Source organism: Periplaneta americana, chromosome 5, assembly GCF_040183065.1.
Source record: "Periplaneta americana isolate PAMFEO1 chromosome 5, P.americana_PAMFEO1_priV1, whole genome shotgun sequence".
Classification (NCBI taxonomy): Eukaryota; Metazoa; Arthropoda; class Insecta; order Blattodea; family Blattidae; genus Periplaneta; species Periplaneta americana.
This window is the reverse complement of record NC_091121.1, coordinates 56,994,675-57,120,224: the sequence shown is the minus strand read 5'-3', so window position 1 is coordinate 57,120,224 and position 125,550 is coordinate 56,994,675. Positions and strand designations below refer to the sequence as shown.

The window sequence follows — 125,550 nt, the reverse complement described above, 5'->3', positions numbered from 1 at the left end:
ACTTTAATAGTTTTGCAGACACCCAGTATGCACATTGAAATAGGCACGTACTGTACCCCGTACACCAATAATCCGACAGGTTTACTTTTTACAACTGCATGTTTCGTCTGTAAGTGCCGTTTCAGTTTTGCGGGTTTCATATACTCGTTTAAAGCACTTCGTAACAAACAACGCACGGAGGTTTTGGTTTACTCTCATTGCCACACCAAGTAAATCCAAGTTCCAAATAACTCTTGTCATATTTACGAAAGTATTTTTTCTTTGAATAGCCACCACTAGCATTAGATATTTCTTTAATGGCACTATAATTAATATATTTCTTCACACACAGCTTCTGAACTATTAGCACTGCCTACATGAAGCGTATCTTCATGTTCCTTTCTTTTCAAAGATCCGGATCGAAGCCAGTTTTCCATTATTTATAATGGGCACTATTTAACAGAGACATGGACAACTATTAGCGTAACAAGGATTTCAAACAACTAACTGTTAACGGGCAAGCGATGAATCAACAATGCACAGAATTTGTTATGAGTTACTTGTGATTGGCTACAAAAATAAATATGACTACAAAAGTATTACAATTAATTAATTCTATTTTAAAATATAAGTATACTAGTATTAAAATATGCTACAAAAATGATAAATTTGCTTTAGAAAGCACAACAGTAAGGTGGTCCGCGGAACTGTTCTGATTTTAAAAAGTGGTCCACACTTCAAAGAAGTTTGAGAAACGCTGCCCTATGTGAATAAACTTTCAAGTGAATATAACCATTTAAATTTTTTGCCGTTTTTTTAACCCACTGTTATCTATAAAATTGAATGTGGGTATATATGTATGTTCTCTATACAAATACACGCTTTGACTGATATTTGCCAAAGTTTGCACATTTAACCTTCGCAGGAAGGCAAATGGACGTTACATTACTTAAATAAATTATAAATTTAAATTAATAGGATCAAAAATGCATGAACAATATTAAAATAGCCTCCTCTACTGTCATTTGTTGTTTATTGCTGTTATATCGAAACTCGACTCATGGGACCGTGGAAAAATAATACAGACTTAACTTTATCAACATTGTTGATACATTATAAAAGGCAAAGTGTTGCCATAATTTTTGTACGCGTTCGTAACCCTCTGCCCTTAAGAGTTAAATAATACGTAGTTTATTTTACCCTAGTGACATGGTGTAGGCCTACTGTTTATTAAACTGTCAGAAATATCTCATTTGTTCACATGTGAATTAATGGTATTTTAGATAGAGTTATCTCACAGTGTGAAATAATTTGTCAATTAGCAACAAACATTTCATTTATATCTGACCGGAAACTTAGCAACTAAGGAATTTTTACATCACGCTAGGGCAGGCTGCTTGACGTTCTCGAAGCAGTCAACGACGCACAGTGGTTCCAAATACAAATCTAGCAGGACAAAATTAATAACTCTCCTCGTTTCTAACAGATTTTCATAAAATTTTGTCTACAGGTTACAAATGACATTTTGCATTTGCGTGTAAACTCTAATTACGATTGGATAAAATAAACCACCTTTTCACAAGGGTTGAATTTTAAAGAATTATAATAATTTTATAAAACTGATTTTCGCAGCGATTGGAACGAAATCATAAATACATAATATACTTTCTATTTAATTTTAATGTGTGAAAGATGCTAAAAATACACAACAGTCGTACTTATTGAGTCAAATATCATTCAATTTTTTAAAATAAAATAGCCTTCATATTAATACAATTTTAACAAAACCTCTAACTTTGATTAAATAAACCTACATTTGAAAGATATCAGGCCAGAGGAAATTCCATCAAGTCCATCGTCGTATCGGCTCTATAAAATTTGCGCGCGTGATAAGCTTATTCCCTGAAATTCTTGTAATTTTTATATCGGACTTCTTGGGGTTCCTCGACATCATCCCAACAGAAGTACGGCTTCCTTTATCAACTGCGCACCATGGATAAGCATTTTTTGCACACTTTGCGGCATATAATACCACTTATATTTCTGGATGTATAATTCTACAGTGCCCAAATAGTATTTTTTCAAACTCTCCAATATTAATGCTGTACCCACTGGCGATTGTTTTAAGCATTAGTCGGCAAAGATTACGTCATATAAAATTCAGCCCGCAATACACAGCAAAGGGGAATGTAGGAGAGGAGGATATCCAGATTGCTTAACGTTGAATGAACAAGTGTTGGCTAAGGGGAGGTAAATCATGCATTACCCCTCCGCCCTGCTTGTATATTAAGGGGTTGATTCGCGAGTTACGAAATGACGACCACTGGTTTTAAAGATGGTTCCAAATCTCCGAATTAAGCCTTCATCTACGCCAGTAGTTTCTGATGCCAAACCTGGTCTTTAAAGAACCTCCGCGCGCTAATTCCGACATTAGTCGTACCAAATTCTGGTTTGGGAATGTCGACAAGAAGTCCTATATCTTTACGTAAGCGAGCTTGTTTTCTTTTCTTTCATTCATTTTCGTGGCCCTTTCTGAGTGAAAACTTAACACTTGCTTTACCATTTCTGCTGCATCAGGCCTATATGTTGATCTCAAATCCATTTCTGCAACAAGAGCAATCTCATCAACCAAGTATGTTTCCACCAAAGGCTTCAGCTTCTTCTGACTTTTCTCAGCACATTCATGAAACGGATTTTGTGGACGATCTTTGTTTTTTCGTTGCTAGACACAGTCTATTTTTTAAAAAAGTCATTTTAACACTTAACCAATCCTAGTATTTCCTTAAGAAAAATTTTTAATACATAGAGGCAATTAGTCCATTGTTCTTTAAGTTTCATTCAGAATTCAGCACTTTTTCCTGCACTAATTTACGATCATGTACCTCAGAATCTCCTAAACCAATTTAATTAATGTATACTCAAACACACGGGCTAATCTTCTTAAAATATTATTTTCTTTTCACGAAATGTCAACTAGTTCTCTTCTTAGAATTCCGTCCACCATCATTAAAATATAAATAAAAGGAGAAGATGGTTGAAGTTGGTTATAAAACCTTTATAATTAAATACCTAAATGACTAATGTAAATGCTGAACCTGCTTTGACAGTGGCCTTTTGTGGCCTTTCCTTTTGCGGGCCGGCTACAGCAAAGAAAATTTTAAAAATTTTCATGGAACACTTCTCTGTGTATTAATGAGTATTATAACTAAATAACATAATGTTAAAGTTCGAAAATGCACTAAAAATGCAGGGAAATAGCTGTAGTTTCATTCTTCGAAACTCGAAGGGGATTGGCAATATATTATATCTTCAGACATCGATGTTCCGAAGGTAACTTGCCGGGCGATGCTAACGAGAATAGAATGTCTGTGCTGAACACTTGACTTCTACCTGCTCCTGCGCAGACCACAATAATTTTTATGGAAAACTGAATACGAATCGTAGATACGCGACTATTTAGGATTACAGAACTGCAGTATTTATATTGTTTTGAAGCTCAAACATTTATACCTTTTGTCCAGTCAGATTTGAGTTTGGAACCACTGTGCGACGTAGAGAATACTGTCGTGCGGGTTTACGGCTTTGTGGGCGCTGTTACTCTTGCTTTCTCGATCGTTATTCAACTCTAGCATTCAGATAAGTTTCTGACAAGTCTTTGCGTGTGTGGGATCCTTATGATGGGATGTGATTATAAGTATTCCGACATGTCTTGTTACAAAAGTGAATAGTGACTAACCAGGTTCATTTTTCAGTTCATAATTACCTTCTAATGCGTAGAATTTACTCACGTTGTACTTTCTAATTATTGGTAGGCTATTTAATTAGTACATTCATGTAATTTCTCTGATTAAAAACAAGCACTTCTTATGCCAAAAGCCTCTTGACGTCAAAACATGAAAATTAAATGTTATTTTATAATGTATCATAGTTCAAAGGAGACTTCAGAACTGAACTGTTTGTATTTTAGAGCTTTCACTCGTCAAGATGTAGGCTATGTAGACTATTTCTCTTCGGAAAATTTAACTATTCAGTGTAGTACTCCTGAAACTCGCCGTCAGCACCACCCAAAACTTTGAAAAAAAAAAGAATGTTATGTTTTATTTAACGACGCTCGCAACTACAGAGGTTATATTAGCGTCGCCGGATGTGCCGGAATTTTGTCCCGCAGGAGTTCTTTTACATGCCAGTAAATCTACTGACATGAGCCTGTCGCATTTAACCACACTTAAATGCCATCGACCTGGCCCGGGATCGAACCCGCAACCTTGGGCATAGAAGGCCAGCGCTATACCAACTCGCCAACCAGGTCGACCCCAAAACTTTGATGTTCTACACGAGATCCGAACCCAGACAGGTGGTTTGCTCGTTTTACTTCACTATTTCAAGAAGTTGAAGGGATGTGAGGCGAAGACATGCTAGTTCAAGTTGCACGCTAGTTTGGCAAAATGCCTTTTTTAACTTGAACTATTTTATTACCGGTACTGGGAAATACAACATTAAAGAACAAGAATTGGCAAATGACTATATTTATATAATTTGTACATACATCAGAAAATATTTGGAACAAGTTTAGTTTCAACTGCTTGTGTAGCTCTCCAGAAAGGCGTCTTTGTAAGGGACGAGCGCGAAGATGTTGCTGATGATCCTGAGAAAAATGTGACTGATAGCCTCCTTCAGCGCTGGGCCGAACTCCCGGCGCAGTTCCTTCCAGTTCTCGTTCAGAAACGCGTTCATCGCTTCCCCTGAACACAAACTTGAATTAATAATTGAATAGAATTGCAGAAGATTACAAAACCAACATTTCTATCGACAAATAAAAATCTTTGACGCTTGAATACAAATAAGAAACAAATTCATGCCTATAATAACGTCTGCAAAACATTAAGAGTGTTCAGGTTGCAATAAAATTAGAATTTAAAAACAACAAAATGTTCAGTAGTAAGGTTTTAACTCAGTTTTGGAAGTCATTTCTAGCAAACAATATGTATTATTAATCTATTATAGTCTACTAGCCCTACATAGGATTTTAATACATGAATCGGACTCATGGATTTTGAAGGATAATTATAAAATATTAGGAAATGGAGACACTTATGGAACGTGCTCAACAATTTAAGGTAAAATCATTTTATATAAATAAATAAAATAGAAATAAATAAATAGATAAATGAACACACAAACAAAGAAACAAACAAGTAAATAAATAAATAGAAAGGTAGACAAACAAAAAAATAAATGTATATACAATGTGTCCCTAATTGATTAATTATCGGAGTTTCAGAGTTGTATAATTTCTCTTATTTGCGATGTAAAAAACAAACCTTACTTGAGATTAAAGAGAAACTCTCCGAGTTTTCATACAGTACTTTATAAGTGTTCAATTTGAGCACCATTCGTGACACGGCACACATCTAGCCGATAGTCGATAAATAAAACACAAATTATACTGAAACAAAACCAGTGTACCATGATAACCTTCTGTGGGGTTATTGCGACATATTTAAGAGGGAATCAGCTATTATTATCTTCCCGTTACAATATTTGAAATTTATTTTGGAAACATTCTGCCCAAGAACGTTAGTCTTTATATTATGTAGCCTACTTAAACGTCCCAAGGTTTAGTACATAAGTCCCCCTACCCGTTAAGTAACCAAAAATGCTGCGCTCAGAATATAAAATATTCACAGTTCTTCTTTCATTACGCGAAAGAAACACGCATTCACTTTCATTAGCAAAGCTGTGCCAACCATCTAAAGCTCCGATAATCATTTAGGGACACGGGGGGAGGGTGATGTGTGTTTGTGTGTGTATGTGTGTGTGTGTGTGTTTTTTTCCGGACTGGTGTTACTAACTTTCAGGGATGGTGGGGAATTGTACATGTATCAATTTGAGACAAGCAAAAAATAGTTGTGTGGAAATGAAATTGTAATTTGGCACCACGTGCCCTCCTTCCCTTAACCTTTGGAACAGTCGTGGAAAGATGGTATGGGCCGGATGTCTCCTATGTGGGTAGGGTACTTGGCCGATACAATCTGTGAGCTTGTCTACTATTCCCATTGGTTCATCCGTATTCGAAAATCATGTCAGCATATTCCGCTCTCGTGTACTCCTCCATTTCACTAGGACTGATCGACTGGACACTGCAACTTGTACACATACACTGCTGTCTACAGACGTGCATATCAGGACCGACCAAGTCCGTTACACATTACGCTATCTGCATTGCTTTAGTGTAGGTTCCTGTCCTTATCCCTCAGACAGCGCACTGAACGGAATACTGTAGGTAGACAACATAAACAACGTCAGATGAATACAGTTTGCATAAGATGTACAGATAAATACACATACAGTGGAACTCCACAAATAGACACTCCACAGATAGACGCTCACTCTCGTATACTTCACGATAGAAGGTAAGTCAACGCATCCTGTCCCGTGCTGCACAGGGCTAACCAGTTGAACCAGTGCAGTAGTGTGCAGATACTCGTACACGTTGGCAGCAAGGCAGGGAACAAAAAATGTGTACTTATGTTGAAGCAGAAGTTACAAATATTGGAACGGTTTAAAAAAGGTGAATCAATCAGAGCCATCGCTCAAGAATTTGGCATTTCGATCAGAACAGTTCATGGGATAAAACAAAATTCATCTAATTACGAGGCATTCTGTAGTGATTATGAGAAGCTTTGTTATTATCAGTTGATTGTAGGATGAAAACACGGATTATTTTGTGTAATTCCTAAATTTAATCAATAGGGATGATTTATGTTCTCTCTTGAAGGGTATACTCCATTTTAAAATAATTTAATACACAAACACAACCATTACAAGAAATGCTGAATAAGTTTTTGTAGCTTTATTCTCTTCGGCTCTAATCAACAATAACAAAAATGCAGGTTGCCAGGCGACGATAGAAAAGAAAAGATGCGAAAACAAATGAATGTGGTGTATAAACAACTGAATGCTCTTTCATATTCAAGTATAAAAATATAGGGGTGCCATTTGAAATTTCAAAGTGGGAGTGGCTGGATGTGGGAGGTGAAATCTAAAATGCAATTAAGCCTTGTTTAAGACTTCCCCCTTGATATCTAAATTTATGTATTTTTTTTTTAGTTTAAATTGAATTCAATTTAATTAACTAGTTATTTAGAGTGGTAAGTTTTGAAATGAAAGCCCCGTATGTAGATATATTTAGAGAGTTTTTCCTCCAGAAGTTTGTTTATGTTTCAGATGTATCACGTAGCCTATATATTATACTTAATCACGGATTTGTTTTGTTACATATTTTGCATATACTACAATATATTATTTTAAATTATATACGTTAATTATTTATGTTTCGGTCCGCACGCCATAAAAAATCATTGTACAGCCCTTATGTTTACCAATGTCCGCAGTACTCCGTAGAAAGACAGCGTTCGTACCTCGTCTCGCACGCGGACCATTGCTGTGTCGATTTGTAGAGTTCCACTGTAAATAAGGTGTACAGAGGAATAAAATTATTTAATTTCCACACAACTATTTTTGCTTATAACTTTCGACTCACCGTCAGTCATTTCCGGACCAGGGTTCCTGATCTCAAATTGATACATGTGCCCTTCCCCATCATCCCTGAAAGTTTGTAACACCAGCCCGGAAACATCCTGTATGTATGTATGTATGTATGTATGTATGTATGTATGTATGTATGTATGTATGTATGTATGTATGTATGTATGTATGTATGTGCGGAGACAAAGTGGAAGGCAGACTATATAAAGACTAACTTTCTTGGGCAGAGTGTTTCCAAGATCAACTTCAAATATTGTAAGGGAGATAATTGTTTTAAATACCAAACTTTGCCAATACAAATGGTAATGTACAAAGAACAGTTTCCAAAAATTGCATAAAATCCGCTTCTGTATACACACTGATGTAATTAAATTGTGACCTGTAAGTTACCAAACTATCTTTACTCTAGCACACGCCCTCGGTGGTCTAAAGGTTATCGAGTTAGCTGTTGGATCCGAGGTTCTCGGACTCAAACCAGATATACCGGAAAACTAGCTGACCGACTGGCAGACCTACAGACTTTACTGACCTACCGGTTGATTTATTGATGTACCGGCAGATTTACTGACTTATTGACGAACTGATTGAGTTATTGATCGGCCGGCAGACTTACCGTACTGACTTACCTACCGGTTGAGTTACCGACCGATCTGTTGACTTATTGATCGGCCGGCAGACTTACCGTACTGACTTACCTACCGGTTGAGTTACCGACCGATCTGTTGACTTATTGATCGGCCGGCAGACTTACCGTACTGACTTACCTACCGGTTGAGTTACCGACCGATCTGTTGACTTAATGATCGGCCGGCAGACTTACCGTACTGACTTACCTACCGGTTGAGTTACCGACGATCTGTTGACTTATTGATCGGCCGGCAGACTTACCGTACTGACTTACCTACCGGTTGAGTTACCGACCGATCGGTTGACTTATTAATCGGCCGGCAGACTTACCGTACTGACTTACCTACCGGTTGAGTTACCGACCGATCGGTTGACTTATTAATCGGCCGGCAGACTTACCGTACTGACTTACCTACCGGTTGAGTTACCGACCGATCGGTTGAATTATTGATCGGCCGGCAGACTTACCGTACTGACTTACCTACCGGTTGAGTTACCGACCGATCGGTTGACTTATTGATCTGCCGGCAGACTTACCTTACTGACTTATCTACCGGTTGAGTTACCGACCGATCGGTTGGCTTATTGATCGGCCGGCAGACTTACTAACTTACCGACCGATCGATTGACTTGCTAAGCGGCTGAAAGACTTATTTATTTACCTACCCGTTGACTCACTGATCGATCGGCAGACCTACTGACTTGTTGCTCCTCCATGAGTCTTGATGATGTGTAGAGGGGATAGGCCTACCTCAACCTTTACATTGCATAGTATCAGTTCATCCTCTCAGAATACAGGTCTACTTACAAGTGAAAATCCGGATGGCGTTACTACTAATTCAATGCCAAGATCTGATGCTTCTGATTCGATTCATGTTCGAGAACACTGAGATAGTTGAAGGTCATTTGCATTCTACTACTTTGATTTTGCCCATAAGTATTGATATGTGATGTACTGAACTCACCCAGAAATTTATCTCCATTGAAAAGATTTTCTAGGTGAACAAAGATTCTGCCAGCATCGAATTTGAATACAGGATGCTGTGGGATGGCATGGTCCAGGCCAGTTGTGTTGTCCCACACAAGCTTGAAGTCGAAATCCACTCCTGTCGTGACGTTCTCTGGAAGCAAAAATTTAACATAATCTCTGTAAGAGACAAAACCTCTTCTGTTGGCACCCTGCGCTCCAGTCCCTTCTTTGCTTCTCAATTCTCCCAGTTTTAATTCTATGCCTGAACTCTTTGAAGGGAGACCTCTTACGAGTGGAGCTGTGAAACAAAATTCTATGAAGGACGTATTGGAACGTGTTGCTACGGGATTGTGTACAAAAATGAAGTTGTTGATTTTTGTGGTTTTCCAGCAATTTAGACAATTTAATGCATTAATTAGTGAGAGCGGATCTGCTGCTGGCCATTGTACCTTGTCTGCAGTGTTATGATGTTATTTATCGAAACCAGTGAGTGAAATTATATTGTTGGGAAGTATTTTGCTAGAAAATATGCCGACATAAGAAGCTGAACGAACGAGAGCTTGGTCTGAAATGAAATTTGCAAATGAGTCATACTGTACTGCTTGTCACTCACTCAGAAACATATTGTCGGTTCCGCAGCTCGTATTAGACACAGTGAGTATTTTGTCAGTCACACTGTACTACTTCCCACTCACTCAAAGGTAAATTTCCAGGTACACTGCCCATAATGGACAGGATGAGTATTTTGCCAGTCACACTATACTATTTACCACTCACTCAAAGGCAAATTACCAAGTACACTGCCCATAATGGACAGGATGAGTATTTTGCCAGTCACACTATACTATTTACCACTCAAAGGCAAATTTCCAAGTACACTGACGGCCTTATCTCTACCAGGTTAAATAAATAAATACTAAATACTAATACTAAATACTAATACTAAATAATGGACAGGATGAGTATTTTGCCAGTCACACTATACTATTTACCACTCACTCAAAGGCAAATTTCCAAGTACACTGCCAGTAATGGACAGGATGAGTATTTTGCCAGTCACACTATACTATTTACCACTCACTCAAAGGCAAATTTCCAAGTACACTGCACATAATGGACAGGATGAGTATTTTGCCAGTCACACTGTACTACTTGCCACTGACTTAAAGGTAAATTTCCAAGTACACTGCACATAATGGACAGGATGAGTATTTTGCCAGTCACACTGTACTACTTGCCAATCACTCAAAGGTAAATTTCCAAGTGCATTGCCCATAATGGACAGGATGGGTATTTTGCCAGTCACACTGTACTACTTGCCAATCACTCAAAGGTAAATTTCCAAGTACACTGCACATAATGGACAGGATGAGTATTTTGCCAGTCACACTGTACTACTTGCCAATCACTCAAAGGTAAATTTCCAAGTACACTGCACATAATGGACAGGATGAGCATTTTTCTAGTCACACTGTACTACTTGACAATCACTCAAAGGTAAATTTCCAAGTACACTGCACATAATGGACAGGATGAGTATTTTGCCAGTCACACTGTACTACTTGCCAATCACTCAAAGGTAAATTTCCAAGTGCATTGCCCATAATGGACAGGATGGGTATTTTGCCAGTCACACTGTACTACTTGCCAATCACTCAAAGGTAAATTTCCAAGTACACTGCACATAATAGATAGGATGAGTATTTTGCCAGTCACACTGTACTACTTGCCAATCACTCAAAGATAAATTTCCAAGTACACTGCACATAATGGACAGGATGAGTATTTTTCTAGTCACACTGTACTACTTGACAGTCACTCAAAGGTAAATTTCCAAGTGCATTGCCCATAATGGAGAGGATGGGTATTTTGCTAGTCACAATGTACTACTTACCACTCACTCAAACGTAAATTTCCAAGTACACTGCCCATAATGGACAGAATGAGTATTTTGCCAGTCACACTATACTATTTACCACTCAAAGGCAAATTTCCAAGTACACTGCCCATAATGGACAGGATGAGTATTTTGCCAGTCACACTGTACTACTTGCCACTCACTCAAAGGGGTAAATTTCCAAGTGCATTGCCCATAATGGACAGGATGGGTATTTGGCTAGTCACACTGTACTACTTACCACTCACTCAAAGGTAAATTTCCAAGTACACTGCCCATAATGGACAGGATGAGTATTCTGCCAGTCACACTGTACTACTTGGCACTCACTCGAAGGTAAATTTCCAAATACACTGCCCATAATGGACAGGATAGTTATTTTGCCAGTCACACTGTACTACTTGGCACTCACTCAAAGGTGAATTTCCAAGTACACTGGCCATAATGGACAGGATGGGTATTTTGCCAGTCACACTGTACTACTTGCCACACACTCAAAGGGGTAAATATCCAAGTACACTGCCCAAAATGGACAGTCACACTGTACTACTTACCACTCACTCGAAGGTAAATTTCCAAGTACACTGCCCATAATGGACAGCATGAGTATTTTGACAGTCACACTATACTATTTACCACTCAAAGGCAAATTTCCAAGTACACTGACGGCCTTATCTCTACCAGGTTAAATAAATAAATACTAAATACTAATACTAAATACTAATACTAAATAATGGACAGGATGAGTATTTTGCCAGTCACACTATACTATTTACCACTCACTCAAAGGCAAATTTCCAAGTACACTGCCAGTAATGGACAGGATGAGTATTTTGCCAGTCACACTATACTATTTACCACTCACTCAAAGGCAAATTTCCAAGTACACTGCACATAATGGACAGGATGAGTATTTTGCCAGTCACACTGTACTACTTGCCACTGACTTAAAGGTAAATTTCCAAGTACACTGCACATAATGGACAGGATGAGTATTTTGCCAGTCACACTGTACTACTTGCCAATCACTCAAAGGTAAATTTCCAAGTGCATTGCCCATAATGGACAGGATGGGTATTTTGCCAGTCACACTGTACTACTTGCCAATCACTCAAAGGTAAATTTCCAAGTACACTGCACATAATGGACAGGATGAGTATTTTGCCAGTCACACTGTACTACTTGCCAATCACTCAAAGGTAAATTTCCAAGTACACTGCACATAATGGACAGGATGAGCATTTTTCTAGTCACACTGTACTACTTGACAATCACTCAAAGGTAAATTTCCAAGTACACTGCACATAATGGACAGGATGAGTATTTTGCCAGTCACACTGTACTACTTGCCAATCACTCAAAGGTAAATTTCCAAGTGCATTGCCCATAATGGACAGGATGGGTATTTTGCCAGTCACACTGTACTACTTGCCAATCACTCAAAGGTAAATTTCCAAGTACACTGCACATAATAGATAGGATGAGTATTTTGCCAGTCACACTGTACTACTTGCCAATCACTCAAAGATAAATTTCCAAGTACACTGCACATAATGGACAGGATGAGTATTTTTCTAGTCACACTGTACTACTTGACAGTCACTCAAAGGTAAATTTCCAAGTGCATTGCCCATAATGGAGAGGATGGGTATTTTGCTAGTCACAATGTACTACTTACCACTCACTCAAACGTAAATTTCCAAGTACACTGCCCATAATGGACAGAATGAGTATTTTGCCAGTCACACTATACTATTTACCACTCAAAGGCAAATTTCCAAGTACACTGCCCATAATGGACAGGATGAGTATTTTGCCAGTCACACTGTACTACTTGCCACTCACTCAAAGGGGTAAATTTCCAAGTGCATTGCCCATAATGGACAGGATGGGTATTTGGCTAGTCACACTGTACTACTTACCACTCACTCAAAGGTAAATTTCCAAGTACACTGCCCATAATGGACAGGATGAGTATTCTGCCAGTCACACTGTACTACTTGGCACTCACTCGAAGGTAAATTTCCAAATACACTGCCCATAATGGACAGGATAGGTATTTTGCCAGTCACACTGTACTACTTGGCACTCACTCAAAGGTGAATTTCCAAGTACACTGGCCATAATGGACAGGATGGGTATTTTGCCAGTCACACTGTACTACTTGCCACACACTCAAAGGGGTAAATATCCAAGTACACTGCCCAAAATGGACAGTCACACTGTACTACTTACCACTCACTCGAAGGTAAATTTCCAAGTACACTGCCCATAATGGACAGCATGAGTATTTTGACAGTCACACTCTACTACTTGCCACTCACTCGAAGGTAAATTGCCAAGTACACTGGCCATTATGGACAGGATGAGTATTTTTCTAGTCACACTGTACTACTTAACACTCACTCAAAGGAAAATTTTCAAGTACACTGCCAGTAATGGACAGTATGAGTTTTGCCAGTCACACTGTATTACTTACTCTCACTCAAAGGGGTAAATTTCCAAGTGCATTGCCCATAATGGACAGGATGGGTACTTTGCCAGTCACACTATACTACTTACCACTCACTCAAAGGTAAATTTTCAAGTACACTGCCCATAACGGACAGGATGAGTATTTTGCCAATCACACTGTACTACTTGCCAATCACTCGAAGGTAAATTTCCAAGTACACTGGCCATAATTAACAGGATGAGTATATTTCTAGTCACACTGTACTACTTAACACTCACTCAAAGGCAAATTTTCAAGTACACTGTCAGTAATGGACAGGATTAGTTTTGCCAGTCACACTGTACTACTTACCACTAACTCAAAGGAGTAAATTTCCAAGTGCATTGCCCATAATGGACAGGATGGATATTTTGCCAGTCACACTGTACTACTTACCACTGACTCAAAGGTAAATTTTTCAAGTACACTGCCAGTAATGGACAGGATGAGTGGTTTGCCAGTCACACTGTACTACTTACCACTGACTCGAAGGTAAATTTTCAAGTACACTGCCAGTAATGGACGGGATGAGTTTTGCCAGTCACACTGTACTACTTACCACGCACTCAAAGGGGTAAATTTCCAAGTGCATTGCCCATAATGAACAGGATGGATATTTTGCCAGTCACACTGTGCTACGTACCACTGACTCAAAGGCAAATTTTCAAGTACACTGCCAGTAATGGACAGGATGAGTGTTTTGCCAGTTACATGATACTACTTGCCACTCACTCAAAGGAAAATTTCCAACTATTCAGCCCATAATGGACAGGATGAATACCTGGCCACTCAAGCTGTACTAGGCCTACTTGTCACTCACTCAAAGGCAATATTCCAAGTACACTGCCCGTAATGGACAGGATGAATATTTTGCCAGCCACACTGTTCTACTTTTCACTCGCTCAAAGCAAATTTCCTAATACATAGCCCGTGATGGACAGGATGAGTATTTTTGCCAGTGACACTGTACCACTTGCCATTCACTCAAAGGCAAATTTTTAAGTACATTGCCCGTAATGGACAGGATGAATATTTTGCCAGTGACACTGTTCTACTTGCCATTCACTCAAAGGCAAATTTCCAAGTACATTGCCAGTAATGGACAGGATGAGTGTTTTGCCAGTCACACTGTTCTACTTGCCACTCACTCGAAGATAAATTTCCAAGTACACTGGCCATAATGGGCAGGATGAGTATTTTTTTAGTCACACTGTACTACTTAACACTCACTCAAAGGCAAATTTTCAAGTACACTGCCAGTAATGGACAGGATGAGTTTTGCCAGTCACACTGTACTACTTACCACTCACTCAAAGGAGTAAATTTCCAAGTGCATTGCCCATAATGGACAGGATGGATATTTTGCCAGTCACACTGTACTTCTTACCACTGACTCAAAGGTAAATTTTCAAGTACACTGCCAGTAATGGACAGGATGAGTGGTTTGCCAGTCACACTGTACTACTTACCACTGACTCGAAGGTAAATTTTCAAGTACCCTGCCAGTAGTGGACAGGATGAGTTTTGCCAGTCACACTGTACTACTTACCACGCACTCAAAGGGGTAAATTTCCAAGTGCATTGCCCATAATGGACAGGATGGAAATTTTGCCAGTCACACTGTGCTACTTACCACTGACTCAAAGGCAAATTTTCAAGTACACTGCCAGTAATGGACAGGATGAGTGTTTTGCCAGTTACATGATACTACTTGCCACTCACTCAAAGGCAAATTTCCAACTATTCAGCCCATAATGGACAGGATGAATATCTTGCCAGTCAAGCTGTACTAGGCCTACTTGTCATTCACTCAAAGGTAATATCCAAGTACACTGCCCGTAATGGACAGGATGAATGTTTTGCCAGCCACACTGTTCTACTTTTCACTCGCTCAAAGCAAATTTCCTAATACATAGCCCGTGATGGACAGGATGAGTATTTTTGCCAGTGACACTGTACCACTTGCCATTCACTCAAAGGCAAATTTTTAAGTACATTGCCCGTAATGGACAGGATGAGTATTTTGCCAGTGACACTGTTCTACTTGCCATTCACTCAAAGGCAAATTTCCAAGTACATTGCCAGTAATGGACAGGATGAGTGTTTTGCCAGTCACACTGTTCTACTTGCCACTCACTCGAAGGTAAATTTCCAAGTACACTGGCCATAATGGGCAGGATGAGTATTTTTCTAGTCACACTGTACTACTTAACACTCACTCAAAGGCAAATTTTCAAGTACACTGCCAGTAATGGACAAGATGAGTTTTGCCAGTCACACTGTACTACTTACCACTCACTCAAAGGGGTAAATTTCCAAGTGCATTGCCCATAATGGACAGTATGGATATTTTGCCAGTCACACTGTACTACTTACCACTGACTCAAAGGTAAATTTTTCAAGTACACTGCCAGTAATGGACAGGATGAGTGTTTTGCCAGTCACACTGTACTACTTACCACTGGCTCAAAGGTAAATTTTCAAGTACATTGCCAGCAATGGAAAAGATGAGTTTTTTCAGTCACACTGTACTACTTACCACTCACTCAAAGGGGTAAATTTCCAAGTGCATTGCCCATAATGGACAGGATGGATATTTTGCCAGTTACACTGTACTACTTACCACTGACTCAAAGGCAAATTTTCAATTTCACTGCAAGTAATGGACAGGATGAGTGTTTTGCCAGTTACATGATACTACTTGCCACTCACTCAAAGGCAAATTTCCAACTATTGAGCCCATAATGGACAGGATGAATATCTTGCCAGTCAAACTGTACTAGGCCTACTTGTCACTCACTCAAAGGCAATATCCTAGTACACTGCCCGTAATGGACATGATGAATGTTTTGCCAGCCACACTGTTCTACTTTTCACTCGCTCAAAGCAAATTTCCTAATACGTAGCCCGTGATGGACAGGATGAGTATTTTTGCCAGTGACACTGTACCACTTGTCATTCACTCAAAGGCAAATTTTTAAGTACATTGCCCGTAATGGACAGGATGAGTATTTTGCCAGTGACACTGTACCACTTGCTATTGACTCAAAGGCAAATTTTTAAGTACATTGCCCATAATGGACAGGATGAGTATTTTTTCCAGTGACACTGTACCACTTGCCATTCACTCAAAGGCAAATTTTTAAGTACATTGCCCGTAATGGACAGGATGAGTATTTTGCCAGTCACACTGTTCTACTTGCCACTCACTCAAAGGCAAATTTCCAAGTACATTGCCCGTAATGGACAGGATGATTGTTTTGCCAGTCACACTGTACTACTTACCACTCACTCAAAGGCAAATTTCCAAGTACATTGCCCGTAATGGACAGGATGAGTGTTTTGCCAGTCACACTGTACTACTTGCCATTCACTCAAAGGCAAATTTCCAAGTACATTGCCCGTAATGGACAGAATGAGTGTTTTGCCAGTCACACTGTACTACTTACCACTCACTCAAAGGCAAATTTCCAAGTACATTGCCCGTAATGGACAGGATGAGTGTTTTGCCAGTTACACTGTTCTACTTGCCATTCACTCAAAGGCTAGTTTCCAAGTACACTGCCCGTAATGGACAGGATTAGTGTTTTGCCAGTCACACTGTACTACTTACCACTCACTCAAAGGCAAATTTCCAAGTACATTGCCCGTAATGGACAGGATGAGTGTTTTGCCAGTCACACTGTACTACTTGCCACTCACTCAAAGGCAAATTTCCAAGTACACTGCCCGTAATGGACAGGATGAATACTTTTCCAGTCACACTGTACTACTTGCCACTGACAAACTCACTCAAAGACATGTTGCCGGGTCCGCTGCCCGTAATGGGCAGGATGAGTGCTTTGCCTTCAATGTTATACTTCATATCGATTTCAATGGACGGGAAGAACAAATCTATCTCTATGTGTCGTTTCGACAGGTCGATTCTGCAACAAAGTGAAACATGTTTTTTTAATCTCATTATAATTACGATGCTGTGGTATAAGCAGATAGCGCTCAAATATCTATAATTGCACGGAATCATAAGGATAGCCTTGCTGTAAGTTAAAATGCTAAAGACTTTTCTCTTCTTGAATTTGTACAGTAATTTAACCTGCTCTATGCATATTCAGTATTTGGAATAAAAAATCTACGGGTAAAATTTTAAATATATAATTTCATTACATTAGATATTTTGGAGAACTTAAAATGTGTTAGTCAGATACTAGATAGCTTGGATGTAGTTAATTCTTCATTCACCTGATGTCCTCCAGTTGGACATTCTCAATGCCGGAAATCACTGCATCCGTAACAACGAGAGACGAGAGTCCCAGGTTCGATTTCTCATGTGTCACAGAAAGTTTGTCTACTCGCAAGGGCAGCAGTGACGGTACTTTGTATTTGGGATCCCCTGAAAAATACAACAAACATTTATATTCCATGGCGGCACGTATTGTTATTATTATTTCTTGAAACAGAAAGGCATTTGCAGTTTTTACTATATTATAAACATCGCTGGTATCGGTTCCTGGATTATGTGCATAGAAAATATGACTCGAAAAGTTGAAAATGTATTGTCGAGAATATTGTTTCTTATTCAACTGTGTGAGAAATGGTAAAACCGTGGTTGGAACTTAGTTTGAAACTACCAGGTTGAATTGTTAATTCAAAGGGAGGGGGAGAACAGAAAAATTTAGCACTGAAGAAGAACAACAAGAGTGTCCAGTACCTCAGAAATACGCCCTGCAAAGAAGAAGCGAATAACTTAGTCCTATTGCTGGAGAAAAGCATTTTGTAAAGAACATATCACTTTAATGTGTCTTAACTGCAAGAAGGGCAAAAGGTGACTTAATATTGGTAGAATACTCATGTAGCATTAAATTTAGTATAAAATGAATGTTCACTGAACAGAAAATCCTAGTTATTTTTAAGATGTGAAAACGTGTAGTAAAAATTACCTATTGTGTACAAGAGCGTGTATGCGTGTATAAGTAATACAGTACGTACATGTGACACCGATGCAAATTTTCCAGACAACTATTACAGTAGAAGTGATAGGAAGTACACTAGAAAGGGGCAGGAATACTGAAGGCCGGCTTAGCGAGAGTGTAGTTTATCAATAAAAAATGATCGTTTTCCCGGAGTTAACTCACTTTCGCATTTTTATGTATTTAGGCTCTTTCTTTTTGGGACAGTTCATTTTAATTTTTTAATTTTATGAATAATAGTTTTGTGTGCAAGCAGAAAACGCAGTTAATCTATTTTATTTGGATATATACTACTTGGTTTCATTTGAGTATGCATTTTGATTATTGACTGAAATGAAATAAAGGCAGGAATAACATTAGCATATGATTAGAATTGAATGTTACGAAAAACGTGAAACGTGTATTGAAATGTGATAATATTATAAGGAAACTTACCATTAAGAAAATGAGGGATTGCTTCTATCCCATGCTTCTTTGCGCAAGCGTTGATATTGGGGTCGTGCTGCGAACATGCTTTGATGTAGGAAGCTGTGACAAGTAAACAAATTTATTCGGACGATTGCGGAAACAGATTATGATTTGCAGATAAAATCATATTTAATGATTGTTATGAAGAGTATAATTTGAAATTCCCATGTAACAAAACTAAGTATTTTTACAGTAAGCCGAAAATTTACCCTAATGAATTTTTACAAAAATATAACAAAACATACATCTTCGGATCATTTCTAACATAATTCTAACAAACCCTTTTCTTTTTCTATAATCTATCATCCAACAAAGAAATAATTATTGTAAAATAAGGGACCGAAGATGCGTGAAATGAAAAAAAAAAATGTTATGAATATTTATAAACAAAGCGATTCCTTCTGCAGGTTACTGTTGAAACGATAAGCTGATCAATTTTCTTTAGACAGTTATCAAATAAGTTTAAACAAACAGTACCTAGTACATAACTTTTCTTATAAATATATATAAAAAAAAACATTTACTTGAATAATTTATCACATAACGAAAGACCTTAACCCAACTTGATGAAGGAAGGATAGAACTGAGAAAAATCCTCTCCGGCACAGGGACTCGAACTCGTGCTGACGCTTCATCCACTAAGCCACACCGGATTCCAGTTCCGATGCCGGATCGAATCCCCTCAGTTTTAAGTTCTACTTGTCAGTTTTCTCTTTGGTGGCCCACTCTCATGTACTGTCACAGAATTTGTGACAGTGGCACAATGTCCAACGCACTATGTACAGAGATGCACTCATTACGAGTGACTAAATGGCCGGGATCCGACGGAATGAGCGCCATCTTGAATCACTAAATTATTACTTACGCATATCATATTATTATGATGTACCGAAGTACATATGACATTTCCGTGCAGGAAATCTGCGTTATTTCATACATTCGTCCTTAAATTCGAATTTACGTATTAGAGGAATATTTTGTGATTTGACTAAAGCATTTAAATTTAATTTATATATCATAAGCAAAATAAATTTTATGTTATTCAATATGAGACCTTCAAAGAGAAAAAAGTAGAAACAAATATATCAAATTGTCACGAAGTCATTCACTCAGAAATTATTTATTTATTTATTTACTTATTTATTTATTTATTTACTTATTTACTTATTTATTTATTTGTTTATTTATTTATTTATTTATTTATTTGTTTGTCTGTTTGTTTGTTTATTTGTTTATTTCTTTCTTTATTTGTTTATTTGTTTGTTTATTTATTTATTTGTTTATTTGTTTATTTCTTTGTTTATTTATTTATTTATTTATTTATTTATTGATTCGTTCGTTTGTTCGTTTATTTGTTTATTTATTTACTTATTTATTTATTTATTTATTTATTTATTTATTTTTTATTTATTTATTTATTTATTTATTTATTTATTTAGTTATTTATTTATTTATTTATTTATTTATTTATTTATTTATTTATTTATTTATTTATTTATTTATTTATTTATTTATTTATTTCTTTCTTTCTTTCTTTCTTTCTTTCTTTCTTTCTTTCTTTCTTTCTTTCTTTCTTTCTTTCTTTCTTTCTTTCTTTCTTTCTTTCTTTCTTTCTTTCTTTCTTTCTTTCTTTCTTTCTTTATTGTACGTACATAGCTTACGTAGAACTGGGAAGTATTTGAAATATTGTACTGTATGTTCTTAAAATATTAGATTTGTATTTTCTAATTTGAATTTGTGACAGTAGCACAATGTCCAACGCACTATGTACAGAGATGCACTCATTACGAGTGACCAAATGGCCGGGATCCGACGGAATGAGCGCTATCTTGAATCACTAAATTATTACTTACGCATATCATATTATTATGATGTACCGAAGTTCATATGACATTTCCGTGCAGGAAATCTGCGTTATTTCAAACATTCGTCCTTAAATTCGAACTTACGTATTGGAGGAATATTTTGTGATTTGACTAAAGCATTTAAATTTAATTTATATATCATAAGCAAAATAAATTTTGTGTTATTCAATATGAGACCTTCAAAGACAAAAAAATTAGAAACAAATGTATCAAATTGTCACGAAGCCATTCACTCAGAAATTATTTATTTATTTATTTATTTATTTATTTATTTATTTATTTATTTATTTATTTATTTATTTATTTATTTATTTATTTATTTATTTATTTATTTATTTATTTATTTATTTATTTATTTATTTATTTATTTACGTATTTATTTATTTTATATTGTATGTATGTATGTACGTAAGTATGTACGTACGTTCGGACGTACGTACATAGCTTACGTAGAACTGGGAAGAATTTGAAATATTGTACTGTATGTTCTTAAAATATTAGATTTGTATTTTCTAATTTGAATTGATTTCTCAATAGTATTTTGAATTTGGTATTTAAATAGATAAAATTGATATATTTTGCACATTTTGCATGTAAAATACTCAATATATATTTTTTTCAGCTTTAGACTCTTCGAGAATGAAAGTTTCTCACTGTGACTACAAAAGGAGTATTTCTCTCAAAAATAGATTAATATTGGATTATTTAGAAATACACGTTATCTTTTCCAAGTCACTCCATTGTAGTAAGTTCACTGTGATAGAAATTTAAAGCAATGTTTTATTTGGCATCAAATGAATCTATTTTGGCAGATAGTTGTAAAATTTCTGATACGAGCAGAAATATATTTTATGAATTGTGACTATGATGATAAGTAGTTGAATCCTATGTTAATAACTCATAAATAATCGAAATATTTAAGCTCTGAAAATAAATGTTTATATTTCTTGAAATATTTTCGAGTATTTAAAATAGGAATGTCTCAAATACAAATGTATTTTGGTGAATTTTTTAAAACTATTTTTTGTATTTAAAATATTACTCTTCGAAGTATTTGGTATTTAAAAAGCTGTTGTATTAGTATTTTGCCCTATGTCGCTTTTGTTGCACGATTAAATGTTTCAGATTTGAAACGTGTCGTCTCTAAACAAGCTGGCGTCCTTGAACTGACCCGTACAGAAAGTGAAACTTACGTAACTGCATAGCGATTATTAGATAGTCATTTTAAGGACCACCAAATAACGCCAAAGAGCTTGGAGCGAAGGCCCCACCCGTTGCGTTCAAGCTATCATTTGCTATGTTGCTCTACCTTCTTTTGCTACAATTTTTGTTTGTTTGTTTGTTTGTTTTTTTGTACCGAAAATAAAATGAATCGCTGTCATGAAGTTCTCATTGCACGCTTTACAAATCATTCAACAAAGCAGTTTCCTTTTCATGTTGTCAATGAAAATTCCGTTTGTAGGCTTAAAAGACTCGAATAAATAAAATAAGTTACTGTTGACTCTAAAAAGAAGATAAGCCACCGGCGTAGCTCAGACGGTATTCGCGTTTGTCTGCTGATGCGGACTTGCGGTCGAGTCTTCTTCTTCTTCTTCTTCTTCTTCTTCTTCTTCTTCTTCTTCTTCTTCTTCTTCTTCTTCTTCATCTTCTTAAATTCGGATTCAATCCTGTTATGTTTCAATCGGTGCTATTGTGTTCGGAGGCAGGTGACCAGCTATCCTGCCAACGTTTCAAAGGTCGTCCCTGAAGTCTAGGTGTGTCTGGTTTTGCTGTCATTAGGAGTTTTGGTAAACGATCGTCCGGCATCCTCAATACGTGGTCTCTCCATCCGGTCGAGTGTGGGTTCCATTCCCGTTTGGGCTGATTACCTGTCTGGATTTTTCCAAGGCGTTTCTCAACTGTAAGGTCAATGCCACGTAACCACACGGCGAATCCTCAGTCTCGTCTCGCCAAATAATATCTCGCTATCATCAGTTTCATCGATGTTAAATCAAGTTAATATAGCGTTGTTAAATAACGGGATAAAAAGTAAGGTTTGAAATTTTGAAATTTAAGCTTATTTAAAATAATTAAACGTTTTCGACATGGTATGTTTAATGTCTCCCTAGAAAGCAGATGTTAATCTTGACATTGTGAATTTTGACACACTTATTAATCTCTTCAGGAACGTTGCTTTAATTTTCAAACATATTTCCTGCTCATTAGCTAAACATTCTCTTTCACTTACTGTTTAAATTTCTCCGTTGATTCACTCGTGACATCAAAAGATAGGGGAGTTGGTGAATAGTAAATAAAATAAATATGAAATCGCTGTACATATTGGGAGGAGGTTTCAGAATTATTGTTCTACCGCCGAATTCAGCCTAATATTTTTAATGGCTACTTCTGAAAAAATCCGTTACTTTCTCGCAGAGTATGTGAGTTGTGTATTTTATTCTCGAATTCATCCCTCAAAGTTACTGTTGAGTTCATAAATAACTAAAGAATATTAAAACCGTTGCAAAAGAGCGGGTAAATTCGTGAAATGTTGAAAACCACATAGGCGATTGAAGTTAATCAAATTTTAAAAAATGGATGTCGGAGAGAATCTGGCTGTAACATGTTTTGTATATGAGTGAAAAGAGACTTCAGAAAGCACATGATTCAGGATGTTAACGATGTGACATACCTATGACAAAACATAGTCGACTGAACACAGGTAAACTACGAACATCTTTCCATATTACGTTCTACAAGGTAATGTTTACAAAACATCATATACTTGTATCTGTAGCGTCTGATTAGATAACTGATTCCATTCTAGACCTTATTTTTGGGCATCGGATATAGGCGTAGTAGCTTGCAGGAAGCTGATGTTACAGAATTACCACAGTCTAAGTATAGGCTTATACAGTCACGAAGCTTGAGTTGTGAGGGTGCTAGGAACAATAGACTGTGCAGGTACTATTTCGCATTGTTTGTAATGAGGCGATAGTAGCGATCCTAGTGGTTAGCAATTATCTATGGATGCATATTTACTACATATTGAGCTTCGTGACTGTATATACTTGGCTGTGAAATTACTCTACGTTTTTGATTAAGTAACAGTTCTGCCTTCTCGACACATCTTGTCTCTCATGTGAATGAAATATCATAAAATTAATTCACGAACGGGAAATCCACATACCTTCGTCCATATCTGCCACCTAATTATAAGTGAGTTCAAGTGACAATCTTGCACATTGATATCAGTTCTTAATTTTGCGACACGTATTACCTATGGATTCATTCTTACCTTCCTGTCCATTTTTTTTCGAATGATCATTTTACTGGATCCATTTTTCGGAAGCCAGTTTTCCGAAATATAATAATTTCAAATTCCACTTTTAGAAATGAACATTTCCGAGAATAGTAGTAGGCCTAATAATAATTATTACATATTCTGCGTATAATAAGGATCTGAATACTGAAACGTGCCGCCACGGTGGTCTAGTGGCTACAGCTCTTGACTTATAAGCGTGTGAACCCGGGTTCGATCTCCGGCGTACCCATATTTATAACGTGTTGGGCAAGCCATGTAACAGAGGGGTTTCTCCGGGAGCTCCGGTTCGTCTGTTGCTTCCTAAATAATCTCCATTATCATCTCGTCGCGGATGTAGCGTAGAGCAGCCTCCTATGTCGCATCCTAGGCAACGAATCTGTCGGTAAATTGATCTACACACCTGGATCCATATGAGTGAATGACAAAAAGTCAAGTACTTGCCATTATTAAAAAATACTGAAACGTTTCTATACTACCAAATATCACCAAAATTGAGCGGGAATCTTAGATAACGAAATCCGTACGGGATGGTCTGAAATTATTGTTTAACGGCCAAAGGTCTTTTTTTTTTTTTTCAGAGATGAATTAAAATTGGAGAGGGAACCTCAGATAATACAATCCGCACTGGGTGGGGTGAAATTGTTTTTATTGTTATGCAGAGTACGGGATATAAATAGAAGACAAAAGACGGATACTATACTTGCAGACTATTGGTCACAATCATTTTATAGGCCTACGGCCATCCTTTTTCTGAGGAAACTGCAAACAGATTTGTAAGATTCCAATAAAAGGTCTATTGTAAACAAATTTTCGACAAAGTGTCAACAAAAATGTCTAATGTAAAATATTATGAAAGATTTGCAATAAAATGACAGTGAAAGTCGGATACTGCGTTCCTCTGGAAAACATGAAAAACAATTAGGAAAATGGTTCCGGAAAACACTGCATTCGGGTAAATTAGCATGCAGAAAATGTGGCTTTCGAATTACATCCGTTCAGAATTTCCGAAGTGAAAATTTCGATTTCGGAGTAATGTCGTTCGGAAAATTGTCCATTGGAAAACACGCATTCAAAAGAATGACCGGGAGTCCTCTGCTTATGTGGGTTTCTATACCCTGCACTGTTATGCACTTTCACTACTGTTTGTTTCTGATGCCTAGTTATAATTTAAAAAAATATTAAGATTTTGCATATTTCTGGAGAAACACGGATGGAGACGAAATACAATATTGCATATCGAAATGTGTATATAAACACCAAGTTATCTGTCGTCGCGTCTTGTATATTTATGTTCGAACTATAACCTAAACACTCGATCTCAGATTCACCGGCATATGAGTATACCTCATCGTAAAACTTGCCGATATTCTTCATCATTCACTATTTCAATTGGAACTCCCTACCTCATATCTTAAGGGACTACTTTCTAAAGCTGGTTGTCAGAGTGACTACTTAGACTGTGATCTTTCTTAAATATATTTTTCTAATATATGATTTTTATTTTTAATATCTATATTTTCTCTATTATTTTAATAACTCCTTCGATTCACATTGTTGTAATTGTTTGACTCTAAAATTACATATAACTAAACTTACCTTCATTTTGTTGTTATTATTATTATTATTATTATTATTATTATTATTATTTGTTTATTTTTTCTGTAATGCTGTTATTTTTATATTTGCTATGTGTTCTTATCCTGGTTGAGTGGAAGAGAAGATCTTATGGTCTTAACTCTACTAACATAAATAAATAAATAAATAAATAAATAAATAAATAAATAAATAAATAAATACATAAATAAATAAATAAATGTACTACGTAGGTATAAATTTATGAATAATTGTTATTATTATTATTATTATTATTATTATTATTATTATTATTTGCATATTGTTCCTGTAATGCTGTTATTTTTATATTTGCTATGTGTTCTAATCCTGGTTGAGTGGAAGAGAAGACCTTATGGTCTTAACTCTACTAATAGAAATAAATAAATAAATGTACTACATAGGTATGAATTTATGAATTTATGAATTATTATTATTATTATTATTATTATTATTATTATTATTGCTACTACTAGATAGTATTATTTCTTAAAATATTTTGCTTAAGAATCTTGTGCTGGCGGAAGGACCTCTGTAATAAGGAATATTCTCATTTAAAAAAATTTAGGCTGTAGTCATCACGAAGTAAAAATAGTATAATATTAAAGTAGATAATGACAATTGACTCTCGGTTTCGATATACTTACGTAGTTTGAGGCCCTGTGAAAGACCCGGCAGTAGCAGCAGCAGTAACAACAGCATACGAGTCATCGTGCCGACAGACTGATACGCCGTGCCGACCTGTACAAGAAGTAACCGGCCTTGTCCTGCCCCAGCGTCGAAGCTGTTGGGAAATACAATGGAAACGGAACAGTAATCTGAAATACATTGACATCTTATGAACTGGGTCAACATTAGGCAAGGGGACTCTTGGACAAGTTGTCAGCACAGCGCTAAAGATGAGCACCTAGTTCATGCGAGAGGGAAGTTCTCATCGCCCTACAAACAATCGAATCAACGCCCGCTGATTAAGTCTGTCTTTTATGTCTTACGAATTCTCTAAGAAGTCTTGGATTTTCTGATTTTGGTGAAAAATATAGGCTACAGATATTTTGTTGGCTTTATTTGTTTATTCATTTATTTATTTATTTATTTATTTATTTACTTAAGTTACTCACTCACTTTATTTATTTACTTATTTACGTAATTATTTACTTATTTCTTCCTTTTTTATTTATTTGTTTGTTTGTTTGTTTGTTTGTTTGTTTCTTTCTTTCTTTCTTTCTTTCTTTCTTTCTTTCTTTCTTTTTTTCTTTCTTTCTTTCTTTCTTTCTTTCTTTCTTTCTTTCTTTCTTTCTTTCTTTCTTTCTTTCTTTCTTTCTTTCTTTCTTTCTTTCTTTCAAATAACAACATGTTACTGACGTTCTTCAAAATACTGTATTATTAGTAGTTCACTTCAATTTGAAGCGGTGGAAAAATTAAAATATCTTGGAGCAACAATGGTACTAATAATAAATCTGTAGCTGAAATTTTTTCTGGTAATTTTCGATTTTCCAAAAATAACTGGTCCTAACATATATAATTAACCACCCTGAAACCGAAAATCGCTTTTTTTTAATTTTTGTTTGTATGTCTGTCTGTCTGTCTGGATGTTTGTTACCTTTTCACGCGATAATGGCTGAACGGATTTCTATGAAAATTGAAACATAAATTAAGTTCGTTGTAACGTAGATTTTAGGCTATATGGCATTCAAAATTCTTTATTTAAAAGGGGGGTTATAAGGGGGCCTGAATTAAATAAACCGAAATATCTCGCTTATTATTGATTTTTTGTGAAAAATGTTACATAACAAAAGTTTTTTTTTAAATGATTTCCGATAAGTTTTATCGCAGGCAAAATCTTGATAGGACTGATATTTAAGTCTGTCTGTCTGTCTGGATGTTTGTTACCTTTTCACGCGATAATGGCTGAACGGATTTCGATGAAAATTGGAATATAAATTAAGTTCGTTGTAACTTAGATTTTAGGCTATATGGCATTCAAAATACTTTATTTGAAAAGGGGGGGGTTATAAGGGAGCCTGAATTAAATAAATCGAAATATCTCGCTTATTATTGATTTTTGTGATAAATGTTACATAACAAAAGTTTCTTTAAACATTATTTCCGATAAGTTTTACCCTGGGAAAAATTTTGATAGGACTGATATTTAAAGATATACAAGAGTTTTAAAATAACAATACAATACATTTTCAACGCCGCCTCAGATTATAGCGTCGTTGTACCGTAATTCCTATCTGCAAAATATAAAAGTTTTCAGTAGGAAGGAGAAACAGATTTATTCATTCTATGGAAGTGGTACATAGGAGATCGTGAATTCTTACATTTTCGAAAGAAAGAAATATAATTACATATAGGAGATTGTATTATTTGCTGTATAACTATTTAAGTTATTTAATAGAGCGAAAATCTGAAAATCGATATGTCACAAAGGAGTTATTGCAGGAACGACATCGATGGCTATAATGAAATTAAAACAAATGACTCCGTCTATTTAAGGCGGCCTTGACGTTTATCAATATTAATATACAGAGAATATTAAATTTGTCTGTTTGTATGAAGTAATCTCAGAAGCTAATTTGGATAATTCCTTTACTATTTGAAATATGTAGTTTCTCTAGATGGATGTAATACTACATATAAGGAATGAGATAAGATGAAAATAGATCTTTACGCACAGAAAAATTATCTTCGTACACAATCCACTCTATTAATTTGGAGTGATTTATTAAAGATGCATTCAAGACTAATTTAGAAAAATGTTAAACGGATTATCGTTGCATCAAAAACGAATGTTCTCTGAACCAAATGACCATATTTTAATTATTTGCATGTAATAACAAATAAGAAATATGTTAAAGGAATTATCATTGCACCAAATGAGTGGTCTCTGGACCAAAATGATCGAATTTTAATTACTTAAATACAATTTAAATTAAGTAACGTATTAAACTATTTATTCTTCTATCAAACACGAATGTTCCCTGGATCAAACGTCCTATTTTAATTATGTAATTACTTTATATTTATTTCTAACAAGTGCAGCAGAGCGCACGGGTACGGCTAGTATCAAATATAAATGACACTCGGGAGGAAATTAAACGGAGAATAAATGAATCAGGGACTGCAGAAACAGCACATGTCACTATTTTTGGCGAAATGAGTTTATTCGAGTTTCATGGACTGTTGATATAGGGTTATCATTCCATGCAGAAACCACATATGTCAGTATAGCCGTCTCACATTTGGAGACCTGTGAAATCCTGGAAGCGCGCAGAAACAACACATGTCAAAGATGTGTGCCGACACATTGGTTCCGATTCCAAACGACAGACATCTACAACACAAGGATACAAAAATTGATCCCACTGAATGACAAATGTCTCAATTCTGGTGGTGAATACGTTGAAAAATAACTCAACAATTGCTACATTTGTTCCAATAAAACTTTCCATGAAATTTTGTTCTCTTTCTGTCAACGGCCCTAGGGAAACTTATTTTTTACGGCCTTTGTAACTGCGCTCGAGTGGCCAAAATTTGTGTAAACACTTCTTTTGACATTATTAAAATGATGTAAGAGAAAAGATTAATTTTTTTTATCTGCCTCCATGAGAATGTTTCTTGTAAGTACAAAGAAGAATAGCATCTTCATTGGAATATCCAGACAAAATCTTGCCAATTCAAAGAGAGAAGATTGACGATATACGCAAACTAAATGCGTTACATACCACATGAATATCAAGAATTTTACAATAATATTCTTCAGTGGCCTATTGTGGAAAAGTAAGTTCATTTATGTAATGAACTTATGTATTAAGTACACAGTAAGCCTATGCATAGGCTATATTATATCTCTAATTTTACAAATAAACTTTAGTTGGACTGAAATTATTATACTACAGTTTTGATTCCTTGCAGAAATAGTACTTGTCAAGCATATATATGTTGATTTATTTCATAATTCATTAAATTCCAATAAATTTGGTATAAAACGACACATCTATTAGGCTTCTGTCTGATGAAGCCAGTACTATAACCAATGATGTGTCTAGTGAAAAATTTAGTTTTCATGACATGTGCTGTTTCTGCAATCCCCGATTCAAATATGGAAAATGCCTTTTGTTATTCAGTTGAGGAGTTTTGTCATCCAGTCTACTCTCAAAAAAGTTACAATTTATAAACCAGTTATATTTCCGGTTGTTCTGTATGGTTGTGAAACTTGTACTGTCACTTTGAGAGAGGAACAGAGGTTAAGGATGTTTGAGAATAAGGTGCTTAGGAAAATATTTGGGGCTAAGAAGTATGAAGTTAGAGGAGAATGGAGGAAGTTGCACAACGCAGAACGGCGCGCATTGTATTCTTCACCGTTCTTCGCATTGTTCGTTTTTCAAACTTTTTCTGGATTTTGTAAAAAAAGCAATTCCCAAGCTTGTATCGTAATATACTATTTAAATGATCATGCAAAGAGAGGCGATAAATTACGGTTACTTTTAACCGTTTATTCCAAAAAGTTCTTTCACTGATTAAAATTTTAAAACCTGTATTTGTGTACTAACTTTGTATCCTAAGAAACCAATACCTAAATCTTTGTTTTCTCTCCTTATAAGTAATAACGGTACTTTGACTTGGCTTTTCGAGGGATGCACCCGATGATTACCCGAGTTCGACAGGTAGTCCGGATGGCACTCGTGAATCTGACGCCGACAGGCGGGCCATCCTTCCTCAGTCCTTGATAAAGCCAGGTCCCATCCGCAGACGAGTAACTTGATAAATGCCAGGGCCTCAGAGTTCCAAGTTCTTCCTCTATCAGCATCGGAAACCCGTACTAACCGCAAGACTTCGTCATAGCCTGTTTTTATTATTGTAGATTATAGATGAAATGAGGAGTCGGTGGAGAGTGTTGGTGGAATTACAATCCTATACAGAAACGGGTGAACCCGGAGAAATATGTTCTGTGATTTGTACACCACAAATTCCATTACGACCTAGCCGGTGATCGAATCGGGATGAGCTGCAATATTGAGTTACATTAGAAAAACAAATTTAATTTTATAGATTTTGCAGCATGTTTGAGGTACTTACAAAAACAGTAATAGACCAGAATGATAAGGTCTCCTGCATTGGAGAAACCCTAATCGCACAAATGATGAACAATTGCCTATCTGTCAGGCGTTACAACATCAAAGAATTTAGATCCCTCGAGAAGTAACTAAGCGCTTTTGACTCTTACTTTTTTTTTATCTGAAGTTGTTTATTTCTGTCTGCTGTATCATTCCTCAAAGTTTGTAAAATTAGCTTTTACTCACCCGGTACATAGAATGTCTCCTTAACAAGCTGGTAGGCATATATTAATCTTGACGGCGTGAATTGTTGTAACACATAGCCTATAGCAATTTCTTAAGTAAAGTTGCTTTAAGGGCAGAGGGTTACAGATTTGATCAAATTTATGTGTGGCTATCATAAATATTGTGATAGATATTGTCAGAAGTGTCAGTGTATGTTTTTTTTTTATAATTTTTATATGCGTTCATAGCCCGCTGCCCTTAATTATTTTCGATAACCTTGAGATTGCTTTAATAAGATGCGTCCATATAATTTCCATTCAGTTTATTCAAGATTGCATCAAGAAACTACAAGACTGTATTTATAGATAGTCCATGCAGGAATAGTTTAGATGTAACAATATAGATAAAGAGTCACTTTCTTTGACAATACCCAATAATAATCATGAGCCATGCAAATTATTGAGTCTCAATAGAAAGCAAATTCCTTTCCCATTGCCGAAACCGTTTTAGTCACTGCTTGCTGAAAGTTGCGCTGCTGACTCACTCGTGACATCACAAGACAGAAGAGCTTATGAGCTGCTAATGAAAGAAATGTAGTTTCGATATATATATTGGGAAGAAATTTCGAAATTGTCGTTCTACCGCCGGAATTCATGTTGCTAACAACTACATGTTCCCTTCTCGAAGAATATCTGAATGGCGGTGTTTTATTCTCGAATTCTTGCCTCAAAAGTTACTGTCAAGTTGCTGTAGAACATTGCAAAGCCAGCTAGATACATATTTATATTTTTTACGCAAATATGTCTATATGGAAAGGTGATTATTTATTTATTTATTTATTTATTTATTTATTTATTTATTTATTTATTTTAATTATTTGTTTATTTGTTTGTTTGTATATTATGTTATTTGTTTATTTATTTATTAACTTATTTACTTATTTATTTATTTTAATTATTCATTTATTTGTTTGTTTATTTATTTACTTATATATATTTATTTATTTTAATTATTTGTTTATTTATTTGTTTATTTAGTTATTTATTTTAATTATTTATTTATTTGTTTGCCTATTTATTTATTTATGTATTTATTTATTTATTTATTTATTTATTTATTTATTTATTTATTTATTTATTTATTTATTTATTTATTTATTTATTTATTCATTCATTTATTCATTCTTGTCTGGACATACCGGATTTGATGCATTTAAGTTCAAATCCGTCATTCCCATATCAAATATAATTAGTATAACATATAGTTTCCTAGTTCAATGAACAACTTCTTAATTTAACAACTCTGCTAATAACACTTTAGTACTATTTAGTACTGTATATCTATTATACTGTACTATACTATTATATTATTATTATTATTATTATTATTATTATTATTATTATTATTATTATTATTATTATTATTATTATTATTATTTATTATACTATTAATGTTGTATTACATTTCTATACTAATAATAATTACAATAATAATATCATAATAACTCACTATTCACTATATTTACTATTTCTAAATGTTTTACTATTATTCTAATTCATCGTTTCACTTGTTTACTTAACTATTTACCAGATTACTAATTTGGTTACTCCTTAACTAGTATCTCCTGTAGAGTGAAGGGTTCTCTCACATATAATCTGTCTTCAAATTGTTCCTTTATCTTCTTTTCCCATCTAATTTTGACTCTGAACAGAAATTTCCTAAATTATTAAGCTTGTTAATGTTTAACGGCCCATTTAGCTTTATGAAGGCTATCTTCTCATTTGTCTTCAAAAATTTATTTTCTATTCCGCTAATTCTAGGTCCTTAGTCGCTGTACATTTTAAAAGTAGTCTCTATGGACTGCGTCTTCAAAACACCCGCATAGGAGACAAATAGCCTTACCCATATTACTTCTTTATTTTTGAGTCTCCAAATACCTCATCTCCACCAGGCTAATTCTACTCTCACTTCTCTTGTGTTTAATCTGACATACTCTTCCTGTTCCCAGAGTTTTTTTATTTCTCTATAATACCTTAATGAATCCCAATTCGCTATATTACTAAGAAAAACCTCGTCTTGAGATTTTCTATTCTCTATCTTTTATAGTTTTACCAATAATCTTGGCATTTAGAGTTCCTATTTCTTTCCATAATCAATATAGACCTAATATGTTTACTTCTGACTGTAATTCTTTTAACCAGTTCGATTTTACAGTAGATCAGTGTTATCTATAAATACAATATATCTTTTTTTTTAATTTACGTATTACCTCTCAATATAATGTTACATAAATATAAAGGACTTTAAGATCGTGTACTATAATTATTTACATATAAATTATTTTAACAATTATTGGCATTGTTTTCCACTCAATGCAGCAAAAATGTATACAGCATGCCGGAGTCTAGTTAACAGCGTATATAGACCTAAGCCATTCAATATCTCGTGAAACCTACTTGCTCGTAAGAGGAAGAAGAAAGTGGAATGACAAGCTTCCCTCCCTCGCTCTGCTTCTACTTGAGCCTAGCTAGCTCATTTACTCCCACCTTAAGGTTCTTACTCTGAGCTATGGCGTACGTATCCAGTTGGTTTCACGAGATAACGAATGACCTATAGCTCCTATAATATATGCGACAGACCATGCTTTATGTAAAATATGTAAGAAAAAGTTCACGCTTTCTAATTATGTTTTCAGATTTTAAGTAGGACCAGTAATTTAGAAATTATTAGGTTGGTGCATAATTCCCTAGCAGTTTTTCATAAGTTTATTAAACACATCAGATACACGTAAGACAGAAATTAATCATCAACATTATTCTCCTTCACTATTTACAACAGTCTGCCAGACCTGGAGTGGTTTTTTTTATTTAGAAATCGCGGAGTTTTGAGTTAAAGAAGTCGTCAAGTCATGTTGGGAACGCATTTTCATCCGGAAAGGAAGTTCCTTGCAGATTGTTCGATAGAGAGTTGAAAATCTGAGGGCGCAAGAGCAGGTGAATAAGATGGATGCGGAATGACTTCCCAACCCAACTCCTGAATAGTGTTTTGTGTCAGGTTAGAAGAGTGCGGACGGGCGTTATCGTGTAGTAGCATCACTTCACGCAGTCTTCGTATTACAATCATTCACAAACATCAGGCCGTAAAATACATTACAGATTTATATACATACATATATACATACAAATGGCTTTAAAGGAACCCGAAGGTTCATTGCCGCCCTCACATAAGCCCGCCATCGGTCCCTATCCTGTGCAAGATTAATTCAGTCCCTATCATCGTTTCCCACCTCCCTCAAATCCATTTTAATATTATCCTCCCATCTACGTCTCGGCCTCCCCAAAGGTCTTTTTCCCTCCGGTCTCCCAACTAACACTCTATATGCATTCCTGGATTGGCCCATACGTGCTACATGCCCTGCCCATCGCAAACGTCTGGATTTAATGTTCCTAATTATGTCAGGTGAAGAATACAATGCGTGCAGTTCTGCGTTGTGTAACTTTCTCCATTCTCCTGTAACTTCATCCCTCTTAGCCCAAATATTTTCCTAAGCACCTTATTCTCAAACACCCTTAACCTATGTTCCTCTCTCAGAGTGAGAGTCCAAGTTTCACAACCATACAGAACAAGCGGTAATATAAACATTACGGATTTATGGGAAAAATATTAGCGCAGGGGAAAAGATAAATATGATGTTGTTTTATGTGCATTTTTCTTAAATAAAAAACAAAATACTTGCACATATTTACCTCTTGCCCCAATATATTTCATTCCTAAAAAGTAATTTTAATAGAAGAAGTATTTACGTTAAACTTTTCAGAACCAGGATTTCACTATCACTTTTTTTTGGCATACCTAACCTACATAGAAACTACTGTTTTTCATTATATACTATTGGTTAGAAAGTTATTCTTCGTTGTACGCATACGGCAAAAACATTGTTAGATCCATTCTTCCGTATGAATACCGCAAAGTTGTCATAGTAAAATAATATAGTTATAATAAAACATACTAAAAAAGCAACGTAATATTAGAAGGCCGTGACTCCTAGCGTGCAAAAATCTCAATAGTCTATGATTAATTAATAAGTTAACTAATTCACATATCATTTCCATATAGTTGTGCCAAATAGTACATTATGCAACGAGCCTATAACGATAGTAATTAAGACGCAAGTATGGATATTTATGAAACGAGCGCAAGCGATTTTTTCCGAGGGACAATAATGTCATTGACCTTGATGTAATCCCGTTAAACTTGATATAGCTAACCTTGATTATTGAATTCGACATTGAAAAATGAGATGACAAATTGAATTTATTTGAATATTATTTACAATTAACGCTAATTATAATAGTAACAGAACATAACCTTCTGCAACAGTATTGCATTTCCAGCCTCCGTGACTTTTCGCTAATTCTCTTTCGATTGCATATCCGAGAATAATCGATACTTTCGGTTTTATAACGGTACAATGCTGACTTGTCATTGGCTGAACACCTGTAAGCTGAGTTGTCATTGGCTGAACACCTGTACTTTAATGAGTAGATGTACTTTAATGACATGCATTAAAGGACTGCTACCAGGTGTATAATTACTACATTTCGGCATGGTCGAGCATAAAAATATTTACGTAACTAGTACGCACTCGTTTCGAAATCGTCTCACTCGTACTCAAAAGTATCACTTTCTGTCCTAGTTACGTAAATAACTATTGTAAAACAATATCATTCCTACTAACGGTACTTTCCACATCTCTCTGTCTGTTGTGCTATTCTTTAACTCACAGCTCTGTGCGTCTTCAATTCTATTATCACTGAAACTTGTAAAATGAAATGGAAGTCACGTTCTACCTCCGTAAAACCAACAGTGACTTCGTAAGTTACATTACAAAATAGTGTTATGGGTGAAATGATACACACTACTTTCTGTGACATGTATAATTGCAACTACTTCTGAAGACTGAATGTATGTGTTTATAAGAAATTAATAATTGTATGTGTGTTGAGACACTTTCTCTTCTCTTCTCGTTTGCGTGTTCTTACTGTCAACTCGACCCAAAAATATTCTACTATGAGTGCTCGAATACATTACTGTTCTTACTTACTGTACTTTCACATAATCATTACGACTCAAAGCGAAACCTCAAAATATTGACGAAGTTTTGAAACTTTTTAGATCGTTTTAAGTGTAGATTTGTGTTTCTGAAGTGTTATAAGTAGACTTCGTGGAATTGCCACGAGAATCGTAAGGTTTACTGCGCACGTAGTATAGACTGTATGAAAAGGGGACGTGCAATGGATGGAGTATGCCTCTGATGTAAACACTGAGCAGTATACTGCGGTTACAATTGAACCTTATCCTGCATTCAAGAAATGATCATTGAAGTAGGAAATGTCTAAACATGTAAATACACAATTATTTTATAGTGAGATATATTAACTCTTAAAATTTAATATAAGATACTCACATCATCCTTGAATATGTGCATTGGAGTGAACAGTTTTGTACATTTTGAGCGACTGCAAAGTAACCTCCTCCGATGGTCACTTAAACAGTTTTTATTTTGGGAAAATGTACGTTCAACATCACACGATGTAATACCTACATATTTGAAGAACGGAAAGTCACTACTTTCTAGTACACCAACTTCAGATGTCTTATCGTGACCTGATGGTACATCATTTATAATACGAAGTTGTAAATAGGCAGAATTTTTAGCAATAATGTTTCTCAACTTACATTTCTCTTTTTCTGAAATTAATGAATTGTTATTTTGGATAACGGTTTGTGATACTTTATCCACTATATTAAGGTCTTATGAGAGTTGTAGTTTAGACGATTCTAACAGGATGATGCTTTTGGACACGATTTTAAAATTAGAATCAATGAACAGAATATCTTTCAATAGCTGTTCAGAAGGCAATGATTTTACAGCTGCAACAGCGGAACTGTCTGTGCTATCCAATTCATCAATTACGTCCATTATTTTTGCCGTAATGTTCTGCATAACAATTAACAACATCCAACCACGTTCCCCAACGGGTCAAGACAGGATGTGGGGGTAAGGGTATTCCAGGGGCAATTATTTGGAACAGCAACACTCACTCTCATAGTAGTATGCTTGATTTAATTCTTATCTGCACGGAACGCATGTTATGCTTTGACTATTCCAACCACAGTAATGTAAAAATAAGTGCTTACATAGGTATACATTAGCTGTAGCTGCTCTATCTATTTGGACCGGTCACAATTCTTAACATGAACTGCTTAGACTACGAGACCGGGCGGTCGCTCACCTCCTCTATACTACCGTACATCGGCAACCTGATAGCATGCTGCGTGTGGCAATTCAACGAAGTCTAGGTATAAGTATCTCAAGGTACAATACACAAAACAGTTAAATACAGTCGGTGACATAAAAAAGCGAGCCACTTCAATTTCACTACACTTCATTAACATTCACGTAAGACAGGAGCACAATAAAACGGTCACCTTTTGCCGATGTGACACTTCTGACGTGAATACATCCATAAGTTTGATCCAATACTCGGATACCATCCCAGAAAGTTGACCGACACATTTTCAGGTCAGTTTTGTCGCGCCTGTAATTTCAAGACTACACGACATAATCCAATGAAGTAAACGGCGATCGATAGATGAAACATCAATGTATCAAACTTACCTTGGGTTGGAGAGAGTAACGTCATCTAGCGATACGCGGGAGAGGAGAAATTGTGGCACGAATTGGGAAGTCGCGTGTAGCCGAGGAAGTGTAACTCGAGAATACGAAGTAATAGAACGTTCGCAGTGGTGTCGAACTATTCATAACGAATGGGGCTACAATCTCAATTGAGCAACAATCAGTAGTTGACTAATTTTATTGGAAAAATTCGCAAATGAAGTTTAGTGAAGTGGGAACATTCACAATGTCGAGGCATATGTAGCTCATATAGGAGTTGACGTATAACCAAAGGATAGCAAGCAATAGAGCGCTATGGTTATTATAACATCGACACGATTACTCTCAATGGATACAAAATGGCTACTCAGGAGTTTAAGCATAGCGAAGATTTACCGGGTTGTCAGGTGTCGGGAAATAAGAATGTTGATTGTCACTGCTAATGTTTACCTTAACAGCAATAATTCTGTCAGCGACGTATTTATTCATGACACAGCCTACTTCGATTTTTATTCCAGATTATTCAGTCTCTTTTTTTGTAAATTTGTGTGCCTCACTGTAACGCTTGACAGCTCGTTGAATTGATAAACGAAGTTAATCCAAGAACTTTTGCCACATATCGTTGACTGCCACCGTTCTCAGTCACACTCACTCACTCACTCACTCACTCACTCACTCACTCACTCACTCACTCACTCACTCACTCACTCACTCACTCACTCACTCACTCACACACAGTCTAATATTAAAGACTTACTATTCCTTCAATTGTACTAGTCCTATAGGGTAAGGGTTGGAAATATCATGGCATGAGTAAGATCGTGATTGTTTGAGAATGTATTACAATTTTACTGAGAGAGAGAGAGAGAGAGAGAGAGAGAGAGATCGGTTTTTGCGTCAACGTATTAAGGGATTGTTCGTGGACACGTTGCTGCACAAAACCAGTCCTTTTCTTGCTCAGTAAAATCGTGAGAAGCTCTCGAACACAGTATTGAGATATTACTCGTATCACGGTATTATCAACCTTTACCCTATATAAAACTGAAAGGAACATTTTAAGCTGCAGAACAAGATGACGAAGAGGGAGATGGCCAACACAGAAAAAAGAGCTCTTAGCCACATACTGTAGACCTATATAGAAGAGTATTGTAAATTAATAACAGAAATGTAATTCGAAAATAATAAACCTTAGAATTAACAGAAAAGTACATCACATAGGCTACTAGATAGAACTGTAACAATTTATAGGGATTAAGAGTAGATTCGTTTTAAAATTTAACAAGTAAATATGTAAATAAAATATGTACCAATAACTGTCTATATTAACTGTTACAGACAGGGTAAATACTCGTATTACATTATTTGATCGACGATAATTTATTTAATTAGAAATTTGTAAATATACAATACACCCTGTTCGAAATGAAACCTACCGACAGAGATACTAAATAATTTATTCCTTAATTAATACACATAAAATCAAATGATGGGAAAATATTAATTAACTCAACAAGTTTATGTCACCATCAGTAAATCTCAACATGTCCCCCTCTAGTAGCACGACACATATCTAACCTGTATTGAATCTCTTTCCAGGCATTGTGTAACATCTGCGGAGTAACAGATCTTACTGTGTCGATAATCCTTTGACGTAACACTTGAAGGGTATCCACTCTGGTGTTGTAGACATGGTCTTTCACGAATCCCCAAAGAAAAAAGTCCATTGGTGTAAGATCAGGAGATCGTGGGGGCCATTAAATAGGACCATCACGACCAATCCATCCTCCCGGGAAATGGTTGTGTTAAGTTTCAACGACCGGTCCCCAATAATGAGAAGGAGCTCCGTCATGCTGGAAGGTGAACCTCTCTGAAATCTGGGGTAGCGCAAAATTTTCAAGCATATCGAGATATACCGCACCATTCACTGTGTTCTCTATGAAGAAAAAAGGTCCGATCACTTCTGAACTGGTTTATTCACACCAAACATTTAACTTTGGAGAGTTACGTTCATGTTCAAAAATAACACGAGGATTCTCAGAACCCCAGATCCTGTAATTGTGGCGATTAACATAGCCACACACGTGAACCATTGCCAACACCATGTCGTTGAAAGTCTCCATTTTCTAGCAAATGTTTGTGCCATTGAACAATGGTGTGTCTATCAGGAGCTGCATGGCCGTATTTTTCACGAAATTCCCCTGAACTGTAACCGGAAAATTAAACTCTGCTAACCAATAACAGCACTGCACATTTTCTTGCGGTGTGAATGGAGCCATTTTGGAAAACAATCTGTGTATACACAACAATAGGAATAACAGGTTCGCCAATTTCACGACATAAAAACTTGAGTTTGTCTGCATTTTAGTGCAAGCTGGTCTTATGTAACTTTTATGGATGTCTAGTTAGTTCATTTCTTTATCGGTAGGTTTCATTTCGGACACTGTGTATTATTCTAATTCACACATTAGACTTACATGCATTGTAGTGTAAACCGATGACAATAGTAGTAAAATAATTTATTTACAAAATGTAAACCAAAACATGTAGTGTTACACTTTGTAATGGAACATATTGATAAAATAAAGGAGAAAAAAAACACACACACACTATACAGGTTGAATCTACATGACGTGATTCTTCGTTGCAAAATACGAACAAAATATAACACAACGTATATCCTGCGGCTTCTAGTTTCCTCATCGATATTCGGTGGGGATAAGACGGTGGCTATCACGTGATAATTAGGAGCCACTCATTACACACAAGAGAAGTGTACTACTTGTTGTAGGCTACATGTGAATGCAGGTCGTCCAAGAAATGTCCGAACTTCGTGAACGTAAATGTTATAATTTCATTTGTAGAACACGAACCATGGAGAAATTCATGCAGCGTCACTAGTACCAAGTCGAGTGTCGTTTGAGTGCTCGGTTATGAGCAGGCTTCGAGACTTCGGACTGAATAGAGCAGTTCAGTGGGAAAGCCGCATAACGGCGTACTGAGTATAGTGGTAAAGCGTGCAGTGGGTGGGGGTACTGTAGAATGAATGCCAACAAATACGCAAAGGAAAACGCTCTGGATTTGAAGGTTCTGACTAATAATTTGGTTTTCATACAAACCTATTTTCAAACTGTGTCTGAAACTACTACACGGTTAGAAAAGTCAGAGCAAGAGATGCCCGAACCCCTCAAGTTAATTTAGAAAATGATGCAGAGAATTGATGAGACATCAAGTACACCGGTTACTGAACGTGTAAAACAGAAGTGGAAATAAATTTTACGTAAAAATAACGGATATGGAACATTGTGTAACATAAACAGCAAATTAGTGGACATAGAGTCACCCGAGAATAAAAGACCGTCTCTTAGTGACTGCAATGATGTTAGGTTTCTTCGTTTTGCTCCTATCACGTCATGCGACGTAGAGCGCAGCTTTCTACAGTACAAACTTTGGCAGATAAACGAAAAAGATTTACGTTTGTGACACTGAGAATGTATCTTGTAATAGGTACATTGCAATTCGGTACTGTAACTGCACTTCCTAAAGACGACCAATAGGAAAAATGAAAAAATTGAAATTGCTACATGCTTATTTCCACCATTAACACTGTGTATAATTAAACACAAATGCTTATAAATGACAGGAGAATAAATGATTTTCATATTCTTTTGACATTATCATTGTGTAATGTATATTTAATTTCAGAATGTACATGTGTGTTTCCCCATACTACCGTACTCTACTCTAAATACCAACGTCGTTTCCTCAACACATCTCTATCTACCTGCAGCGAGTCAACAACCTATAGTGCATGCACAGTAAACTTATTGTATCGGGTCCAAAGTCTCGAAGCCTAGTTATGAGAGACGTACACAGTACCGTACAGGGACATCATTTTATTTTTACTTCAGTTTTTTATTGTACCTGAGTTTTTGAATGTACTTCACTCCTACCCCTTTTACTAGGGAACTTCCACCCATGATCGCATAATAAAGACTATACACTAGCAGACGTTACGGTCACGGTATACAGTCCAGAGTGAGTATGTATAGTAAGTTCCAGAAATATGGTCGTATTTTCCAGTGAATAAAGTGCATTCATTATTGAATCATATCTTCGCACAGGTATTGTATCCGTTTGGTTATGTCGCTTCCCTGTTTCCAACATCCATTTCTACTGGCCTCTCTGTAAAGATTAGTGGCTGGGCTGTCTTAGCTCTTTTCTGAAAACATTTTCTGTCAGGAATTGGACGTCTACGTAATATTATACAACTGTTTAAAATAATTTAAATAAAAGAGCCTCGTCACGTGATTTCCCCCTTTCTACGACCCTGCGACATAACTACTTGAACGGGCAGTAGACAGCAATCTGAGTAAATTTATCTGTGCGAATCGGGCAGAAGTGAAGTGATTACAATACGTAAGTAAGGTACTCTGTTATAGAGTAGGTACAGAATTGTTATTTCAAGAGGCACAGATTATGGCACCCGATGTCGACTGATGTTTTGCATTATTTCTTTTGGGGTTACTGTAAAACAGTTGTGTTTGTTAAACATCCTACAACAATAGAAGAATTAAAGAATTACATCCCGGAAACAATACATTTATTTTCAGAAGATATGCTTAAAAACGTTTTCGATAATATGCACACAAAAGAACTGAGACCCGTATAGAAATGAACGGCCATCATTTTCAACAATTTCTTTAAATATCCAGATATTGATTATTTTTCAATTTAAATTCACTCTCCATATTGTATGGTAATGTGCTGTAGACAGTAGGCTATATTATACATTGCATAATAAATACGTCCGCCTGGATAGTTCAGTTAGTTATTGTTAATACTGTACTGTGTTTTGAGTAAATAAAAACCTAATGAAAATTATCAAACTGAAAATTGTAATAGTTTCTTGTTTACGTAAATGGATGCACTACTTTTCTTCCCTCCTATACCTAGTAAAGTGATTTGTTTATATTTTACTCTAGTATCATCGAACTCCAGTCGTGGAAGGGGGTAACATAGTGTTTGTGATTCCCATCCGTTAATCCAAAGGTATAGCCAGGTTAATATTAGAAATGTTAGTAAAAACAAAATGATGGCCCGGTATAATTTAACGCAGAGGAAACATCTATTTTCTGGCAACCGTCCTCAGAGGATGCAATTTTGTGACTGGAAACAACGACAAACTGCAAATGAATCGTTCTATGACAACATTGTCTGGAGAAATGACACGTAGGCCTAGCATTCATAACCTAACCAGACAAAAATTAATATCCCAACATCATGTAAGATACTGTTTACTTTCACACTTAATGTTTACATAATTATGCAATTGAATACATATGTAGACTCAATAAATATTTGAAAAGACAAAGTATATTTAATCAATTACGTATTACACTTATAGTATAACATGAAGGAAATAATATATTGGTTAATATTTGAATACAGACATTGCACACATACAGGATGAGTACTAAATGCCGTCTTCGAAGCCCGGGGAGTGATAGAGGGTATTGCGGTGTAGAAATTTGAGATAGGAACTGTTATTATTGATTAGTTATGGAGGCAATACCCAAAGTCAAATGGGGTAATAGTTACTTTTGATATCTGCGACATGTACCTGTCCCTGAAATGGTCGGATTTTTTGGCTTCAGCGTAAAAACTGCGAAGAAAATAACTGTAGCTGGTTTGTCTTCAAGTACTGTACTGTGAGTCATCTGTACAATGTCACAGTTTAAACTGATGTTACAATACGTAGCTGTTTCTCATTGTGAAGTAAAGTAAGCTCGTGATGTTTACATTGCATACATCAAGCAATTGCCGGTTTTCTAAGCATGCTGCGCGACCCACCCCTTGTCCGACGTTGAACTAAATCCTAGCAAACCTGTGTACGCTGTGCTTGGAGTGACAAAAGTGCAATTTGGAAGTGCGAGATGTTCGATGTGGACATGTGGGAGTTACAGTCTGAACTTAAACGTTTGCATACATAAGCGTTACCCACGGAAACTTGCCCCATTAGACATTTGGGGAAAGTTTCAAGATAGGATATTGGTTCTTATTTATGTTTGTTTTCACGTGGTATATTACGCCCTGGTCTTCCAAGACGATATTTAGTATTCACTCTGTATACACTATAATAAACATTTATGAAAATCCTAGGTCTGCTGTAGTTCAAACATGAAGTTCATGCTGGTACTGTAATCCAATACGTAAATATTTTTAAGTCTGTAATTTTGGAAGCAGATCTTTAGTATGAATTGTTTACTTTTTTTCGTACCATTGAATTATTTGTCGGCACAAAATCTTCTTGGCCGCTGTTCCTTCAAATGGATATCTGTTGAGAATTTGAATACATGAACTTTATAAACAGTGCCGTATATTTAACTAATGCCGTAATTTCCGCTACAGTTTGGGACAAGATTTTTAAATGCAATATTGTTATTTGTTCATATGACAAATCGTAAAAAACGTCTTAATTCAAAGCCTAAATACTTAATAATTCACTCCATCACAACATTTCCTCATTACAACCGTTACAATCGCTTATTTAGATGGCCATTCATTTTATGTCAGCAGCGCTTTGCCCTTCTATGATCCGTCCCAGAAATCTATAGAGTAACTTCACGCATATGGGGGCGGAGTCTATCTCTGCCGGAGTGTATCACGGGCAGAATCAGTTCGAGGCAGCTAAGGGGTAAGATGCTCGTGGTAGAAGGTAGAGTTCAAATTAGTGCTTCTTATGGTTAGGCTTTTCTCCGGAGCGGTTGTTTGCACGCTTTCAATCGGAGACCTCCGGTTACCTCTATCTGCACACAAAACCACTAAACCACTAAATTATTTATTAGAACGTGTATATATATATATATATATATATATATATATATATATATATATATATAAGTAAACACGCTTTTTAAAAGAGTTCAAAAGTGTTTTGAACAGTTAAATTTACTTACTTACTTTCTTCAAGTTCGCGATCGCTTCAAATGGTCTAACAAATTCGAAGTACCTCCACCCTTAGAGTAAATTCGCCCGCAAAGTTCACAGCGTGCGACTTTATTATTATCTTCAACTAAATTGAAGAGTTTCCATGCGACGGATATACGATTTGGTGCCATTTAATTCCACTCACAACTACCCTCAGTCCGTACGCGCCGGTCGTCCTTGAGCTCTACGTCCTCCAACTTCGCTTCGCTCCGAACCACCACATCTCTCCTTTGTTCCCTGTTCCACCTACGATAGTATCGGAGATCATCGGTGTGAGAGCTTTATTCGTAATCTCCGATTTCTCCGCGGTAGTAGTCACTCCGATGAGCAGCACTAGTTCAGATAGAAATGATTCAATCCCTGCAAGCGATTGCTAGCTTTGTTCCTGGGGCAGGTGTTGGCCGTATTGGCCCTAGCCCTCCAACATACCACTTGCGCAGAGGTCTTGTTTCGTCTTTCTACTTTACAGATTCTGGGATGGACCATAGTTGGTGTTGATTGAACCCTATAATTCTTTCCTTTGGTACAATTATTCATAGACGAATTATTAACAACATAAATAAAATGTACGTTCCCGTAACAGCTCTTGTCCCTTCTTCGGTACCAATCTCGCTAGTTGAGAGCTGTGACGTTTCGGGGATCGAAGTCGTGGGGGAACATGAGATCGAACGGCATGAACTGGAAGGCTTTGTTCGCTATCGACAAGATGGAATCTCGGAGGGCGCGATTTATGGCCGGCCCCAAGAAGCGGAAGATCTCTCGCCAGTTGCGAGACAGGAACCTGTTGGCGCCATTCTCTACGAACACAAGACATAAAATTAGCTGAGTAAATTAGTGTTGGAATCAGACAGACGCTCTGAGATACGATACAAAAATCCTCTACGAACTGTTGTCTATAAGTAATTCATTCCATGACCGCTACACTCATCCATCACCAATAGCAGAATTACTATCATCGCCAATACCACTGCACCTACCTTGGGAATTACATTATTAACGATCACAGTTTGGGTTCTTTTTGGCCCGTTTCGCCTCCAAATTACGTTAGTTGTGATACTTATAATATTGTTTAAAATATTATTAGGCCCTAATTATTGCTCATTCCAGCTCATCTTTGGACACGGTACGCTTGTGTATTCTTGAGGAGTGTATTTTGTTAGTCAACTGTCTGATGACGGGTTGGACTCCATAAGTGACACCAGCAAGGCATCGCTCATGAGGCAATTAGGCCAGAAGGTAATAGGGTAGGGTGGTCAGTTACATTCCCCCTGGGGTGTGTATATTACGTTGTATTGCTTTTGCTAGTCTGTTATTTTCAATTCTTCATATACGTCCTTTCCATTTATTCCTATAACTTTAATTGATTTCATTAACACCAATTATAACTAGTTCTGTGTGTATACTACACATTATTGTTTTTATACACAAGCTTTATAATCAGACTTTATCGTTAATCAAAATCGTGTTCAATAAGGCAAATTACTGCTCAAGTGCCTTAATAGTGTATTACGATACAAGGTGGGAAGTGCTTTTTACAAAATCGAGGAAAAGTTTGAAAAACGAGCAGACCGAGTTCTTCGATTTCCGAGATTTTGTAATGCACTTTACAGACGTGTATTGTAGGCCTATAACATTTTTTTGCACGATCGTCCTTTTTATTGCATTTACAGCTATTGTTGTTAGGCCTTGAAAGTTAGTATTCCCACACAGAAACTTGTCGCTAGGGAAACCATTCTTCATAACATAAAACTATACTGAAATAGACCCATTTATGCCTTATTGTTACTTAGTTACCATTACAGTGCAGTTTTTCGAAGGCTTTGGAATAATATTGCTCTAAATTTCTAATGAAAAATATATTGTACTTGTCTGTCTACATATAGCGAAATTCAGACACAACACATGTCTACGGATTTCAATAATGTTTTTCTTCCAACTTAATGTTGTTGCCTATACTAAAACCTCAATCATCTGATTATCTTTGATTTAGTCTCTTACATAATAAGTTGTTTTCCATCTTGAATTCAGTATTGAATATCTGTCGTCGATTTGCAAAAGGCGACACGTACAAAATAACAAAGTGTTGGAAAATCGCAAAAAAACCATAACACACTAAAAAATTAAAATGTTTATGAATCCTGAATGTATGTTTCCATAGTGATCTAATTAGAAAAAAAATATATGAACAATTTAATTTGTTAACTTTGTTATAGTATTTGCGATTTTCAAACACTTTGTGATTTTGTACATGTCCCCTTTTGCAAATCGACGACAGATATGAAGTAATATGTATTTGTGTTTGTCAAAAATTATATTGAAAAACCATATTGAAAGAGGCACATCCTCAAGTGAAATGGGTGATATGTCTCGCAAAAATTCAAGACACTGTTTGGATATTCCATTATGATTCAGAAAGTATGGTAACAGGAAAGTCTTTACAAACTGCTGAGGTTCGTACGAAAATAAGACTGACTAAACATTGCGTAACTATGTACTAACTATAGCAATTCCCGCGTAAACCTGTTTGCAGCATGCGTTCTTGTCACCACTTAATCTTCTTCTTTCAAGGTTAAGATAAGAAAATTCGTCTTTCCATCTTGTAACAACTCTTTCAGGAACTCTAGTTCTTATTGGTTTGTAATGTACGAGCATTTTAGGAAGTTTAGATTCTGGCATTCCTAATATGTGTTCGTACCAATTTATTTTATGGTTATATATTTTTTTTCTATTAATTAAAATACATTTAATTATTCTGTAATCTTCGTGTTTCTTATTTGATCCATAAAAGTGTATCCTGTTAAGGGTTTTTTTATGGTTATATATGTTTTTATATTAATTAAAATATATTTTATTCTTCTATAATCTTCGTGTTTCATTTTGTGATCCATAAAATTTATATCCAGTTAGGCCTAAGGGTTTTAAAAGTCTCATTTCAGCTTTTCATATATTTTATTATTTATATGATCTGTTTGTTTCAAAATTTCCACTATCATATGTTATACAAGGTGCGGCAGAAGAATCGGACGATTTTCAAAATGGAAATAACTGAGCAGTTATGTCTATTACAACAAATCTATTACTGCCAAAAAAAACTGGCTATGTATGCCATTTTGTTGACATACATTTAAATTGTCTTGAAAATTATGTCCTTCAAATAGTGTCCGTCTCTCTCTATGCACTATTCAAGTCTTTCCATGAAGTTGCGTGTCGCTCTTTCCAACATTTCGCCATCAATGTTGGCGATTTCCTTGACAATGGTGATCTTCAGGTTATCAGTTGTTTGAGGCCTGTTTATGTACACTTTTGACTTCAGATAACCCCACAGAAATTAAGGCAGACGGTAACGTCAGGCGAGCGGGGAGGCCAGGGAATGTCGCCATGCCGAGAAATGATGTGCTCTGGAAACATGCGGCGCAAAACTGTCATCGAATTTTCTGCCGTATGAACCATGGCATCATCTTGCTGAAACCATACAATTTGTCTATCAATCCCTCGTAATCGCCTACGCAATTCTGGTTGAAGAAATGTTCTCAGCATTTCGACGTAGCGTTCACTGTTCACTGTTCACTGTCCGTGTTCCCGTTCTCCTTAAAAAATACGGGCCTATGACGCAGTATCTAGACATAGCACACCAAACTGTAACCTTTGGACAGTGAAACTGACGCTCGTGTAGTTCGTTAGAATTTTCGGGGGCCCAGTATGTAAAGTTATTCTTATTAACATAACCATTTAAATGGAAATGTGCCTCGTCACTCATGAACATAACAGCTTCGTCAGCCAAAATTTCCACCATTCTCTCGGCGAATGTCCTGCGTTGGACATAGTCTCCTTCATTCATTTGCTGAACAATCTTAAGTTTATATGGATGAAACTTAAGATCTGAATGCAATATTCGGCGCACAGAACGTTCTGAAAGTATCAGTGCTATAGCCTGCCGTCTAGCTGATTGATGTGGACTCCTCGTAACAGCCACTCTTACTCGCTCAAAGTTACTTGGCGTTCGTACACTTCGAACGTGTCCCAATGGTTTCTTTTTTCAAGCTGATGTTGATAATCGAAAGTTTTGTCCCATCTCAATATGGTATTGCGAGCTGAACGGTTGCCTGGCAGCCAACATTAAATTGGAGGCGAAAGGCACGCTAGGTTTTCACAACTGAATCACCATTCTTGAAAAAATGTCTCGATTACGAAAGCACGATGATCCGAGCTCCATATTTCTATGATTACACAAAACGGCATCAAAAATTCTAACAAACGACGGTCAACCGATATCCATAACCCCTCATGTTGCTCAGTAAACGGTTTTAAACCGTCCGATTCCTTTGCCGCACCTTGTAGTAGGCACTGTCATTAGTTTATAGAACTTTAACTGTGTACGGTACGCTGCCTTGTTTCATTTCTCCGAATAGTACCATACAATCTTTGGAATCTGTTCAGTTTAATATTGATTTCTTCTTTTTTGTAACATGATACATTAACTCCATAGTGGTTAAAATTTTTAATTTGGTCAATAGTTTTACTTTTATTAATAATTGACATCTAATGTGGTTTTTATCTAAAAAAAACCATTGTTTCAGACTTTGTATCTGGTATTGTCAAATTATCTTCTTCTTCTTACTTTTTCAATATTATATGCATATTCATATTTCATAACATAGTTTGCCATATATTTAAAGATATTTTGTTGTTTATTTTCACTTACCGAGCAGCTTGTTGCCGTTGAATAGGTTGTCGAACTGCATTTCGACCGAGTCGAAGTCCAAGTCCATTTTAAGTTCCGTTACATTTATGTACTCATGCTCCACGCCCCGCTTGGACTGCGCTTTGTATGTCTTGAATTTGGCTGCGATGTCCGCTCTGACATTGTCTGTAACAAATCCTACTCCATAAGAGTCTGGTTGGTATGACACAATTGTGATGATTGATGAGTGACAGTCTGTATTTATTTAAACGCTTTACAGCAGCGATGACCAAAGCGGGTGTCGTGAATACATCGTGTAATCACAGACATTCATACCGGTAAGGTGAGTTTCCTGTACATTGCTCTGTGTCTCGCTCACGTACTGAAGGTAAGCAGTGTCGGTACCATGTCGCTCTACAAACCCTTGTCTCTAGCAGGAACAGAAGGTTTCGTACAGAATAGGAAGAGAAATTTATTCGCTGTTCTGTCGGAGAAAATGTAATATGTTGCTTTGCTCAACGGTTCAATTAGTAGTAGGCTAGTATATAGAAGCGACATTACAGGGCATTACGCTGAATACACAGGCATAACAGGTATTATTATTATTATTATTATTATTATAATTATTATTATTATTTATCAGCAAGTGTTATCATAATTCTTATATACGTGCCTGAGTATATAGGCCTATATCTTCCCTTGAAAGATAAAATAATTACTAGACTACGCTATATCTCCATTTTAATTGTTTTAATCTATTATCAGTTATTTACTAGTTATTGATTTAATAATAATAATAATAATAATAATAATAATAATAATGTTAATACTAATAACAATACTGATACCATTACCAGTAGCAGTAGTAGTAGTAATAATAATAATAATAATAATAATAATAATAATAATAATAATAATAATAATAATATAAACTGATTAAATATTACGTGCTAGTGCAGTAATGAAACGTGCTATTAAATTCGAAGAACTGAAATCAACCTTCAATCATCGTCATGAAGAGAAAGATGACATAAATAAATGTAAGGAAGCCAGCTATCTAGTGACGAACGAAATAGCTCGTTCTCTTAAGGCTTCCAACAAAGGAGAGTTTTATAAAAGCGTAATGATCAAGGTGGCTGAAATAATTTTGTCAAACGAAAGTTGTTAATTAATTTTGAAGAACTGCGCATTTCTCGACTAAATATCCAGAAGACAATTCAGGAAATTTCTGATTGTGTTCACGAGCAATTTAAAAAAAAGCAAGAAAAATGACAGTAGTGACAGTATTGATACAGCAAAGCTTGCGATTTTTATTAGCGGATTGATGAAGAACTCAATGTTGTAGTTTTCATGCCAAGTACCTCTCCCCCGTCTCCTTACTTCATAGACTGTCTCTCGCGTCTAATCACTGCCGTTAGAGTTTTGGTCACCGCTGCTTTACAGTATCAACTTATAAATTACCATATTATTACTTACACGGTGCTAATGAACAACGCATTGTTTTCGATTAGAGTTAAGGAGTCTTGGACGTATAGTATGAGATACAACTCATGATCACTGACGTAAAATGTATGTGGTACAACGCGTTAAGGTAATTAAAATTTGGTACTCATAGAGTTCGGATTTCATTACACTACTCGCTACTGTTAACTGCGCAGCAAGTGTATTTAAACCTGAAATATGAACAAAACACTTTCGAAACTAGATTCTGAGGCACTACTCACTTCTTTGCAGGTACAGTCAGGTGAAGAACCTTGTAGGGCAACCAATTTTCTTTTGTAATACATTTAACATTGTTTTGCAGGACTTATATGTGAAACTTAATAGACAAACCTTAATACTTCTTCAGGATCGAAAAATACATAAATTAAATATACTTCTGTGTATAACAAAACTAGTCCTTGGTTCACTGACTTAAACAATACAAAATAAATACATAAATTAAGTACACTTCTATGTATATCAGAACTAGTCATTGGTTCACCGACTTCAAAAAATACAAAATAAATGCATGAATTATATACATTTGTATATTGTATAACTCAACTAAACATTGGTTCAACGGTTAAAAAAATACAAAGTATGACCACATTAATTAAGTACTCTTCTGTACAGTAACAAAACTAGTCATTGGTTTAAGGATCTCTATTACAATGAATAACAATATACTCGACGGAAAGTTTCTCGACGCTCACTCAAACAAGCGCGACGATTATAAAAAACAATAATGATATTCTTGTTGGGAGTGTCGATCGAGATCGTTACGTCACAGCTATTCTATAACGCTAAACCAGGCATTTAAGGAGAAGCAAAAAGTTGTACTTTAGCAGCTACTGGAGGTATCCACTTCCAGCACTTTCTGTCGAAACTATACACTTTAATATATTTTTCATTTCATTCCAACTTCCTTCACAAAATTTCAGTTTATTTCATCTTAAGTTTCTTGCCTCTAAACTATAATTGGATACTGTAGTTTATTTGAAATATTCACAAGCAAAAGCAGATTCTTTTCATTACGATTTGTATTGAATTATTATAATCACCAATTGTAATAGGAATAATTAATAAAGCTAGTAATGGGAGTCAAACAAGAAACTTAGGCTACTCATATTTGTCTTTCACCCGAATTTAATAAAGCCATGTGTACTGTATTAAAGAAAACATTACGAAAGCTCACAACGAAGCCACATCGTTGTTATTGCCGGCGTGGCTCCTCCTCTTTGTTTACGTCTTAAGCTGGCCGCGTTGTTGCACACTCTATACCTGCTTACTGCCGAGCAAAACAGTATATTAACAGCTGTTTATTAAATGTGGCAGCAGTGGAAGTGCATAACGTTATCAGCGGCCAATGACAGGACGTGCACTTTTAAATGAGCCGAGCTACAACGTGATTGGCTGCTGGAAATTACATCAACCCGGCTAGTTAATTTCAAATGACAGAAGTCAGTGCCGTGCAAACCTTTAGGAGATTTTATGCCATAACATGGAAATTTGAATTCATAGACCATGGATTCCATATCTCAAATTGCTTGTCTAGGACTCCGCAATATTCAGTGACAATATTCCTGCGTTATTCATTAACATCCTGTATATATAAAGTAATATTTATTTTGTGAGGAGTGTTTTATTAATGTTTGTTTTTTTACTTGGTTTTTTAACGCCGCTTTATCAACTGCGGGGTCATTTAGCGTCGCTGGAATTGGTGATAGCGAGATGGTGTTTGGCGAGATTGGACGGAAGGGATTACCTGACATTCGCATTAGAGTTGAAAATCTCGGAAAAAACCAACCGGGCAATCAGCCCAAGCGAAAATCGAATTATTATTATTATTATTATTATTATTATTATTATTATTATTATTATTATTATTATTACTACTACTACTACTACTACTACTACTACTACTACTACTACTACTGATGATTAAGTATGTGTTTCTATAATTTCTGTACGTGCATGAATATTGCTATTTTTAGATCTTCTTCCTAGAAGAATAAAATTATTAGGTTTTATCTCAATTTTAATCTTCTTAATCTTTAGATGAAGGTAACTATTTATTAGTTATTCATTTAATAATAATATTGTAGAAAAACTGATTCAATATTATGTGCCAACGAACTATTAAACGCCAGGAATTGACATGTCTTAAATCATAGCCAGGAAGAGAAAGATGAGATAGATAAATGTAAGGAAGTCAGCTACCTAATGGGGTTTGAAATCTCTCTTTCTCTAAATCCTTTTAATAGAACATAATTTATCAAAAGAGTAATGATTAAAATAGCTTAAATAACTTGTCCATAAGAAGTTTTTAATTTTGAAAAACTACGAATTTCTCGACTAAGTATCAAGAGGAGAATTTAGAACAGTCCTGATTATATACAAGAGGAAGACTCTTGATGACAGCAGTGACATTACTGATACAGCAAAGCTTTAGATTTTTATCAAAATGTTAGTACAGGAACCAACACTGGTTGTCGTTTTCATGCCAACTACCTTTCCTTCGTCTCCTACTTCATAGGTTGTTTGTCGCATGTAATCACTGCAGCTCGAGTTTTGGTCACCGCTGCTTGAGACTGTTGTGTCATTACTACGCCCGAAACCTGTGTTCGAGCCCCTACGAGACAAAGTGCACTTGCACAACATTCCACCATTATTTTCTCCTTGAATTGCAGCCATCGTATTCATCATCCATACCGTCAGAGAGGAGGGAATGGATAATATACAAGGTAAACAAGGTAATACCGCAAGAGAAAGCAAAGGCGTGATAAAGGACACAGTAACAATGAAAATGAAGCGTCATGCCAATATCTGGTAGAGCTGAATAGAGCAAAATGCACGTTGTTCCAAAGAACAAGAAACGGGTCGCCTGACGCGACTTCAGAGCTCTAGTCTGCTATGGCGCTCTGCGCTCATTAAGTTCAGTTCGTCCTCGCCCGAGGGAATCTGGTCCATTTCGTGTTGTGGTGAGGACGAACGTCAGGTCTAAGTAGGTAGTTAAATTATTCACGTGTAGCGGTAGCGGGCAGCAAGTCTTCGTGGAAGATGATTGTAGAAGTGGACTCCATGCGTCGGTCTGTAGAATGCAGTGAGCAAGGCAGCTGCTGTGTCCCTGACCAACAGCTCTGTGCATAGTCTTTCCAAAGATTGTGATTTGGCTGATGCGTCCTCGGCGATTTACACTCTCACCCAGGATCTGATTGAAGTCGAGGTATTCAGCTACGCTGTAGGCTAGAGATTCTCAACTGGGGGCCCCGGATCCTCAGAGCAGTTATTGGGGGCAGCGAACAAAATAATGATGACGATGATTATAATAATAATAACAATAATATTAATAATAATAATATTAATAATAACAATAATAATAATAGTATAAACTACTTTATTTCATTTTTATTAATTATTTAATGTGGTGGAGTTAAGGCTATCAGACCTTCTCTACCACACCACCAGAATACAATCACGCCCCAGAATACAATATACTATAATAATAATAATAATAATAATAATAATAATAATAATAATAATAATAATAATATAAACTACTTTATTTTATTTTTATTTAAGGCTATCAGACCTTCTCTACCACACCACCAGAATACAATCACGCCCCAGAATACAATATACTATAATAATAATAATAATAATAATAATAATAATAATAATAATAATAATAATAATAATAATATAAACCACTTTATTTTATTTTTATTTAAGGCTATCAGACCATCTCTACCACACCACCAGAATACAATCACGCCCCAGAATACAATATACTATAATAATAATAATAATAATAATAATAATAATAATAATATAAACTACTTTATTTTATTTTTATTTAAGGCTATCAGACCTTCTCTACCACACCACCAGAATACAATCACGCCCCAGAATACAATATACTATAATAATAATAATAATAATAATAATAATAATAATAATAATAATAATATAAACTGCTTTATTTTATTTTTATTTAAGGCTATCAGACCTTCTCTACCACACCACCAGAATACAAATACGCCCCAGAATACAATATACTATAACAATAATAATAATAATAATAATAATAATAATAATAATAGTAATATTAATAGTAATAATAATAGGCCTAATAATGATAATGATGATAATAATAATAATAATTTTAAAAGCTATTCTATGGAAATTGAAACATGCGACTATTTTGAATTAAATAATAATTAAATAATAATTTAATGGTTTCTTTTCAAATTGATACAGAATTTCGTATTACTGTTCTGTATTCTGCTCTAGTGTTTCTCGGCCAACCGAAACTTGAGTTAATCGTAATGTCTTCTTTTTTGTCACGTACGATACATGCGAGTACTGTAGGCCTTCTCATTCTTTAATTTGGCAAGGTTTGAAGAAACTACAATATCTGTACATCATTACAGATACCGTAGTTGAGTCCTTTACTTGTTCAGCTCAAATTACTTCAGACTGTCACGCAGGCGGTCCGGGTTCGAGTCCCGGTCAGGCCTGGGTTTTTCATTAAAAAATCCATAGTGACACTTATGGCGGACAAGGTCGTAGTTGAGGTTTTTATAGGGGTTCTCCCGTCTCCCCATATTAGGCATCTACATCATTCCGTCAACATTTCTCCATTTCGCCATTCCATTGCATTTCTCGAACTCAGGCTGGGAACGCACGGAGGGGGCTGGCCTAGGGACGAGGGCGGTTGCCTGCTCGAAATCTGGGTACGCAGCGACTCTTAGATTTAACCCAGGCATATTGATGCACAATCTAATGATTAGAAATTGTGCACCGCCACCTTCCCTAATCCAGAGGTAGAAATTTTGCACGAAAATCTTGACTCCGCCGGGAATCAAACCCGGGCGAGCTAGTCTGGAGACAGATGCGCTACCACAGAGCTAACTCAGTGTACTTTATATTATTAGTATACAGCTGACTTTCATTTAATTTAGTTCAGTATAGTTGTGGCTATGCCGTACACAGTAAAATAGCGAATCTTCGTTTGTGATACGTATATCACGAAGAAATCGTACAAAAATTGTCGTGCTATATTTCCATCAGTCGACAGTTGCAGCACTCATTATAATGTAAGCCAATAATAAATTACTTCTGTAATGTAATACATAAATCACGAGATTTTATTGCCGAAATTTGACGGAGTGAATCATCGCTAAGCGGGCCTTTACTTGCCCATGCCAATTTTCGAACGGCTTCGTACTAAGTGTAACCTGTTTCCAGGCGTACTGTACATGCCGAATATGAAATGTAAGTTGCGCTTCAAGTGAACCCCAAGTTGACATGACACTCACTCATCTTGATCACCTCGTCGCCGCTTCCGTTGACATACAAGGTCAGAATCTTTCCCGACAGAAAATAGTTTCCCACCATGTTGAGCTCCGGGATGGCAATGTTGTACTTCCCAGTTCCTTCCTCCAAGTCAACCCTGAGAACGAAACAGAAACAGCGGCTTAAGAATAAATTGCCTCGTATTTTTTTTATTTAATTTCACCAACATTTGTAATCATCAAATAAATTATGACATTTGCAAATATTGTAATATTTTGGACCGTTAGCTGTGTCAGTATTGCCTAATAAGCTCCTGTTGTACGAATTTCGTAATAATTCTTGCAAAGGTCATTTGCATACATGCGAGCTTGGAAAGATGAAATGTATGGACTGTATTAATCCTTAAGGGCCATATTCATAGACATTTTTAGCGCAGGCTTCCGGTGGATGATCAGCGAACTAACTTGTTTAGTATTCATAAACTAGTGTTAGCGATATGATATGATAGATATGATATGAATCCTGTACAAGTAATCAGTCGATAGCCGGGGCTAGTTTAGCGCGCTCATAGTGCGGGCTAGCGAAATGTCTATGAATAGCACCCTAAAGGTTTATTTTGTAAATAATTAATTAAGCTTAAACCTGCTCCAGATTGTTTGTGAACGAAGATATTTTGATATTGAAATATTTATTTCGTATATTCATATTTTGCTAAAATAAATTTAATATTTTGGCAAAATTTTTTTCATATTATGCCCGTTTCTAATGATATGATATGATATATATGATATGAAATATATGATATGATATGATATGATATGATATGATATGATATGATATGATATGATATGATATGATATGATATGATATGATATGATATGATATGATATGATATGATATGATATGATATATATTTCTTAACAGCACTTCTTTACATGTAATGGTGTACCTCACATTTCTGTATCCGGTGCCACCATTAACATAGTATTACAATTACACATTATTTGCAGTACACGTATACACAAATACTCCCAATTACACTATGTACCTTTTTTGTTACTTGGTCAATCTCCCCTACAGTATTTCTCCTACATTTCAATTGCTATTCTCTATTTGCTCATTAATCCTAATATATCTAATATTGTATACTCCTTTCACACCCCCCTTTTCCTCTAACTACTATTCACTAAAATCTCAATTTCAGTTTTTATCATATTGAATTATTTGTCCAATTTGTTCTTTGACCTTTTATTCATTTACTGTTCCGACGTTCAAATGTTAGTACTAATTTTATGCTGTCACTTGTTCACTTCTCTTAACCCTTTCTTACTATTTTCACTCATTCCTATTTGCGCTCACTTCCACTTTCTATTCTGCTTACACCTAATCCATTGTCACTATTCTCACTTCCTATAAATGCTTATATTTTATTCTGCACATCTGTTTATACACTTTCTCTCTCCCCTATACTTCTCGATCTTTTCCACTTTCACTTTACTTGCACTTTTTGATCACATCCCCAATTTTTTTTACACATATCAAATATCTCTGCTAAATCCTCAACTGTCGCAAGTTCTGACCTTTCATTACTGTTCGTCTCTGTCTTATTTCTGTCTTTGTCTTTCTTTCTATTTATTTCTTCTTCTATTCCTCCTTTATTTCCCCCCCACGCTTTCACTTTCACATACTAGATCTCCACTTACACTTGCACCCTTATTCTTTACAATATTTCCTTCCCTATCACTTCCTGACTCGGTCTCTAATAATGACAAATGAAGTCGTGTTTGAAAACAAATACATAAGGATTCTGAAACAATTTCAAAATAACTATAATGTTCCAGCTATGTGAGAAGTAAGCCTATATATTGCGTCCATTTAAATCAGCCCCGGGCATAGAGGGGAAGGAAAGAGATTCCCACGTCCATTGTCCTTTCCGCTTCACTGCTTTAGAAACGAACGCACAGTAAAGCACTATGCATCAGTGGTGGATTTTAGGCGACTAGCGAGAGCCGAAAGCTATGATGCATGCCTCAGCGATGCTTGCCTTCGGTCCGATACAGAACTGTCTCTGCCGGAGAATATGGAGGGGGGAGTTAAGGGTAGTCTGCACTACCGTACCTCAATTGAGATATTAACGCCCAGGCCTGCTTTAAATGAATCTGCATCTTCTTGTTGAGACTCAAATCATAGCTTTCATTGTACATAATTTTTTTACACTTTCTGTAGGAGAATGAGTTTTGGTTTCCAGCCATGTGTTGGGATTGAATATCTTCTACGTTCTGGAGCAAGCTACGGTATCTATTACCAGGTCTGGAGCTCAAGATCATTATGCCCCGAGTTCCGGTATGGCATAGTTGCGCCCCGAAGAAATCAGGTAGCAGAATGGACATGGTATAGTTGCGCCCCGATGAAGTCAGGTAGCAGAATTGACATGGCATAGTTGCGCCCCGATGGGCATAGTACACACGAAAGTGATTGTCATAAAATAAATAAATTAGGCCTACATAAAAATATTATAGTGGTAGCTGCACTGAAATCAGGTAGCATATGATCAATTTTGCTATTTAAAATAACACTTTTTTTCGATCTCACACAATAAATTAACTACGGTACAGGGTTTGGCAAATCGAAATTTAGAACCATTGTGAATTATTAACTCTTTACCCTTTTCACTAAACTTAACATTCATTTTAAATTAACCTCACTATACGCCACAGACGGTGTGAAAATCATTAATAAAATGTCAAGATTGCTAAGGCCCCATATTCCAACGACTCACTCATTTGAATATGTCAGCTAATAAAGTACTGCCAACTTCATGGTGTTCATTTTAACGCTATCGATAATGAATATTAAATCGAATAAGAAATCAATAAGGTTGGTTGATTACGAGTCTCGAGTTTCCGTAATGTCTTTTTCTCTACCTATTTCATCGGGGCGCAACTATGCCATGTCCCTTTTCTCTACCTGATGGGAACGGGGCGCAACTATGCCCACAAAACAGGGACCCTTCTTTATCTCCTGCATCTTACCTGACCGTGGGGCGCAACCATGCCCTGCCCCCGAGTTCAGCCCAAACAACTGGACATGGAACTCGCCCCAGTTTTTTCTCGTGAGAGCTATTACAGCAAATGAAAGATTTTTAGAAAAACTTTGATAGTGTTCTAAAATCATAGAGCCATAAAATGATTTCCATTTGTCTCTAATAAAAGAAGACATACGAATTCCAAAATAACATCTTAACCAAAGTGTTCCATATTTTCATTTTGTGTAATTCTCCGATAAGCAAGTTGTAATATAATAATAATAAATTGGGCTAACCGTCTATGCTTATCTAATGTTGTATTTGGATTAAACATTAACGTTTTCGGCATTTATGTGCCATTTTCAAATGTATGGAACTTGCCTATTACATGATCAAATAGATACACCTTGTGTGTGATGTACGTTGTATGTACTCTTGATGATCTGCCATCGTTTACAACATATATAAAAATTATACAAATTAAAATTAAAACACTTATTAAATTTAAAATCTATACTAATCTACATCTACAATAAAAGTTCCTTGTTTTATGTAACAATGAGGTTATCTTGGGGTTGTTATCACATGTGGTTCCTATGTTGTTAAAATGTTTTTGAGTTGCACTGTATTGCACGTATTACAATGTTAAAATTCTGTTTGTTATATATTAACACACCAAGGATTCATGTTGTTTCACTTACACAAGTCGAAGCACTGTACTATGATCAAATGTTGCGTAATGTCAGTTACATTGATGTTTGTTGTTGTTTTCCTTCGGTTTGCCAAGGTTAGATGTTACATAAGTGCCGAAAACGTTGATGTTTAATCCAAATACAAACTAGATAAGCATAGACGGTTAGCCCAATTTATTATTATTATATTACAAAGTGTTCCAGGTAACATGAACAACAAATTGAAGAACATTGATATACAGTTCTTCTATCCTATGAAAAACACAGGAGGAATGGGATTGTAGCTGCAGATTGTCGGGTCAAGAAGAAATTAAATCGGAATATTCGAAGAATTAACTAATCTTATGGTTTCCTCTTTAATTTTTTTTCCGAACTTGGTGAGTTTTGCCAAGAAATATTGTTCCCGTGTATGAATTTGTCTTTGTCGTTGTTACTGTTATCATTTACTTAACAATTATTATTATTATTATTATTATTATTATTATTATTATTATTATTATTATTATTATTATTATTATTATTATTAGACAGCGGAAAGAAAGTCAAATAAAAGTCATGTTTATGGTTTACAAGTATTGTATGCATAGACTATGGCATGAGGTGTGCACGCTTCCCAAGAAGGCAGCTACAACACGGTACCGTCCGCAGAGCACCACGCGAACACCGGAAACAAGTGCCATTCTGCGTTCTCAATCAGTCCTCGTCCGTATGTGAACAGAGAACATTGAGATACGTGAACATATTATTCATTTGTGTTCGGTGAAGTGATCATAATGCCGAAGACATGTTAAAAAACATTGGGTGTATTCTTTAGTACAAGAATATGGTGTCCACATTTTTAGTAGTGATAGACTACTGGTGAAACAATTAAATGTGGGTTATGTTTGTGTGCATTAAAAAAAGATAACAAAACAATCGATAGAACATCAATGTAATACACAGAAACACATAAAAAATGTTGCTCTATGTTAGAAGAAAATAAGGGTTCAAGTGCAAATTCCGCCTCAAATATGAAATATGACTTTTGCCCAGGATTTGTGTCGAATGATGATAAGATACAATATTCCATTCAAAACGCTGGACAATCCTCACTTTAAAGGGTTTCTATAATCTTTTCGCTGTAAGAAAAACCCTAATGTAAACAATAGCACGTGACTGAAGTGAGGCTTCATTGGCTGCTGTTTGGCGCCATAGATTCTCAGTACGTGTTCCCGCCTACTGTTGTACATTCTGTTTCATGTTAAACATTTCCAGTTACTTGTCACCTCACTACTATGCATTCGTTTGCTTAGGAAACACATACTTTATGACTGTAATTAAATTATTTTAATCTTAGGTGTAAGATCAATCGCTGCCGGACAAAGATCGTCGGCAGGATTTATAACGAGGCGGTCCACAACAGCGTCAGTTATCCCTTCCAGCTGGAACATGCAGTCTGATTGACTTGCTCTGAATAGATAGCATTGAATCAACTCACATAAATTTTATATGTATATTTAAGACTATTTGTTTTTCTCCGCTTTTGAGAGGGTTTACACTCTTATGATTAATAACCACACACACGAGGATGCAGAAGCCATACTTCAGTACCACGTGCTTACGTGAACAACTACGAGCTCAAGTGACGCCAGCTTGTTACAAGAACAGACTACCTTAGTATTACTGTTGGTATTCATCCGCGTTCATAGTAGGCTATATAACAAAATATAAAAATAGCTTTTCTTTTACATAGCGTTTCACATATGAGTGAAGTTATATGTTTCATCGTATTTAACAACTAGAATTCAATTTTTTATTTTCAAATAATACAAGATTATGGTTTCCAAATACGAACTATGTTTTCCTGCGTCATGTGAGTGTTTCGACTGGGAGCCAATCACGGGTATGACAGCAACGTACTTATGTTTACATTAGGATTTTTGTTACAGCGAAAACAGTATATAAAAGTACACAAAATATCAGGCACCTTCTGAATCATCGATTCGAAAACAGTTCTTACCTGCACGCGCCTCTAGTATGCCTACTGTGGTAACGTAAACAACAACCCTCTGATGAGACAACTACTCGCGTTGTAGTTACCTTCGCATCCGAATGACTTTTTTCCGCGGTCTAATTATTATTATTATTATTATTATTATTATTATTATTATTATTATTATTATTATTATTATTATAGAACGGGTTTTAAATATTTTGAATGACATTATTGTTTATGCAATAACTTTTGAGACATATAAATAACGTTTAATAAGGAAAATACTCTTCGAAGCGAGTGAGAGGCTTATCAAATAGATTAATTTTCTACATTTACTAGAAGAATACATACAGTGGCACTATATCTTGTGTTGTGTAACGAATGAGTCGGTTAGTACCAAACTCGGTCATGCGTTCGATCCCCGCTGTTTTTCAACAACAATTTTTACTTTTAGAGTCTAAATAAAATACTGTAAGATAGAAAGAGAAGTGGAATTACCGACCACGCACACAAGGTCACGAATGTTTTGGGAAGGTGTGACGGGGATTTCCGCCAGCTGTCAACAGCCCAGTTCGGTGCAGTGCTGATGTGTTTGTCGTGTGTTGTGTAGCACAGAAAAATTTTATTGTATAACATTTAGTGAGAAAGAAAGGTTACAAGAAATTGAAGCGACGTTTTAGATAAGAGTATCCGAAAACATAATTCCTCCATAATCGTACGCTTCCAAACTTTCCTTTTTTTTTTTAGTAGGTTATTTTACGACGTTTTATCAACATCTCAGGTTATTTAGCGTCTAAATGAGATGAAGGTAATAATGCTGGTGAAATGAGTCCGGGGTCCAGCATTTTCTCATATCGGGTTGAGGGAAAACCCCGGAAAAAACCTCAATCAGGTAACTTGCCCAAGCCGGCAATCGAACCCGGGCCACCTGGTTTCTCGCCCAGACACGCTAACCGTTACTCCACAGGGTGGACTACAAATTTCTTTATAAGTGGAGATCTACAAGATTTATCTGTAATAAAAAAGGACTGTTGTAAACATAAAACGTACAGACGAAAGGTTAATAATATTCGAGTGTGCTCGGAATTGAGACCCAAAAAATCTTTAAGTTTATCTCAAGAAACCGGGTTATCTTACTGTACTTCCTATTCTGTTCACAGGACTACAAAACTAATAAAATTTGGTAAATAGGCGTAATGTAATGCTTCATTTACTTAGTATTTATTCAATTTGTATATGCCTTTGTTATTCATTAATTTAATTGATTCTTTTATTTATTAATATAATAGAATATTCTATTATAGAGATTAGAGATTTATATAAGGGCATAAAGGAATTCAAAAATGGATATCAGGCAAGGGTAAACGTGATCAAGGATGAGAATGGTGACTTGCTTGCAGATGCTCATTCAATCCTGAACAGATGGAAAAACTATTTTGGACAACTACTAAATATACATAGGCCAAATAGAAATGATCGGGACGAAATTGAAATACAAACTGCTGAGCCATGTATACCCGAACCCACACTTTCTGAAGTCGAAATTGCGATAGATAATCTGAAAAATTATAAGTCTCCAGGTATCGATCAAATTCCAGCAGAATTAATGCAAGAGGGTGGAAGCGCATTATCTAACGAAATTTATAAGCTTATACTTGCTATTTGGGAAAAGGACATTGTATCAGAACAATGGAAGGAGTCCATAATCGTACCTATCTTTAAGAAGGGGGACAAGACTAATGGCCGGTTTCACCAACCTTCGTTATCATTATAACGTCTCGTTAAATAATTTAATGACACGTTAGTCAGTTTTTGTGTTTCACCAAGTATCATTATTGCTAACGCATCTTTAAATTCATCGTTAATTTATTTGGACCTATTCGTCGCGTTAAAACAGTAACGATGCGTTAAGAAGTCAACAACATGGCGGACGTAATTATTCGATGATGAAGTTCTTTATTTAGAACTTCAACATAACGACGAACTTATATGTTGTAATAACACTCGGAATAATCATTTTGAAGATTGTGATAAAGAATTCCACGAAAGCTACACATTAAGGAAATAAGTAGTAAGAATGATTCTAGAAGAAACTGAATACCGGTCTACTGTATAGGTTAGAATACGACAGATAGAAAGCACCCACTTAACGCCTCTTCAACACATTCTTCTCGCTTTAAGATAACATTGCGGGAAGTTTTGAAATGGTAATTGATGATATGAACGGGGTATCAAAAGCTATATTGTCTAGATATGTGAATAAATTATCAGACGTACTATCAACATTACAATAGTCATTATTTCTATAGGCCTAATAAGCTTATAGCTAAATTTTATGTTGTCATAGACAACGTAGATTGTGTACATGTTCCAATCGTATGGTATATCCTGGCAGTAATATAGCCAAAAGAATCTGCAATAGAAGAACATATTTTTCCTTCAATATTCAAACAATTTCATAGGCCTATGTAACGCTCTGTATAGAAAAATTGTGGCTAAACTAGCGCTGAGGTAGTTTCCTTCGTACTCTGCTTATACACCTTGCACATACGAATCTGTGACAGTTTACGTTTGATTAGTTTAGGTTTTTGTTATGCCTTCATATACGATCAAATGCATTACCACAAAAAAATCCCTTTTAAATTCAACGATTTTCACTTCTGAAACCAGCAGAACTACCTCAGCGCTAGTTTATTGAAATTGTAATAGGTTAGAATACGACAGATAGGAATCACTCACTTAACGCCTCTCCAACAGATTCTTCTCGGTTTAAGATAATGTTACGGTCTAGACGGATAGCACAACATTCCAAAGGAGGATGCCTTTTAAATGAAAAGGGTGCAAAGAGATTTTCTTTTAGAAGAAAATGGATACCCCTAAAAATCCAATTTAATGACACCTCTCCTGAATATTGCCACACAAGCATGGCAGAATTGTTACAGGGTACTAATAAATTTGTATGAAATACAGTTGAAAAGTAGTATGCAATTTATGGTAGAGACGATTTCCCGTCCTAAATTTAGGCCTAAAATAACTGCTTAGAATGCTTTGTATATAATTAAGTGTAGCATCAATTTTGAAGCTGTCGACCTTATAGTCCGCTAAATTTTCTTAGATTTCCTTTAGAAGTTACAATTTAACTGCTCTACATTCCTATTATTTACATTTAGAAGCAGCTGTCTTTTTTTTTTAATTGCGGTATGACAACATACTGTATTTAGGAAGATGTTCTTAAAATTACTGCCTCTTACCCGTTTGCCTATGATTGTTTCCTCATGCCAAACAAAGTCAGCCATGATTATATGTAACCAATGAAATTCGCGATTTCGAAGCCATGGTCGTATGAAAAACAAAACATGCAAGATACAAGTACAAAATCCCCTCGTTAGTAAACGCCTGTTAATTTTAAAAATACGAGGCTTGGTGAAACAGTCAACTTTTAAAGGTCCCGTTAAAATTAAACAATCCATTTGTTGACAAGTCGTTTGTGCTGATTTAAAGAAGCTTGGTGAAACCGGCCATGACTAACTGTAGTAACTTTCGAGGAATATCACTTTTGTTGACGGCGAACAAAATTTTGTCCAATAGCCTATTCTTTTGAGAAGATTAACTCCATATGTAGATGAAATTATTAGGGATCATCAGTGTGGTTTTAGGCGTAATAGATCAACTAGGCCTATTGACTAGATATTTTGTATTCGACAGATAATGGAGAAAAAAAGTGGGAGTATAAGGGTACACTCCACCAGTTATTCATAGATTTGAAAAAAGCATATGACTCGGTTAAGAGAGAAGTTTTACATGATATTCTTATTGAATTTGGTATTCCTAAGAAACTAGTTCGATTAATTAAAATGGTCTCGGTGAAACGTACAGCAGAGTCCGTATAGGTCAGTTTCTGTCAGATGCGTTTCCAATTCACTGTGGGCTAAAGCAAGGAGATGCACTATCACCTTTACTTTTTAACTTTGCTCTAGGGTATGCCATTAGGAAAGTCCAGGATAACAGAGAGGGTTTGGAATTGAACGGGTTACATCAGCTGCTTGTCTATGCGGATGACGTAAATATGTTAGGAGAAAATCCCCAAACGATTAGGGAAAACACGGGAATTTTACTGGAAGCAATTAAAGAGATAGGTTTGGAAGTAAATCCCGAAAAGACAAAGTATATGATTATGTCTCGTGACGAGAATATTGTACGAAATGGAAATATAAAAATTGGAAATTTATCTTTTGAAAAGGTGGAGAAGTTCAAATATCTTGGAGCAACAGTACCAAATATAAATGATACTTGGGAGGAAATTAAACACATAAATATGGGAAATACTTGTTATTATTCGATTGAGAAGCTTTTATCATCCAGTCTTCTGTCAAAAAATGTAAAAGTTAGAATTTATGAAACAGTTATATTACCGGTTGTTCCTTACGGTTGTGAAACTTGGACTCTCACTTTGAGAGAGGAACATAGGTTAAGGGTGTTTGAGAATAAGGTGCTTAGGAAAATATTTGGGACTAAGAGGGATGAAGTTACAGGAGAATGGAGAAAGTTACACAACGCAGAACTTCACGCATTGTATTCTTCACCTGACATAATTAGGAACATTAAATCCAGACGTTTGAGATGGGTAGGGCATGTAGCTCGTATGGGCGAATCCAGAAATGCATATAGAGTGTTAGTTGGGAGGCCGGAGGGAAAAAGACCTTTGGGGAAGCCGAGATGTAGACGGGAGGATAATATTAAAATGGATTTAAGGGATGGAGACTGGATTGGTCTTGCACAGGATAGGGACCGATGGCGGGCTTATGTGGGGCGGCAATGAACCTTCAGATTCCTTAAAAGCCATTTGTAAGTAGCCAAAGTATAAATATTATTATTGTTGTTGTTATTATTATTATTATTATTATTATTATTATTATTATTATTATTATTATTATTATAAGCTCTAATAGTAATAATAATAATAATAATGATAATGATAATAATAATAATAATAATAATAATAATAATAATAATAATAATAATCTATACTAATAATAAATCTGTAGCCGAAATTTTTCTGGTAATTTTCGATTTTCCAAAAATAATTGGTCCTAACATATATAATTAACCACCCTGAAACCGAAAATCGCTTGTTTGAAATTTTTGTTTGTATGTCTGTCTGTCTGTCTGTCTGTCTGTATGTATGTTTGTTACCTTTTACGCGATAATGGCTGAACGGATTTCGATGAAAATTGGAATATAAATTAAGTTCGTTGTAACTTAGATTATAGGCTATATGGCATTCAAAATACATTATTTAAAAGGGAGGTTATAAGGGGGCATGAATTAAATAAATCGAAATATCTCGCTTATTATTGATTTTTATGAAAAATATTACATAACAAAAATTTCTTTGAAAATAATCTCCGATAAGTTTTATTCTTTGAAAAATTTTGATAGGACTGATATTTAATGAGATAAATGAGTTTAAAAATTAAAATAACTGCCATCTAAGGCCGTGTAATGAAATAAACAAATGACTTCGTCTATAAGGGGTCTTGGTCAACAATAATCGATAGCTATGAATCATAGACTACAGAAAATGTTTTTGTGTTTGTATGAAGCAATATCAGAAGCTAAATTAACCGATTTGTATAATTAATTATTATTTCACCATTGGAAAGCATAGTTTCTCAGTTTGGACATAATGCTATGATGTTATTACAGTAACTTCTGAGTGAATTGAGGACAGGTAAGATTAAAATAGCTTCTTATGCACAGAAAACTTGATAGGCTATTCTGTGTACTCGTTTCCTGTATTTCTTAAAATAATGTTTATCTCAGAGAATTAACGAACAACGAGAGTGTATTGATTTAGTATGCAGTAATAATATGTTAGCTTAGCATTTCATTATTTTATAATCCAAATTTTAACTACGCTCAATTGAATCGAGTTAAAATACATATGCATTAAATGCAATGCAAAAAATTTGGGTAATGAGCCAATCAGATTATGTTGCCCTGTTGTAAAATAAAATTTGTTCCTCCTGAGATTCAAGAGCCCCCATAACAAATTGAAAACTTACTTATCGGGGTACATCCGTTATCAACACACTTTTTATATAATATAATATAATATAATATAATATAATATAATATAATATAATATAATATAATATAATATAATATAATATAATATATGTTATTTAAGTTATTTGAAGGTTTCAGAACCATAGTGGGCCAAGCGCCATTTACTGAATACGTAGAAAACAAGGGTTAAAATTAAGTTATTACCATAATTCAATGGAAACATATAACAAGTAAAATAAAGTATACACATTAAATGTAAATGATGTCACTGTTCATCGAACTATGGATGCATGTAATAAAAATTAAGAAACATGTTAAAGGAATTGTCATTGCACCAAATGAGTGCTCTCTGGACCAAAATTATTATTTAAATACAATTTAAATTAAGTAACATATTAAACGATTTATCCTTCTATCAAACACGAGTATTCCCTGGATCAAATGTTCTATTTTAACTATGTAATTACTTTATATTTATTTCTAACGGGTACAGCGGAGCGCACAGGTACGGCTAGTAATAATAGTAATAATAATAATAATAATAATAATTATTATTATTATTATTATTATTATCTAATAAAGGTAAAAAGCAATTAGGCCTAATTAAATTTGCCGAATTTTAGTGGATTTTGAACATATGCTCTGAATTACATTGTAGGCCTATATGACTCGTACTCACTTTGCTGACGTCACTCTACCATGGCCAATTCCAGTGATGGTGACGTTCGTATTCTCGATAGCGAATCCGAACACCTGAGTCCCTTGTTCAATCAGCAGCTTGTCCACATGGAAGGGATCCATGGGAGGCAGACCGTATCTTTCATTTCCTGTAATAATAACGCGCCATACATCATAGCTGTGTCCTAAAATATGCTGTTTAACTACTATGAAAACAAAAAATAATCAGTGGCATGTTTCAAAATAAAACAAAAAATTAATTGAAGAAATTGTAGTATTTATTTCACACACCTGTCATTAAAAATATAAAGTTAATAAATGTTCTATATTATATTAAATGGGGAATCAATCGTCTTTATATATATATATATATATATATAATTCGATGAATGAAAGTCACACAACGTGCTGAAAGAAATATTGTTATCAATTTCAGATAAACATCCATTTTCAACACTTACCCTTGATGAAGTGCGGGTAATTGTACTGGATGGCGCTCAGTACGCACTCCGTCCATGCAGGGTCGGGCTGCCTTTTGCAAGGCTTAACGAAAGGCACTGCAACAAAAATCCTACGATATTTTCATCATGTTTCTCAAATACGTTTTCTTTTACTTCTTCAACTCTTCAACCTTGATGCACATGTCCGCAACAATTAAGATTGCAATTCTGTGTCACTTTTTCACCAATCATCACACATTCCGAATGTGATAACTGACAATATAAAATTCCCTTCTTTTTTGTTCTAAGTGGCACACAGAGTTCTACCACAGTCTAGTATATACAGTCACGAAGCTTGAGTTGTGAGGGTGCTAGGAACAATAGACTGTGCCGGTACTATTTCGCATTGTCTGTAATGAGGCGATATTAGCGATCCTAGTTGCTCACTATCTATGGATGCATATTTACTACGTATTGAGCATGCATTCTACCTCAGTCTGTTGTGAGCTAATGAAATGATTATTCATTCCTGCTTATACAAATCTGGCTTTCAGGTAGTAGCTCCCTGTAAAGCAGGTTTGAACAATTTTTCCTTGAAATTATTCAAACCTGTTTTACAGGGAGCTACTACCTGAAAGCCAGATTTGTATAATACATTCGTTACTGGAGGTACGTTAACAGGAAGCCACAATTTAAAGTCACACAGTATTTGTGTGCACTCACAGTTGAGTTCTGGCGTCTTGTCAGCTCATGTGAGTTGTGTGGATATAAAAGGAAAAATTGTGACGGTGTCGTGTATAGTTCCTTGGGTAGCTCAGTCGATAGTGCGTTCGCGCGTTAAGCGAAGGGTCCCGGGATCGATACCCGGCACCGGAAAAATTTTTCCTTGAAATTATTCAAATTATTCAAATTATTCATTCCTGCTTAATTTAGTGCAATCTATTATGTTTTTCTTTTCTAATTTTTTGAGAACACTAAAGGATTTACTCATTCGTGCGTAGTGTAGTGCAAGCTATTGGCTTTTTTTAATTGTTTGAGAACACTGAAGGGATTACTAATTCGCGCGTAGTGTAGAGCTAGCTATTGCATTTTTATATTTGGGAATACTCATTCGTGCATAGTGTAGTGCAGCGGTCATCAGCATACTGCACTCTCGGGCTAGCGTCTCTTACCCGCAGTCCTCTTACAGCACCAGCGTGCACTCGTGGCTGCTGGCGGGTATGCTGTCTCCCTATACCTTTTGCACAACTGAGCATATTTTGTTGCACTCCTTGCACTCTACCCATTTCAGCGAGTGCTGACGACCATTGGTGTACTGCAAGCTAATGTGTTTTTTTCTACAATTTCTTAAGCCTATTACGTCGCTGCCTCTATTCAACGTCACAGTTTGCGATGGGGGGAAAAGATATAGCAAAAGATTGTACCCTATTAATCTGTTAGAAAAAGTATGTCTAAACTCTAAGCTTACATTCAAGCAAGTAATAACCAGAACATTGGAATGAAGGCAACCAGATATCTTTTGTTCTGCTTTTTAGTACTCTGACGCCCACGACCAAGATGAACCATTTCAAACTCAACTGTCACTAACCGGCAAACATATAATAAAACATAGTAATTGTTTGAGAAAACTGAAGGGATTAGTTGTTCGTGCGTAGAGTAGTGCAAGCTATTATCTTTTTTTTTTCTGATTTAAAGTGGTGTATAGCATATTTCAACCAGTTTTTGTAGTTATACATTACTCAAAAAGTGCAAGAACACATCCACAACTCATTTCGTTTATTTCGCTAGTAAATTTTACTTGAAGCAAGTAAAGCGATAGATTTGGAAGTAAATCCCGAAAAGACAAATTAGGCCTATATAATTATGTCTCGTGACCAGAATATTGTACGAAATGGAAATATAAAAATTAGAATTTTTTCCTTCGAAGAGGTGGAAAAATTCTAATATCTTGGAGCAACAGTAACAAATATAAATGACACTCGGGAGGAAATTAAACGCAGAATAACTATGGGAAATGCCTGTTATTATTCGGTTGAAAAAGTTTGTCATTGAGAATAAGGTGCTTAGTAAAATATTTGGGGCTAAGATGGATAAAGTTACAGGAGAATGGAAAAAGTTACACAACGCAGAAGAGGCCGGAGGGAAAAAGACCTTTGGGAAGGCCGAGACGTAGATGGGAGAATAATATTAAAATGGATTTGAGAGAGGTGAGATATGATGATATAGACTGGATTAATCTTGCAGAGGATAGGGACCGATGGTGGGCTTATGTGAGGGCGGCAATGAACCTCCGGGTTCTTTAAAAGCTATAAATAAGTAAGTAAGAGATTAGCCGAGTATTTCAGAACAATCTTCTGACATGTGAAAACAGTATTGAAACATGAGGAGAACACCTCTTGTGACACAGATAAGATGTACTTATATTCATGTTTAGTTGTTTGTAAACATTTTCCTCGCTAAGCAATTTTAGAGTTTAGACTATGTTACTACCGTAGAAGTGCAATCAATTTCGCGGTAACTGTGCAGAAAATGCCACTGAGCCTGCGGTGTGAGGAAAGCGTCTTATATATGGAGGACCGTGTATAAGTACCCATATTAAATTTTTAGGAAAGTTTACCAAACCAAACTTTAAATTAATGTATCTAACAACTTTTGTATCGAACTAGTATGGTTCTTTGTTGTGAAGGTATGAAATTTTATTCATTTGGATTTGAAGAAGAAATCCACATTGAAGTGAGGTCTCCATGTAATCATATTCTAGTTAATGATATCTTGTTAACGTGCAATAAGTTACCGTCATATTTTATTAATTGAAGACATCCCTGGAATAAGGAAGTAATCAACGAAGCTATAATTCATGTTACAGGAGAAAGGAAAATAATTTCAGGAGCATATTTTGTTAGGCCTATACAGGGTGTTTCAGAAATACTTTGACAAACCTTGGGTGCATGTTCCTCACACCAAAGCAAGGAAAAAAGTTCATATAAACATATGTCCAAAAATCCTTAGTTTTTAAATTATTAATGAAAGAACATAATGAAACATCTGTTAGATATTGTCAGCTTGGTAGCAAGTGTTGCAACGTTAATCAGTTTAGTAACTCATAAAAATGTTCAAAATGTTCTCCTCTTGCTTCCACACACGAATGCACTCGTAGAATCATGGACTGTCGCACCCTTTCAAATATTCCCACACGGTGTCGAATGGTTTCACACGTTGATGAAGTGTCTCTGCATTAGGAATACCTGCTGCATAAACCAATTGTTTTAGATGGGTCCACAGATGAAAATCCATAGGATTGAGGCCGGGGGAACGTGCAGGCCATGGAATTGTTGATATGCATTATTAATTGTTTCATTTGTTCTTTCATTAATAACTAAAAATTTAAGGATTTTCGGACATGTTTATATAAACTTTTTTCTTGTTTTGGTATGAGGAACATGCCCCCAAAATTTGTCAAACTATTTCTGAAACACCCTAAATTTGCTAACACAAACTTTTGATTAATCAAGGATACGAGTTTATTCAGCTATTGGATGCATTCATTTATTGTTATAAATAAATGCTTCAAAATTACTTTTCTACCTGAATCATATTTCAGTAATTTTATGTTACATCTTTTTTCCGGAGAGATCTTCACTTAAACGAGAATAACCAGTTTCTACAGATGAGGCTCCTTGAATATACTCCAAGACTTTTATATGCACAAATCAAATTTGAAGCATGAAAAAATGAAGCATTGCAAAGCGCATAAACGCTGTAAATAGTGATACGCTAACCTTCGCTCTTTTCAAATACTCCTTCTCTCTACCTTCCTACTAACTTATCTTTGTATTTTAAAATGTTGTCGCTAATATTTACAGGGACATTTTATTTTTACTTCAACTTTTATTGTAGCTGAGTTTTTGAATGTACTTCATTCCCACCCCTTCTACTAACGAAGTTCCATCTGTCTTCCACACAGAGCCAAGGCCGCAGTACTGAGTTAGTGATTATAGTACGTTTCAGAAATATGTTCGCATTTTCTAGTGACGAAAACTTCCAATATTAAATCATATTTTCGCACAGGTACTGTCGTCCGTTTGCCTATGTCGCATCCCGATTTCCCCCACCTGCTTCTGCTCGCTCCACTGTAAAGACTATTGGCTGGCTTTCTTAGCTCTTTTCTGAAAACATTAATTTCTGTTAGGAATTAATTGGACGTCTACGTAATATTATGCAACTGTTTAAAATAACTTAAATAAAAGAGCCTCGTTAAGTAATTAACTATCACGTGATTCCGCCCCTTTCTACGATCCTGCGACATAACCACTTGGACGGACAGTAGATAGCATGTCTGAGTAATGTTATCTGTGCGGGTCGGGCAGAAGTGAAGACTGAATTTACAGTACGTAAGGTACTCTTTTACAGAGTAGGTACAGAATTATTTCAACATGAGTTACTAAGTATGAAGGACGAAACTGGTAATTGGAATTAGATGCAATAGTCTATAGTGCGATATTAGGCACAAAAGTAGTGAAGCTTGTATCGAAATGAACGGCCAGCATTTTCAAAAATGTGTTTAAATATCCATATTGTGATTATTTTTCATTTTAACTTCATTCTCTATATCGTACGCTAATGTGCTGTAGACAGTATAATATACACTGCATTAGGAATACGTTCGCATGGATAACTCAGTTCGTGAGTAAAATCACTTATGTATTGTTAATACTGTATTTTGATTAACAAAACCTAATGAAAATCATCACACTCAAAATCGCGATATTTCCTATTTTACGTAAATGGATGAACTACTTTTCTTCCTCCTGTACTTAGTAAAGTGATTTGTTTGTATTTTACGCCAGTATCATCGAACTCCAGTCGTGGAAGGAGGTAGCAAACGGTGTTTCCGGGTCTCATTCATTAATCCAAAGGTATAGCCAGGTTAATATTAAAAATGTTAGTAAAAATAAAATGATGCCCCTGTACTTACGTAGGTCTTCCATGCTGATCACAACATGTATTACTGTTGCCCACAGAATTACTCGGAACATCGCTGATATTAACAGTGCTGTCTTCACCGTCCAACCGACAGAATATTTCAGTGATGCTGACCTACATAAATACGTCTTTATATCGGATTCTTTAGCCTGTTCGAGTGAGAACCTGCTCTGGCCCGTAATTACACATTACAGGATATACCAGTACTTAGTCTGTTTACATGGTGTGTTGTTGAAGAACCAAAGTTGAAGTTATCCAGTTTGACCCAGTTTGTAAATTTTGGTGGATGAACTTCACGTTCAGTTATTAAAGTATTTTCATCGAAAGCTCAGTAATTGTATGTGTTTTTAGGGTTTCACGGTGAATGTGATTAAAAACAGACTCATGGGTATTCCACCGTGTCCGGGAACTTAACGTTTCCAATCGATGTTTCGGAAGTACTGTACAGACACGGACTTAAAATTTGGAGCGAGTCTTGATGGGAGTCCATCTGTATGTAGGCAACAATTTCACACAACTGTTTACAAATAGCATATATATAGGGACATCATTTTAGTTTTACTAACTTTTTAATATTAACCTGGCTATATCTTTGAATTAAAGGTCTAGAACCGGAAACACCGCTTGCTCCCCCTTCCAAGACTGGAGTTCGATGATACTGGCGTAAAATACAAATCACTTTACTAGGTATAGGAGGGAAGAAAAGTAGTTCATCCATTTATGTAAACTAGGAAATATCGCAATTTTGAGTTTGATAATTTTCATTAGGCTTTTGTTTAACCAAAATACAGTACTGTATTAACAATAAGTGTTTTTACTCACGAATTGAGCTCTCCATTCGGACGTATTAATTATGCAGTGTATATCGTACTGTTACAGCACATTAGCGTATAATATATAGAATGAAGTTAAATTGAAAAATAATCATAATATGGATACTTAAACACATTTTTAAAATGCTGGCCGTTCATTTCGATACAAGCTTCAGTTATTTTGTGCATATTATCGTACTATGGACTATTGTACCTAATTTCAATTACCAGTTTCGTCCTTCGTACTAGTAACTCATGTTGAAATAATTCTGTAACTACTCTATAAAAGAGTACCTTACGCACTGTAAATTCAATCTTCACTTCTGCTCGATCCGAAAAGATAAAATTACTCAGACGTGTTATCTACTGTCCGTCCAAATGGTTTTGTGACAGGGTCGTAGGAAGGGGGGAACTCACGTGATAGTTAATTACTTAACGAGACTCTTTTATTTAAGTTATTTTAAACAGTTGTATAATATTGCGTAGACGTCCAATTCTTAACAGAAATTATTATTTTCAGAAAAGAGCTAAGACAGCCCAGCCACTAGTCTTTACAGAGGGGCGAACAGAAGCGAGTGGGGGAAACCGGGATGAAACGTAGGCAAACAGCCGACAGTACCTGTGCGAAAATATGATTCAATATTGAAAGCTCTTTAGCCACTTCAAAACGCGAACATATTTCTGGAACGTACTATGCTCACTAACTCAGTACTGCTTACTATGACCGCATACCCGGCCTTGGTTCTCTGTGGAGGAAGTGTGGAAGTTTACTAGTAGAGGGGGTGGGAGTGAAGTACATTAAGAAATTCAAGTACAATAAAAATTGAAGTAAAAATAAAATTATGTCTCTGTACATGGGCATTTTACTGTTGTAAGCGAAACATATAATAAGGGAGCTCGAAATTTTATTTTATTATCTGTACATGGCTAAAATTCACAAAATCGGACAAAATGAGCTACCAATACGTTTCACAGATATATTGAATTATATATATTTATTAAGTTTACTTTTTCTGTACATTATTGTTAATGTGTAGATCAGTGTTACGTAACTGGCCACGTTTATTTAAAAGAGAATTTTATATTATTCTACAATTTAAATAATAATGTCCACAAAAATGTCAGTTTTGTGACGTCTTAGATCTGACAAAACCAATTTTCAATTTTTTATCCCTTAAATCTCATGCTGATTACTGTGTTTAAGATTCACATTCTACACGACACATTTTAATAATAATAATTATTATTATTATTATTATTATTATTATTATTATTATTATTATTTATTTATTTATTTATTTATTTATTTAATCTGGCAGAGCTAAGGCCAGTAGGCCTTCTCTTCCGCCCAGCCAGACACTAATTCTAATTGAATACAATTGCTTACATAGTTATTACATTAATATCTAGACCATAAAACAACATGAAAGTAAATAACGAAAGTTGGATAAGTAATGTTAGTGTGACAATAATAAAGATTGGTAATAAATAGTGATAATAATAATAATAATAATAATAATAATAATAATAATAATAATAGTAATAATAATAATAATAATAACAGTAGTAATAATAATAATAGTGAGATAATTTAAATATTTATACTGTGATATATACATTAAACATTGAGAAACCTGAAACAGCTATTATTGTTAACAAGAATTGTTAGAAAAATATTTCGTTAGTCTATTCTTAAATTGGTTTGATGTCTGACAGTCCCTGACATTACTCGGTAGGGAATTCCAAAGCCGAGGAACAGCCACAGTGAAAGAAGATGAATATGAGGATGTTCGGTGGGAGGGAATGGATAATATTGAGGAGTGTTGTGATCGTGTGTCTAGCTTGTGATGGGTGGTTAAATTTTTAAAACGAGACGCAAGCTAGATAGGAGTGGAGAAATGCAATATGTGAAAGAGAAGGGAAAGACAGTGGATTTTCCTACGATCTTCTAGACGGAGCCAGGACAACATTTCGAGGGATGGTGTTACGTGATCAGCCCGGCGAATATTGCAGACGAAACGGACGCACATAGCCTATTATGAACACGTTGTAGCCTCTGCGCCGAAGTAACGCTTAGGTGAGTAAGCAGAATATCACAGTAATCGAAGTGGGGCATCACGAGTGTTTGCACTAACATTTTTTTTTTCATGGAAAAGGGTAGAAAATTCTTCAATCGCCTAAACGAGTTGGTTAATGAGAATACTTTTTTGCAGTTTTCTGCGACTTGAATGTTCCAGTTTAAGCTTTTTACCCAGATTCTTTACTGATTCACTGAACGGAATTTCGGTGCCGTATGTTTTAATCGAGGACAAATTTGGTATGGCAATAGTGCTTAACAAACGTGAACGGCCCACAATGATTGACATATTTTACAGAATTTAATTATCTCAGAACTCACTGGTAATAAAGGCACTCACCGGAAAACAGTTACATATGTTTTTCTTTCTCTAATATAAAAATTACAAATCACCGGGGGCGGCTTTCGAAGGGGGGCTGCGGAGCTGCAGCACCCCTAGATATTTGTGATTCTTGTCTCGTTATATGTTGTAAAATACATTTATTATACAGTCTCTATTTAGCGGCTCGAATTTTTGAAAAACAAATTCGCTCTCATTGACATGCATGCAGTCGTTAGTGAAGTCACTTCCTCCCCTAGTGCTGTCAGAGCGAAACCAGAGACAAGGACTATAGGGTGAAGCCACTTCCCCCCCTGGAGCTGCCGGTCTCGTCCCGGAAGCTTTGCGCGTTAGTTTTACCCCTCCCCCTGCTAGCCCCTTGCCTTGAACTCAGAGTTTTCAGGCGCTGCAAAATTTGCAGCAGTTTGTCAGTAGCGCGCAGTTTTAAATACATTTTCTTTAACAAGTGCGACAATATTTAATTCTGTACAATATTTACAGTCTGTTCAGTTCAGTACCTTAACAATTCAGGAGAAATGTGAAATTAAGTGCCCATCAGTTGAATCTCATAATGAAAAGAGCCGCTAAGCAAAATAGTCTACAAAGCTCGAATATTTTTTGCTAATGTATCCTGTATCCCTGCTTTCTTCTCTCGATCTCCACACAGTCTATATTAAATTAATGTGTCTGAAAGACAATTCCATCACCTGGGGTAGCAAGATGGAGTTTTAAATAAGAACAGTAAATGTCGTTCATGAGAAGAAGGAGTCATTGCTAGAATGTTTTCAAACCATAATGGAATCTGAAACATCTAACAACATCACAAGCGCCCTGGTACGTACTCTTGAAGATCCTGAATTCAATTTCTGGCTCAGTTTTTTTCATTTATTGAAGTATCATGTAGATAGGCTATATTATACAACCAACTACAACATCGCCAGTTAGATATTTCTAAGGTTCAAATCTGCATATAAAAAATTAAATTATGGTTTATTTAATAACACTATCAACTGCAGAGGTTATATCAGCGTCGCCGGTGTGGCGGAATTTTGTCCCGCAGGATTCTTTTAAATTCCAGTAAATCTACTGACATGAGCCTGTCTCATTTGAACACACTTAAATGCCATCGACCTGGGCCGGGATCGAACCCGCAACCGTCTATGCTACCGAGGCCGACTCTGCATATCAAGCTTTGTTAATGCCATACAGACAATACGGAACAGTGCACAGTTGAGCAGCGAAATCTGTGAAAATGAAAACCCTAAAAAGCGTCGTAAGGTCGAAGGGATTCAGACAAGGGTTGCGGCAGCCAAGGAAGTGTGTGACCTCATTATCGCACAAGCTAACACCCGATTCCAGTTCATAGATTATCTGATATTATCTTCTCTTTTGTGTCAAGAAAAATTTGAATGCTACAAAAGTTCATTTCCTGAAAATGATCTAAATGTATGTGTGAATCTTTTCCCAGTGCTCGATAAAGACAAATTAAAAACGAAAATCACTGTGTTGTATCAGAAACAAGAATTCAGAAATATCTGTGACACAGTCAAGCTCTTGCAGTTTCTTCTATCTGAGAACTTGCAGGTCTCATTTTCAGAAGTTGTGAAACTACTACGCATAGCTATCATCATACCAATGGCAACTTCCGAACCAGTACGTTGGTTTTCGTGTTTGAAGAGAGTAAAATCCTATCTTAGAAATACAATGAGAGAAGAGAGACTGACCGCATTAGCTATGTTTTCCATTGTAAAGACTATGTTAAATGACATATCGGATTTTAATAAGAGGATGATTCAAAAGTTTGCAACCTACAAGGCAAGGCGCATGGAACTAATCTTTAAATAAAGTAAGTTGCTTGGTTTATTTTTGTATGCAGCCCCCCTGAATTCAATATCCACGAGCCGCCACTCCAAATCACCCTTTCTCTGCATACTCCTACACTGTGGGCCATATCTCAAACAACTGAAGAGCTGTTCAGGACTGACATTAATTATTAGGAACTTATTTAAATCATTTTTAGAGCATTAAGAAAACATTTCAATGACTATCTTTTGCAATAAACTAATAAATGACAGGGGTATGCTAACATTTAATGCTGTAAAATATTTTGTTTCACTCTTTCAATTGCTAAATGACAAAAATGCTTTTGAAGATGTAGTCCGGGACACGTCACAGAACTGAAATTTCCACACTCACAGTTGCTGCTCAGGCATAATATGGTTTAATTATAATTGTCCAAATAATAATTAAATTACAACATGATGATTGTAATTTTTTAGTAGGTAAAATCCTATAATTTTCAGTCAGTTGCACAATAACTTTTAGGGATATGTTTTGGCCAATTTTATAATTTCTAGCCACATACAGGTTCCATCATAAGGGAAGATAGGTATGACCAGAGTGGTCGCCTACTCTTTTGGGTCCGTTACGTCTGTCTATTCTAAGTAACTGATGCTTTTGTTTTTAATTCTAACCGTTTCCTAATTTCTTCCGTTGTTTCTTCTGGAAAATCTTTAATACATTTCTCTTCATCAGTGAGAATATCTTCTACTGGTAAAAAGGTGAGAGCTACGGAAAATTTTCAGATAAGGCTGAAATTACGAGGGAATCTAATGAAAAATTGATGAAATTCACAACTGTTTTTGAAGGAGTTATTCGTCGTTTGATGATTTTGATATAGGCCTAATTTGTTGTCAACATTCTACATATAAACGTTTAGCAAGAGAGAGATGAATTTCATAAAGATTTAGACATGAAACTGTGTCTAAATTCTTACTTATGAAATGTAATCTCCCTTTCAATAAAACCAAACTAGTACGTCGGTAGATCCTGTGTCCAGCAAACGATTTTATATTTTGGTATCGTGTTCGTATCACGGCAGCTAAAAAGGAAACTTAAAGAGCGTATGAATAGAATGGAAAGCAGAGGACATTCTTGTCTAACACCCTTCTTAATTGATATGGGTTTTGTTATTTTTTACAATCAGTAAATCTCAACATGTCCCCCATTAGTAGCACGACACACATATAACCTGTATTGAATCTCTTTCCAGGCATTGTGTAACATCTCCGGAGTTCCAGATCTTACTGTGTCGATAATCCTTTGACGTAACACTTGAAGGTTATCCACTCTGGTGTTGTAGACATGGTCTTTTACGAATGCCAAAAGAAAAAAGTCCATTGGTGTAAGATCAGGAGATCGTGGAGGCCATACAATAGGACCATCTCGACCAATCCATCCTCCCGGGAAATGGTTGTGTTAAGTTTCAACGATTGGTCCCCAATAATGAGAAGGAGCTCCGTCTTGCTGGAAGGTGAACCACTGTGGAATCTGGGGTAGCGCAAAATTTTCAAACATATCGAGATATACCGAACCATTCACTGTGTTCTCTATGAAGAAAAAAGATCCGATCACTTCTGAACTGGTTATCCACACCAAACATTTAACTTTGAAGAGTTATGTTCATGTTAAAAAATAACACGAGGATTCTCAGAACCCCAGATCCTGCAATTGTGGCGATTAACATAGCCACACACGTGAACCGTTGCCACCACCATGTCGCTGAAAATCTCCATTTTCTAGCAAATGTTTGTGCCACTGAACAATGGTGTGTCTATTAGGAGCTGCATGGCCGTATTTTTCACGAAATCTCCCCTGAACTGTAACCGGAAACTTAAACTCTGCTAACCAATAACAGCACTGCACATTTTCTTGCTGTATGAATGGAGCCATTTTGGAAAACAATCTGTGTATACACAACAATAGGAATAACAGGATCGCCAATTTCACGACATAAAAACTTGTTGGGTTTTTCTACATTTTAGTGCAAGCTGGTGTTATGTAACGTTTATGGATGTCTAGTTAGTTCATTTCTTTATCGGTAGGTTTCATTTCAGACACGGTGTATTATTCTAATTCACACATTAAACTAGCATACATTGTAGTGTAAACCGATGACAATAGTAGTAAAATAATTTATTTACAAAATGTAAACCAAAACACCATGTATTGTGGGTCCCCATCACCACGGCATGGCGCGTCCTCAGGTTGCGGATAGAGGAGACGGCCTCCAGATATGGAGGGTAGCTGCGAATATATTGAATAAGCAGTCGTGGACAGCCGATAAGGGGTGGTCCTCCAGCTTGGGGGTTGGGCGAAGGGCTAACAACCCATCACCGTAAAAAACAGCTTGTTACGTATCCCTATAATAAGCCTCGGAATAGGACTGATTCTCTGGCACGACCACAGCAAAGGAATAAGGTTTTGTGATTTGGCACTTGGAACGTAACTAGTCTTTATAGAACAGGAGGGGTAACATTAGTAGCTAAAGAACTAGCTAGATATAGAATAGACTTCGTGGGAGTACAAGAGGTTAGGTTAGATGGGAATGGCATATCACAAATAGGAGATTACTTGTTTTATTATGGGGAAGGAAACAATAATCACCAATTAGGAACAGGATTCTTTGTTCATAAAAGAATAAAATCAGCAGTAAAAAAGGTCGAATTTATCAGTGACAGGTTATCATATTTAGTACTTAAGGGTAGATGGTGCGACATCATAGTTATAAATGCTCACGCCCCTACAGAAGAGAAAGACGACCATATAAAGAATAGCTTCTATGAGGAATTGGAACATACTTTTGATCATTTCCCTAGATATCACATGAAAATTTTATTGGGGGATTTCAATGCTAAAGTAGGACGGGAGGATATTTTTAGACCAACTATTGGAAAAGAGAGCCTACACGCAATTAGTAGTGACAATGGAGTTAGATTAGTCAACTTTGCCACATCGAAAAATTTAATTGTCAAAAGTACAACATTCCCCCATAAGGATATACATAAATATACTTGGACTTCTCCAGATGGATTGACACACAACCAAATAGATCACATCTTGATAGATAAACGGAGACATACTAGTATAGTAGATATTCGAACTTTCAGGGGTGCAGACTGTAATTCTGACCATTATTTGGTGATTGGAGAATTAAGAGAAAGATTATCAGTAGCCAAGCGAGTAGAGCAACAAGTTAATATTACTAAATTCAATATTTTGAAATTAAAGGACGAGGAAGCTAAGCAAAATTATCAGGTCGAAATTTCGAATAGGTTTGCCACTTTAGAAAGTTCCGACGAAGTTGAGAAAGAATTAGATGTTAATAGCGTGTGGGAAAATATCAGAGATAGTATCAAAATTGCAGCTGAGCAGAGCATAGGTTATTATGAAACTAAGAAAAAGAAACCGTGGTTTGATGAAGATTGTTGCATGGTAGTAGAAAGAAGGAAACAGGCAAAATTGAAATTCTTACAGGATCCAGTCGAGGAGAAGAGAGATAATTATTTCAATGAAAGACGGGAAGCAAGTCGTACACTTAGGAATAAAAAGAGAGGTTACTTGAAGGAAAAACTGAATGAGGTAGAAACAAATAGTAAGAATAAAAACATTCGAGATTTATATAAGGGTATAAAGGAATTTAAGAACGGATATCAGCCAAGGGTAAACGTGATCAAGGATGAGAATGGTGACTTGCTTGCAGACTCTCCATCAATCCTAACAGATGGAAAAACTATTTTGCGCAACTACTAAATGTACATAGGCCAAATAGAAATGATCGGGACGAAATTGAAATACAAACTGCTGAGCCATTTATACCCGAACCCACGCTTTCAGAAGTCGAAATTGCGATAGAAAATCTGAAAAAGTACTAGTCTCCAGGTATCGATCAAATTCCAGCAGAATTAATACAAGAGGGCGGAAGCGCATTATATAGCGAAATTTGTAAACTTGTACTTGCTATTTGGGAAAAGGAAATTGTACCAGAACAATGGAAGGAGTCCATAATTGTACCTATTTTTAAAAAGGGGGACAAAACCAACTGTGGTAACTTTCGAGGAATATCACTTTTGTTGACGTCGTACAAAATTTTGTCCAATATTCTTTTGAGAAGATTAACTCCGTACGTAGATGAAATTATTGGGGATCATCAGTGCTGTTTTCTGCGTAATAGATCGACTATTGATCAGATTTTTTGTATTCGACAGATAATGGAGAAAAAATGGGAGTATAAGGGTACAGTACATCAGTTATTCATTGATTTCAAAAAGGCATATGACTCGGTTAAGAGGGAAGTATTATAGGATATTCTTATTGAATTTGGTATTCCCAAGAAACTAGTTCAATTAATTAAAATGTGTCTCAGTGAAACATACAGCAGAGTCCGTATAGGTCAGTTTCTATCTGATGCTTTTCCAATTCACTGCGGGCTAAAGCAGGGAGATGCACTATCACCTTTACTTTTTAACTTCGCTCTAGAATATGCCATTGGGAAAGTTCAGGATAACAGGCAGGGTTTGGAATTGAACGGGTTACATCAGCTTCTTGTCTATGCGGATGACGTGAATATATTAGGAGAAAATACACAAACGATTAGGGAAAACACGGAAATTTTATTTGAAGCAAGTAGAGCGATCGGTTTGGAAGTAAATCCCGAAAAGACAAAGTATATGATTATGTCTCGTGACCAGAATATTGTACGAAATGGAAATATAAAAATTGGAGATTTATCCTTCGAAGAGGTGGAAAAATTCAAATATCTTGGAGCAACAGTAACAAATATAAATGACACTCGGGAGGAAATTAAACGCAGAATAAATATGGGAAATGCGTGTTATTATTCGGTTGAGAAGCTTTTATCATCCAGTCTGCTGTCCAAAAATCTGAAAGTTAGAATTTATAAAACAGTTATATTACCGGTTCTTCTGTATGGTTGTGAAACTTGGACTCTCACTCTGAGAGAGGAACATAGGTTCAGGGTGTTTGAGAATAAGGTGCTTAGGAAAATATTTGGGGCTAAGCGGGATGAAGTTACAGGAGAATGGAGAAAGTTACACAACACAGAACTGCACGCATTGTATTCTTCACCTGACATAATTAGGAACATTAAATCCAGACGTTTGAGATGGGCAGGGCATGTAGCACGTATGGGCGAATCCAGAAATGCATATAGAGTGTTAGTTGGGAGACCGGAGGGAAAAAGACCTTTAGGGAGGCCTAGACGTAGATGGGAGGATAATATTAAAATGGATTTGAGGGAGGTGGGGTATGATGATAGAGACTGGATTAATCTTGCTCAGGATAGGGACCGCTGGCGGGCTTATGTGAGGGCGGCAATGAACCTTCGGGTTCCTTAAAAGCCATTTGTAAGTAAGTAAGTATGTAAACCAAAACATGTAGTGTAGCACTTTGTAATGGAACATATTGATATAATAAAGGAGAAGAAAAACACACACACACACACACTAAACAGGTTGAATCTACATGACGTGATTCTTCGTTACAAAATACGAACAAAATTTAACACAGCGTATATCCTGCGGCATCTAGTTTCCTCATAGATATTCGGTAGGGATAAGACGGTGGATATCACGTGATAATTAGGTGTCACTCATTACACACAAGAGAAGTGTACTACTTGTTGTAGGCTACACGTGAATGCAGGTCGTCCAAGAAATGTCCGAACTTCGTGAACGTAAATGTTATAATTTCATTTGTAGAACACGAACCATTGAGAAATTCATGCAGCGTCACTAGGACCAAGTCGAGTGTGACTGGAAACAACGACAAACTGCAAATGAATCGTTCTATGATAACATTGTCTGGAGAAATGACACGTAGGCCTAGCATGCATAACCTAACCAGACAAAAATTAATATCCCAACATCATGTAAGATAGTGTTTAATTTCACACTTAATGTTTACATAATTATGCAATTGAATACATATGTAGACTCAATAAATATTTGAAAAGACAAAGCATATTTAACCAATTACGTATTACACTTATAGTATAACATTAAGGAAATATTATATTGGTTAATCTTAGAATACAGACATTGCACACATACAGGATGAATAGTAAATGCCGTCTCCGAAACCCGGGGAGTGATAGGGGATATTGCGGCGAAGAAATTCGAGATAGGAACTGTTATGGTATGATGATTATTGGTTAGTTATGGAGGCAATACCCAAAGTCAAATGGGGTAATAGTTACTTTTGATATCTGTGACATGTACCTATCCCTGAAATGGTCGGATTTTTTGGCTTCAGCGCAAAAACTTCGAAGAAAATAATTGTAGCTGGTTTGTCTTCAAGTATTGTACTGTGAGTCATCTGTACAATGTCACAGTTTAAACTGATGTTACAATACGTAGCTGTTTCTCATTGTGAAGTAAAGTAAGCACGTAATGTTTACATTGCATACGTCAAGCAATTGCCGTTTTCTAAGCATGCTGCGCAACCCACCCCTTGTCCGGCGTTGAACTAAAACCAAGCAAACCTGTGGAGCTTACGCTGTGCTTGGAGTGACAAAAGTGCAATTTGGAAGTGCGAGATGTTCGATGTGGACATGTGGGAGTTACAGTCTGAACTTAAACCTTTGCATACATAAGCGTTATCCACGGAAACTTGCCCCATTAGACATTTGGGGAAAGTTTCAAGATAGGATATTGGTTCTTATTTATGTTTGTTTTCACGTGGTGTATTACGCCCTGGTCTTCCAAGACGGTATTTAGTATTCACCCTGTATACTCTACCTAACTAATATTATTAATAAACATTTATGAAAACCCTAGGTCTACTGTAGTTCAAACATGAAGTTCATGCTGGTACTGTAATCCAATACGTAAATACTTCTAAGCCTGTAATTTTGGAAGCAGATCTTTAGTATGAATTGTTTACTTTTTTTTCGTACCATTGAATTATTTGTCGACACAAAATCTTCTTGACCGCTGTTCCTTCAAATGGCCATCTGTTGAGAATTCTTTATACTCCAATTTTCCAGAGAACCCTATTTTACCTGAGATAGGTATGTTAGGGTTATAAATACATAATAATAATAATAATAATAATAATAATAATAATAATAATAATATGATATTGATTAATAGAGTCTCCTATTGAATTAATCTTACGTTTCAATTATGAAATTAATAAAATTTTACAAATCTATAAATTCAGCAAATCTCTACAACGTTTTATAATTTATGCACATGAATGAATGAAATGCATTGAGATGAAATTAAATACCCAAATACAATCTTATATTTCAATTAACAAGTTTCATGAAATGTATACTATATTATAACCTAAGCAAATAACTAATCCTAATATTCACTAGAATGTAGTTTAAATTTCTGTGGGTTGAAATCTCTGAAGATGTTACACAGTTTTCCGTTAAATAATGTTGTTAAAAGCAGTTTCTACATTTTATACAACGCATTTATCGTGAATCTATTTTAAATTATTATCCTAATTTATTTCTATCAACTGTTAATTTTAATATTTACAACAAAATATATAAAAACTATAGAAAAAAATAATAATAATTCAGTGGATATATACAAATTTTATCATGTGTTCAGATTACAGCATTTATTTCGGAACACTTGTATTGGTGGGGAGTACTTGGTGTCGCACCTGTCTGTTCAGAATTTGAATACATGAACTTTATTAACAGTACCGTATATTCAACTAATGCCGTAATTTCCGCTACAGTTAGGGACAACATTTTTTAAATGCAATATTGTTATTTTTTCATATGACAAATCGTAAAAAAAAGTCTTAATTCAAAGCCTAAATACTTAATCATTCACTCCATCTCAACATTTCCTCATTACAACCGTTACAATCGCTTATTTAGATGGCCATTGATTTTATGTCAGCAGCGCTTTGCCCTTCTATGATCCGTCCCAAAAATCTATAGAGTAACTTTACGCATATGGGGGCGGAGTCTATCTGTGCCGGAGTGTATCGCGGGCAGCATCAGCTCGAGGCAGCTAAGGGGTAAGATGCTCGTGGTAGTAGGTAGAGTTCAGATAGAAATGATTCAATCCCTGCAAGCAAGCGATTGCTAGCTTTGTTCCTGGGGCAGGTGTTGGCCGTATTGGTCCTAGCCCTCCAACATACCACTTGCGCAGAGGTCTTGTTTCGTCTTTCTACTTTACAGATTCTGGGATGGACCATAGTTGGTGTTGATTGAACCCTATAATTCTTTCCTTTGGTACAATTATTCATAGACGAATTATTAACAACATAAATAAAATGTACGTTCCCGTAACAGCTCTTGTCCCTTCTTCGGTACCAATCTCGCTAGTTGAGAGCTGTGACGTTTCGGGGATCGAAGTCGTGGGGGAACATGAGATCGAACGGCATGTACTTGTAGGCTTTGTTCAATAACGAAAAGATGGTATCTCGGAGGGCGCGATTTATGGCCGGCCCCAAGAAGCGGAAGATCTCGCGCCAGTTGCGAGACAGGAACCTGTTGGCGCCATTCTCTATTAACACAAGACATAACATTAACTGAGTAAACTAGTGTTGGAATCAGACAGACGCTCTGAGATACGATACAAAAAATCCTCTACGAACTATTTTCTATAAGTAATTCATTCTATGACTGCCATACTGATCCATCACCAATAGCAGAATTACTATCATCGCCAATACCACTGCACCTACCTTAGGAATTACATTATTAACGATCACAGTTTGGGTTCTTTTTGGCCCGTTTCGCCTCCAAATTACGTTAGTTGTGGTACTTATAATATTGTTTAAAATATTATTAGGCCCTAATTATTGCTCATTCCAGCTCATCTTTGGACGCCCTACGCTTGTGTATTCTTGAGGAGTGTATTGTTGTTAGTCAACTGTCTGATGACAGGTCTGGACCCCATAAGTGGCACCAGCAAGGCATCGCTCATGAGGCAATTAGGCCAGGAGATAATAGGGTAGGGTGGTCAGTTACATTCCCCCTGGGGGGCTGTATACTACTTTGTATTGCTTTTGCTAGTCTGTTATTTTAAATTCTTCATATACGTCCTTTCCGTTTATTCCTATAACTTTAATTGATTTCATTAATACCAATTATAACTAGTTCTGTGTGTATACTACACATTATTGTTTTTATACACAAGCTTTATAATCAGACTTTATCGTTAATCAAAATCGTGTTCAATAAGGCAAATTACTGCTCAAGTGCCTTAATAGTGTATTACGATACAAGGTGGGAAGTGCTTTTTACAAAATCGAGGAAAAGTTTGAAAAACGAGCAGACCGAGTTCTTCGATTTCCGAGATTTTGTAATGCACTTTACAGACGTGTATTGTAGGCCTATAACATTTTTTTGCACGACCATATTTTTAAAATTGCAAATACAATATATTTTTTGCACGATCGTCCTTTTTATTGCATTTACAGCTATTGTTGTTAGGCCTTGAAAGTTAGTATTCCCACACAGAAACTTGTTGATAGGGAAACCATTCTTCATAATATAAAACTATACTGAAATAGACCCATTACAGTGCCTTATTGTTACTTAGTTACCTTTACAGTACAGTTTTTCGAAGGCCTTACAATAAAATTGCTCTAAATTTCCAATGCAAAATATATTGTATTTGTCTGTCTACATATAGCCAAATTGAGAAATAACACATGTCTACGGATTTCAATAATGTTTTTCTTCCAACTTAATGTTGTTGCTAATACTAAGACCTCAATCATCTGATACTCTTTGATTTAATCTCTTACATAATAAGTTGTTTTCCATCTTGAATTCAATATTGAATATGAAGTAATATATACTTGTGTTTGTCAAAAATTATATTGAAAACCCATATTGAAAGAGGCATATCCTCAAGTGAAATGGGTAATATGTCTCGCAAAAATTCAAGACATTGTTTGGATATTCCATTATGATTTAGAAAGTATGGTAACAGGTAAGTCTTTACAAACTGCTGAGGTTCGTACGAGAATAAGACTGACTAAACATTGCTTCACTATGTACTAACTATAACAACTCCCGCGTAAACTTGTTTGCAGCATGCGTTCTCGTCACCACTTAAGCTTTCTTTCAAGGTTAAGATAAAATTCGTCTTTCCATCTTGTAACAACTCTTTCAGGAACTCCAGTATATATATATATATATATATATATATATATATATATATATATATATTTCTTATCCTTCGAAGAGATGCAAAAATTCAAATATCTTGGAGCAACAATAACAAATATAAATGACACTCGGGAGGATATTAAACGCAGAATAAATATGGGAAATGCCTGTTATTCGGTTGAGAAGCTTTTGTCATCCAGTCTGCTGTCAAAAAATCTGAAAGTTAGAATTTATAAAACAGTTATATTACCGGTTATTCTGTATGGCTGTGAAACTTGGGCTCTCACTTTGAGAGAGGAATAGAGATTGAGGGTTTTTTTTAGAATAAGGTTCTTAGGAAAATATTTGGGGCTAAGAGGGATGAAGTTACAGGAGAATGGAGAAAGTTACACAATGCAGAGCTGCACGCATTGCATCCTTCACCTGACATAATTAGGAACATTAAATCCAGAAGTTTGAGATGGGCAGGGCATGTAGCACGTATGTGCGAATCCAGAAATGCATATAGAGTGTTAGTTGGGAGGCCAGAGGGGAAAATACCTTTGGGGAGGCCGAGACGTAGATGGGAGGATAATATTAAAATGGATTTGAGGGAGGTGGGATATATTAGAGACTGGATTAATCTTACTCAGGATAGGGACCAATGGCGGGCTTATGTGGGGGCGGCAATGAACCTCCGGGTTCCTTAAAAGCCAGTAAGTAAGTATATATTTTTTCTATTAATTAAAATACATTTAATTATTCTGTAATCTTCGTGTTTCTTATTTGATCCTTAAAAGTGTATCCTGTTAAGGGTTTTTTATGGTTATATATGTTTTTATATTACTTAAAAAATATTTTATTCTTCTGTAATCTTCGTGTTTCATTTTGTGATCCATAGAATTATGTCCTGTTAGGCCTAAGGGTTTTAAAAGTCTCATTTCAGCTTTTCATATATTTTATTATTTATATGATCTGTTTTTTTCAAATTTCCACTACCATATGTTATACAAGGTGCAGCAGAGGAATCGGACGATTTTCAAATGGAAATAACTCTGTAGTTATGTCTATTAGAACAAATCTCTTACTGCCAAAAAAACTGGCTCTGTATGCCATTTCGTTGACATACATTTAGATTGTCTTGAAAATTATGTCCTTCAAATGGTGTCCGTCTCTCTCTATGCACTATTCAAGTCTTTCCATGAAGTTGCGTGTCGCTCTTTCCAACATTTCGCCATCAATGTTGGCGATTTCCTGGACAATGGTGATCTTCAGGTTATCAGTTGTTTGAGGCCTGTTTATGTACACTTTTGACTTCAGATAACCCCACAGAAATTAAGGCAGACGGTAACGTCAGGCGAGCGGGGAGGCCAGAGAATGTCGCCATACCGAGAAATGATGTGCCCTGGAAACATGCGAAGCAAAACTGTCATTGAATTTTCTGCCGTATGAACCGTGGCATCATCTTGCTGAAACTATACAATTTGTCTATCAATCCCACGTAGACGCCTACGCAGTTCTTGTTCTCAGCATTTCGACGTAGCGTTCACTATTTACTGTCCGTGTTCCCGTTCTTCTCAAAAAAAAAAAAAAATACGGGCCTATGACGCAGTATCTAGACATAGCACACCAAACTGTAACCTTTGGACAGTGAATCTGACGCTCGTGTTCGAGGGCCCAGTATCTAAAGTTATGCTTATTAACATAACCATTTAAATGGAATTGTGCCTCGTCACTCATGAACATAACAACTTCGTCAGCCAAAATTTCCACCATTCTCTCGGCGAATGTCCTGCGTTGGACATAGTCTCCCTCATTCATTTGCTGAACAATCATAAGTTTATATGGATGAAACTTATGATCTCAATGCAATATTCGGCGCACAGAACGTTCTGAAAGTCGCAGTGCTATAGCCTGCCGTCTAGCTGATTGATGTGGACTCCTCGTAACAGCCACTCTTACTCGCTCAAAGTTACCTGGCGTTCCTACACTTCGAACGTGTCCCGGTGGTTTCTTCTTGCAAGCTGATGTTGATAATCGAAAGTTTTGTACACATCTCAATATGGTATTGCGAGCTGGCAGCCAACATTAAATTGGAGACGAAAGGCACGTTAGGTTTTCACAACTGAATCACCATTATCTCTCGCTATCATAATATTAATACTCGATCACAACGCGATAACACGCTAGAAATTCCACTTCACACATCGTCTCTGTATTCCTCATCTTTAACTGTTGCTACCTCTCGTCACTGGAACTCTCTACCGCCTGAAGTCAAGGGCTGCCGAACATTGAAATCTTTCAAATCCAAGTTGGAAAATTATCTTATGATGAGTTGCCAAACTAACTTAGTATTATAACAAGTGTTGTATTGCATGTTTCCACGTATTCACATTTTTTTAATGTTCTAGTGATATTCAAGTTATTTTATATTTTTGTTTTCATATTTTCCGATAATGGTATATCTCTAATGTAATAAGTTCCGCTATGTATAATCATAATTTCCCTTATTGTGTGTAGACCTACTTAAAAATATTGAATTAACTATATGCTTTGTACTGCACTATTTTATTACTACTATTAGTATTATTACTATCATTATTATTATTATTTTTATTATTATTATTACCATTATTACTATTATTTATTATTATTATTATTATTATTATTATTACTATGATTATGAATAATTGTCTTATTTTTTTTATACTTTCAATGCCTCATTTATTTTGACCTGCTGTTCAATTTTATTACGCTTTTTTCTTTCTTTCTTTCTGTATGTTATATATTATGTCTGATTTCTTCCTACTTGTTTTTTACATTTTATTATTATTATCTTATTCAGTTTTGTGTGTAAAATTGTAATGTACTTTGTAAATATGTAGTGTTTTTGTAAATTATTTTATTATTATTGAAAAATATCTCGATTACGAAAGCACGATGATCCGAGCTCCATATTTCCATGATTATACAAAATGGCATCAAAAATGCTAACAAACAACGGTGGATCGATATCCGTAACGCCTCATGTTGCTCAATAAACGGCCTTCTAAAACTGTCAGATTCCTTTGCCGCACCTTGTAGTAGGCACTGTCATTACTTTATACGTGGTGTGTCTAAAAAGTTCGGTGAATGGTGTCATATCTGAACGGCAACTTGGCGCATGTGCTTGCGCATGCTCATGGTTCTTCAGAGACTTGGAGAGAATCGATACACAGCATGCAATGCATGTGACTGGCAGTGTAAACAGACTGCGACCAGTTGAACGTAGTCAGTGTGAGAGGAAGTGTCACAGCGCAATGGAGCAACGTGTAAACATCAAGTTCTGCTACAAATTGGGTAAGACTGCAACGGAGACACATGGAATGTTGGTGCAGGTGTACGGGAGGGAAGCCGTGAGCAGAAAATGTGTTTACGAATGGTTTAAACGCTTCCGTGAAGGGAAGGAAACAATTGAGGATGAGCCACGTTCAGGTTGGCCATCGACAAGCAGAACTCCAGAAATGATCAAGAAAGTGCGACAAATGCTGGTACAAGATCGGCGACTGACTCTAAGATCGATTGCGGAGGAATTGAACGTTAGCAAGGACACGGTGCACACCATCGTCCGCGATGATTTGGGTAAGCGGAAGATCTGCTCCCGATTTGTGCCGCACAAGCTCACAGACGAGCAGAAAGCAAAACGGATGGAAACTTCTGGTGATTTCATTTCCATGTGTGACCAGGATCCATTGCTTCTGAAAACCATCGTCACGGGAGATGAGACCTGGTGCTACCATTTCGATCCGGAATCAAAACGGCAATCGATGTCATGGTGTTCACCGACTTCCCCGCGACCAAAAAAAAAAGCCGTCTGCAAAAATCCAAGGTGAAAACACTGTTGATCGCCTTCTTCGACAACAACGGTATCATCCACAAGGAATTTGTTCCTGCAGGTCAAACCATTAATGCTGCATTTTACCAGTCCGTTTTGAACCGATTGCTACAGCGTACCCGGCGGGTTCGGCCTGAGTTGTACAGGACTGGCAAATGGATGCTGCTCCATGACAATGACCCTCCGTACTCCCCTGATCTGGTCCTGCGGACTTCTTCCTGTTTCCCCGCTTGAAGGCGGCCATGAAAGGTGAACGTTTTGCGGATGTGAATGCCATCAAAGATCGTGTGACAGCCGTTCTGCGATCGATTCCACAGGAGGCTTTTGCTGATAGTTTCCAGAAGCTGTACGAACGTTGTCAAAAGTGTGTTGTAGCGGGTGGCTACTATTTTGAAGGACAATCAAGAAAATTTGTTTGTATCTTTGTTTTTTTGCTTTCTGATACCACTCACCGAACTTTTCCAATTCCTGGCTCAGAAGATGATAACTGTTCTTGAACATCCTCCGTACTCCCCTGATATGGCTCCTGCGGACTTTTTCCTGTTTCCCCGCTTGAAGGCGGCGAGAGCAGAGGAGTACGGAGAGTGTTCAAGAACAGTTACCATCTTATGAGCCAGGAATTGGCGCACACGGATCGCACAGTGTGCAGGGGCATTATCATGGAGCAGCATCCATTTTCCAGTCTTGTGCAACTCTGGCCGAACCCGCCGGATACGCTGTAGCAATCGGTTCAAAACGGACTGGTAAAATGCAGCATTAATGGTTTGACCTGCAGGAACAAATTCCTTGTGGATGATGCCGTTGTTGTCGAAGACGGCGATCAACAGTGTTTTCACCTTGGATTTTTGCAGACGGCTTTTTTTTTTTTTGGTCGCGGGGAAGTCGGTGAACACCATGACATCAATTGCCGTTTTGATTCCGGATCGAAATGTTAGTACCAGGTCTCATCTCCCGTGACGATGGTTTTCAGAAGCAATGGATCCTGGTCACACATGGAAATGAAATCACCAGAAGTTTCTATTCGTTTTGCTTTCTGCTCGTCTGTGAGCTTGTGCGACACAAATCGGGAGCAGATCTTCCGCTTACCCAAATCATCGCGGACGATGGTGTGCACCGTGTCCTTGCTAATGTCCAATTCCTCCGCAATCAATCTTAGAGTCAGTCGCCGATCTTGTGCCAGCATTTGTCGCACTTTCTCGATCATTTCTAGGGTTCTGCTTGTCGATGGCCGACCTGAACGTGGCTCATCCTCAATTGTTTCCTTCCCTTCACGGAAGCGTTTAAACCATTCGTAAACACATTTTCTGCTCACGGCTTCCCTCCCGTACAGCTGCACCAACATTCCATGTGTCTCCGTTGCAGTCTTACCCAATTTGTAGCTGAACTTGATGTTTACACGTTGCTCCATTGCGCTGTGACACTTCCTCTCGCACTGACTACGTTCAACTGGTCGCAGTCTGTTTACTCTGCCAGTCACATGCATTGCATGCTGTGTATCGATTCTCTCCAAGTCTCTGAAGAACCATGCGCATGCGCAAGCACATGCGCCAAGTTGCCGTTCAGATATGACATCATTCACCGAACTTTTTAGACACAACACGTAGAACTTTAACTGTGTACGGTACGCTGCCTTGTTTTATTTCTCTGAATAGTAAGAATTAGAGTCTGGCTGGGCGGAAGAGAAGGCCTACTGGCCTTAGCTCTGCCAGATTAAATAAATAAATAAATAAATTAATTAATTAATTAATTAATTAATTAATTAATTAATTAATTAAAATGCAATCTTTGGAATCTCTTCAGTTTAATATTCATGTCTTCTTTTTTTGTAACATGATACATTATCTCCTTAGTAGTTAAAAATTTTAATTTGTTCAATGGTTTTACTTTTATTAATAATTGACATCTAATATGGTTTTTATCCCAAAAAACCATTGTTTCAGACTTTGTATCTGATATTGTCAAATTATATTCTTTTCTTACTTTCTCAATATTATATGCATATTCATATTTCATAACATAGTTTGCCATATATTTAAAGATATTTTGTTGTTTATTTTCACTTACCGAGCAGCTTGTTGCCGTTGAACAGGTTGTCGAACTGCATTTCGACCGAGTCGAAGTCCAAGTCCATTTCAAGTTCCGTCACATTTATATACTCATGCTCCACGCCCCGCTTGGACTGCGCTTTGTATGTCTTGAATTTGGCTGCGATGTCTGCTCTGACATTGTCTGTAACAAATCCTACTCCATAAGAGTCTGGTTGGCATGTCACAGTTGTGATGATTGATGAGTGACAGTCTGTATTTATTTAAACGGTTTACAGCAGCGATGACCAAAGCAGGTGTCGTGATTACATCGTGTAATCACAGACATTCATACTGGTAAGGTGAGTTTCCTGTACATTGTTCTCTGTCTCGCTCACATACTGAAGCTAAGCAGTGTCGGTACCATGTCGCTCTACAAACCCTCGTCTCTAGCAGGAATAGAAGGTTTGGTACAGAATGGGAAGAGAAATGTATTCGCTGTTCTGTCGGAGAAAATGTAATATGTTGCTTTGCTCAACGGTTCAATTAGTAGTAGGCTAGTATATAGAAGTGACATTACAGAGCATTACGCAGAATAAATAGGCATAACAGGTATTATTATTATTATTATTATTATTATTATTATTATTATTATTATTATTATTATTATTTATCAGCAAGTGTTATCATTAGACTTCGTTGAATTGCCGCACGCAGCATGCAATCAGGTTGCCGATGTACGGTAGTATAGAGGAGGTGAGCGACCGTCCGGTCTCGTAGTATAAGCAGTTCGTGTTAAGAGTTGTGACCGGTCCAAATAGATAGATCAGCTATAGCTAATGTATACCTATGTAAGCAGTTGTTTTTTGCATTACTGTGGTTGGAATAGTCAAAGCTTAACATTTGTTCAGTTCAGTGCAGACAAGAATTCAATCAAACATGCTACATTGAGAGTGTCGCTGTTCCAAATAATTGCCCCTGGAATACGCTTACCCCCGCAGCCAATCTTGACCCGTTGGGGAACGTGGTTGGATGCTGTTAATTATTATGCAGAACATTACGGCAAAATAATGGAGGTAATTGATGCATTGGATAGCACAGACAGTTCCGCTGTTGCAGCTATAAAATCATTGCCTTGTGAACAGCTATTGGAAGATATTCTGTTCATTGATTCCAATTTTAAAATCGTGTCCAAAAGCATCATCTTGCTAGAATCGTCTAAGCTACAACTCTCATAAGCTCTTAATATAGTGGATAAAGTATCACAAACCGTTATCCAAAATAACAATTCACTAATTTCAGAAAAAGTGAAATGTAAGTTGAGAAACATTATTGCTAAAATTCTGCCTATTCACAACTTCGTATTATAAATGATGTACCATCAGAGTCATTCCACGTCAAATCGCACAGCAATAAAACACGACCTTCTCGTAAATGGTCGAATTTTTTTTCATGAATTCCAGATATCAAACAAAGAGACCAGTATTGTTTTATTTTCACAATTATTAATTATTTGTGTAGTTATGACTATTTGAAATTACGCAAATTATGCGCGCACTGTTACAAAAATTCACTTGAAACTCTGTGACTACATATAATTGAAATTTGCGGTTTGGCGCATTTGAAAGACTAAATACAACACTTTTTATTACTTTAGGCTTATCACAAATAAATTTAAAATTTGGCCTAATGTTTTAATCATTTATTTTCCAAAGCAAAATTATTATATTATATAGCCAAGTTAAAAATCTGAAAAAGTATAGACTTGTTCCCTGATGTATTATCTGTAAAATACTGCATTTATAAATGTGGGCTCTGCATACATACATTTGTAACAATTTATTTTCCGGAGGCATGCACGCGCTCGCGATCCCCAGCTAATGAACTGCTTGTGGCCGTGGGCTAGAAGACTGCATTCATTCATCAAATAATTAATACCTTAAGGAACAATAAATATCTTATCTAAAGTTATTTTATTATTGTCAGCTCAGCTAAGAGAGGGAGCCCTTCACAATGCTGTATGTTTATACTGTAATATAGCCAAGTGTTTAACGATAGCAAGGCTGGGTAAGGCAGTAAACTTTATGACAGTAAACAGATGGCAGGAGGCAAAATATAGAAGAGAAAAATAATCAGTCAGGGTTTGAATTTCACGGAGTGGCGTGACTTCTATACAACATCAGTGACAGCAAAGATCGCGTAATATATAACAAGTGCTTAAATCCTTTTGACCTTCCTAATCACGCTTTTAAAAAGAAAGCTCAATTTAAAGGAGTCTTTGAATACGCGAATATGTGATTCCTTCCGTAAAAAATCTATCAACTTCCGGATAGGTCAGGTGAAATTATATGTTAAGCCGGTAGTTCTTGTGATATTAATAAACATGAATCAAATGAAAGTGCGGACAGAGAAAGTGATTATCCCAGTTCTTCTTCTAGCAGTTCTATGGATACAGCACTAGAAATCAGTAATATTGAGGAATTAAACAAGAGTTTGATGTCAATAGAATCCCTTATCAAGAAAAGAAAACTACAACAAAAACGATACCCCCGGGAAAAGTTTCAGAAAGTAAAAGGCTCCCTAGCAAGTAAAGTTTTTCTCGTAGAAGATGCATCGTCATCTCTTCAAAAGTCGGCCATATTTTATTTTTGACGGAATGCAAAGAAAATGTACAACCTGAAAATTATATAGTTATTGCAGACTGTTCTGAAAATTATTCATTTGTAATACAAGATTCAATACAAGGTGTGCATTGGAACAAATGCCAAGCCACAATACATCCTTTCGTAGTATATTTCAAAGAAGGTACAGAAATTCGTCACAAAAGTAATGTTGTCATCTCAGAAAGCATGAAACATGACACCGATTCCTTTCACCTTTTTGCAATCCGAAGCAATCAATTTCTTAGAGCAAGAATTCAACGATACGAGTATGAAAAAAATCATCTACTTTTCCGATGGATCAAGTTAACAATACAAAAACAAAAAGAATTTAAAAAATAATTGCTTACATGAAGACGATTACGGAATTAGCGCCGAATGAACTTCTTTGCAACGTCGCATGGTAAAGGTCCATGTGGTGGCATTGGAGGAACTGTTAAAAGAGCAGCCTATAAAAGATCCTATAACAACACCAAAAAAAACTGTGTTATTGGTCACAAAAAACATTTCTAAAGTGTCATTTATATTTTGTCCATTGAATAAGCACAAAAACCACACTGAAAATTTGCAGGCCAGATACCACAATCTAAAACCAATAACTGGTACATTAAAATTACATTCTTTCATTCCGTTGTCAAAAACTGAAGATTTAGTAAAACAGTTTTCTTTCAAGAAATAAGGTAGGCGAATAAAAATTTAAAGTGTAGTGTGAATGAAAACAAACGTTTAAAAAGCATAATGTACAAATATTTGAAGATATCATAATAAGTAAATTAGCAGTGTTTCCTCGAGTGACTTGATCCGTACTGGGTTTAATCTTGCAAAATTCACTCGATCATCCAGCGCCGATAAACCTCCCAGCGCGCTTCAACGCTTCCCGTACAATGCTGCTGCACTGACCGCTACACATTGTGTCGTAAGTAATTATATTTCCATTAAACTATTGGAGATCCCATTGTGATTTTTTCTGGAATTATTAAGAATACTTCAATGCACCTAGTAGGCATTTTTTTTATTTTTAATACGGCTATTTCACATTGATATCTAACTTTTAAAAATTGAATCATAAAAAATATTTGTAATAATTATATTAAAATTAGTTAGTAAATATTTAACAAAAGACAGTGCTTTAAGCTTTTAAATGCATTTTTCAAAAAATTTTTAACATCAATATGCTCAGAAATATGACGCTTTAAATGTTGCATTGTGCGACATTTTTAACGAATTTTAACATACAATATTTTAAAAACATGTGGACTTAGATGGAAATGAAAACACATTTGTTGGTTTATTAGACTCATAGAGTTGGTAAAAAAAGATATAAACGCAATCAGAAATATGAAGGTCAAAATTTGTATAATTTTGTGTGACTTGACGTGGAATGACTCATCAGGTCACGACAAGACATCTGAAGTTGGCGTACTAAAAAGTGGTGATTTCCGTTCTTCAAATATGTACGTATTACATCGTGTGATGTTGAATGTACATTTTCCCAAAATAAAAACTCTTTAAGTGACCATCGGAGGAGGTTACTTTGCAATCGCTCAAAATGTAAGTAACTCTTCACTGCAATGCACATATTCAAGGATGATGTGAGTATCTTACATTAAATTTTAAGAGTTAATATATCTCACTGTAAAATAATTGTGTATTTACATGTTTAGACATTTCCTACTTCAATGATCATTCATTATATTTCTTGAATGCAGGATACAGGTTTTATTGTAATCGCAGTATACTGCTCAGTGTTTACATTAGAGGCATACTCCATCCTTTGCACAAGTCCCTTCTCATACAGTCTATGCCGCGTGCGCAGTAAACCTTGCGATTCTCGTGGCAATTCCACGAAGTCTAGTTATCATAATTCTTATATAGCCTACGTGCCTGAGTATATAGGCCTATATCTTCCCTTGAAAGATAAAATAATTACTAGACTACGCTATATCTCCATTTCAATTTTTTTTTAAATCTATTATCAGTTATTTACTAGTTATTGATTTAATAATAATAATAATAATAATAATAATAATAATGTTAATACTAATAACAGTACTGATACCATTACCAGTAGCAGTAGTAGTAGTAATAATAATGATAATAATAATAATAATAATAATAATAATAATAATAATAATAATAATAATAATAATAATAATAATAATAATATAGACAAATTAAATATTACGTGCTAGTGCGGTAATGAAACGAGCTATTAAATTCCAAGAACTGAAATCAGCCTTCAATCATAGTCATGAAGAGAAAGATGACATAAATAAATGTAAGGAAGCCAGCTATCTAGTGACGAACGAAATAGCTCGTTCTCTTAAGACTTCCAACAAAGGAGAGTTTTATAAAAGCGTAATGATTAAGGTGGCTGAAATAATTTTGTCAAATGAAAGCTGTTAATTAATTTTGAATAACTGCGCATTTCTCGACTAAATATCCAGAAGACAATTCAGGAAATTTCTGAGTGTGTTCACGAGCAATATCACAAAAAAAAGCAAGAAAATGACAATACTGACACTACTGATACAGCAAACCTTGCGATTTTTATTAGCGGATTGATGAACTCAATGTTAGTGCACGAAGCACCACTGGTTGTAGTTTTCATGCCAAGTACCTCTCCCCCATCTCTTACTTCATAGACTGTCTCTCGTGTCTAATCACTGCCGTTCGAGTTTTGGTAACCGCTGCTTTACAGTATCAACTTACAAATTACCCTATTATTACTTACAGGGTACTAATGAACAACGCATTGTTTTCGATTAGAGTTAAGGAGTCTTGGACGTATAGTATGAGATAGAACTCATGATCACTGACGTAAAATGTATGTGGTACAACGCGTTAAGGTAATTAAAATTTGGTACTCATAAATAGAGTTCGGATTTCATTACACTACTCACTACTGTTAACGCGCAGCAAGTGTATTTAAACCTGAAATATAAATAAAACACTTTCGAAACTAGATTCTGAGGCACTGCTCGCTTCTTTACACAGGTGAAGAACCTTGTAGGGCAACCAATTTTCTTTTGTAATAAATTTAACATAGTTTTGCAGGACTTATATGTGAAACTTAACAGACAAACCTTAATACTTCTTCAGGATCGAAAAATACATAAATTAAATATACTTCTATGCATAACAAAACTAGTCCTTGGTTTACTGACTTAAACAATACAAAATAAATATTATATAATATTGACATCTGGGGTAGTAGGTTATCCAGCAGAAACATCGATAAATTAAGGGTCAAAATGTGTAAAAAAAAATTTCTAGGAATACCGAAGAATGCTTCTAACCTGGCAGCGTTACTAGAGATGGGAGCCGATTCGAGTCTAGGAATTATTCTAGAAAGAAAAATAAAATATTTAGGTAATATTCTGTGTAGGAGTGATTCGGCAATTATGAAAACATGTATCTTTTGTATGAAACCCGTTAATTGGAAATCGAATTGGCTGAAAGTGCTGGAAAGTGAAATAAACAGATTAGGTCTAAATTGGCTATGGAGAGAACTAGGGTATATAAACACGAAAACTATTGGAAGAACAGTAAAAGAGAGGGCAAACGAAATTTCAAGACAAGATATTTTTAGTAATATGAAAGACCTAGGATCACTAAAATACTATAGGGAGGTGAAGCAGTTTTGGGAACAGGAAGAATATGTTAGACTAAATTAAAGGGAAGAGAGAACGGGAATGGCATGGTGGAGATTAGGTATCTGGAGACTCAAGAATAAGAGAGGGAACGTAGAGAAGGATAAATGTCCTTTGTGTGGACTAGCTGAAGACGCAATGCATATTGCGTTAAAGTGTCAGGCAACGAATGATTTGAGAAACAGTTGGGTGGATAAAAAATTTCTACAAATAAACGCTATAGTAGCTTATAAAAAATGGTCACCTAAACGCAAGCAATCTGCATAAATTAGGAAAATTTCTGTTTAGAGTTAAAATTATATGGGAAGAGAAAGTCAAAGCTCTAACGGAGATGGAATTATAAATGTTGAGTAGTCACACGATAAGAAACTACGAAGAGTAGTCAATGAAGTGATAGAATAATTCTTAAGAGAGTAGGAGTTATAAATAAAAGAGGTATACTTATTAGTTGATTATTAGTATTTTTTTATCATTATTATTATTTTTATTATTAGTAGTAGTATTATGATTGTAAACAGAAGATACTTATAAGTTCAAATCTATTAATTTTTTGTTATATTTGTATAGAGAGTGATGGATGATTAAGAACTGGAATACATCTAATCCGCCATGACGTGAACAATGATTGATGAAATAAATAAATAAATAAATAAAATACAAAATAAATACATAAATTAAGTACACTTCTATGTATATCAGAACTAGTCATTGGTTCACCGACTTTAAAAATACAAAATAAATGCTTAAATTAAATACACTTGTATATTGTATAACTAAACTAATAATCGGTTCACTCACTTAAAAAAGTACAAAGTATGACCACATTAATTAAGTACTCTTCTGTACAGTAACAAAACTAGTCATTGGTTTAAGTATCTCTATTACAATGAATAACAATATACTCGACGGAAAGTTTCTCGACGCTCACTCAAACAAGCGCAACGATTATAAAAAACAATAATGATATTCTTGTTGGGAGTGTCGATCGAGATCTATAACTAGAGACCGGATTTTTATGTAATACCAAGGTGTGAAATATGTACATATTTAAGTAAGAAAAGTAAGCTGAATATGTACCAAAATATGTAAAATCATGAAAATATTTAATATCAATAAGTGGCAGGTATAGGATAGATAAGACTCCCCAGTTGTGATTTCATAGAGCACGCGATTTTTTTTTACCGCATACTTGACACATTGCAATTTTTCCATCTGTAGTCAAACCTTCGTACATCGCAATCCATGATTTTATTTTTGTCGTTAGGGTTGAAGATATAGGGGCCATTTTAGTTAGTTAAAAGCAGTAGGTAAACTCACTTGCACTTTATGCTAAGTACTAAAACTAGAGAACTGAGTGAAATGAATGACACAACATTACTGCAAGCACTGTTTCGCTTTACTAGATTAGGAGAAAATAAGAGGAGATGTGGAATACATGCATTTTAGCTGCTCCCTGTAAGAAACAAAGTACCTACTAAAACCTCAAACTATAGGCATTTACAAACTGTTGTTTGCCTGGAACTAAGGACGTTATGTTTCGTGCCGAAATATATCTTTTCTTGGGTAGGTAGAAAGGCTTTTTAAGTCTGTGTATTTCAAATTGTAAACTTCCCTAACAGAAGTTTTTTTTTTCCTTTTAGAGAAGTAAAAATGAATAAACCACCTAAATATGTAGATTTATGTGATACCAAGCCATAATATGTAATGTGGGGTAAATATGTCAAAATATGTAATATCAAATTTGATTATATTAATGGTAATTACAAGATTCCCAAAGATTTATATACGGTTAGGTTGAAAGGAATATAATATGTAATTACATAAAAATCCGGTCTCTATCTGTAACGCTAACCCAGGCATTTAAGGAGAAGCAAAAAGTTGTACTTTAGCAACTACTGGAGGTAGCCACTTCCAGCACTTTCTGTCGGAACTGCACACTTTAATATATTTTTCATTTCATTCCAACTTCCTTCACGAAATTTCAGTTTATTTCATCTTAAGTTTCTTGCCTCTAAACTGTGACTGGATACTGTAGTTTATTTGAAACATTCACAAGCAAAAGCACATTCTTTTCATTACGATTTGTATTGAATTATGATAATCACGAATTGTAATAGGAATAATTAATAAAGCCAGTAACGGAACTCAAACAAGATACATAGGGTACTCGTACTTATCTTTCACACGAATCTAATAAAGTACCATGTGTACTGTATTAAATAAAACATTACGAAAGCTCACAACGACGGTATACTGTATTACTATAGCCACATCGTTATTGCCGGCGTGGCTCCTCCTCTTTGTTTACGTCTTAAGCTGGCCGCGTTGTTGCGCACTCTATACCTGCTTACTGCCGAGCAAGACAGTATATTAACAGCTGTTTACTAAATGTGGCAGCAGTGAAAGTGCATAACGTCATCAGCGGCCAATGACAAGACGTGCACTTTGAAATGTAGCCGAGCTACGACGTGATTGGCTGCCGGAAATTACAGCGACGCGGCTAGTTAATTTCAAATGATAGAAGTCAGTGCCGTGCAAACCCTTAGGAGATTTTATGCCGTAACATGGAAATTTGAATCCATAGACCATGTATTCCATATCTCAAATTGCTTGTCTAGGACTCCGCTGTATTCAGTGAAAATATTGCTGAGTTATTCATTAACATTCTGTATATATAAAGTAATATTTTAATATTTATTTTGTGAGGAGTGTTTTATTGATATTTTTTTTACTTGGTTATTTAACGCCGCTTTATCAATTGCGGGGTCATTTAGCGTCGCTGGAATTGGTGATAGTGGGATGGTGTTTAGCGAGATGAGACCGAGGATTCGCCATAGATTACCTGACATTCATCTTACGGTTGGGAAAAACCTCGGAAAAACCAACCAGGTAAACAGCCCGAGCGGAAATCGAATCCACTCCCAAGCGCAACTCCAGATCGTCAGGCAAGCGCCTTAGCCGACTGAGCTGCACCTGTGGTTAAGTGAATATTAAGAATGTTATGATGCACGTATTTTACTTGAGACTGTTGTGTCATTACTACTCCTAAAAACTGTGTTCGAGCCCCTACGAGACAAAGTGCACTTGCACAACATTCCGGCATTATTTTCTCTTGAATTGCAGCCCTCATAGTCATCATCCATAACGTTAGAGAGGAAGGAATGGATAATATACAAGGTAAACAAGGTAATACCGCAAGAGAAAGCAAAGGCGTGATAAAGGACACAGTAACAATGAAAATGAAGCGTCATGCCAATATCTGGTAGAGCTGAATAGAGCAAAATGCACGTTGTTCCAAAGAACAAGAAACTGTCGCCAAACGCAACTTCAGTGCTCTAGTCTGCTATGGCGCTCTGCGCTCATTAAGTTCAGTTCGTCCTCGCCCGAGGATATCTGGTCCATTTCGTGTTGTGGTGAGGACGAACGTCAGGTCTAAGTAGGTAGTTAAATTATTCACGTGTAGCGGTAGAGGACAGCAAGTCTTCGTGGAAGATGATTGTAGAAGTGGACTCCATGCGTCGGTCCGTAGAATGCAGTGAGCAAGGCAGCTGCTGTGTCCATGACCAACAGCTCTGTGCATAGCCTTTCCAAAGATTGTGGTGGTGGTTTGGATGATGCGTCCTCGGCGATTTACACTCTCACCCAGGACCTGATTGAAATCGAGGTATTCAGCTACACTGTAGGCCAGAGATTCTCAACTGGGGGGCCGCGGATCCTCATAGCAGTTATTGGGGGCACCAAACAAAATAATGATGACGATGATTATAATAATAATTATATACTAATAATAATAATAATGATAATGATAATAATAATAGTAATAATAGGCTATAAAATACCTTATTTTATTTTTATTAATTATTTAATATGGTGGACTTAAGGCCATCAGATCTTCTCTACCATACCACCAGAATAAAATATACTGTAATAATAGTAATAATAATAGTAGTAATAATAATAATATATACTAATAATAGTAATGATGATAATAATAATAGTAATGTAAACTACTTTATTTTATTTTTATTAATTATTTAATGTGGTGGAGTAAAGGGCATCAGGCCTTCTCTACCACACCACCAGAATACAATATACTGTAATAATAATAATAATAATAATAATAATAATAATAATGATAATAATAATAGTAATAATAATAACAATAATTATGTATACTATTTTATTTTATTTTTATTAATTATTTAATCTCTACCACACCTCCACAATACAATCACGCGACCAGAATAGGCCTACAGTATACTGTAATATTATGCAATATACTGTAATAATAATAATAATAATAATAATAATAATAATAATATAAATTACTTTATTTTATTTGTATTAATTATTTAATGTGGTGTAGTTAAAGCCATCAGACCTTCTTTACCACACCACCAGAATAAAATATACTGTAATAATAATAATAATAATAATAATAATAATAATAATAATAATAATAATAATAGTAACAAAATAATAATAATAATAGACTAATAATAATAATAATAATAATAATAATAATAATAATAATAATAATAATAATTATTATTATTATTATTATTATTATTATTATTATTATTATTATATGAACCACTTTATTTTACTTACTTACTTACAAATGGCTTTTAAGGAACCCGAAGGTTCATTGCCGCCCTTACATAAGCCCGCCATCGGTCCCTATCCTGAGCAAGATTAATCCAGTCTCTATCATCACACCCCACCTCTCTCAAATCCATTTTAATATTATCCTCCCATCTACGTCTCGGCCTCTCCAAAGGTCTTTTTCCCTCCGGTCTCCCAACTAACACTCTATATGCATTTCTGGATTCGCCCATACGTGCTACATGCCCTGCCCATCTCAAACGTCTGGATTTAATGTTCCTAATTATGTTAGGTGAAGAATACAATGTGTGCAGTTCTGTGTTGTGTAACTTTCTCCATTCTCCTGTAACTTCATCCCGCTTAGCCCCAAATATTTTCCTAAGAACCTTATTCTCAAACACCTTTAACCTATGTTCCTCTCTCAGAGTGAGAGTCCAAGTTTCACAACCATATAGAAGAACCGGTAATATAACTGTTTTATAAATTCTGACTTTCAGATTTTTGGACAGCGAACTGGATGATAAGAGCTTCTCAACCGAATAATAACACGCATTTCCCATATTTATTCTGCGTTTAATTTCCTCCCGAGTGTCATTTATATTTGTTACTGTTGCTCCAAGATATTTGAATTTTTCCACCTCTTCGAAGGATAAATCTCCAATTTTTATATTTCCATTTCGTACAATATTCTGATCACGAGACATAATCATATACTTTGTCTTTTCGGGATTTACTTCCAAACCTATCGCTTTACTTGCTTCAAGTAAAATTTCCGTGTTTTCCCTAATCGTTTGTGTATTTTCTCCTAACATATTCACGTCATCTGCATAGACAAGAAGCTGATGTAACCCGTTCAATTCCAAACCCTGCCTCTTATCCTGAACATAAAGTAGTCTATTTTGCGCAGCTACTAAATGTACATAGGCCAAATAGAAATGATCGGGACGAAATTGAAATACAAACTGCTGAGCCGTTTATACCCGAAATCACTACTTTATTTTATTTTTATTAATTATTTAATGTGGTGGAGTTAAGGCCTTCAGACCTTCTTTACCACACCATCAGAACAAAATATACTGTAATAATAATAATAATAATAATAATAATAATAATAATAATAATATAAAGTACTTTATTTTATTTTTATTAATTATTTAATGTGGTGGACTTAAGGCCATCAGACTTTCTCTACCACACCACCAGAACAAAATCATGCCACCAGAATACAATATACTGTAATAATAATAATAATAATAATAATAATAATAATAATAATAATAATAATAATAATAATAATAATAATTTTAAAAACTATTCTACGAAAATTGAAACATGCGACTATTTTGAATTAAATTAAGACATAATATAATGGTTTCTTTTCAAATTGATACAGAATTTCATATTACTGTTCTGTATTCTTCTCTAGTGTTTCCTGGTCAACCGAAACTCGAGTTAATCGAAATGTCTTCTTTTTTTTTTTTTTTTTTTTTTTGTCACGTACGATACATACGAGTACTGTAGGCCTTCTCATTCTTTAATTTGGCAAGGTTTGAAGAAACTACAATATCTGTACATCATTACAGATACCATAGTTGATTCCTTTACTTGTTCAACTCAAATTACTATAATGTGGGTCCGCTTCAGCCTGTCACGCAGGCGGTCCGGGTTCGAGTCCCGATCAGGCCTGGGGTTTTTCATTAAAAAATCCATAGTGACACTTATGGCGGACAAGGTCGTAGTTGAGGTTTTTATCGGGGTTTTCCCGTCTCCCCATATTAGGCATCTACATCATTCCGTCAACATTTCTCCATTTCGTCATTCTACTGCATTTCTCGAACTCAGGCTGGGAACGCACGGAGGGGGCTGGCCTAGGGACGAGGGCGGTTGCCTGCTCGAAATCTGGGTACGCAGCGACTCTTAGATTTAACCCAGGCATATTGATGCACAATCTAGTGATTAGAAATTATGCACCGCCACCTTCCCTAGTCCCGAGGTAGAAATTTTGCACGAAAATCTCTGATTCCGCCGGAAATCAAACTCGGGCAAGCTAGTCTGGAGACAGTTGCGCTACCACAGAGCTAACTCGGTGTACTTCATAGTACAGGGACATCACTTTATTTTTACCAACATTTTTAACATTAATCTGGCTATACTCGGAAACACTGTTGCCCCCTTTCATTGCAAGAGTTTGATGTTACTAGTGCAATATGTAAACAAATCATTTTACTAGGTATAGGAGGAGAGAAAAGTAGTGTATCCATTTATGTCGTAGGGAAATACGATATTACGATTTTCAGTTTGATCATCACTTTTACGGAATTTATTAAAATACAGTAGAGTAGTAACATTTTTTTTTTTTTTCAAAAACTCAACTTTTCAGGCGGCTATGTTCGTTATGTAATGTCTACTTTATTTAGCATATTAATTATTGGTGTTAACATACAATATAGAGAGTGCACTTAAATTGAGGGGTCATAAGTAAAGGGCTGTAAGTGCACTTAAGTTACTTTTGAGAAAATGAGGTTTAAATATTTAAGTTTTCGTAAAATCGGTGAAATTTTTATTTAAATTTTAATGTGTGATGCGATTAAAGTATCCCTTTCCCGCTAAAATTTTATATACTTTTGCTTACACTGGATGCACTTAACTCATGTTATTACAAATGTCAGTAGCATTCCTTTGCTTCTAGCCACCTGAATTCAAAAAAAGCTAATCTGAATTTTTAAACAAGTTGCTGAAAATGGTTGCCGTTCATTACAATGCAGGCTTCAATTCAGTACGCATATTATTAAAAACATTTTTAAGCATATTCTCTGAAATTATTGAATTTATCGTTTCTTGAATATAATTTTTAGTACGATATTATTAATATAGGTTCTTTCTTCTATAGAAAACGCAATCATATTTATGAAACACACTATACACTGCAGTGTTTACTTCACTGCTTTAAGACTTCGAATGCAACAGCGGCCGTAAGTTTGTGTGTCTGACGGGAGCAAGAACATTATTAAAGGGGTGAGAGTGAAGTACATTCAGAAATGCAGGTACAATAAAAATGCAAGTAAAAATAAAATGATGTCCCTGTATTAGTATACAGCTGACTTTCATTCAGTGTAGTTCAATATAGTTGTGGCTATGCCGTACACAGTAAAATAGCGAATCTTCGTTTGTGATACGTATATCACGAAGAAATCGTAGAAAAATTGTCGTGCTATATTTCCATCAGTCGACAGTTGCAGCACTCATTATATGGTAAGCAAATAATAAATTACTTCTGTAATGTAATACATAAATCACGAGATTTTATTGCCGAAATTTAACGGAGTGAATCACCGCTAAGCGGGCTTTTACTTGCCCATGTCAATTTTCGAACGGCTTCGTACTAAGTGTAACCTGTTTCCAGGCGTACTGTACATGCCGAATATGAAATGTAAGTTGTGCTTCAAGTGAACCCCAAGTTGACATGACACTCACTCATCTTGATCACCTCGTCGCCGCTTCCGTTGACATACAAGGTCAGAATCTTTCCTGACAGAAAATAGTTTCCCACCATGTTGAGCTCCGGGACGGCAACGTTGTACTTCGCAGTTTCTTCCTCAAATTCAACCCTGAGAACGAAACAGAAACAGCGGATTAAGAATAAATTGCCTCGTATTTTTTTATTTAATTTCACCAACATTTGTAATCATCAAATAAATTATGACATTTGCAACTTCTGTAATATTTTGGACCGTTACCTATGTCAATATTGCCTAATAAGATGTCAGGTAAAGAGATTTATTTTAACCTGTTGTACGAATTTCGTAATAATTCTTGCAAAGGTCATTTGCATACATGCGAGCGTGGAAAGATGAAATGTATGGACTGTATTAATCCTTAAAGGTTTATCTTGTAAATAATTAAGTTAGCTTAAATCTGCTCCAGATTGTTTGTGAACGAAGTTATTTTGACATTGAAATCTTTATTTCATATATTCATATTTTGCTAAAATAAATTTCATATTTTGGCAAAATTTTCTTCATGTTATGCCTGTCTCTAATAATGACAAATGAAGTCGTGTTTGAAAACAGATCGTCTAAGGATTCTGGATCAATTTCAAAATAACTATAATGTTTCAGCTATGTGAGAAGTAGGCCTATGTATGTATGTATGTATGTATGTATGCATGTATGTATGTATGTATTAACACTACAATTGGATATACACCCGGTGGCAGTGATATATAATATACAATAATACGATTACAATTATACAATAATTACAGCAATGAAAGAAAAAAAATATAATAAAATAAACCTAAATTTATTTCTAACTATAAATAAATAGATGCAATAAACCTAGGATTATAAATAAAAACTGTTCTGTAATAACGCCTACAATAAGCAAAAGTAAACCTAACTTATAAGTACTTCTATTTCACCCAACTATTACCAATTTAAGTAATTATATATCACCTTAATTAATTACAAGTCAACTTAATTACATATCACCTTAATTTATTTACATATCAACTAAATTACATATCTTAATTAATTACATATCAACTTAATTAATTACATGACACAACTTAGATAATTACACTGCACCTACAATTACATTTTCAGTCTAATCTTCTCAACCTTTCCTTAAATGTATTGATTTTGAGAGGACCACCGTGAAAGATTGCCGCAGGTAAGCTGTTCCAGTCTACTATTGTGCGGTTAACAAAGGAAAATTTTGCCACGTCCGTTCTTTGTTTTCTGCATTTAAACTTCCTAATATGATCAGCCCTGCTATCATTAATCTAGCATTGATGCCGGTCCATGCTTTGTATCCCATTTGTGCCTTAAACAATGCGGTCAATCTGGTTTTTCGTCGCCTTGATTAGAGAAATTCCCACCCTAAGTCTTTTACTATCTCTTCACCATGTCCTTTTCCCATTTTGACATATTTTGCTGCCTTGCGTTGGACCTTTTCTATTGAATCGATTTGGTTTTCTCTGTACGGATCCCAACCTACTGCTCCATATTCCATAATTGGGCGAACAAGGGTTTTGTACGCTAATTCTTTTGACCTTCGGTTAGATTTCTTCAGAATACGCATGGAGAAATGTAGTGTCCATTTAAATCAGCCCCGGGCATAGAGGGGAAGGAAAGGGGATACCCACGTCCATTGTCCTTTCCGCTTCACTGCTTTAGAAACGAACGCACAGTAAAGCACTATGCATCAGTGGTGGATTTTAGGCGACTAGCGATAGCTGAAAGCTATGATGCATGCCTCAGCGATGCTTGCCTTCGGTCCGATACAGAACTGTCTCTTCCGGAGAATATGGAGGGGGGAGTTAAGGGTAGTCTGCACTACCGTACCTCAATTGAGATATTAACGCCCAGGCCTGCTTTAAATGGATCTGTATCTTCTTGTTGAGACTCAAATCATAGCTTTCATTATACATTATTTTTTTACACTTTCTATAGGAGAATGAGTTTTGGTTTCCAGCCATGTGTTGGGATTGAATATCTTCTACGTTTTGGAGCAAGTTACAGTATCTATTACCAGGTCTGGAGCTCAAGATCATTATGCTCCGAGTTCACCCCAAACAACTGACATGGAACCCGCCCCAGTTTCTTCTCGTGAGAGCTATTACAGCAAATGAAAGATTATTAGAAAAATTTTGGCAATGTTTTAAAATCACAGAGCCATAAAATGATTTCCACTTGTCTCTAATAAAAAAGCACATAAGAATACCAAAATAACAGCTTAACCAAAGTGTTGCAGATAACACGAATAACAAATTGAAGAACATTCATATACAGTTCTTCTATCCTATGAAAAACTCTGGAGGAATGAGATTATAGCTGCAGATTGTCGGGCCAAGAAGAAATGAAATCGGAGTATTCGAAGAATCAACTAATTTTATGGTTTCCTCTTTAATTTTTTCTCAGAACTTGGTGAGTTTTGCAAAGAAATATTGTTCACTTGTATGAGTTTATCTTTGTCGTTGTTACTTAACAATTATTATTATTATTATTATTATTATTATTATTATTATTATTATTATTATTAGGCAGCGGAAAGAAAGTCAAATAAAAGTCATATCTACGGTTTACAAGTTTTGTATGCATAGACTATGGCATGAGGTGTGCACGCTTCCCTAGTAGGTAGCTTCAACACGGTACCGTCCGCAGAGAGCACCACGCGAACACCGAAACCAACTCCCACTCTGCGTTGTCAGTCAGTCCTCGTCCGTACGTGAACAGAGAACATTGAGATACGTAAACATATTATTCATTTGTGTTCCGTGAAGTGATCATAATGCCGAAGACATGTTAAAAAACATAGGGTGTATTCTTTAATACAAGAATATGGTGTACACATTTTTAGTAGTGATACTTGTGAAACAATTAAATGTGGGTTATGTATGTGTGCATTAAAAAAGATAACAAAACAATCGATAAAACATCAATGTAATACCACAGTCTAGTATATACAGTCACGAAGCTTGGGATGATTTTTTGCATTTCTCGCGATAGTTGCTAGCCGCTTGGAGCGCTGTGTATACTAGGAACAATAGAATGTGTCACTGCCATCGTGATCTAATACAGGCCGTAAGGAATACCATGTGACTCGCTTAAACCGATCACGAAGGGCGGCGTTTCAACCATATAAATTAATTGGAATGCATAAAAAGTAACATATATTTCTCTAAAATGTAGTATAATTGCATTAATAAAATTTAAAACAATGATTAGGAGACACTTCAGACATAATTCCTTGCGAGTTAAGGTGTAATATTATTTTTGGTGTGAAAATTACGTTGTTCGTATGTGTAATACCTGCCTTTATTTCGATTAAATATTGCGAAATTCTTGTAAATTCTTTTATGCACGATTCAATAATTTTCAGTTGCACCGCACGAATATTTAGATATGTTGATGTTGTTATGTTTTATTTAACGACGCTCGCAACTGCAGAGGTTATATCAGCGTCGCCGGATGTGCCGGAATTTTGTCCCGCAGGAGTTCTTTTACATGCCAGTAAATCTACTGTTAGATATGTTGAAAGTATAGGTTATGTTTACTGTACCAGTTGCCCCTTTCTGTCTAATTTTAGTGTTCTCCAATGCCCTGCCACTACATATGCATGTTATGTCATATGGAAATTCTAGGTTATGTTTACTATATTTAACTTATATTCCTATATTCGCAATTACACATTATTATTAAACATAATGTCATGTATGACACCCGTCACATTCTATTTGTCTGTATTTTAATACTACAATTGAGTACTGAATTATTGTATTTATCTACTACCTACGAGACGAAGTAACACAAACGTACGTGCACTAATTTCATAGGAGTGGTATGGTAAATGTTCTGTCTTCAATTAAGGAAGGTAGATGTTCTAAATTAAAATCACAATATAAATTCATTTTTATTGAACCTCAAAATAACTTCCATTCTAAACTTCAAATGTTGATGCGAACAGATTATGTTAACACGTAAAATTCTCTTCATTTTAATATATTTGTAATTATTTCTGCAACATATTATGCAACAAGAAGTAAACGGAACTTACGGACACATTACACTAAATAAAACTTAGCAATGATACGCAATAAAGTTATAATATAATATTTCACTGAGCTACATACATTCAAATAGAAAACCCGAACATACATTACGGCCTGTTCTAGATCGAAAAGGCATTGACTGTGCCGTATTTAGCTTTGTTGTGAAAAGTTGTGTAAACTGTGAAATGTTCGTTATCGGTTGTAATAACTGTAAATGGCTAAAATACAATAATATGAATAATAATATGGGACAAGGAGACGTTTGTGGTACTATAAATATTGTAAGAAAAAGAGGTCAGAGTTATCCTTCTTCCGAAAGATCCAGGAAGGTGAGTCTATAAAATATAATATATACTTTATGAAAATAATATATAAACGTTATGTATTTCATACTTCAATAGTGGAAGGAAGGTGTTAATTTTTTCAAAAGAATACGATATCGAAAGTACAATACTTTTTATCGTCTGCTGGGGAAAGGGTCTGTGATGAGGCGATAGTAGCGATCCTGGTGGTTAGCAACTATCTATGGATGCATATTTCAACTGTCTGTGTTTGCATATTTAGTAAATATTGAGCTTCGTGACTATATATACTAGACTGTGGTAATACACAGAAACACATGAAAAATGTTGCTCTATGTTATAAGAAAATAAGGGTTCAAGTGCAAATTCCGCCTCAAATATGAAATATGGCTTTTGCCAGGATTTGTGTCGAATGATGATAAGTTACAATATTCCATTCAAAACGTTGTACAATCCTCACTTAAAGGGTTTATAGAAAAGTACACAAAATATCGGCACCTTCTGAATCATCGATTCGAAAATAGTTCTTACCTGCACGCGCCTCTAGTATGCCTGCTGACCCTCTGACGAGACAAACTACTCTCGTTGTAGCTATCTTCACATCAAAATGAATTTTTTTCCGCTGTCTAATTATTATTATTACAGACGGGTTTTAAATATTTTGAATGACATTATTGTTTATGCAATAACTTTTGAGACATATAAATAACGTTTAATAAGGAAAATACTCTTCGAAGCGAGTGAGAGGATTATCAAATAGATTAATTTTCTACATTTACTAGAAGAATGCATACAGTGGCACTAGATCTTGAGTTGTGTAATGGATGAGCCAGTTAGTACCAAACTCGGTCATGCGTTCGATCACCGCTGTTTTTCGACAATTTTTACTTTTAGAGTCTAAAGAAAATACTGTACGATCGAAAGAGAAGTGGAGTTACCAACCACGCACACAAGGTCACGAATGTTTTGGGAAGGTGTGACGGGGATTTCCGCCAGCTGTCAACAGCCCAGTTCGGTGGAGATGTGTTTGTCGCGTGTTGTGTTCATTGTGACATTATTTGTGAGTGTTGGTGTTTGGAAAATTAAAAAATGAAATGTCTTTCACTTTAGCACAGAAAATTTTTATTGTATAACATTTAGTGAGAAAGAAAGGTTACAAGAAATTGAAGCGACGTTTTAGATAAGAGTATCCGAAAACATAAGTTCCTCCATAATCGTACGCTTACAAACTTTCTTTTTTTTAGTAGGTTATTTTACGACGCTTTATCAACATCTCAGTTTATTTAGCGTCTGAATGAGATGAAGGTAATAATGCTGGTGAAATGACTTCGGGGTCCAGCATTTGCTCATATTGGGTTGTGGGAAAACCCCGGAAAAAACCTCAATCAGGGAACTTGCCCCAACCGGGCCACCTGGTATCTCGGCCAGACGCGCTAATCGTTACTCCATAGGGTGGTCTACAAACTTCTTTATAAGTGGAGATCCAAGTGATCTAGCTGTAATAAAAAGGACTGTTGTAAACAGAAAACGTACAGACGAAAGGTTAATAATATTCGAGTGTGCTTGGAATTGAGACCCAACAAATCTTTAAGTTTATCTCAAGAAACCGGGTTCCTTACTGTACTTCCCATTCTGTTCACAGGACTACAAAAATAATAAAATTTGGTAAATAAGCGTAATGTAATGCTTCATTTATTTTGTATTTATTCAATTTGTATATGCCTTTGTTATTCATTAATTTAATTGATTCCTTTATTTATTAATATAATATAATATAATATAATATAATATAATATAATATAATATAATATAATATAATATATTATATTCTATTGGATGTGCAATAACAACATCGGACGGATGGCGGCAGACTCCGCTTTTCGCGTGATCGACTTGTATTATTATTATTATTATTATTATTATTATTATTATTATTATTATTATTATTATTATTATTTGTCATCTAGTCTGCTGTCAAAAAATCTGAAACTTAGAATTTATAAAACAGTTATATTACCGGTTGTTCTGTATGGTTGTGAAACTCGGACTCTTACTTTGAGAGAGCAACAGAGATTAAGGGTGTTTGAGAATAAGGTTCTTAGGAAAATATTTGGGACTAAGAGGGATGAAGTTACAGGAGAATGGAGAAAGTTACACAACGCAGAACTTCACGCATTGTATTCTTCACCTGACATAATTAGGAACATTAAATCCAGACGTTTGAGATGGGCAGGGCTTGTAGCACGTATGGGCGAATCCAGAAATGCATATAGAGTGTTAGTTGGGAGGCCGGAGGGAAGAAGACCTTTGGGAAGGCCAAGATGTAGATGGGAGGATAATATTAGGCAATGAACCTTCAGGTTCCTTAAAAGCCATTTCTGAGTAAGTATTATTATTATTATTATTATTATTATTATTATTATTATTATTATTATAAGCTATAATAATAATAATAATCTAATAAATTGAAAAAGCAATTAGGCCTAATTAAATTTGCCGAATTTTAGTGAATTTTGAACATGTGCTCTGTATTGCATTGCAGGACTATATGAATCTACTCACTTTGCTGACGTCACTCTAGCATGGCTAATGCCAGTGATAGTGACGTTCGTATTCTCGATAGTGAATCCGAACACCTGAGTCCCTTGTTCAATCAGCAGCTTGTCGATATGGAAGGGTTCCATGGGAGGCCGGCCGTATCTTTCATTTCCTGTAATAATAACCCGTCATACATTATAGCTGTGTCCTAAAATGTGGCGTTTCAGGTACAGCTGTCAAAAGAAAAAGTGGCCGCTCTCCTGGAACAACGTTCCCTTCGGGTATCTTCGCTACAATTCGGAGACAGGCGATGTTACATGTTGTTGGACCACGTTGCCTGATATGTACAGTTATAATTGAAGTATTCTGTGTGTTATCGATAGCATAATGGTAGCGTTCAGGCCTCTTATTCATGAGGTCCTGCGTTTGACTACAACCACGTGCTTTTTATGTTCTTTTTTGTTCTGTTTTTGAGAGAGACAAACTATACATAATGACTCCTTTTTCTTTTACGATTATTTTAGTAATTAACATCAGGTTCATTATTATATTATGCCATGACTTTATCATTATGATATTGTGGCTGCAAATGGAAAGAAAAAAGATTTTATTCTCAATAAAAATATCTTTCGTGGCATAAACAAAACAAATTTACTGGCGTCGGCCTTAAAACATTCAAACAATTAAGCGTTCAAAAAACAAAACAAAAAGCCATAATTCAATATTTAGTCTATCTTCCTCTTATCTCGATCATCTTGCAGTCGAGTGGGCATGGAATTGACTAGTCTATGCAAATAGCGACTGTTTTTAGACACGATATTCCATACATACATAAGTGTTCTGTCCATGGGCAGGTCTTTCATTGCAAACCCAGCAATCTCCAATCTTTCCTATTTTCTGCCTTCCTCTTAGTCTCCGCATATGATCCACATATCCTAATGCCGTCTATTATTCTTTTCAACCAGAGACCCAACCAGTTACTTTTTATCTTTCTAATCAGTTTCAGCATCATTCTTTCTTCACTCACTTTTTCAAACACAATTTTATTTCTTATTCTCTCTGTCCACTTCACACGCACCGTTCTTCTCCACATCCACATTTCAAATGCTTCAATTCGTTTCTCTTCATTTCGTCGTAATGTCCATGTTCCTTCCCCATACAATGCCACACTCCACACAAAGCACTTCACTAGTCTCTTCCTTAGTTCCTTTTCTAGAGGTCCGCAGAAGATGCTTCTTCTTCTATTTAAAGCTTCCTTTGTTCATTTTTGCAGTTTTTCTTGGGAAGGATAGGCCTAAATGCGGTAACATCCCGTTGCTTTCCGCACACCACTATCTCTTTCGCATCTTATTAAATTCCAGGGGGCCCAAGCGTGGAGATGAGGAGAGTGGATTTGACTAATTGGGCCCTCCGGACTTCACCGAAAGTCACGGCAAGGGTTAAATATTAATTCTATCAGGATGTTTGACCCTATCAGAGATCGGGAAATCTCAATTAGCCTTTGCCCCCCGCATCCTGGACTAGCTTCTACGAATCATCAGAAAATCTTAGAGTGTGATTGGGCCAATTTTTCCGAAAATGTTTCCACACTTTTGCCCTCGTAGCTCAGCGGACGAACGTCGGAATTTAGATGTCAACGTCTCAGGTTCAATTCCTCGTTACTCCTTTTCATTTTATTGTGGTTAAAGATAGTATAATGTAATAATACAAAAAGAAAAACTAATAGCAGTATTATGCAACTGGATTTTTCCAAACCTAATATTAAATTTATGTTATTTATATCGCTAAAGAACGATTACAATATAAATAACTTGAATATTATTTATACAGTATCACTAAAGAACGATAACACAATATAAATGATAAATACCGGTTTGTTTAATTAATATAAGATATTATATAATACGTGTTTAATTATCTAAATAAAGTAACCTATTTTACAAAGAAAGATGTTTATTTGTGTTATAATAATTACCTACATAAAATACAGATTATTTATATTGCGAAAGAACAATAACAATATAAATAACTTGAATATTATTTTATAATGGTAATGAAGGAAAACAGAATATAGGGTAAATGATAACTTGAATATTATTTATATCGCTAAAGAACGATAACAATATAAAAAACGTGAATATTATTCATATCGGAATTTCACAGATTTATTACAGATGTATTTAAGAAATTGTAGAAGAATAGTAATTAGTAACAGTGTCCTATTTATTCTTCTTGGAGCCAAATTTGTAACTTTTAAAAGTGTGGTTACTATGTTGAAGTGTATGTGTTGCAACGGATGCTTGATTTGTTATGTATGTGAGTCAGTTATGTGATGCTTGATGTCGTCGCAATGTCGTAATTATAGTTTGATTGTGTTTGTGTGACTATTGTGTATTAATTTATGATGTATGGTACGGAAAGCTGCATATTTTTGTTATAGAAATGTTACGTATGTGTGTTAATGTTTTTGTATGTTTCAAATTGATAACTGATATTTGTTTTGCAATCGCAATGCCTAATTTACGGATTGTTTATGTTTTGTTTACATCGCGTAAGCTAATTTAATTTTCTTTTCCATTTCTCTTTATGCTTATCTGTTTTGTGTATAAAACTATAGCCCTAACATACATATGTAAAATAGGGCTAACCCCCACTGGAGATACAATAATAATAATAATAATAATAATAATAATAATAATTATTATTATTATTATTATTATTATTATTATTCATATCGTTATAAAACGATAACAGAATACAAATGATGACTTGAATTTTATTCATATCCCTAAAGAACGATAACAAAATATAAATAACGTGATATCCATCAAGAACGATAACTGGATATAAATGATAATTTGAATATCATTTACATCGCTAAAGAACGATTAAAAAATAAAATGAAAACTTGAAGAAGGCGCGAACCCACAACCTTTGAATCATTAAACAAGCACTCTACCGCTGGTCTGCAAGGAGCAGATATGGAATACGTCCATAGTTCCGGAACTGCTTGTACAAGCACATGCATCGTGTAACATCGCCGCGACCCGAAGTGGACTTTGAAAATATTCGCTGTTCACGAGTGCGGCCACTTTTTTTTTTGACAGCTGTACATAAAATATGCTTTTAACTATTCTTGAAAACAAAAAATAGACGACGGCATCTTTGAAAATGAAACAAAAATTAATTAAAGAAATAATAGTATTTATTTCACACACGTGTCATTAAAGATGTAAAGTTAATAAAGTTTCTATATTATATTGTAAGGGGAATCAATCATCTTTAGATATATATATATATATATTTTTTTTTTAATTTGATGAATGAAAGTCACACAACGTGCTGAAAGAAATATTGTTATCGATCTCAGATAAACATCCATTTTCAACACTTACCCTTCATGAAGTGCGGGTAACTGTACTCAATGGCGTCCAGTAAGCACTCCGTCCATGCAGGCTCGGGCTGCCTTTTGCAAGGCTTAACGAAAGGAACTGCAACAAAAATCCTGCGATATTTTCACCATGTTTCTCAAACTATAAAGCGGAAATTAAAATACATTTTATTTTACTTATTGAACTCTTCAACCTTGATGCACATGTCTCCAACGATTATTACGATGAAAGAGTAATGGAACGGAGAAAAATTCTCTCTGGCGCTGGGATTTGAACCCGGGTTTTCAGCTCTATGTGCTAATGCTTTATCCACCAAGCCACACCGGATACCCACCCCGGCGTCGGACAGAATCGTCTCAGTTTAAGTTCCAACTCTTGGGTTCCCTCTAGTGGCGGCCTTCTGCACTACGTCATAGAGTCTATGAACGTAGGCCTGAAGTCCACACATGTGCTGAGGTGCACTCGTTATGGGTGACTAGTTGGCCGGGATCCGACGGAATAAGCGCCGTGTGATTTACGCATATCATATATATTATTTTAATGTACCGAAGTACATATTATATTTCCATGCAGATATTCTGCGTCATCATACGATGAAAGAGTAATGGAACGGAGAAAAATTCTCTTCGGATCCCGGCCAACTAGTCACTCATAACGAGTGCACCTCAGCACATGTGTGGACTTCAGTCCTACGTTCATAGACTCTATGACGTAGTGCAGAGGGCGGCTACTAGAGGGAACCCAAGAGTTGGAACTTAAACTGAGACGATTCTGTCCGACGCCGGGGTGGGTATCCGGTGTGGCTTAGTGGATAAAGCATCAGCACGTAGAGCTGAAAACCCGGGTTCAAATCCCGGCGCCGGAGAGAATTTTTCTCCGTTCCATTACTCTTTTATCGTATGATAACGCAGAATATCTGCATGGAAATAACTTCGGTACATTAAAATTATATATATATATATATATATATATATATATATATATTATATCCAACAATTAAGATTGCAACTCTCCGTCACTTATTCATCACAGATTCTGACTGTAACAACTGACAATATAAAATGCCTTCTTTTTGTTGTAAGAGCATACACAGAAACCTGCAGAAAAGTATATTCTATTATCCATGTGCTAAAAAGGATAAATGTTCATCTCCCCTCTTGCTTAAAAAAGTCCCTTGTGCAGACACTTGCATTTCCCTATTTCGACTATGCGGACATTTTACTGACTGACCTCTCCAGCGACAACAAAATGAAACTTCAACGTGCTCATAATTTGTGTGTACGTTTTGTAAGCAATGTTCGTAAATATGATCATATTACCCCATCCCTGGAAGCAATAGGTTGGCTTAAACTAGATAAGAAAAGAAATTTACATTCACTTCTCTTTCTCTTCGAAATCTTGAACTCTTCTATTCCTTCGTACCTGTCGTCTCGCTTCACTTACCTTTCTTCCCACCATAATCTGAACACACGCTCTCGTCATGAAACAATACTAACAATACCATCCCATCGCACCTCCTCATACTCATCTTCTTTCACAATAGCCCTGCCAAGACTCTGGAATTCGCTACCTGCTAGCATCAGGGACTGTCGAAATAAAATTGAATTCAAACGAAAACTTACTAGGCACTTGGTCAGTAATTGATTACTTGTAAATAGTTTCTTTAATCTATCACAAAATATTTCAATATTCAGTAATTTCATCACTATACAATTTTGTTATTCTAGATTTAATTTGTAATTCAGTAAGTATAAAATATTCTTTGTTTCTCTATGATAAATTATCTAGTTTTAATTATTCAGGTAATCTTTTCGTACTTTGATTTTATTGTAATTGTAAATTTAATACTAACTGTAATATTATTTGTAATTGTAAATGTAAATTTAGTACTAATTGTAATTTTATTGTTGATATTGTAGTTGAATCTCCTGGTAGAGGGGCAGAGAAGGCCTGACGGCCTTATCTCTACCAGGTTAAATAAATAAATAAATACTACTAAATAAAAATACTAAATACATACAAGAAGTGTATTGACATAATACAGAGCTCTACCTATACGACGCCACGGGACGCACAAGTCGATTCAGCGTTAATGGCCCTTGTCCTTGGTTGTTTGGCTAGTGAGCGAGCTGTGTTTTGCGTCATAAGAAAGAAATTTAATCACAAATGTGTATAGGAGGGGAAGAGGAAAGAGGAAGAATGAAAATAATATCTAAGCTCGAAGCTAAGGGACACTCAAGTCAAGAAAATAGAAGTCATCATGACATTGTTTAGTAGTTTTAGTAACGGAACGTGTGGAAGAATATTGTTTTAAGACGGAGTGTATCGCGACATGATGAGAAGGAATGGTTAGATGTTATGACTGCGCGGCCTATGTGACCCAGCCCGCCATAGTGATGAGTGACGGTAACTCGCTCTTAGTCCATCTACTGACTTTTTGCAGGGGCCAAAATCCCTGATTCAAGCTGTACGTACAGAAACGTTACCTGCCACAATGCGATTGTCTTCGGTATGGCATAGTTGCGCCCCGCGGTCAATTGGGAGGCCTAGACATGGCATAATTGCGCCCCGAAGAAATCAGGTAGAAGATGGGACATGGCATAGTTGCGCCCCGAAGAAATCAGATAGCAGGATGGACATGGCATAGTTGCGCCCCGATGAGCATAGTACACACGAAAATCATTGTCATAAAATAAATAAATTACTTAAAAATATTACAGTGATAGCTGCATTGAAATCAGGTAGGCCTAGCGTATGATCAATTTTGCTATTTAAAATAACGCTTTTTTTATTGATCACACACAATAGGCTAAATGAACTGCATTTTTTGTTTCTACATCGATATCTTAACCCTGCGGTACAGGGTTTCGAAAATTGAAACTTAGAACCATTATCAAATTATTAACTCTTCACCCTTTTCACTAAACTTAACATTCATTTTAAATTAACCTCACTATACGCCACAGACGGTGTGAAAATCACTAATAAAATGTCAAGACTGCTTAGGCACCATATTCCAACGACTCACTCATTTGAATATGTCAGTTAATAAAGTACTGCCAACTTCATGGTGTCCATTTTAACGGTATCGATAATGAATATAAACCGAATAAGAAATCAATAAGGTGGTTGATTACGAGGCTCGAGTTTCCGTAGTGTCCTTTTCTCTACCTATTTCATCGGGGCGCAACTATGCCATGCCTTTTTCTCTACCTGATGGGAACGGGGCGCAACTATGCCCACAAAACAGGGACCCTTTTTTATATGCTGCATTTTATCTGACCGTGTGGCGCAACTATGGCCTGCCCATTGTCTTACGTGCCAGAGTTCAAGGCCGTTTGTGAGGCGTTGCATGCATGCATTCCATCTCAGTCTGTTGTGAGCTAATGAAATGATTATTCATTCCTGCGTAATTTATGTTTTTTTTTTTTTCAATTGTTTGAGAACACTAAAGGATTTACTCATTCGTGCGTAGTGTAGTGCAAGCTATTGGCTTTTATAATTGTTTGAGAACACTGAAGGGATTACTAATTCGTGCGTAGTGTAGAGCAAGCTGTTCCCCTTTTATATTTGGGAATATTCATTCGTTCATAGTGTAGTGCAGCGGTCATCAGCCATTGCACCTTCGGGCTAGCGTCTCTTACCCGCAGGTCTCTTACAGCACCAGTGTGCACCCGTGGCTGCTGGCGGGTATGCTATACCTTCTGCACGACGGAGCATATTTTGTTGCACTCCTTGCACTCTACCCATTTCAGCGAGTGTTGACGTCCACTGGTGTAGTGCAAGATAATGTGTGTTTTTTTTCTATAATCTCATATTATATCTCTGCCTCTATGCAACGTCACAGTTTGCGATAAGGGGAAAAGAGATAGCAAAAGATTTTATTAATCTGTTAGAAAAAGTATGTCTAAACGCTAAGCTTACACTCAAGCAAGTAATGCCCAGAACATTGGAATGAAGATAACCAGATATCTTTTATTCTGCTTTTTAGTACTCTGGCGCCCACGATCAAGATAAGCCACTTCAAACTCAACTGTCACTAACCGGCAAAGATATAATAAAACATTAGTAATTGTTTAAGAAAATTGAAGGGATTATTCATTAGTGCGTAGAGTAGTGCAAGCTATTATCTTTTTTTTCTGATTCAAAGTGGTGTATAGCATATTTCAACCAGTTTTTGTAGTTATAAGTTACCGGTACTCAAAAAGTGGAAGAACACATCCACAACTCATTTCGTTTAGTAAATTTTACTTAAAGCAAGTAAAGCGATAGGTTTGGAAGTAAATCCCGAAAAGACAAATTAGGCGTATGTGATTATGTCTCGTGATCAGAATATTGTACGAAATGGAAATATAAAAATTAGAAATTTTTTCTTCGAAGAGGTGGAAAAATTCAAATATCTTGGAGCAACAGTAACAAATATAAATGACACTCGGGAGGAAATTGAACGCAGAATAAATATAGGAAATGCCTGTTATTATTCGCTGGAGAAACTTTTGTCACCTAGTCTGCTGTCAAAAAATTTGGAAGTTACAATTTATAAAACAGTTATATTACTGGTTGTCCTGTATGGTTGTGAAACTTAGACTCTCACTTTGAGAGAGGAAGAGGGATTAAGGGTACTTGACAGAAAAAAAGTTTTTTCGTGTTTAATGATGCAGGAAACACTGTTACTAAACGTAGAACGGCACTTAATTCGGAGCATGTGAATGCACTCACATGTTTAAAATCATGGATGAAGCAGTATTAACTAGATGAGTCTTCATACTTTTTGTTATTTATGTTTGTCTCAAAAATTCCCGGAGAAATTGACACAATAAATTATAAGCCTCATAATAATTATGTTAGTAAGTAATTAAAATAGTTGTTCTGTAATATAACGATACAATATATACAGATATACAACATTTAATACTTATGCTTATCACCGAACGCAAGTTAAATTTATCAATAATTGTATATTACAGTAGACCTATATTAAAACATTTTTTCAAATCGATCAAAGCTCGATTAATCTAATGATTAATCGATTGAATTCAAATAGTTAATCGATTAAATATTTTGATCGATCAACAGCACTAGTTTTAATATGTTTTCAACTAATTTACTTACGTAGGTCTTCCGTGCTGATCGCAACATGTATTACGGTTGCCCACAGAATTGCTCGGAACATCGCTGATATTAACAGTGCTGTCTTCACCGTCCAACTGACAGAATATTTCAGTGATGCTGACCTACATAAATACGTCTTTATATCGGATTGTATGTCCACTTTAGCCTGTTCGAGTGAGAACCTGCTCTGGCTCGTAATTACACATTACAGGATGTACAAGTACTTAGTCTGTTTACATGCTATGTTGTTAAAGAAACAAAGTTGAAGTTATGCAGTTTGACCCAGTTTGTAAATTTTGGTGAATGAACTTCACGTTCGGTTATTAAAATATTTTTATCGAAAGCACAATAATTGTATGTGTTTTTAGGTTTTCACGGTGAATGTGATCAAAAACAGACTTTTGGGTATTCCACCGTGTCCTGGAACTTAACGTTTCCAATCAATATTTCGGAAGTACTGTACAGATACGGAATTAAAATTTGGAGCGAGTCTTGATGGGAGTCCACCTGTATGTAGGCAACAGTTTCACACGACTGTTTACAAGTAGCATATATATACAGGGGCTCTTTTACTGCACATGTACAATATGTTGTAAGCGAAACATGTAATAAAGGACTCCAAATTTTATTTTCTTCTCTGTACATGGCTAAAATTCACAAAATCGAACAAAATGAGATATCGATACTTTTCACAGTT

General features: G+C 35.8%; 3 protein-coding genes across 3 annotated transcripts; all 3 read right to left on the bottom strand.

The window, feature by feature from the left end:
* Positions 1-4,489: 4,489 nt before the first annotated feature.
* LOC138699656 (protein takeout-like) lies at positions 4,490-26,530 on the bottom strand. The gene is made up of 6 exons (XM_069825697.1): positions 26,375-26,530; positions 18,918-19,010; positions 17,755-17,905; positions 17,308-17,441; positions 9,120-9,275; positions 4,490-4,721 (listed from the first exon to the last, which is right to left on the bottom strand). Exons 1-6 carry the CDS (start codon positions 26,436-26,438, stop codon positions 4,555-4,557), a joined length of 765 nt encoding a protein of 254 aa, XP_069681798.1. The 5' UTR covers positions 26,439-26,530; the 3' UTR covers positions 4,490-4,554.
* Positions 26,531-44,570: 18,040 nt separating this feature from the next.
* LOC138700485 (protein takeout-like) lies at positions 44,571-74,089 on the bottom strand. The gene is made up of 6 exons (XM_069827091.1): positions 73,994-74,089; positions 69,040-69,135; positions 68,580-68,727; positions 56,163-56,296; positions 49,381-49,545; positions 44,571-45,475 (listed from the first exon to the last, which is right to left on the bottom strand). Exons 1-6 carry the CDS (start codon positions 74,052-74,054, stop codon positions 45,291-45,293), a joined length of 789 nt encoding a protein of 262 aa, XP_069683192.1. The 5' UTR covers positions 74,055-74,089; the 3' UTR covers positions 44,571-45,290.
* Positions 74,090-85,566: 11,477 nt separating this feature from the next.
* Positions 85,567-124,949, bottom strand: LOC138700484 (protein takeout-like). Its single transcript, XM_069827089.1, has 6 exons — positions 124,854-124,949; positions 119,745-119,840; positions 116,374-116,521; positions 109,432-109,565; positions 95,080-95,244; positions 85,567-87,546 (listed from the first exon to the last, which is right to left on the bottom strand). The coding sequence occupies exons 1-6, from the start codon at positions 124,912-124,914 to the stop codon at positions 87,362-87,364; spliced, it is 789 nt and encodes a 262-aa protein (XP_069683190.1). The 5' UTR covers positions 124,915-124,949; the 3' UTR covers positions 85,567-87,361.
* Positions 124,950-125,550: the final 601 nt, after the last annotated feature.

What these genes read in the sequence shown, in the direction of transcription:
- LOC138699656 (XM_069825697.1), bottom strand. Translation starts at nt 26,438, where the DNA reads ATGACTCGTATGCTGTTGTTACTGCTGCTGCTACTGCCGGGTCTTTCA. An exon ending in GTCCAACTGGAGGACATCAG is followed by an intron (nt 17,442 to 17,754) that starts GTGAATGAAGAA and finishes ACTTTGTTGCAG; the next exon opens with AATCGACCTGTCGAAACGAC. An exon ending in CAATGGAGATAAATTTCTGG is followed by an intron (nt 4,722 to 9,119) that starts GTGAGTTCAGTA and finishes GTTTGTGTTCAG; the next exon opens with GGGAAGCGATGAACGCGTTT.
- LOC138700485 (XM_069827091.1), bottom strand. Translation starts at nt 74,054, where the DNA reads ATGTTCCGAGTAATTCTGTGGGCAACAGTAATACATGTTGTGATCAGC. An exon ending in GATCAGCATGGAAGACCTAC is followed by an intron (nt 69,136 to 73,993) that starts GTAAGTACAGGG and finishes TTTTTGTTGCAG; the next exon opens with TGCCTTTCGTTAAGCCTTGC. An exon ending in GGTAGAGTGACGTCAGCAAA is followed by an intron (nt 56,297 to 68,579) that starts GTGAGTACGAGT and finishes TTTCGTTCTCAG; the next exon opens with GGTTGACTTGGAGGAAGGAA.
- LOC138700484 (XM_069827089.1), bottom strand. Translation starts at nt 124,914, where the DNA reads ATGTTCCGAGCAATTCTGTGGGCAACCGTAATACATGTTGCGATCAGC. An exon ending in GATCAGCACGGAAGACCTAC is followed by an intron (nt 119,841 to 124,853) that starts GTAAGTAAATTA and finishes TTTTTGTTGCAG; the next exon opens with TTCCTTTCGTTAAGCCTTGC. An exon ending in GCTAGAGTGACGTCAGCAAA is followed by an intron (nt 109,566 to 116,373) that starts GTGAGTAGATTC and finishes TTTCGTTCTCAG; the next exon opens with GGTTGAATTTGAGGAAGAAA.